This window comes from Salvelinus alpinus, chromosome 8, assembly GCF_045679555.1.
Source record: "Salvelinus alpinus chromosome 8, SLU_Salpinus.1, whole genome shotgun sequence".
Classification (NCBI taxonomy): domain Eukaryota; kingdom Metazoa; phylum Chordata; class Actinopteri; order Salmoniformes; family Salmonidae; genus Salvelinus; species Salvelinus alpinus.
Genome location: NC_092093.1, coordinates 31,023,079 through 31,167,257, shown reverse-complemented (window position 1 = coordinate 31,167,257; position 144,179 = coordinate 31,023,079). Strand labels below are relative to the sequence as shown.

At 42.3% G+C, this 144,179-nt stretch overlaps 4 protein-coding genes across 26 annotated transcripts in view; 3 read left to right on the top strand and 1 right to left on the bottom strand.

Annotated features, from left to right (window-relative positions):
- LOC139582922 (neuromedin-B receptor-like) overlaps window positions 1-4,955 on the bottom strand; it is a 9,833-nt gene extending 4,878 nt beyond the window's left edge. Inside the window, exons 1-3 of one of the 5 annotated variants that reach the window (XM_071413391.1) lie at window positions 4,372-4,657; window positions 3,942-4,148; window positions 1-219 (exon numbers count right to left, since the gene is read on the bottom strand). The exon at window positions 1-219 is cut by the window's left edge and continues 127 nt beyond it. In XM_071413391.1, the coding sequence (XP_071269492.1) occupies window positions 1-219; window positions 3,942-4,148; window positions 4,372-4,586 (641 nt within the window). In that variant the 5' untranslated portion in view covers window positions 4,587-4,657. Of the gene's footprint in view, window positions 220-3,941; window positions 4,658-4,802 lie in introns of those variants that run through there. The other 4 variants (XM_071413395.1, XM_071413394.1, XM_071413393.1 and 1 more) reach the window with 4 other exon arrangements.
- A 12,470-nt stretch (window positions 4,956-17,425) lies between these two features.
- LOC139582921 (gap junction epsilon-1 protein) lies at window positions 17,426-21,893 on the top strand. Of its 4 annotated transcripts, none has more exons than XR_011676456.1 (4): window positions 17,426-17,588; window positions 17,739-17,834; window positions 19,160-19,342; window positions 20,101-21,893. XR_011676456.1 is itself a non-coding variant. In XM_071413390.1 (3 exons), the coding sequence occupies exons 1-3, from the start codon at window positions 18,646-18,648 to the stop codon at window positions 20,037-20,039; spliced, it is 618 nt and encodes a 205-aa protein (XP_071269491.1). In that variant the 5' UTR covers window positions 18,307-18,645; the 3' UTR covers window positions 20,040-21,893. The 4 variants fall into 4 exon arrangements, 1 of the variants encoding a protein (XP_071269491.1); XR_011676455.1 differs by having other exon boundaries at window positions 17,429-17,588; window positions 17,742-17,834; XR_011676454.1 differs by lacking the exon at window positions 17,426-17,588 and having other exon boundaries at window positions 17,596-17,834.
- Window positions 21,894-22,145: 252 nt separating this feature from the next.
- On the top strand, window positions 22,146-73,886 carry LOC139582920 (vacuolar protein sorting-associated protein VTA1 homolog). 4 transcript variants are annotated; one of them, XM_071413386.1, is made up of 8 exons: window positions 22,146-22,355; window positions 41,013-41,107; window positions 50,906-51,033; window positions 60,797-60,872; window positions 62,085-62,196; window positions 68,324-68,539; window positions 69,975-70,052; window positions 72,175-73,886. In XM_071413386.1, the coding sequence occupies exons 1-8, from the start codon at window positions 22,265-22,267 to the stop codon at window positions 72,318-72,320; spliced, it is 942 nt and encodes a 313-aa protein (XP_071269487.1). In that variant the 5' UTR covers window positions 22,146-22,264; the 3' UTR covers window positions 72,321-73,886. The 4 variants fall into 4 exon arrangements, with proteins under 4 accessions (XP_071269487.1, XP_071269486.1, XP_071269490.1 ...); XM_071413385.1 differs by having other exon boundaries at window positions 69,972-70,052; XM_071413389.1 differs by having other exon boundaries at window positions 69,975-70,073; window positions 72,175-72,284.
- Window positions 73,887-76,970: 3,084 nt separating this feature from the next.
- On the top strand, window positions 76,971-135,376 carry LOC139582917 (adhesion G-protein coupled receptor G6-like). Of its 13 annotated transcripts, XM_071413372.1 has the most exons (32): window positions 76,971-77,296; window positions 81,009-81,097; window positions 87,277-87,627; window positions 89,737-90,339; window positions 93,719-93,766; window positions 95,537-95,602; window positions 110,083-110,151; window positions 111,132-111,197; window positions 111,299-111,367; window positions 111,740-111,808; window positions 112,161-112,238; window positions 112,379-112,441; window positions 113,753-113,830; window positions 118,733-118,821; window positions 118,920-118,972; window positions 119,101-119,148; window positions 120,771-120,913; window positions 121,202-121,313; window positions 121,453-121,541; window positions 121,791-121,992; window positions 122,241-122,406; window positions 123,166-123,306; window positions 123,629-123,745; window positions 124,292-124,337; window positions 124,982-125,088; window positions 125,281-125,408; window positions 125,597-125,865; window positions 127,759-127,861; window positions 128,135-128,418; window positions 128,900-129,001; window positions 129,502-129,657; window positions 132,948-135,376. In XM_071413372.1, coding segments are annotated over exons 1-32 (4,197 nt in total). In that variant the 5' UTR covers window positions 76,971-77,294; the 3' UTR covers window positions 133,139-135,376. The 13 variants fall into 13 exon arrangements, with proteins under 13 accessions (XP_071269473.1, XP_071269474.1, XP_071269476.1 ...); XM_071413373.1 differs by lacking the exon at window positions 93,719-93,766 and having other exon boundaries at window positions 124,958-125,088; XM_071413375.1 differs by lacking the exons at window positions 112,161-112,238; window positions 112,379-112,441; window positions 113,753-113,830 and having other exon boundaries at window positions 111,767-111,808; window positions 124,958-125,088.
- The last annotated feature ends 8,803 nt before the right edge of the window (window positions 135,377-144,179 follow it).

Genomic DNA, 144,179 nt, shown 5'->3' with positions numbered 1-144,179 from the left:
AGGATGGAGTGGATCTTGGGATGCATGTCGTTGGAAAGGGGATAGGGCACGCAGGCGGTGAAGGTCACATTCTTGTCCTGGATGTGCACTACCTGGGAGAAGATGGCCTCGGGCACCGCCAAGAGGACGGAGATCACCCAGATGGACACAGCTTTCAGACATGTCCAGAACACAGCACTGGATGTCTGGATGTCCATAGGATTCACAATGGCTTTGTACCTGGAAACACAACAAAACCATAGAAAAATATTAGTGCTCCTTCATCTTGATCCTTTGAAATTACATTAAAAGCAGTATTTTTCATGCAATTAAATGTCCAGATGTCCTTACTGCTCTAATTTCCTCGTGTAAATTGAAATATCATTTACATTTACATTTTAATCATTTAGCAGACGCTCATATCCAGAGCGACTTGCTATTGTGATTATATTTAATCAATCTAATTAACTTTCTTCCTCTTTGCAAAATTAAGAGGTTTTGACAAAGACATGGCATCTCTGAGTCCATTGGCACAGAATAGTAGCTTCATAGATTGTTGGTGATATTGTAAACATGTAGGAGACTTATGAAGTGCATTATGATTGCACTAGCTAATTAATTACTGTCCTGACTACAACAAACCCACATTAATTACAATAATTGCCCCTGAATGAAATTCTAATTATTCAACTGAAACAGCAATGTGTTCCTGCACTGCTCCCAAAGTGCATCTAAATGTTGAAACCAAAATGTTTACAAGCTGATCAATACAACTCATTTGAAGGTTAGACTTTGGACTTATCTCCTGTGTAAATCAACACTCAAGTGCTATGTGCACAGAATAATCCATTCCTGCTAAGTCATATAATGGGAAGAAATATATTAAATGAGGGTGCAACAGAGGAAGTGTGCTCCACAGGGCATGAAGGCGTTTTTTATGCTTCAATGATGGAAGATTTTTCACCTTCTGACAGTTTTCTAAATGATATTTCTGCTGATAAAATGTCTGGTTTGGAGGAGAATCTCCATTGGAAGCCCTTGACTGTGCTGTTACACCAGCCTCCGCTGCCCTCTGCCCCTGTAGAAATATCCCATAGTCAAAGACCATGCTGCCTCAGGCAAGAACAGACAAGCGCAGAAAAACTGACAGTCTTTGATATCTCACCAGAGAAAACAAGGCTGGGCTTATGCATTTATTGTAGTAAACCGCTGTAATCCCACTTCTTTGTGTTTTTATGCTTGAGAGCAAGCGCCCAAAGGAGTGCTAACAAGATTACATTCTTTAAAGCCATCACATAGGGTAAGCATATAAATGGTGTATTTTTCATTGCTCACATTACATGCTCAAATGGACTAGGCAGACCATAGAGAGAACAGCTGTAGACTGTAATCTCACCATATGGCTGTCCTAATAGCTCCTAGTGACAGGGATGACCAACGGTCATGGTCATTTCCGGTGAAGAGTGACACAGCCAAACATTTCCTCCAACTGATATCGCTCTGGATTACGGTCAGTGACATAAAGGCTAATTACAAAGCCCTGCACCATCTTCTGACCCCTATCATGGCCTGCACAATGGGGTATTATTTTTTATCAGAAAATCACATGGGCTTTAATTTGATAATAATAATTAAAAAAAATTACTAAATCAATATTTGGCAGCCCATGAATTTTCATGACATCAGTGAACTTTTAGCCGAGGAAGGAGCTCTTAATACCAGAAGACAAGCTATTTGTGGGGGTATAGAATGGTCACTTGAGAAGGTCAATGTCTCCAAGCACTAGTGGTCTTGGTGAGGGTATGTGGAGGAGAGGAAAGGAAAGTGGGGGCTGGGTCAAATTAAGGTCCCAAACAAAGATGCGGGCATGTTTGCCCTTTTAACCATCCACACGCAGACAGTAAATGATGCTCTGTGCAGATACATCTGACTGTGACGCCTCCTGAATGTCTCATGTATCAATCTATTCCAATCTCAGCATTCATGCTGCTCCTTCCAGGGAAGATAACTGGCCATTTAACCACGTGTCTCACCTGAATAAAACAATATAACACAAACTGGGCTTATTGAAGTTAGTACAACCAGCAGGTGTACGCTATTTGATCCCTTTAAAATAATTCTGGGGATACACTTGGTCTGTCAATCAAAAAATGAACAAATTTGTCAGTGACAATTGCCCAGGATTCAATTATGATAACACTTGGGGATATAGTTTAGGGATCAGACACTTGTCATTAAAAATAATCAGAGTCATAACAACTGATTAATCATTAATAATTACATACAGTGGCTTCGGAAAGTATTCAGACCCCTTGACTTTTTCCACATTTTGTTACGTTACAGCCTTATTCTAAAATAGATTTTTCCTCATCAGTCTACACACAATACCCCATAATGACAAAGCAAAAACTGGTTTAGAAATGTTTGTTAATTTATTAAATAAAAACCTGAAATATCACATTTACATAAGTATTCAGACCCTTTACTCTGTACTTTGTTGAAGCACCTTTGGCAGTGATTACAGCATTTAGTCTTCTTGGGTATGACACTACAAGCGTGGCACACCTGTATTTGGGGAGTTTCTCCCATTCGTCTCTGCAGATCCTCTCAAGCTCTGTCAGGTTGGATGGGGAGCGTTGCTACACAGCTATTTTCAGGTCGCTCCAGAGATGTTCGATTGGTTTCAAGTCCAGGCTCTAGCTGGGCCCCTCAAGGACATTTAGACTTGTCCCGAAGCCACTCCTGCGTTGTCTTGGCTGTGTTCTTAGAGTCATTGACCTGTTGGAAGGTGAACCTTCGACCCAGTCTGAGGTCCTGAGCAGACTAGAACAGGTTTTCATCAAGGATCTCACTGTACTTTGCTCCATTCATCTTTCCCTCGATCCTGACTAGTTTCCCAGTCCCTGCCGCTGAAAAACATCCCCACAGCATGATGCTGCCACTACCATGCTTCACCATAGGGATGGTTCCAGGTTTCCTCCAGATGTGACGTTTGGCATTCAGACCAAAGAGTTCAATCTTGGTTTCATCAGACCAGAGAATATTGTTTCTCATGGTCAGAGTATTTAGGTGCCTTTTGGCAAACTGCAAGTGGGCTACAATGTGCTTTTTACTGAGGAGTGGCTTCCGTCTGGCCACTCTACCATAAAGGCCTGATTGGTGGAGTGCTGCAGAGATGGTTGTCTTTCTGGAAGGTTTCCCATCTCCGCAGAGGAACTCTAGAGCTCTGTCAGAGGGACCATCGGGTTCTTGGTCACCTCCCTGACCAAGGCCCTTCTCCCTCGATCGCTCAGTTTGGCCAAGCGGCCAGCTCCAGGAAGAGTCTTGGTGGTTCCAAACTTCTTCCATTTAAGAATGATGGGGGCCACTGTGTTTTTGGGGACCTTAAATGCTGCAGACATGTGCCTCGACACAATCCTGTCTCTGAGCTCTACTGACAATTCCTTCGACCTCATGGCTTGGTTTTTGCTGACATGCACTATCAACTGTGGGACCTTATTTGTATAGACAGGTGTGTGCCTTTCCAAATCATGTTCAATCAATTGAATTTACCACAGGTGGACTCCAATCAAGTTGTAGAAACATATCAAGGATGATCAATGTAAACAGGATGCACCTGAGCTTAATTTCGAGTCTAATAGCAAAAGCAGAATACCCATGTAAATAAGGTATTTATTTGTATACATTTGCAAATATATCTAAACTGTCTTCGATTTGTCATTATGGGGTACTGTGTGTAGATTGCTGAGGGAAAAAATATTTGATCCATTTTCGAATAAGTCTGTAACGTAACAAAATGTGGGAAAAGGGGTCTGAATACATTCCCGAAGGCACTGTATGTTAATTGTTCTATCACGTTAGCATGCAATTGCCATACCATTTACAATGACGTAAGTTAGGTACAGTATAAATAACAATATTGGCATTAAGGATATTTCACATTATCCTACTCTTCATCTTACCTGTCCGCGCTTAGTGCAGTGAGAGTGAACACCGAGACCCCGACTGAAGTGAGTTGAATGACCGGAATTAGTTTGCAAGCCACAACACCGAAGATCCACTCCTCAAAGAAGTATCTGAACGCATCCACTGGAACACAAGTGACCAAAAGCAAAAGATCCCCAGCTGCCAAACTCGAAATAAATATGTTGGGGACGCTCCTCATTGCACTGTTGGTGATAAAAATCTTAACCAAGGTAATGTTCCCCAACAACCCAATCGTTATGATCAGAATATACACAGTCGGTATGACACATCTTATGATAAAATCAATAGTTTCTCTTTCAGCAGGTATCCAATCGTCAGTAAAGTTATAAAAGACAGAATGTCCAGTAAAAGATACGTTATCTAAAATATTATCCATTGCTTCTCAGGGATTTGTACAATAATCACCTTGATAAAATGGCACCGAAGATGACCGTTTTCCAAGGCAAGTCTGAGGCGCGGTAGCTGCCCCTCCAAGAAAGTGCTGAAATGTCAGTGTTGCGCGACTCGAGCCACAATGACTGAAGCGCAAAAGGAGGCACTTTTTCAACACGCATAGCGTAGCCTACAGCAACGATGACGGAAAAAGAAGTCACACCAGTTTTGCGTGTGATGTGTAGCATTGTCAATGCTACTCACATACCGTTTCATAGTGGTAAGTTTATCGAATATAAACGGAATAAACTATAGGCTATACTAGGCTACTGTATTAGCACCAAATACAATTGTCACGTTTAGGATGAGAAAGCTGTGCTTGGAAAGATGTGTGAATTAGGATGAGGTTTTCTTTGGGTCTATTAAGGAAAATCCAATAAGTTATTTTTCGAAACTGAACCCACTCATTGTTCAAAGTGAGCAGGATGTTGATCTCCTGTGCAGGTGTTTCATTATCAGGCCGCCGCATCTGTAAGAGCTGTATGGTGTCCTTCTTTGGGGAAAGTGAAGGGTTGTAGAAATGCCACACATACGGAAAGCAGTGAGGGTGGTAAAGTTAGGGGAGAGACGCAGAGGTAATTCGAGGGGGGAGTGAAGTAGCCTAAATCAGAACATAAACGAACGTTTCGCTGGCTTATTCCCCATACAGGAGTTAAAAGAAAGCCATTGAAGGCTGCTAAATGTTAATACCTCTGGACATGACTGATGTTAGGAACAATATAAATAGGCTAATAAATTAGTTAATAAGAGAGTTGGTCACATCTATCAAAGCGCAACTGAAAACGTAATACACATCTTATCGGATATAAAAACGGCCAATGTGGCATCGATATTAGTCAGAAACATTTATTCTAGTGTCAAAATTGACTGTGTAAATAGAATCATTTTGGTCGTAAAGTCAGTCTCGTCCAAAACAGTGTTTTGTCATGATTTAGGCCTACTTTAGGGTTGGGTTTAGATTTCGACAATGCTCACAGTGGCTACAGCTGCGGTGATTGCGGTCTATCCAATCCTACCACAGAACACACAGAAGGCCTTTTCACGCGGCGTTGTTCTTAGCCCCGCGCTATCTTAGCCTCAAGTTAAGACTGGCACTGGCCTAGCTTATCTTGTGTTCACACAGGCATTTGTTGACCCTGGGCTAAGCTTTAGCCCTGGGCAAAGAATGCACACTTTTGTATTCCAAAGCCCTGCTAATGGACAAACACATGCAGCCAACATTCTATCTCTCACACATGACCAATTTAAAACAATAACACATTTATTAACACATTATTTCCTCTTGCTTCTAGGTTAGGTTAACATTTTATTTCCAACAGTGATGGTTTGTATAAACCTTGGTGTCTGCCTGTCTGTCCTCGGAAACAAAGTTTAACTTTTGAAATGCCATCTCGCCCCTATACAGAGAATGCTGTGCATGGACGAAACATCAACTTTTCTGATCCAGGCGATATCATGCAACAATATTATTATAATGGATAGCTATATCCAATTAAATGTCAAGAAAAAATATAAAAACAGATGAAAATTGAGCGTTTGCTGCCCTTCCAGCTGTAGAGTTTGTGGCTTCAGTTGACTAACTAAAGGTGCGTTCGTAAATTCACTCTGGCTATCTACCCCTGATGATAGAGCACTCTCCTCTGACTGTGCCAGAGCGCAGAATAACTGATGGATTTATGAACGCTCAACACCGGTTGAATATGGCTGGTGTCAGTAAACGTCGGCAAAGAAGCATAATTCAATTGTTGCTAGCAGCACAGTTACAGTCACCAATGCTCTGGATAGCATGAAAACAGCCTAACCAGCTCTGCTAGGGCTAGTAAAATGGTCAGAGTGAGGTGTTCTCTCATTGTGTCTGGAAGTAGCTAGCAAGCTAGACAAAGTTAGCCAGTTAGCTTGGGTGCTTGACTGCCATTGTGAGGTCAGAATGGTTGGATCAACCTCCTTGGCCAGTGTCCAGTGTGCGCTCCTAGAGCGAAACGCTGCCCATTTAGTAAATTCAGAATCTGACAAGCTCTGAATTTACAAACGCCCAGAGCGCACTCTGGCACTCCAGAGTGAATTTACGAACGCACCCTTAGTGAGAACGTTAGACAGCCTGCATAGCAACCGTTATTTTCCATAGCAACCAATGTTTTGCAAGGATGAAAGTATTTTTGTATTTTTTTGTCAGAGGTTTTTGTCCTCAAATGTAAGTGTAGCGGGTTTTATATGTACCACCGGAGAACCAAGAATTGAAGAGCGACACCACGGCTGTCTTTTTGGCTTTTATGTTGATCTGCAATAGTATTGTGAAAAGACAGGACAGGAACACATCAGTCTCCAATGCACCATCTAACAAGTTGTTCTTTCTCTCTCAGTGTTTTCTCGGACTCACACAAATCACATTCATACATAAAGCCATAATGTATAGTATAAAATAATAACCAGTCCTTAATACAACGAATGTATAATCTTAATTCTTAGACAATAGAACCATACCTGCAATAGTATTGTGAAAAGACATGACAGGAACACATCCGTCTCCAATGCGCCATCTGACAAGTTGTTCTATACAGGAGCATGAAGAAAGGTAAAATACATATCCTGTCTCACATCCCCAATACATTGCTAGCTGCTTTCAGTGTTGACAGTACCAAAATACAACAACTCATGTACAAAAACAAGTTACAATGTGAAATTGCCTCTATCCCGTTCAGACCTTAGAGGGCCAAAACTACATCTCCCATAATGCAACGCCAGCACCAGTCGGCAGCTCAGCTAACCGTCTGCATCACAGAAAGGCATGCTAGCTAGCAACAGCAGCACTTTTAGCACTCTGTAAACTATATTAATAACAATAAAACTCTGAAAGTTACATGTTTCAATAGTCTCACACTCCCTTATAACAATATCTACAGCATTAACCTTGGGATGTTCTATTTATTTGACGTTATGGACTTCTACAAAGGAGTAATCTGCAACACGTTCCTTTCTCTCTGTGTTTTCTCGGACTGAGAACGGGAGCTACGGGTAGTACCAGGGTGTTAGTAGGTGACGCAAGCACCCATTTGAAATAAAATACATTTAATGAAACAAAACCCGAAGGTGTTAACACCATTCAGCTACTGTAGCTGCCTACCTAACATCAACAGGCAGCACCAGTAGCTCAATAATTAAAAATAGACACCAAAAGTAAAGTACCTGGCGATCTTAGCGATCTGAATCCCCCTTTCTGTCTGAATTTGGAATATTCCTGTTCACGGGCTTGGGCCACTGACCCTCAACCTGGTTGTTCTGTTCTGCGTTGTGTACTATTCTAATAATTTGAAGTTTGATGGAATAACCTTTTTAACTCTACTACACACACCCCTTCTTAATTTCAGCAAACCGTAAGTTGATAGGGCTTGAATCAGGGCAGCTAGATGCTCTCTTTTGTCCGGCTCAGCAATCACTTGACTCATTGACTCTAAAAGTCTTCTGACAGGCTTCACAACTCTTCCAGTTCGAGTTCTCAAGGTGCCTTTACTGGGTCTCAGGACTGTCTCAGTGAACTCAGACATCTGGCTGTTTCTGCGCTCTGCCTCTCTCTGGTTACTCATTCTCTTAGTAGATCTTATGCATCCAGAGCCGCTGACTGATGAACTTCTACTGCCGATGCCATCTAGACTGCTCACTGACGTTGCTTTTCTACTTGTGTCATCTTCAGAAGGATCACTTGAATCATCATCAGGCATCCTTGAGGAGCTTCCTGTGCTTGAGTTAGCTGCTTGTCCGGAGATCATGTCCTTCCCTGGGCTTTGAGGATCAGCCTCTCTCATGTTTACTCCATCTTCCAGTCCTGAAGATTTTTGAGCTTCAGCTTCCGTGGGCCCCTAAGGGTTCTGGCCCTCGAGAATCCAGACAGCAGTCCTTAGATCCTCTGGATCCTCATCCACATCGAATACCGGTCTTTCGTCACCGCTGTCTGCGTTTATGTCCTCTTCTGAAGCAGTAGAGGCTACTGTGGACATCTCGTCTGTCTGTCCCACCGGCAGGAAGTTCACTGGCAGTATGAAGTTTCGATGAACTACCTTACTCTTCTTGGTAGTCGGATCTTTGACTCTGTAGATGTGCACAGACGGGTCTGTCCAAGTGATCACATAGACCGTTGAATCCCACAATTCGGCAAGTTTACCTTTTCCTCTTTCCTTTCGGTTTGCCAAGAGAACTCGGTCTCCAATCTCCAGGGCAGTGCCTTTCACTCTCTTGTTATACTGCCTTGCTTGCTTTTTCTGAGCTTCGGTGGTGTTGGCCTGAGCGATCCTGACAGCCTCTCGCAGGTCCTTTTGGAACGCGTCTTCGTTTTTCAAGGTACTTCCAAACATGATGTCCACTGGCAGCCGTGGAATTCGTCCGAACATCAGGAAGAATGGTGTGAATCCTGTCGTTTCGTGTGTGGTACAGTTGTACGAGAAGGTGAGTGTCTGTATCATCATGGGCCATCTTTCTTTTGCTCTCGCTGGCAACAATCGGACCATGTTACCGAGCGTGCGGTTGAATCTTACCGTCTGACCGTTGCTCATAGGATGATATGGAGTGGTATGGGACTTTTTGACTCCAGACTCTTGTAGCAATTCTGAGATTAAGTGACTCTCAATGTTTGCTCCTTTGTCAGAGTGTATCCGCTGGGGAAACCCATAGACACAGAAGAACTGGTTTCATAACTTCTGGGCAACCACCTTTGCTGTCTGGTTCGGGCAAGGAAACGCATGTGCCAGCTTCGTAAAATGGTCTGTGATGACGAGTACATCAACGCTCTCTCCATCCCTTCCTTCTGCTGACCAGAAGTCTATGCACACCACTTCTAACGCTGTGCTGGTCTGTATAGATTCCAAAGGTGCCCTAGCCTCTGGCTCCATTGTCTTGCCAACCACACAGCGCTTACAGTAGGAGACATACTTCTTCACTTCCTCTTCCATTCCAGTCCAGAAGAACCTTTGACGTACCAAATGGAGTGTTCTAGTCTGGCCTTGGTGGCCGGCTTCGTCATGGGTTCCCCTCAGAACGATGGCTTTAAGGGAGTCTGACACCACCAGCTGGTACCTCTTCTTGACAACTCTGTCCTTAGATCTTCGGTAGAGGATCTCGTCCTTGATTTCGAGTTTATCCCAATGCTTCAGCATTCTCAACACTTGGGCAGTCTCATGAGCCCTCTCTCTCCGCGAAGGTCTCCTCCTCCTCTCAACAAAGTACGCCACTCGGGCCAGCACCTGATCCGCCTTCTGTTTTCTTCGTATCACATCAGAAGAAAGGACTGGAAGAGTAGCCGCTCCCCCTTCATGCTGAAGGATGCTGGCAGAATACTGGGCTAATTGGAAGTTGCGCACTGGCACACTCGCACCCCACTCCAGACAGGATTCCAAAACTGCTTTCACTCCTTCAGAAGAGACTTGAGCCAGGATCTCACCACCTTGGATATTGACTGACAGTTTGAATGCGTCCTGGATGGACTTTGAAGTCACATCCTCTGGGAACTCACTCGCCTTCCTAGCTCCAACGAACGGCTGTCGACTAAGCAGGTCTGCTGGGACATTCTGAGGCCTGGGGATGTACTTAAAGTCAAAGGGGGCCAGTTTAGAGACCCACCGTTGCTCACAGGCGTCTAGCTTTGGTTTCGTCATTATATATGTCAGGGGGTTGTTATCTGTTAGGACTGTGAATCTATTCCCCTTCAGCCAATGGGTGAACTTATCACACACAGCCCACATAAGAGCGAAGAACTCTAATCTGTGTGCTGGGTAACGGGACTGGGACCTCGACAAAGTCTTGCTTGCAAAGGCTACTGGTCTGGGCCTACTCTCACCCTCAAATGCCTGGCTAAGTACTGCACCTAAGCCATCCATTGATGCATCTGTTGATAGGAGAAACGGTCTGCTAAAGTCTGGGTGAGCCAGCACAGCTGTTTGGGGGACTGCAACCTTTAGCTTCTCCAGCGCTTCCTCACATTCAGTCCAGCCTTCAGGTTTCAGATGTTTTAGGGCCCCGCCGTGAGGTTTTTCTCCTTTCCGCTTACTTTTCTGTCCTGCAGTCAGATTAAACAGTGGTTTGGCTAAACCTGAGAAACTCACAATGAAGTGGGAATAATAGTTTGCCACACCAAGAAATGATCTGACTTTGGTGGGTGAATGCGTTTTCCCATAATTTTCCATCAGGTCAGCTGCTGTGATGTCATTGATTGCAGACATGATTGCCGTGACGATATGGCTAAAAACTTGACAGATTTTCTGAGTATTTTTTTTTTTTCTCTCACTAGCTTCAGGTTGTGTTCCTTAAGGCGGGAGAACACCATTTCAAGACGGTCCAGGGCTTCCTGCTCACTCTTCCCGAAAACCAGGAGATCATCCAAGTAGCACAGGAGGGACAAGTAGTTCTGGTCGCCGAAGAGGTCATCATTCTGGCGAATGTTGCTGGGCTGTTACATAACCCCTGAGCCATTCTGTTATACTCAAATAAACCTGTGGGTGTTGTGCACGCTGTGTACTTGCAGTCATCTTCATGTATGGTGATGTTGTAGAACCCCAAAGTCAAATCCATAGTACTGAAGAAGCAGTTCCCTCCCATAGCAGCGAGAGCATCGGCTTGATGGGGCAATGGGTATGCATCTTTCTCTGTCCTCTGGTTCAACCATCTGAAATCAGTGCAAATTCTCAACTCTCCTGACGGCTTCCAAACCAGGACAAGGGGGAGGCCCACTCACTACTGGACTTTCGGATGATGCCCCGCTCCTCCATTCCCTCCGTCTGCCTCAGTTTCTGGTAGTTGGATGGAGAGACCCTCCTGTACGGCAGCCTGAAAGGCTTTTCATCTTTGAGTCGGATACGGTGGATGATGTTCTTCGCTTCTCCACAGTTAAGTCGTTCCCTGGAGAAGATGCCTTCACACTGAGCAATAAGGCCCACTAGTTTTCCTTTCCACATGTCAGACACTTCACAGGACCCTGTCAACTTCTGTTAAGCCCAACTCTTCCAACTTTTGTAGATACTCCTTTGCCCTTTTCCCACTAACTGAACATTCTTCCCCAGCTTGGGTGACATTCTAAAGAGCAGACTGGACCTTACTGGGTTGGCATAGAGCTCAAGATCTTCTAGGGCTAGGCATGGGTGCACATCAGCCAACTTGGTGTTACGGCGGAGAACAATAGGGTGGTCCAACATGTTGATCACTTTCATGGGGACCCACTTGTCACCTCTCAAAGGACATACAGTGCATCCTACTAGGACATTTCTTGGTGCAGATCGTGCTGTAGTGGCCTCTTTGACTACAGTACTACCAACTGATAGCGGCACCTTTTCTTTCAGTTTTCTCCAGACCAAATGTTCATGTTGAGGCATGAGAGTCACACTCTGCTTGAGCATTACAGTTCCCACTTTTTCTGGTATTTTGTCACCGTGCCAGCGGTTCACGTTGGCTAGCATGCTGAGTAAAAGTCCATGTGGATGTCCTTTGGCAGGTTTGGAGAGGCTGTCCCAATACCATTTTGTTTTCTTAACCTGTTGCATTATGTGTTGTATGGCGTTCTATCCAACTATCATGTCGTCTGTCTGTCCAGGTACAACTAAAACAGAAAGATCAATGTTCAAGTCATATTCATATTCTGTGGGTTGCCCCCACAGCCTACAAGAACTACTTAAGTTGGCTTTCTAGACTCTGGTTTTATCACATTACATCTCAGAAGTGTGTCTTCAGCTGACTCACTTAACGTGCAGGTCATAGACCCACTATCTATCAGAGCTTGAAGTTCTACAATTTCTTGCACCATTACTGGAACATAGAAAAGACAGTCATTACTCTCTATTTTCGGACAAATCGCCTCAGTTTTCATTGTGTTTCCAGTCCTTATATCTGTGGTTTTCTGTGGGGGTGTAACATGTTCACCCACACTGCCCCCCTCTTGGCGTGAGCATGTTAGTTTAAAGCAGGCCCAGGAGGAGCCTCGGCAGTTGCCTCTCCAACTTTTCTTGCTGGACATTCAAAGCCTCTGTGGCCTGTCCTGTGACATTTGAAGCATAAACCCTCCTCAAGCGTCGGGGGTCATCACAACTTCTACCTTGGCAGTACTTTGCGCCCTGTGTCTGGCTGACTGTTTGTCTCTGTGATTTGCTGTCAATCATTGCCTACAAAACTCCAACGGTCCAATTTTCAATAGGCCTGCACCTAAGAGTGGCATATAGTGCTGGATCAGGGCAGTGCTTAACAAACATCATGGTCACCTCATGACCTGGATCATCCACTCTTTTTCCCTGTCTTTGCAAGCACTCATTGGCAAGGTCAATTGCTTTGTTCAGTCTAACCCAATAATCCAAGCAGCTCTCTGACTGTCTTCGTAAGGTTTCATAGAAGTATCCTAATGGAATTGTGGATGAGATTGCTTCTCCAAAGTGCTGCCTCAAGATATTGTATATGGCTTCAGGGTCTCTGATGGTTTCCACGGAGCCCAATTCTGACTATGTCTTTAGCCCGCCCCATCAGTCTGTCCTGTATCTCTTGCCCCTGTTCTGATATACTGCATCCCTTCTTTTTCAAGTAAGCTTGCATAAGTTCTTGCCATTCAGTCACTGTGCACCGGTCTGTGCTATCACCCCGGAAGTGGGGTGGTTCTCTGACGTCTGACTTCAGAATTAGGTTGACCTTTGACCAATCAGGTATTTCTACTATTGGTTGGGGAGGGGGAGTGCTTGGACCAGCCCCTGCTAGATGAGCGGCAACTTGATTTCCTATTTCACTGCCCAGTTGTTTGACTAACTCTGCTAGGGCTTGCAATTGGGTTCGGTTTTCATTTTCACCCCCTATGGCCTTCTGGGACTCTTCACTGTTATTGTTGCCTGGTTGGCTACTGCTAACACTTGGCACTCTAGAATTGACTGCTGGGTATCTAAGAGGACTGGCTCTAGCACTATGTTCCACCATACTGGCCAACTGAGCCCCCCGCCCCACCCCAGTGGCAATACCTTGTGGATCTCTCACAGTAACACCAACCGGAGTAACATGTACATTGTTATCACCAACACCTGATACGTCTTCTCTCTCCTGTTCTGTAATCTCATACAACTGAGGTGTATGCAACATATTGTCCAAAGTTCACCTTTCCCTCAAATGTTATAAACGTGTGATGTCGATCCAGTTCTGTGTAGGGGTCCCCCGGCGATCTGCTGCAGCTGATCTGTTGATCCGGGTCACGGCACCAATCTGTAGCGGGTTTTATATGTACCATAGGAGAACCAAGAAATGAAGAGCGACACCAAGGCTGTCTTTTTGGCTTTTATGTTGATCTGCAATAGTATTGTGAAAAGACAGGACAGGAACACATCAGTCTCCAATGCACCATCTAACAAGTTGTTCTTTCTCTCTCAGTGTTTTTTCGGACTCACACACATCACATTCATACATAAAGCCATAATGTATAGTATAAAAATAATAACCAGTCCTTAATACCACCAATGTATAATCTTAATTCTTAGACAATGGAACCATACCTGCAATAGTATTGTGAAAAGACAGGACAGGAACACATCCGTCTCCAATGCGCCATCTGACAAGTTGTTCTATACAGGAGCATGAAGAAATAAAAATACATATTCTGTCTCACATCCCCAATACATTGCTAGGTGCTTTCAGTGTTGACAGTACCAAAATACAACAACTCGTGTACAAAAACACTGCAACACAAACAAGTTACAATGTGAAATCGCCTCTATCCCATTCAGGCCTTAGAGGGCAAAAACTACATCTCCCATAATGCAACGCCAGCACCAGCTCAGCTAACCGTCTGCATCACAGAAAGGCATGCTAGCTAGCAACAGCAGCACTTTTAGCACTCTGTAAACTATATTAATAACAACAATACAACTCTGAAAGTTACATGTTTCAATAGTCTCACACTCCCTTATAACAATATCTACAGCATTAATCTTGGGATGTTTTATTTATTTCACGTTATGGACTTCTACAAAGGAGTAATCTGCAACACACTTTTCTCCGTTTTCTTGGACTGAGGAGAACGGGAGCTACGGGTAGTACCAGGGTGTTAGTAGGTGACGCAAGCACCCAGATGAAATAAAATACATTTAATGAAACAAACCCGAAGATGTTAACATCATTCAGCTACTGTAGATGGCGACCTAACATCAACAGGCAGCACCAGTAGCGCAACAATTAAAAATATACACCAAAAGTAAAGTTCCTGGCGATCATAGCGATCTGAATCCCCCTTTCTGTCTGAACTTGGAATATTCCTTTTTGCGGTCTTGGGCCACTGACCCTCAACCTGGATGTTCTGTCCTGCGTTGTGTACTATTCTAATAATTTGAAGTTTGATGGAATAACTCTCCTACATAAGGATGAAATAGTATAGACCCCTTTCCAGTACACGACACACTGACATCATGCACAGATGCGCGCAAATCTTGGCTGCAGTAAGAAAGCCATCACCATCAATATAGCCTAGAGTTACATTTTTATTACTTGGGTTTCTCATATTCTTACATTTATGTTTGATTATAGCTTGAACAGTCGCTAAGATTATATTTGGTATTAATCTTTGCAAAATAACTTGATGCAGCAGTTGTTAGCTAGAATGCTAACATTCATTGACAGGCTGTAGCAAAATAGCCATTTTACTGGTTGAGGTTGAAGTGTTTAAAAAATATATAATGCAGTTGATTTGCGATGTTGACACAACATTATATTAAGCAGGACGTTCATATGAGCCGTAAAATCCAATCAATCCAAAAGTAGTATGAAATGCACTCATAAGCAACATGTAAATAGAAGCTCTCTTTTGCTGGCATTCTATAATCAAGGCGGCATTCTAACATCAAGGCGGTGACCCGTTCCTGTAGGTTCATGCTCTACAACATTCGCAGAGTACGACCCTGCCTCACACAGGAAGCGGCGCAGGTCCTAATCCAGGCACTTGTCATCTCCTGTCTGGATTACTGCAACTCGCTGTTGGCTGGGAGCCTGCCTGTGCCATTAAACCCCTACAACTCATCCAGAACGCCGCAGCCCGTCTGGTGTTCAACCTTCCCTAGTTCTCTCACGTCACCCCGCTCCTCCGCTCTCTCCACTGGCTTCCAGTTGAAGCTCGCATCCGCTACAAGACCATGGTGCTTGCCTACGGAGCTGTGAGGGGAACGGCACCTCCGTACCTTCAGGCTCTGATCAGGCCCTACACCCAAACAAGGGCACTGCGTTCATCCACCTCTGGCCTGCTCGCCTCCCTACCTCTGAGGAAGTACAGCTCCCGCTCAGCCCAGTCAAAACTGTTCGCTGCTCTGGCACCCCAATGGTGGAACAAACTCCCCCACGACGCCAGGTCAGCGGAGTCAATCACCACCTTCCGGAAACACCTGAAACCCCACCTCTTTAAGGAATACCTAGGATAGGATAAAGTAATCCTTCTAACCCCCCCCTCTTAAAAGAGTTAGATGCCCTATTGTAAAGTGGTTGTTCCACTGGATATCATAAGGTGAATGCACCAACTTGTAAGTCGCTCTGGATAAGAGCGTCTGCTAAATGACTTAAATGTTAAATGTAAATGTATAAGAACTGTGTTCTGCCACCGACAATGTTTGCAAACACAGAAAGGGGTCTATACATTTACTTATAAAATAGCGTGCAGAACGCATCACAAGCATATGCAAATTGAGTGTGTAGCTTTTTTGATTCTGTGTGTTGTTCTTGACTTCGTTTCACACTGGCTATTTTGGCACTGTGTTTCTGGGGCTTGCCTGAAGTCTGTGCTAACCCTGCTCCAGAGCAGGGCCAGCTAGCCGTGAGCTAAGGTTGGTGCTAGCCCAAGAATGCACAAGTGTGAACAGACGCTTAGCCCAGGGCTAAAATTTCCTTAGCCCTGGGCTAAGGACGTGCAGTGTGAACTCGAGACAGTCAGACAGACCTGCGTAGCGGATCAGACTTTGTTTACATAAGACAACACCTAATGCATTTTTTTTTACTTAAGAAATATGGCACCAAACACCTAAACTCCGTGTTCCCAAACTCGGTCCTGGGGACTACAAGGGGTGCCCTTTGGGGGTTTTGCCCTAGCACTTTACAGCTGATTCAAATAATTGACTCATCAATATTTGATTATTTGAATCAGCTGTGTAGTACTAAGGCCAAAACCAAAACGTGTACCCCTTGGATTCCCGAGGACCGAGTTAGGGAAACGCTGCCTTAGCTATATGTAAAATTGCACCACTAAAATGTCCAAATTAATTACAGCTTTCTTGAGTTATTCATTCTGACTATTTTGAGGAAGTGATTCTGGTTAGTTGCTATGGTGTCTCATGTGGGACAAATATCCAAAACTGCCACATCGAACCACCACACCCCCAAGACGGAAATTTAGTTTTTCATAATGGGCAACAGAGAAACACATGAGGAATCGGAATGTTCAGTCGTTCTTTAATGTGCTCGACCGTTTTATTTGTTGTGATGCTTTCCCAAATCGTGTGTGCTTGTTTAGTGACATCTACTGGCACATGCATCATATTAAGAAACATTTATATGGAGCATAGGCTACAGTGCAGTGCACTTGGGGCAAATCGATACTTTATAATTTACAATCAGGAAAGCACATTTGCAATTATGTAATATTCACCGTGCTTTGCCATGACTGATTAATACGAATGAAGCCATTTTATGCTAAACGTATTCGTCTCTGTCTATCTATGCAGAGCTCTGCAGTCTGCAGTGCCAATGGAAATGGTTACGGCTGTGAGTTGCATTTGAACGTTTATTTAATAAATTGGCAACGACTGAAACCCCTTCAACTGTAGGCCTGTCACAGAAACACCTGCTTTAAATGCCAATGCCTTGGAGAATGTCCATATCAATGTGGTCTACTGTTGTTTTCTATCAGTTTGTGCGTAAAACGGATTCCAATTCAGACCACTCATAGTTAATGCAGGTGTAGGCTATTCTATTTATTGAGTTATAGGCCTATGCCTTGTCCTTATGTTTGTGTGTGTTACCTATCGAAGTTACCGCCTAGTTTCCTGAAACGGGTCACATATGATATACGTCCGTGGTAGAGCAGTCATTTATGTCCCTCAGGTAGGATGTTGCTTTTTACGCTGACTGATGAGGACAGGAACAGCTGAGTGATTGCGTCGTGTGGACCACGTGCTCTCTCTGGATGTTTGCGGGACGGTGTTATCTTTATTTAAGTAATAGTACTTCTGTCCATTATGCTCTCTCTCTCTATTGACAGTTCCAAATGCCTGATTTCATTGATGCTTTGCTTATTGGTTTGTTGTTTGTGCTCTGACAAGTACGCGTTCAGTAAAATAAACGCATCCATCATGGTACTCTTCCAGCAGGTCTCTCCCTGGGAGTGCAAGAGTGGTATGAGTGTAGGACCCAAGCTCTGATTGAGAGGGGGAATGAACAGCACTCCGCCTGGATTACGGTTGGTGTGTGGACTTCATTTTATTACCTGCTTTGTTTATTTTGTCGTGTTTTCCTGCTGTGTTTTTGCTCTAACTTGTTGAAGCTGGGACAACTTGGTGAATGATCTTTCAGATGTAGGCTACTTACAGTGCAGGGTGTGTATCGCGATGTTCCAACAGGGAGAAGTTCCTTTTGACTGCGTAGTTATATAAATCACTTGTTCGTGTGCCTCATGTCAGTACAAATATGTCAGTGAAATTATTCCGAGTTAATTTACTCAAAGATTATAAAAGTTTCGCTGAAATGTGTATTTTATAAATGCTCCTTTGTCAGAAGCTGTTCAGTAGCTCCTAAATCACTTCTCTACAATTATCATTTCAAATGTCATCCGTGAAATTAAAAACTAATGGAGGTGGAAATTGACATGCAAATTCTTTAGATGGAGTTATAAAACTAACTTTCAAACACAATTTATCTCATATTGTTCAGTTGGAAGCTCAAAATAACACTCAAGTGCCACTATTGTATTTTACTATTTTGTTTTCTCTCCTATTGTGTTTTACAAATATTTTTTTTCGCTGACTTTGTTCAATGGGGATTATGGGCCGAACACATGCCCCGTGCCTTTGTTTTTCCTTTCTGTTGTCTTTTTTCTACTGAGTGGGTAAATTGATGAAGGCACCACGGATAAAAGACAAATATGCATTGACAAGGGCTTTCAGCGGCAAAAGGTCATTAGGAGCTTCAGACTTATTGTTGGCTTTGCCTGATGCCAGCAGATTGACAATGACCCCCAGGTTACAATAATTGAACTGGGAGAATAGCAGCCAAGTCATGTCTTTAAACTACATTAAGAACTTTTACGAAGGATGTGTAAGTATTGTGATACCAAGAATATATAGAATATTGGACGATGGTCGTGGTCACTTTGAGCCCAGTGAGTTCTCTGAATTATTCATTCATATCATCTACCTGTACAATAGAATGGATAGACTGTTGCATTTGTTGATAGATGACTAAGTGTTACATATAGCAGAGTAAATATCCTATTTTCAGAATAGGTTTGTGTTTGAAACATGACAGATAACCTATTGCCAAAATACTCCATGCATTACTGATTAATAAGCATGTTTGAAATTGTTTAATTTAGATCTGATATTTGGTCCATCTGCAATTATTTCATGAGGGTGGTGTATTCCAATGTGTCATCTGTTCACAAATGTTTGTGTAATTCATGAAATGATAATCATACTTCTGCTTCCTCAATCAGTTTTCACACAATTTTTTTAATCTTTTACAAACAAATGCTGTTTTAAAGCGTTTTTCTGTGTCTGTGTGTTTGTTTTAGCTCAGGCCTCCGACAGTGATAGGCCAGTTCCACACACTGTTCTTTGGCTCTGTTCGGATGTTCTTTCTGGGCGTCCTGGGCTTTGCAGTCTATGGCAATGAAGCTCTCCATTTCAGCTGTGATCCAGACAGGAGGGAGTTAAATCTCTACTGTTACAACCAATTTAGGCCGATAACACCTCAGGTAAGACAGCTTCCTGCATTCACTTATCTGATATTAGAATACAAGCTAGACAGAAACCATGGGTAATATGTCAGGATCCACAAACAGTTGTGAATTTTCACTCTACCATCGTTATAATATTCTGATGATATTGTATAATGTGATTTAAACCCAACAGTATTCATTCCAGTCATTAAGTTCCAGTTGAAGTCAATGTAAACAACAACGTCATTAACAGAGGGACTCAAAGATGTGCTGTTGTTCAATGTGGACTTGTGAATAGTTTGTTTTTCCACTAGCCAGAATGTTATTCTGCTTGCAGGTATTCTGGGCATTGCAGTTGGTAACTGTTTTAGTCCCTGGAGCTGTATTTCATCTCTATGCTGCCTGTAAAAACATTGACCAGGAGGAAATCCTTCAGAGACCTACATACACTGTCTTCTACATCATCTCTGTCCTACTAAGAATTATTCTGGAAGTCATCGCTTTTTGGTTGCAGAGCCATCTCTTTGGTTTCCAGGTTCACCCACTCTACATGTGTGATGCCAGTGCCCTAGAAAAGACGTTCAATGTCACAAAATGCATGGTGCCGGAACACTTTGAAAAGACCATATTTTTAAGTGCAATGTACACTTTCACTGGGATCACGGTGCTGCTGTGTGTTGCTGAGATATTTGAGATACTCTGTAGGAGATTGGGTTATTTGACCAATCAATGACCTGTGTGTTATTTGCTACAGAGTAATTGGTCATATTTCAAGTTTCTGTGTGTCTATCCAGGTCTCGCATGGACACCAAGGCCGAAAACTACATACCTCTGCTTTTTTTTGTTGGGAGTCGACACTCAGACACTTCTTTCCATAATCCCATTGTTTAAGTCAAGTCACACAGATTTAAACCTTATTTTGTCAATAGACTAATGATATTGTTGTGACATATGCAGCTTTCAATCATTGGCCCACATAAGAAAGAAATGTGTTACCAGTAATTCTAATATTTTCCACATCCATACTTCAGTATTTGTACCCAGTGAAAAGTGTTATAGCATTGTTGTAGTCTTCTTAGGGGCCTATAGACAAACCTACATCCCACAGTAATGTAATCTAATTGTCCAGTACAACATATGGCCAATGTCATGTCATCAATGGTAACATCCTGATACCCTACGACACAAGCTGAAAATGGGTCATTTTAAGGCATTTGGACTATGCCTTCAGATGAAAAAAAGGCAGGCAAAAATTTCACCTAATGAAGCTTAGATTTGATTTCAATATTTGGCCTTTATTATTTTTAGTTCATAATAAATTAGTAATTGTACATTTGTATGAATTGAAGTTCCAGACTATATAAAGGTTCTCAAATTAGTTTTAAATTTGAATGATTTTTTGCACATCCTTTGATTGTGAAATTAAGGTTTTGAAATACTATATATAGGAATGGTATCAATAACAGTTAAAGAAGATGGGTTTCCATGCTACCAGATTTATCATGCAGATTCTGCACATCACTGTAGATTTAAGTGTATTTGCTGATAAGTCTGCTGGTCACAGTGTGAATAGTTAACCCATATATTTGACTATTTTAAGACCCATTTCATAGCTTGTAGTATTATGCTTTTGATTTAACCCTGTGCTGTTGCTGTACTGAAAATGATTACCTCTTTTGTTTTGTATCTGTAAGTTATTATCAGGCATCCATCCAACTTTTGTTATTATTTTCAGCTAAATGTATCATCTCAGGTACAATATGGCATACTGCTTTCTGGTATTTGTGACAGCTGGATAGTTTTAAAGTTTGCCTCTTTCATTTTGTATAAAAAGCTGAGGTAACTGTTAAAAGAAGCAATGACATTCATTTGGTTGTCAGTAAATCTGAGGAGTATTTTGGGGAAGTGGGATCAATTAGTTATCAAGCTAATTCCGGTATACACAGTCTGAAATTCTGCGGAATGTATTGTTGAAAGAGATGTTGAACTTGAAATAAGCTCAAATACAGTTACCTTTATTAATCAGAAATCAGGCTTGATCGAAACTTTGAATATCTAGCTCACAAAGTAATTAGTCCTGCATTCTGAAATACCCCACAAGGACCCATATCTGTTACGTAGGTTTTTTATTTTTACTAATGTTTGCTTGCAATGTTTACATTTCTTAGCGTAATTTTATTGAATTTCATTACATCTATTGTCTGTTTTGACTGAGTGTTCTTTATAAAATGCATAAAACATCTCAGCTTTGTTTAATAAAAGGGGCACATTTTATGACCAACTCATATCTTAGGACAATATTGTTGTACAGTATGATGTTTTAAAAAAAAATCTGTCTGTGTTGCTTTTTAGCTCAGGATCAAACATTTTCTTACGTTTCAAAAGTATCAGTTAGATGATTTCTTTGTTGTTGTTAGAGGTGCTGCTATGCTGCAGCTTTTTTGTACTGACATTTTTTTGTATTGACAAAGCAATCCTACAATAACAGAACAGCTGCATGCCCAGTTTCAGTTGTTTTCTATACATACCCAGTGTTTATGATAGCCCCATGCTATCTCTTGGGGGGGAAAGGTGAATATGCAGTGTAACCACAGCAGATCATTGTGGTGTCGAACAACTCCCCAAACCACAAGCTGCATGCAGTTCCTTGATGACAGTTTACTGCACAGGTATGCCATAATTCTCATTGATTGTTATTACATTCATATTATAATATTGTTGGCTACACAGCTCTTGAGATTACAAGTGGTATGCATTGCAGTAGTACACAGTAATTAATATATCAATATGATGCTGTTTTGCTTTGATAGTCCTCCGGTCCTGGAGATGGCGCTATACGTATTGAACAAGGAGCAGAATAATTCTTCGATATTAGGAACACTTTTTAGAGCTAACTAACGATCCACATTTCGATTGTTGGTTAATCTGTTATAGTTAGTGTTATTGATATTCTTAGAGATGGCTCTTCCACCACAGCTAAAAGCCATTCAGCACTATCTAAGAACTGCACAGGAACATGAGAAGAGGGATCCTGTCGTGGCTTATTACTGTGAGTTTGTACTAGCCAACTCGGCTAACGTTAGTTGCCAATCATCTGTAAACGTATCGGCATAACTATGCATCGTCAAGTCAAATAGCTAACGTTAGGTAACTAACTATTGCGAACATGTAAATCCGTAATGTTATGAGATGCGTAGAGAGGTAGCTAGAGGTAGCTAGCTAACGTTAGCTATGGAATCATAACACCAGGTAGTTAATGGTAGCGGCTAACGAATCATCTTGCGAGCTACAACTTTGACAAGTTTTCTTGCTGACAGTCTTACTAGTGGGTAGCTAAGTAAACGCACTTCCTGGACCTTTGCTTGCCTCCGTCGGCTTTTTGCTTCCACAAAAGTAGTCGAGGTGCATAGCATTTATTACTAGTTAATGTTAGTTGTTAGCCAACTGGTTTAGAAAGGTCAGCTTTAGACAATGCTCAAAGTAACATTAGTAGCTAACATGCTTTGCCACCTTTGCGAAAAAGCAGTTTATATGGTAAGATCATGGCTGGTTATTTGGCTTGCCAGACAGCGTAAGGAAGATATGTGCCTAACGTTGGGTACATTTTGTGACAATCCCTTTTCTCTAGAAGAATAAACATAACAAAACGTCCTCAAATTACTTGATTTAGCCCTCTCCTGCAACCTAAAATGCTTTCTGATGGATTGCCGGTAGTTTATTTACACAAATGACGTTATGCCTTCAAAATATTATGACCAACAGCCACCTAAATTTAAAGGGGATACTTCGGGATTTTGTAATTGATGCCCGTTATCTACTTCCCCAGAGTTAGATTAACTTGTGGATACCATTTTTATGTATCGGTGTCCAGTATAAAGGAAGTTGTTTTGTATGCTGATTATTCAATACAATAACAAGTTAATGTTGAAAAGAATGTCTTTACTTCAGCATCTTTGGGTAGCATGCGTACAGCTCCATTCAGTGCGTAATGCCTAACTTAGCTCACTCCTCACTACAGTAAAATACACAACAGCAGCGCCATCTATTGGCGTGGCAACATCTCGTAACAGAAGTTTGAGGTAGTTTCGCAAACCAATGCTAACTAGCGTTAACGTACTAGCAGATACCCATAGACTTCCAGCAATTGCACTTACGCCAGTTAGCAATAGAGCTAGCGCTACTTAGCAACTTCTTTCAAACTGCACGCAGAGACATAAAAATGATATCCACGAGTTCATCTGACTGGCTGGGGAAGTTGCGTTAGGCTCTCAGGACAAAATCATGCAAAGTTTAGTAACCAAGATATCTCCACTATAATAATGTATTACATTTGTAAAGTGCTTTTCATTACACAATAATAATCTCAAAGTGGATCAAATAAAAACTACAAAAATATTTATATATATATATATATATATGCAACAATTTTAAACGGTCCTTGGCTTGTGTGGTTACATGTGGTCTGCGGTTGTGAGGCCAGTTGGACGCACTGCCAAATTCTCTAAATGTATGTAGGAGATGTAGGAGTCCGTTTATGGTAGAGAATTATACATTCAAATCTCTGGCAACAGCTCTGGTGGACATTCCTACAGTCAATATTTTTTTTATTTATTCATTTTTATTTCAGCTCATGAAATATGGGACCAACACTTTACACGTTGTGTTTATATTTTTGTTCGGAATGTGTGTGTCGACAATTCCATGGTAACAGAATGACGCCAAGACTTGAAAATGTGTCACTTTAAAATGATGCCAAACAAAAGCCATTGATTACAAAATTAAACAAACCATACAACTCTGTGCACAAGGACACATTTTGCTCAAGGACTAATTTAAAAAAATGTCTAGTAAAATTTTTGCAAAAAAACACATTTACTCAAAGGACAGGGCAGATGTAAAGTTTGGTAACAGAATGATGGTTAAATATCACAAAATTTGATTTGAGCCGGTTTTCTAAAAACTGTTAAATATCTACCCCGAATCTAGATTCAAATATGTCTGCGGAAGGAATGGGGAGTCAGCTATAATGACACCTTAAATTTGAACCTTTTGGTTATTGAACACTCTATCAGAATGACGGTAACAGAATGACATCATGGGTCCCTGATTTGTACTATACAGAAACGCATAGTTATGAATGTAATTTTCTTCATGGGGATGTGTCCTGAATAGCTACACAAACATTGAAAAATGTAATATCCTCCTTTGCATGTTTGGGTATTGTTACAAAACCAATAACTAGCCTACGGATATTGTTGCACTCGCTTTGTCTAGGACTCCTAGGCCTAGTTACATGGTCTGTAACCTGAAAGAATGTGTGTGCTTTTATGAGAAATCAATGTTGAGGACCGTGTTGGATGTACATCTACCCAGGAGACAGCTACCTTACCTCAAGTCCAGGGCCAGCTCCGTCTTGACCTCTGGGTCGGCCAGTCCAAGTGCATTATTATTGTTCAGATGGGGACCATTCATATGTACAACAACCAAACTACAGAAAGACTCGCTCTCTCGCTCTCACACACACACCTTAATTGGCAGAACCTGAGTTCAGTAAATTATAGTGTACTGTACGCTACTGCAGGGGTTCCCAAACTTTTTTGGCTCTCGGTCCCAGTACGCGCCTTCCCCCCGACACACATTCATTTCTAATATCTATTATTTAAAGCCCAAAAACTTTACATTGATGTATACACAGAAATGTAATATTAATAAATAATATTTGTTTGCATTCACTTCACACTTTTATTTGGCCATTTACAGTGCCTTCAGAAAGTATTCATGCTCCTTGACTTATTCCACATTTTGTTGTGTTACAGCCTGAATTCAAAATAGATTAAAATAAAAATCTCACCTGTCTACACACTACCCCATAATGACAAAGTGAAAACACGTTTTTAGAAGTTTTTGCAAATTGAATGAAAATTTAATTCAGAAATCTCATTTACGTAAGTATTCACACCACTGAGTCAATACTTTGTGGAAGCATCTTTGGCAGCGATTTACAGCTGTGAGTCTTTCTGGGTAAGTCTCTAAGAGCTTTCCTCCCCTGGATTGTGCAACATTTGCCCATTATTCTTAAATAAATTCTTCAAGCTCTGTCAAATTGGTTGTTGATCATTGCTAGACCATTTTAATGTCTTGCTGTACATTGTCATGTAGAACCATTCCCTGTCTTCTTGGTGAGCAACTCTAATGTAGATTTGGCCTCGTGTTTTAGGTCATTGTCCTGCTGAACGGTTAATTCATCTCCCAGTGTCTGGTGGAAAGCAGACTGAACCAGGTTTTCCTCTAGAAATGTTCCTGTGCTTAGCTCCATTCCATTCATTTTTTTATCCTGGAAAAACTCCCAAGTCTTCAACGATTACAAGCATACCCATAACATGATGCAGCCACCACTATGCTTGAAAATATGGAGCGTGGTACTCAGTAATACGTTCTTTTGGATTTGCCCCTAACAACACTTTATAATATTCAGGACAAAAAGTTAATTGGTTTGCCACATTTGTTGCAGTATTACTTTAGTGCCTTGTTGCAAACAGGATGCATGTTTAGGAATATTGTTATTCTGTACAGGCATACTTATTTTCACTCAGTCAATTAGGTTAGTATTGTGGAGTAACTACAATGTTGTTGATCCATCCTCAGTTTTCTCCTATCACAATCATTAAATTCTTAACTCATGGTGAAATCCCTGAGCGGTTTCCTTCCTCTCCGGCCACTGAGTTGGGAAGGATGCCTGTATCTTTGTAGTGACCGGGTGTATTGATACACCATCCAAAGTGTAATGAATAACTTAACCATTCTCAAAGGGTTATTCAGTGTCTGCTTCTTTTATTTATTTTTACACATCTACTCTTCGAGGAATTGGAAAACCTCCCTGGTCTTTGGTTGAGGAACCTTACAAATGTGTGGGGTAAAGAGATGAGGTTAAACACTATTATTGCACACAGAGTGAGTCCATGCAACTTATTATGTGACTTGTTAAGCATATTTTTACTCCTGAACTTATTTATGCTTGCCATGCGAAAGGGTTGAATACTTATTGACTTAACATTTTGAAAAACTATGACACTATGACATTATGGGTTATTGTGTGTAGGCTGGTGACAATTTTATTTTATCCATTTTAAATTCAGCCTGTTTATTTTTAATTAACCATTATTTAACTAGGCAAGTCAGTTAAGAACCAATTCTTATTTACAATGACAGCCTAGGAACAGTGGGTTAACTGCCTTGTTAAGGGGCAGAACGACCTTTTTTTACCTTGTCAGCTCGGGGATCAGATCTAGCACTAACATCGAGTGGCTGCTGCCAACATACTGACTCAACTCCAGCTCACTTTAATAATGGAAATTGATGGAAATTGATCAAAAATGTATGACTAGCCACTTTAAACAATGCCACTTAATATAATGTATATGTATATACTGTACTCTATATCATCTACTGCATCTTGCCATCTTTATGTAATACATGTATCACTAGCCACTTTAAACTATGCACTTTTATGTTTACATACCCTACATTACTCATCTCATATGTATATACTGTACTCGATACCATCTACTGCATCTTGCCTATGCCGTTCTGTACCATCACTCATTCATATATCTTTATGTACATATTCTTTATCCCTTTACACTTGTGTGTATAAGGTAGTAGTTGTGGAATTGTTAGGTTAGATTACTCGTTGGTTATTACTGCATTGTCGGAACTAGAAGCACAAGCATTTCGCTACACTCGCATTAACATCTGCTAACCATGTGTATGTGACAAATACAATTTGATTTGATAGCAACCTTTCGATTTCTGGCTCAACGCTCTAACCACTAGGCTACCTGCCGCCCCAACGAAACAAAATCTGGAAAAAGTCAAGGGGTGTGAATTCTTTCTGAAAGCACTATACATGGGTAATTACCAGAATCTCTCTATTCATCAACCTATTCTTAATTCATCTATACTCTCTAGAATTAATGAGATGGCTGAGCCTGATGCTGGGAGCCTGATGCTTGGAAGACAGCATTTGTATGCTGGGCTTTAAGCTTGACCCGGATAAACATAGTTTATCTTCCACTCGTGAGTCGTGATCATTGTTTGATTTTAATGTATGTAAGTGCGGAAAAAGTAGTTTCACAGAGATGGGTCGACACTGAAAGAATAAATTAATCCTATGCGGTTTCAGATAATCCCGGGTATTCTCCTGCGATTGACAGACAGAATTCATCCAGTGAGACAAAAGCTGTGCACAGGGTCCTGCCACTGGATAGGTCCAGGAGTGAGTCTTGTAGCTCAGATGACCGGTAGATGACCAGTAGCTGGCAGCGGTAGTGGCAATTAACGATTGTTGAATCCATTCGTGGTTTTCATGTCTCTCCAATTGAATGTACCTCCTGAAATGTCCAATAAGTCCCTGGAGGTGATGAGTGATCCTTGCTTTTGTCGCATCATCCTGGTGCAGTTCATTCTCAATAAACTTGTGGAGTACAGTGAACGTCTCCCCACTCCCGTCCTCCTCTCGCACTGCCCACCGCTCTAGCTTCTTCACAAACCCCTCAACTTTGTCGGCCAATGACATGTGGCGGCTTTTCGGGCCTTAGTGACATGTTAAGTTCATAAAGCCTATCAAAAATGTCTGCCAGCCATTTAGTATCAGTCAAGCATTCCAACTGTATGCAGTAGGAATAGGCGCACTTAATCTCTCATTTCAAATAGACGCAGCAGCACTTTACCTTGCGACAACCACCTGACCTCGGTATGCAACCATAATGATTCATGCTCAGATCCCATTTCTTTGCACAGGACAAAAAAGTATTGTATTCATGGGGTGTGCCTTTATGAATGCACACTCCCTCAACTTGAGACATCTGTGGCATTGTGTTTTGTGACAACTGCACATTTTAGAGTGGCCTTTTATTGTCCCCAGATGCACCTGTGTAATGATCATGCTGTTTAATCAGCTTCTTGATATGCCACATCTGTCAGGTGGATGGATTGTCTTAGCGAAGGAGAAATCCTCACTAACAGGGATGTAAACTAATGTGTGCGCACAATTTTAGAGAAATAAGGTTTTTGTGCATATGGAACGTTTCTGGGATCTTTTATTTCAGCTCATGAAACATGGGTCCAACACTTTACATGTTGCGTTTTATATTTTTGTTCAGCATCGGTGTCATTTGTCTTATTTCTTAAAACAGTAAGATTAAGGCATCAGACAAGCTCAATGCATATAGTTAGATTTTTTTTCAAACAAATGTGTCTATATAGAAAAATACACGTTTTAAAATTCTGCCCAATCGATTGGTCAAAAGAACAGACAACTTTCGGTCGACCAAGATTTTCTTTAGTCAGCGACAGCCCTAATTGACAGTTGATTAGATTGTTGTAATAGGGAAAGAAGTGTCGTGTCTTTGGCTTTGCCGGATTAATTGCTATGACATGCTATTCTATAAAATAATTTCTCCGTAATTAATATTACCTGATTGAACTAATCATGTAAATGTAATTAACTAGAGAGGGACACCACGAAATAATATTTATAGAGCTGTTATCTTCCGAATAAACTCTTAAAGATTTAGTAATATTTTACATCCATAGCAGTCAACATTAATCGTCATTTTATTCAGTCTCATCTGAAAGTTGTAAATCCTTGGTTATCTGCAAGAATCCTGGCTAACAAGTTGAATCAGCAATACAAAATTGGGTTTAATTATTTATTTACTAAATACCTAACTAATCACACAGAATCACACATACACAATTAAATCATAACTTGATTACAAATTGCCGTCATAAAGGAAAACGTCCCTAGCGGGCGGAATAGATATGACAGCTTGTTACACAAAGGAAAGGGGCTGGGTTTTGGTGAAAGAGCGGGAGACTGGAACAGAGGCGAAGCTGTGCTATCGTAAATACAGTATCTTATACATTCTAAATTACCGCCCATTTGGAAAAGGAAAATGCAATAAATATTTACTCTGAGCTGCGCTTCAGTAGGTTGGTGGTAGATGGAAGACCGTGTCGCCAACCCGAGTCCTCTGTCCTTTGAAGAATGTCTCTGGTGGTCACTGGATATGTGGTAGTAACGTCGTTGTGTAGTAGACGGGATACTCTGACTGTCCTTCCTAACCTGCGTTTGTAGCAGCTGTTGCTAACTCAACGGCTAGGAGGTATCACTTCTGTAGTGAATACGAGTTCAAAGTTCATACCATTTACAACCAAAGTCCATGCTGATGTTGGCTTAGTTCTGTAGTTATTATCTGAACCATTCTGACATCGGATCGTCATCATAATGTACCCGGAACAGAAAGTTATATTTTTGTCAATGGCTTTATATAGTGGAGGGAGAGGGGTGTGTCTGAAAAGTTTATTACCCATGTCTCTTCACAGGGGCGGGCCACTGGTTGAGCAGAGGCCCAAACTTATGAAAACCCAAATCTCTCATTTGGAAGCTAAAATTACATTTCATCTATTCACAAATAATTTCATATTCAAACTTTTGAATTAAACAACAATTCCATGTGAATCTGATACCTCTGATGTTTAGACTTTCCACAGTAGAGTTTGTCATTCTATCATTGATGAGAATGTGTCAGAGGGCAACCGAACTGACATAATATACCTTAAGTACCACCGCATATGTTCAGTTGGTCGGATTACTTCTGATGTTCCCAGAATCTCTATGTTAACCAAGGGGTTTTCTTATGTCACATCAGTAGGGAAGAGGAACGGGGGAGGGGGGAAAGAGGTATTTATGACTGTCATAAACCTACCCCCAGGCCAACGTCATGACAGTAGGAAGTGTATTTAAAATGCTTAAATAAAGATTGGCAATAGGTTTAGCTACCTAAGACTCTTCCTGCATGTTTATGGACCAATGAAGCTATAGATCAGCACGCAATACGTGTGTGCGTTCTCATATCTCAAATTATGGGCAGATTTGAGTCATATTCATCTTTGTTGCTAGTCTTGCTCTTCTTGTTAGATGTTATGTACATTTTATGGCTTGGTAGCAAATGGCATTGAGCTAGTTTTCATAGTAGCAGTAAACAGCAGCAAGTGATATGAGCGATTGAGAGAGATGTGAAAGGGAACGGAGTTACAGCCTCGCTCTATCCAATTGTAGCAGTAGGATCAAGTTACAACCCACCCATTTCTTGACAGATAGCTGAACTAGCCAATTGAATTGTTTTGAATTTCGTCCGGGCAGCTGAAAATAAATCACATTCTTGCATTGAATAGATGTTATTTTATATTCTCAAACCAACAGCAGTGCCTATATGATGTCCTGCCATACAGGCGTGACATGCTGGAGTGGTGCTTCGATGCAAATGTTGTTGATCAGTAGACTAATATAAGTCCCAAATGGAAGGAAAACTTGTTTTCTGCAACACCATAGACTCCAAAACAAGCTCAGTAACTCAATGCACACTCCTATTTAATATGCATTCACCTGTTTTGTGAGTAGGCCTATGCCCTCTTAATTTACTCAGTTTATCAAGAAATGTACCATTAAGAAAAATAAAAAAAATACCGTTATGTAGTTTGGTAAAAACGAAGTCAAATGTATTGTTGGATTTTAAAATTGATACATTAATGCAGACATGGCTGTGTCTGAGAAATGTCAACAATATTCAAATGTAATGATTTTGAATATCGGCCCTCACCCTCCTTTGACTCCCAAAAATCGGTATCGGCATCGGCCCTAACAAATGCACGTTAGTCGTTTCTACCAGGTTACATATAGGGAACCATGTGTAAAATGGACTGTTGGAGAATGGTTCCCTCACTGATAGCGTATACTGTGGCCTTGGTCCCTGCCTGGAAGCTGGAGCCTGATAGGCTCCCATTGAGAGGGGCTGCTGTCTGTGAATACAAGCTTTAACATGGCTCATTACAGAGATACAGTTGCCTGACAATGGCTGCCTTTGGTTGAATGGGATGTGCAGAACATGCTGTGAGGTGGATTAGCCAAATATGCTTGGAAACATGTTTTTCCAGTTTGGTACCGCTGCGCCGTTCCACGGCCCGCCTGGGTCGTTTATTCAAATTGGAATGGCGGGTGTGTTGGTAGAATTGAAAGGAAATTAGTAAAGTAATTGGTGTCCTTTGGATGATGTCTGTCCTGTTTTTTTTTGTGTGTACTATTATGAATATTGATCTGCAAAAAAATAATGTTATAGCAGGGGGGATTGTCAGTTGATGGGGTTTAGACAAAGTGTAGTAGTGGTAACTTAGTTTTTTCTTGACTTCCAATTTTGTCTGATTTTATTTAGGCTTGTTTGGACTAAAGCAAAGATGGTTGAATGTCTTTCAGCGTCAGAGTTCTTTGTTGCACGGCCAATGTGCGGCAGAGTGGACCATTAATTCAGCATGCCACTGGAGGTCAGCACCAACATGTCTCTGAATGACTCAACCATTGTCTTTGGGAGGTTGTAGAGCTGAGAGCCATAATCACTGACTTCTTCTCTCAAACTGATTCTGCCTTATGTTTGGAAATCTTATGGTTGAGCAATCCTTCATTATTATGAATCTATACTGAACAAAAATAGAAATGCAACAATTTCAAATATTTTACTGAGTTATAGTTCATAGAAGGAAATCAGTCAATTGAAATAAATTCATTAGACCCTAATCTATGGATTTCACATGACTGTGCAGGGGTGGTCCTGGGATGGCATAGGCCCATCCAATCGGAATTCGTTTTCCCCACAAGGGTCATTATTGCAGACAGAAATATTCCTAAGGAGTTATAGGCCTACGTTGAGGCGCTCTGCTTGCTCCTCCCTTTTCAACTTCGAGGGTTATGGTAAATAGGGGTTACCGACCGACCATCATCAACATCGCTGATCACATTGTAGGATTTTTTATGAATTTATTTGCAAATTATGGTGGAAAATAAGTATTTGGTCACCTACAAACAAGCAAGATTTCTGGCTCTCACAGACCTGTAACTTCTTCTTTAAGAGGCTCCTCTGTCCTCCACTCGTTACCTGTATTAATGGCACCTGTTTGAACTTGTTATCAGTATAAAAGACACCTGTCCACAACCTCAAACAGTCACACTCCAAACTCCACTATGGCCAAGACCAAAGAGCTGTCAAAGGACACCAGAAACAAAATTGTAGACCTGCACCAGGCTGGGAAGACTGAATCTGCAATAGGTAAGCAGCTTGGTTTGAAGAAATCAACTGTGGGAGCAATTATTAGGAAATGGAAGACATACAAGACCACTGATAATCTCCCTCGATCTGGGGCTCCACGCAAGATCTCACCCCGTGGGGTCAAAATTATCACAAGAACGGTGAGCAAAAATCCCAGAACCACACGGGGGGACCTAGTGAATGACCTGCAGAGAGCTGGGACCAAAGTAACAAAGCCTACCATCAGTAACACACTACGCCGCCAGGGACTCAAATCCTGCAGTGCCAGACGTGTCCCCCTGCTTAAGCCAGTACATGTCCAGGCCCGTCTGAAGTTTGCTAGAGAGCATTTGGATGATCCAGAAGAAGATTGGGAGAATGTCATATGGTCAGATGAAACCAAAATATAACTTTTTGGTAAAATCTCAACTCGTCGTGTTTGGAGGACAAAGAATGCTGAGTTGCATCCAAAGAACACCATACCTACTGTGAAGCATGGGGGTGGAAACATCATGCTTTGGGGAAGTTTTTCTGCAAAGGGACCAGGACGACTGATCCGTGTAAAGGAAAGAATGAATGGGGCCATGTATCGTGAGATTTTGAGTGAAAACCTCCTTCCATCAGCAAGGGCATTGAAGATGAAACGTGGCTGGGTCTTTCAGCATGACAATGATCCCAAACACACCGCCCGGGCAACGAAGGAGTGGCTTCGTAAGAAGCATTTCAAGGTCCTGGAGTGGCCTAGCCAGTCTCCAGATCTCAACCCCATAGAAAATCTTTGGAGGGAGTTGAAAGTCCGTGTTGCCCAGCAACAGCCCCAAACATCACTGCTCTAGAGGAGATCTGCATGGAGGAATGGGCCAAAATACCAGCAACAGTGTGTGAAAACCTTGTGAAGACTTACAGAAAACCTTTGACCTCTGTCATTGCCAACAAAGGGTATATAACAAAGTATTGAGATAAACTTTTGCTATTGACCAAATACTTATTTTCCACCATAATTTGCAAATAAATTCATAAAAAATTCTACAATGTGATTTTCTGGATTTCTTTTTCTCATTTTGTCTGTCATAGTTGAAGTGTACCTATGATGAAAATTACAGGCCTCTCTCATCTTTTTAAGTGGGAGAACTTGCACAATTGGTGGCTGACTAAATACTTTTTTGCCCCACTGTAGATGGGAATAGATTTTTGACGTACCGATTCCATGGCACATGGTTTATGAAGGGATACGCAAAACGACGCCGGATTCAAAATTATTATACAAAATTCTTGCAACCAATAAAATGTTATTTATATGGGGGGATACAACCTTCCCAGCTCTGCAGATTTTGCTGCGAAGAGTCAGAATCATTAGATTATTTATTTTGGTACTGTCCAAATGTAGCTTGTTTTTGGTCACAGGTCCAGGAATGCCTGAAGAATTGCAATATTTACCTGGAGCTAACCCTGCAGATAGCACAAATGGGCGATCTGAAAATTAATAGTCAATCGATCAATAATATAATAATCTTTTAGCAAAAATTAACAATGAGAATAGAAAGCTTCAGAACTTTTGTGAAACATCACAGCACAGTTAAAAAATACATGGCAAATAGAAATCCAATATGGATGGTGTTAAGAGATAGATGGGAGGGGTTGAATGGAGCTGAAGGTTGGGAGTAATAACAACTAATATCAAGTAGATAACTAATGTAAAAAATACTGTGCCTGTAAAACATGTATACTTTAAGAACTTTTTTGAAAGAGCACAGTTTGAAAGATATGGCAAATGGAAATCAAACCGGATGGACATCAGAAGTTGAGGGTAGAGGAAGGACAAGAGTAAAAACAAACAAATTAGAACTATTGTAAAATAGACTGTGTCCATAAAATGTATATAGTATGTATAAGCTGGAAGTATAAGCCTAAGCGTTGTTATTCAGTAGTTTGCTCCAATTGGGGGATGAGTGGTAGGGTTGCAGGGTAATAAAGGAAATATATCTACATATAAAATAACTGTATATATATATATATATATATATAATAAAAATAAAAATAAATGCTAAAAAATATATGGAGGATTGGAAGTGATGCAGACAATTAGATTGTAGTTTCCATCAATGTATCTGCGATATTAACCCCCCCCCCCACCAAAACGTGCCAATATTGCCATCTACAGTTAGTTCTAAATCCTAGTGTTTCCATTCCCCTTTAACCACCATTATTTAACCCAAGTGCCCCTTTTCTTGACTGTGGCACCTGTATCTTTCCTACTAGTGTAGACCCCTGCGCCATGTCACTGTGCTACAATATTCATTTATGGAAAAGGCTCTCTTTAACATTGTTTTCCCTCCCGCTTCCTGGAGTTCATCCAGCCTTCGGATTGAAATGCAGCTACATAATAACATCCTTGTAGTGAGGAGAGCGAGTACGCAGGCTAGCATTCCAGAATACACAATTCTGTTCTCACTGCAGATGTCAGTGAAAATACTTGGTCACGTCCAAACTGAGGTCTCGGCTCACACAGTTGTACATTTGATGTCTAACGTCAAGCTTGCGTAGGGGATGCATGCCAGGACAAGCATGTATTCTTCCCATTTATAACCATTTAACAAGGATGCTAGTTACATTCTAATATTTCTGAAACCCGAAAGATTATTGACCGAATGTTATAGGCGGTTTTGTTGCTTCAAGATATATTGACAAGGATGTCTTAGTGTAGGCCTGTGTAGTGGTGTTTCAACTACCACCCTCCTGTTTCTGTGAAAGAACCGTTGTAGGGGAAAAATATTAAATGACTGCTGGTAAGATTGGGAAGTATTCTTGAACATTCTCTTCGAAGAGAACTGTCTACAGTAGAGGACACTGATCCCGGGAAAATTGGCTACATAGTGCATCATACAGGGATGATTTCTGTATTTTGACAGTTTAACTATCTTGACAACTTGATTGCTGACTAGCAAAACATTTTTTGACTATGTCAACATTGGACTAATGAAGAGTTATCCTTTAAGCGGCATTCAATATTTATATATAATCAAAGTAGGCTAGAGGACGAATGACTGCTGCTGACTTGTCTAGTTTTGTGTCACTTTTTAAGTCAACATATCATTGGACACTGTACTTTGTCATTCTCCTACATCTCAGTCTGGGCGAGAGATGATTTCCAAAAACTTGTGAGAGAATGCTGTAACCACTCTGGCCATCCATGTTGTTCCCTTACTCAACATACTCACATAAAAAGTTCTGCCCGTGGCAAAATGATATTTTCCCCCTGAAGTACAGTTGAATTATGGTTTCTATTTTCATGGCCTTGTATCGTGAATGGTCTCAGTGTTGCATTGTTTCACGGGAGGAAAATTGGATGTTAAGCTGTATGAGCGTAATGGCTTGACAAAGGATAAGATTGTGGGTGCCCACTGTGATGTGCTGTGACCAACATCATATGAGCAAATTGATCCCCATGGCTTTGGTTGTGGTTAACTGTTTAGGAAATATCGACAGGCATACTTTGGCATAGTTTTGCGAGACATTTTCATTCTCAGCTTGCCATTGTCTGTGGTTAAAGACAGCAATTTTTTTTAATTGTTCTCAATTATTAATATTCTCCTGTTTTTTGACATGCTTTGTTTTGATAGATGATAGAGGGTGAAGCCCATTAACAATACAAGTAATTATGGTGAGCATAGACAATATTTCATATCTAAACTGAACTCAATTGAATCAAATTGAATGCCTTCAGTAACCCTAAAGTAGTGACTGTATTATTATGTTCTGCTTCTGTCTCATAAGTTGGTGACCTTAACCCGTGTCCTTCCGGGGTTTTATGTTCAATTGTCATTTGAATTGAGTCAGTGTTATCGTTGGAGAGATGGAGATAACCATTTAACAGGCCCAGTCTGGCATTTTGGTTCCAGCCCCAGGCTTTTCCTTGTTCATTTTCGATGCAGCAGCATTCAACCGGCCATACACTATGATGGCATGCCAGGTGAGGTACTGCTGTCAGAAACTTGAGAAACAAAGAACTATATGTATTTTCTCACTCTTTTAGGCCGTATTATTATATAGTTGCCTTGAATGCGGAATTTAGCCTAGATGGCCTAATTTATAATTAAAACAGACTTTGCAGTGCATTGGGAAAATATTCAGACCTCTTCACCTTTTCCACATTTTGTTACGTTACAGCCTTATTCTAAAATTGATAAAATCTTTTTTTCCCCTCATCAATCTACACATAATACCCCATAATGACAAAGCAGAAATAGGTGTTTGCAAATGCATACATTTTTAAAAACTGAAATATCACATTTGCCTAGTTAAATAAAAGTATTCAGACCTTTTACTCAGTATTTTGTTGAAGCACCTTACAGCCTCGAGTCTTCATGGGTATGACGCTACAAGCTTGGCACACCTGTATTTTGGGAGTTTCTCCCATTCTTCTCTGCAGATCCTCTCGAGCTCTGTCAGGTTGGATGTGGAGCGTCTCTGCAAAGCTATTTTCAGGTCTTTCCAGGGATGTTCGATCGGGTTCATGTCCGGGCTCTGGCTGGGCCACTCAAGGACATTCAGAGACTTGTCCCGAAGCCACTCTTGCGTTGTCTTGGCTGTGTGCTTAGGGTCGTTGTCCTGTTGGAAGATGAACCTTCGCCCCAGTCTGAGGTCCTGAGCGCTCTGGAGCAAGTTATCATCAAGGATCTCTCTGTACTTTGCTCCGTTCATCTGTCCCTTGATCCTGACTAGTCTTGCAGTCCCTACCGCTGAAAAACATCCCATCAGCAAGCTTCATCCTAGGGATAGGGCCAGGTTTCCTCCAGATGTGATGCTTGCCATTCAGGCCAAAGTGTTCGTTTCATCAGACCAGATAATCTTGTTTCTCATGGTCTGAGAGTCCTTTAGGTGCCTTTTGGCAAACTCCTAGCGGGCTGTCATGTGCCTTTTACTGAGGAGTGGCTTCCGTCTGGCCACTCTACCATGATTGGTGGAGTGCTGCAGAGATGGTTGTCATTCTGGGAGGTTCTCCCATCTCCACAGAAGAACTCTGGAGCTCTGTCAGAGTGACCATCAGGTTTTTGGTCACCTCCTTGACCAAGGCCCTTCTCCCTTGATTGCTCAGTTTGGCCAGGCGGCCAGCTCTAGGAAGAGTCTTGGTGATTCCAAACTTCTTCCATTTAAGAATGATGGCCACTGTGTTCTTGGGGACCTTCAATGCTGCAGACATTTTTTGGTACCCTTCCCCTAATCTGTGCCTCGGCACAATCTTGTCTCGGTGCTCTATGGACAATTCCTTCGACCTCATGGCTGGGGTTTTGCTGTGACATGCACTGTCAGCTGTGGGACCTTATATAGACAGGTGTGTGCCTTTCCAAATCATGTTCAATCAATTTAATTTACGACAGGTGGACTCCAAGTTGTATAAACATGTCAAGGATGATCAATGGAAACACAGTGCACCTGAGCTCAATTTCGAGTCTCATAAAAAAAGGGGTCAGAATACTTATGTAAATAAGGTATTTCTGTTTTTTATTTTTAATAAAAAACAGTTTTCACTTTGTCCTTTTTGGGTATTGTGGGTAGATTGATGAGGAAAATGTTTTATTTAATCAATTTTAGAACAAGGCTGTAACGTAACAAAATGTGAAGGTCTGAATACTTTCCAAATGCACTGTAAGCTATCGGTTACTGCCTCATACCTATCACTGTTGATCTGGACAAGAATGATTACCCAATTCCTTGGTCTGTAAACATTGACATTTACAGTGAAACATTACATTTTTCCCACTCATAGGCTTCATACTGAGAGCAGCCTTGTATTAAAGACAGGTGCCTTTATTTAAATGAACCCACTGTATTTTTGCCATACTTAGAGCACTCCCAGCTGGGCATATTAGCTTTTTTCTTTTCTGCTGGGAATCACTGTGTTTTACAATGTAATGACTGGAAATGTGACTTTTGCTGATTTAGTCTAACTGAATATTTGATTTGACTAAAATACCTATTGATGCGCTGCTGAAATGTAAGCTGATGTTGGCTTGCCTACTTTCTGTCCTCTTCAGCTCACAGGCAGGTCTATAGAAGCCTGTTGCATTTGAGGCAAGACTGTTGGCCAAGTAGTTGTCAAAACTTATAGGTCAGAATGACAAGTGCATCACTGGTCTTACTGAAGAGCTCAATAAAATACAGTACTTTACATTGTCATTTTTGTAACAAACATTAGCTGAAATATTGTGCTTGCTCATGGTTTGGTGTAGCCTATTCTACGATCTGCTTAGCAAATTGCATGGTCACTCTTTGAAGAATGGCAGACCCTTGTTCCATGTTCCTTGGCTAGACAGGCTATAGGCTACAAGCTGTTCTAGTGGCTCACCTTTTTTAATTTCCTTAGGGACAGCAGCATCCATCAACCTGTGTGCATTTAAATTGCCAATGTGTGGGTGGTGAAAGGTGTTATCTTCATTAAAGAGGAGGACACCTACATGGGTTCTGGGTAAGCAGAGTCCACATGCCTGTCTTTGTCTAGCTAATGACTTTGAACTACAGCTGTTGTTCTGTCCCGGCACATTATTAAGGCTCTGACTGAAGTCCTTCAGGGACTCCGAGCCTCACACCTCAGGCTCTAGACTACCATTCAAAACAGTGGTATTCTGCTTTTTCTTCTACCTTTTCCTGGTTATACTCGTTTTCTCACTGGCTTCTTCCAAGTATTGTTTTGTATTATTGTTCTACAGCCTACATATGTAGGATCTTAATTTGACCAATTTCTGCAACTGGTTGATAAAATTAAGATCCAACATAGTCATAGGTGTCACTTCCCACATCCTCATTCATGTATCACGTGTGAATAGAACTGTCAATTCGGTTGTTCCTGAATTTGCAGTAGTTCTTTTTGTAAATTCAGGACCTCAATCTGCAGTAGATTTAATTGCAATTTTATTGGGGTTTATGATAGGCCCAGCCTTGGTACGAATGATGATGTTAGGCAACATGCTCTAACGGGACTGATAATGCTATTGTAGTGAAGTAGCATTAACGTTAGTTAAAATGTGCATTATAGTCGTTGATTCTTACAAGTTATTTATGCTTACTAAATATTGGTGGGTCCAGTTGTCCGTCATCATCATAGGGGTTAAGGAGAGGGGCAAAATGCTGGGGAATCATCTTGCATATCTTCTGGGGAAGAGGATCAATTCCCTTGGATGGAGGTCTCCCTCCGGTCTGAAATAACCCCCGCCCTCTCCTATGCCACATCCTTTTTGGCTTTTACGTTTTTCTAGCACGCCTTCATCTGATTTGTGTCCCTAGTCTCTTTAATCTGTCAATCCATTAAATATTTAGCATTAAACGACCCAGGTGTCTTCCATCTTTTTGACAGTCATGTTGTCTGTCTTTTTATCCTCCAGTATGTTATTTGCTTTATTATTTTTTATGGAATATTAAAACATACAATCTACTTGCAGTGAAGCCACTCAACATTTACATTACATTCAGTCATCTAACAGACTCCCATCCGGGGCGACACACAGGAGCAACCAGGGTCAACGCCCTGCCCAAGGGCACATGGACAGATCTCTCACAAGGTCAAAAACGGGGACCCGAACCAGCGACCTATCGGCCACCGGCCCAAGCTCCCAACCGCCAGGCCACCAACCCTCCAAGATCCCCCCACAGTTCCCCGAGAGCTGCCCTTCAACCACCCGAGCCCCCCCATACACACGTCTCCCACCAAGTCAAAAAAAGAGGACCTGAACTTAGACAGTTCTTTGTTGGTTGGAAACTGCAGCACTCGAAACAGCTGTAAGCCCAGAGTTGTTGGACTTGGCAGTGATGTCTCAAACATTCAGTGTGCATCTAAAAGTTGCACACAGCGAAGACGTTAAGGCTCATGGGACTATCCTTCACCAGATGTCTGGGTGTGCGCATGTTTTAAATCTCTGAAAACTGAGAGAAGGGTGCTAATGGTCCAGAGTCTGGATGCATACAATTGAAGCATGCAAGGATCTGGCAACATGGAGGAGAGGGTGGACGGACAGTGTGTTTTTAAAAACATGAGAGCCAAGACTGTGTATCCAGGCTGTTATGTGCTCAGTGGTACAATGCTAAGGAGACAACCGCAATAATGCTAATATTTACACAGCCTCTTTCACAGACTTGCACTGTTGAGAGGATGAATAATTTCACCCAAAGTGAGTGTCATAACTAACAGAGGAATGTGAAAACAATCAAGTAAGGCTCAAGTTTTAAGACACTAGTAAGGCCTATTTCTAGAGGTTCTCAGACTGCATGCTTGACAAATTATTAGGGTACTTTAATTTGAAAGACCTCATCGTGAACGCAAAAATACATTTTTGATTTCCAAAACATAACATACAGAACAATGTACCCAGTTCACTTTTGCTCTTACCATATCAACTTGGTGTTTTAAACTTAAAACATCTACGATAACCAAAAATCTCAATTGAAATACTTGACAGGTGATCAGATCTGGGAACCAGAGGGTGTTGACATTTTGATATTGTAGAAACATTTTCAGTGAAACATGAAGCATTGCGCTGAGATTAAATAGTGATACCTGTTTCCTTCTCTGTCAGGTCGGCTTTATGCCATGCAGACGGGAATGAAACTGGACAGCAAAACCCCAGAATGTCGGAAGTTTCTTGTGAAACTGATGGGCCAGTTAGAAACGGTAAGATATCAGCTAGCCTACACTTTGCAATGTTTAAACAGGTTTGCTCACAATATAACAAGTCTATCTACTATTGTCCCATTGTATTCAAATTATTATTTGTTGATTTTAATAGATTTTCGTTCAGATATCATAATGCACTAAACACTAGAATGTGAGGTAGGCTAGATGGAGAATGCTATCTAGTTCCTCAACTCTACAAATATCCACTAAGTAAAACTTATCACACCACTTATGTCTGTGAGGGGACTCTAGTAATGAATATCTTCAAACCCATCCTGGCTGCTAAGAGCTCTTTAGGAGTATTGGCATTTTACTTTTTTTCAAAGCTAGTCAGGGACAGGCCTTCTAGCAGATTCAATTTCCCTTCAGAAGTGGATTATGGCACTGCCTCACAAAAAGGCCATTAACGGCAGAGTGGCAGCCTCCCATGGTTGAGTTCTGCAGACATGATTGAAATGTCTGCACCTCATCATTTTCAATTATAGGAGTGAGATACTCTTTGATTCAACTAAACATCTGTAATGTACAGTCATTGCTGTATAATCCAATTTGAGGATGAATTCCTTGATTCACATTCGCAATGTTCTCAAAAGGTGAATGCCAAATGTTTTATTTCAGATGCCAAATGTCCAGCAGTTATGATTTAGCTTTTCCATCAGGTATTCACATCTCTCTAAAATATATAATGTAGCTCACAATTTGATTAGGTACACGTTTTAAAGTTATCCAAGGAAAATTTGGAATTTTTGAGAAAGTCGGCTCACGCATTTAGTCAAAGCTTATGGAATTTACAATAGATTAAATATTTTTTCCCCTCATCAATCTACACACAATACCCCATAATGCCAGGGCTAAAACAGGTTTTTAGAAATTTTTGCAAATGTGTATATATTAAAGAACAACAAATACCTTATTTACATAAGTATTCAGACCCTTTGTTTTGAGACTCAAAATTGAGCTCAGATGCATCCTGTTTCAATTGATCATCCTTGAGATGTTTCTACAACTTGATTGGTGTCCACCTGTGGTAAATTATAATGATTGGACATGATTTGGAAAGGCACACACCTGTCTATATAAGGTCTCACAGTTGACAGTGCATGTCAGAACAAAAATCAAGCCATGAGATCGAAGGAATTGTCCGTAGAGCTCCGAGACAGTATTGTGTCGAGGCACATATATGGAGAAGGGTACCAAAACATTTCTGCAGCATTGAAGGTCCCCAGAACAAACCACCAAGACTTCCTAGAGCTGGCCGCCCGGCAAAACTGAGCAATCGGGAGAAGGGCCTTGGTCAGGGAGATGACCAAGAACTCGATGGTCACTCTGACAGAGCTCGAGAGTTCCTCTATGAAGATGGGAGAACCTTCCAGAAGGACAACCATCTTTGCAGCACTCCACCAATCAAGCCTTTATGGTAGAGTGGCCAGACGGAAGCCACTCCTCAGAAAAAGGCACGTGACAGCCCGCTTGGAGTTTGCCAAGGGCACCTAAATACTCTGGAAACAAGGTTCTCTGGCCTGATTAAACCGATATTTAGTTTTTGGCCTGAATGTCACGCCTGGAGGAAACCTGGCACCATCACTACGGTGAAGCATAGTGGTGGCAGTATCATGCTGTGGGGATGTTTTTCAGTGGCAGGGACTGGGAGACTAGTCAGGATTGAGAGAAAGATGAACGGAGCAATGTACAGAGTGATCCTTGATGGAAACCTGCTCCAGAGCACTCAGGACCTCAAACTGGGTTGACGGTTCACCTTCCAGCAGGACAACGACCCTAAGCACACAGCCAAGACAAAATAGGAGAGGCTTCGGGACAAGTCTCAATGTCCTTGAGTGGCCCAGCCAGGGCCCGGACTTAAACCCGATCGAACATCTTTGGAGAGACCTGAAAATAGCTGTACCGCCACGCTCCACATCCAACCTGACAGAGCTTGAGAGGATCTGCAGAGAAGAATGGGAGAAACTCCCCAAATACAGGTGTGCCAAGCTTGTAGCGTCCTACCCAAGAAGATTCGAGGCTGTAATCGCTGCCAGAGGTGCTGTAATCGCTGCCTGATTTCGCTTTGTAATTATGTGGTATTGTGTGTAGATTGAGGGGGGGAGGGGGAAACATTCAATACATTTTAGAATAAGGCTGTAATGTAACAAAATGTGGAAAATGTCAAGGGGTCTGAATACTTTCCGAATGCACTGTATGTTTTGAATAATGAATTCCTTCAGAAATGTACTTCAGAAATCCTTTGAGTGGAATTGTGAAACGTAATGAAAAATGCGTAATATCGACTTGAAGTTTCAAGCTCTGCATTTTAATGTAAGACCAGACCACCATATATTTTCCTAGAGATTTTCTAAAAAGGTTTTAATGCGCCATAGGTGGTCGAGTTGCATGAAAACTAAGATTTGGCATATGACGATTAATGTTCTCTTTATCTATTCTCTGTCAAACATTCACTCTTTGATATGTACATCCTTGATTGAGGAATATTTGTTAGATGTCATGGAAAGGAAGCTCCAATAACAACCAATACATTCTCATGTAAAAATGAACTGTTATATCATCTATTTACGTCATTATGAAAAAATTGCCATTTCTGAACATCTATCTTTTAAAATGGTTTCCTTTGAGAAATGTGGTGACCCCAACGTTTTGAGAGCACTGTATTCACATCAGAGTTCAAAAGACAGGGTTTATGGTGTTCCTCTAAAATGGAGAGCAGGAAGCAACCTCGGGATGCTGTTTGCTCCTGTGCCCAGGGATTTTTATAGACATTTTGGAACCAATTAAAGAAAGCCCTGGGATTTTCTTGTCCCCCGAGCCAGGTTTTACTGTTGCTGTAGTAATATTCATTAAATGTCACAGCAACGGGATGTCTTAGCCAGCCCCAGTGGATACATCCGGTCTAAAGGGCTTTTAAAAAGGTGGTGAAGAAAGCTATGAAATACACGTTTAACTTTTAACCCACTATCGCAAATTAGGTCAATATGGACTCGGTACAGATTGTAAAACTTGTCTTGCGTCTTGTATGATATTTCTGGAAGTGAATGTGGAACCATTGTTTTATTTTTCCTCCCTAATCATGGGAAAATGAGTAAGGAAGACTTTCATTCCATTCCAGAAGTGAATGCAGGGTATGAAACTGAAGAAACAGAAATCTTACACCACACCATGTGGAACTTTCTCATTTCACCAAATGACAGTTTTATCTGCAGTACCTGGCTCCACTCCTATTCCCCAGGCGCTCTCTTTTGATGACTTCTGTAACCGTAATAGCCTTGGCTTCATGCATGTTAACATTAGAAGCCTCCTCCCTAAGTTTGTTTTGTTCACTGCTTTAGCACACTCTGCCAACCCGGATGTTTTAGCCGTGTCTGAATCCTGGCTTAGAAAGACCACCAAAAATTCAGACATTTTCATCCCCAATTACAAGATTTTCAGACAAGATAGAACGGCCAAAGGGGGCGGTGTTGCAATCTACTGCAAAGACTGCCTGCAGAGTTCTGTTATACTATCCAGGTCTGTTCCCAAACAATTTGAACTTCTACTTTTAAAAATCCACCTCTCTAAAAACAAGTCTCTCACCGTTGCCGCCTGCTATAGACCACCCTCTGCCCCCAGCTGTGCTCTGGACACTATATGTGAACTGATTGCCCCCCATCTATCTTCAGAGCTCGTGCTGCTAGGCGACCTAAATTTGAACATGCTCAACACCCCAGCCACCCTACAATCTAAGCTTGATGCCCTCAATCTCACACAAATTATCAATGAACCTACCAGGTACCACCCCAATTCCGTAAACACGGGTACCCTCATAGATATCATCCTAACAAACTTGCCCTCCAAATACACCTCTGCTGTTTTCAACCAAGATCTCAGCGATCACTGCCTCATTGCCTGCATCCGTAATGGGTCAGCGGTCAAACGACCTCCACTCATCACTGTCAAACGCTCCCTGAAACACTTCAGCGAGCAGGCCTTTCTAATCGACCTGGCCGGGGTATCCTGGAAGGATATTGATCTCATCCCGTCAGTAGAGGATGCCTGGTCATTTTTTTTAAAATGCCTTCCTCACCATCTTGAATAAGCATGCCCCATTCAAGAAATTTAGAACCAGGAACAGATATAGCCCTTGGTTCTCTCCTGACCTGACTGCCCTTAACCAACAGAAAAACATCCTATGGCGTTCTGCATTAGCATCGAACAGCCCCCGTGATATGCAACTTTTCAGGGAAGCCAGAAACCAATATACACAGGCAGTTAGAACAGCCAAGGCTAGCTTTTTCAAGCAGAAATTTGCTTCCTGCAACACAAATTCAAAAAAGTTCTGGGACACCGTAAAGTCCATGGAGAATAAGAACACCTCCTCCCAGCTTCCAACCGCTCTGAAGATAGGAAACACTGTCACCACCGACAAATCCACTATAATTGAGAATTTCAATAAGCATTTTTCTACGGCTGGCCATGCTTTCCACCTGGCTACCCCTACCCCGGACAACAGCACTGCCCTCCCCTCTGCTACTCGCCCAAGCCTTCCCCATTTCTCTTTCTCCCAAATACAGTCAGCTGATGTTCTAAATGAGCTGCAAAATCTGGACCCTTACAAATCAGCCGGGCTAGATAATCTGGACCCTTTCTTTCTAAAACTATCTGCTGAAATTGTTGCCACCCCTATTACTAGCCTCTTCAACCTCTCTTTCGTGTCGTCTGAGATCCCCAAAGATTGGAAAGCAGCTGCGGTTATCCCCCTCTTCAAAGGGGGGGACACCCTTGACCCTAACTGCTACAGACCTATATCTATCCTACCCTGCCTTTCTAAGGTCTTCGAAAGCCAAGTCAACAAACAGATTACCGACCATCTCGAATCCCACCACACCTTCTCCGCTATGCAATCTGGTTTCAGAGCTGGTCATGGGTGCACCTCAGCCACGCTCAAGGTCATAAACGATATCGTAACCGCCATCGATAGGAAACAATACTGTGCAGCCGTATTCATTGACCTGGCCAAGGCTTTTGACTCTGTCAATCACCACATCCTCATTGGCAGACTCGACAGCCTTGGTTTCTCTAATGATTGCCTCGCCTGGTTCACCAACTACTTCTCTGATCGAGTTCAGTGTGTCAAATCGGAGGGTCTGTTGTCCGGGCCTCTGGCAGTCTCTATGGGGGTGCCACAGGGTTCAATTCTTGGACCGACTCTCTTCTCTGTTTACATCAATGATGTCGCTCTTGCTGCTGGTGATTCTCTGATCCACCTCTACGCAGACGACACTATTCTGTATACTTCTGGCCCTTCTTTTGACACTGTGTTAACAACCCTCCAGGCGAGCTTCAATGCCATACAACTCTCCTTCCGTGGCCTCCAACTGCTCTTAAATACAAGTAAAACCAAATGCATGCTCTTCAACCGATCGCTGCCTGCTCCTGCCCGCCTGTCCAACATCACTACTTTGGACGGCTCTGACTTAGAATATGTGGACAACTACAAATACCTAGGTGTCTGGTTAGACTGTAAACTCTCCTTCCAGACTCACATCAAACATCTCCAATCCAAAGTCAAATCTAGAATTGGCTTCCTATTCCGCAACAAAGCATCCTTTACTCATGCTGCCAAACATACCCTTGTAAAACTGACCATCCTACCAATCCTCGACTTCGGTTATGTCATTTACAAAATAGCCTCCAAAACCCTACTCAATAAATTGGATGCAGTCTATCACAGTGCCATCCGTTTTGTCACCAAAGCCCCATATACTACCCACCACTGCGACCTGTACACTCTCGTTGGCTGGCCCTCGCTTCATACTCGTCGCCAAACCCACTGGTTCCAGGTCATCTACAAGACCCTGCTAGGTAAAGTCCCCCCTTATCTCAGCTCGCTGGTCACCATAGCAGCACCTACCTGTAGCACGCGCTCCAGCAGGTATATCTCTCTAGTCACCCCCAAAACCAATTCTTCCTTTGGACGCCTCTCCTTCCAGTTCTCTGCTGCCAATGACTGGAACGAACTACAAAAATCTCTGAAACTGGAAACACCTATCTCCCTCACTAGCTTTAAGCACCGGCTGTCAGAGCAGCTCATAGATTACTGCACCTGTACATAACCCATCTACAATTTAGCCCAAACAACTACCTCTTTACCTACTGTATTTATTTATTAATTTATTTTGCTCCTTTGCACCCCATTATTTCTGTCTCTACTTTGCACTTTCTTCCACTGCAAACCAACCATTCCAGTGTTTTTTTAGTTTTTATTTTACTTGCTGTGTTGTACTCACTTCGCCTCCATGGCCTTTTATATTTTTATTTATTTATACATATATTTGTTTGCCTTCACCTCCCTTATCTCACCTCACTTGCTCACATTGTATATAGACTTATTTTTTTTTTTTCACTGTATTATTGACTATATGTTTGTTTTACTCCATGTGTAACTATGTGTTGTTGTATGTGTCGAACTGCTTTGCTTTATCTTGGCCAGGTCGCAATTGTAAATGAGAACGTGTTCTCAATTTGCCTACCTGGTTAAATAAAGGTTAAATAAAAAAATAAATTAAAAAAAACAGTTTTATTTCCACTAAAGCCACACATTTCTAGGTAAACAAACAACCAATTATTGTTATTTTGTGCAGAGAATGGATAATTAAGATGACAATCGGTATTTTGTTCTGGCATTGAAAAGCTTAATCGTGCCCGCAGCCCAGCCCTCAGCATATTGACCAGTATGGCTGGCATAGTGCCATCGCTCAGGCTGCTGATTGCTGTTTGGGCCGGGGTAGAAGCAATCTTGGCTCGTTCTCTGCATCGTTTAATTAGCTTTCTTAGAGCAGTGGATTAGGCAAGAAAGGTCTGGTGGAAGATATTGCCAGTAGTTAGGCTATACACTAATGGGCATCGGTTTCATGGAAACGGCTGTCGTTGTTTTCCTGATCGCAGCATTGGGCATCTTCAACATTGCATGCCCAGTCACTTCAATGCACTGGCTGTTTTGTTTTTGTTCTCCTACAGTCCCTCTACAGGAGTGTCAATAGGTCTAGCTCTGGTCTGTTAGGGTTGCTTTAAGACACTTGAAAAGGGCTGCAAGAAAGACATGTCACTCAAACCATCAAAGAAGAAGCGGCCCTTCATGGAAATATCGTCCTGAACTATTGGAAATGGGTTTTTTCAAAGCTGTTCTAGTACCTCATGGATTTCTAGAGAACCCAGAGGAGTGGTGTGATCCAAACTGAATCTTTTGATTCAATTAGGAGTTTGATCCTTGACTCTTCTTTCTATAAAGTCGGCATGCTTCCTTCCAAGTTTGTTTTAAAGTCCTCCGCTACACTTTAGCACAAGTGATGTACTGTGCTGTGTATTGCCTTAAGGATAGGTTGAGATTTCATTAAAACGTGAACAGTACATCCATTCAGAAGAGCAGAGTCCACCTGTTGAAATGTAACCAGTATTATTTGCTTTACTGATTTTACAAGGAAACCTGACGCTCTCTAGCAGACTGTAACATCTCAGAGAGCGGCTGCCTCAGCTGCAGTAAGTGAGCTTTGCGGATGCATTTTTGGGCACTGGCCACTACAAACCATTAAGACACAATAGCATTAAGACACAGCAATCATTTAATTTGTCAGGGACAAACGGGTTGAACATATAAGGATGAAGACAAAATCAACACAATAACAATTCGGGTAGAGAAGAATGACTTCAGTTTTAAAGTCACTGGTATTGTCATAGATGACTCATTGCCATGTAAGAGAGGTGTAATAAAGTTAAGTGCCAGTTCTTGGCCACTGGCTTTGATGTTTCCGGTGAAATCCAATGTCCTTTTGGTCAGTGGTTTACTAGTGGTCTTCTGTACAATGTTTATTGTCCAGCGTTGTTGAAATGAGTGCGGTAAAACCATCCCTTGGTTATTGTCCATGTTATTATCTGTTGGTACGTCTCCAGAGACCCTCCCATCCCACCATGCTATACTCTATTAATTATAAGAGTGTTCTGGAGTGGAATTAAAGTGTGTGCTCTCTGCTGCATCCCAGGAATCAATGAGTCACACATGGAAAGCCTCACTTCTCAGAAAAAACACAGCCATCGCTGATTTGTCACACGGTCCATGCACAGAACAGTACACAGGCTCCCTTTATGTATGCACTGCGTCTGTGTGTGCTGTTCAGCATCCAGGAATCTAGGAGGAGCACTTTGTGTCAGTTGAAAGATTTACAGTGCCTTCAGAAAGTATTCATACCCCTTGATTTATTCCACATTTTGTTGTTACAGCCTAAATTCAAAATGGATTGTTTCTTTCTCAACCATCTACACCCCCCCATAATGACAAAGTGAAAACGTGTTTTTAGAAATGTTTGTGAATTTGAGAATGAAATATCTAATTTACATAAGTATTCACACCTCTGATTCAATACGTTGTAAAAGCCCCTTTGGCAGTGATTACATCTGTGAGTCTTTCTGGGTAAGTCTCTAAGAACTTTCCACACCTGGATTGTGCAACATTGGCCCTTTAAAAAAAAAATATATATTTTCAAAATCATTCAAGCTCTAATAAATTGGATGTTGATCATTGCTAGACAACCATATTCAGGTCTTTCCATACATTTTCAAGTAGAGTTAAGTAAAAACATTAAATGTTGTCTTGGTAAGTGACACCAGTGTAGATTTGGCATTGTGTTTTAGTTTATTGTTCTGCTAAAGGGTGGATTAATCTCCCAGTGTCTGATGGAAAGCAGACTGAACCCGGTTTTCCTCTAGGATTTTGCCTGTGCTTAGCTCCATTCCGTTTATTTTTTATCCTGTAACACTACCCAGTCTTTAACGATGACAAACGTACCCATAACATGATGCAGCCACCACTATGCTTGAAAATATATAGTGGTTCTCAGAAATACCTTGTATTGGATTTGCCCCAAACATAACACTTTGTATTCAGAACAAAAAGTGAATTGCTTTGACACATTTTTTGCAGTATTACTTTAGTGCTTTGTTGCAAACAGAATGCATGTTTTGGAATATTTATATTCTTTACAGGCTTCCTTCTTTTCAACCTATCAATTAGGTTAGTATTGTGGAGTAACTACAATGTTGTTGATCCATCCTCCGTTTTCTCCTATCACAACCATTAAACTCTGTAACTGTTTTAAAGTCACAATTGGCCTCATGGTGAAATCCCTGAGCGTTTTCCTTCCTCTCCGGCACCTGAGTTGGGAAGGACGCCTGTATCTTTGTAGTGACTGGGTGAATTGATGCATCATCCAAAGTGTAATTAATAACATCACCATGCTCAAAGAGTCTTAGTGGTTGAATCTGTGTTTGAAATTCACTGCTCGACTGAGGGTCCTTACAAATAATTGTATATGTGGGGTACGGAGATGAGGTTGTCATTCAAAAATCATGTTAAACATGCAATTTATTATGTGACTTAAGTACATTTTTACTCCTGAACTTATATAGACTTGCCATAACAAAGGGAATGAATACTTTAAATGTTTAATTAATTTACAAAATATTCCACTTTGACATTTATGGGGTATTGTCTGTAGGCCAGTGACAAATAATCTCAATTTAATCTAGTTTAAATTCAGACTGTTAACACAACAAAATGTGGGAAAAGTCCAGGGTTGTGGATACTTTCTGAAGGCACTGTAAGACCTGAAAAAGTAGTGAATGTGCGTTTCCAAACTACTCTGTATTGATTGGCCTTTTGAAGAATGTTTGCCGCTTAGAGCCTGTGGTTTTTCAGTTTGGATGTGCCTGCCTGCAGGACATAATTGTGCGATTTGATGCTGTTGTGTTTTTCAGATGAAGAAGGAGCTGACTGACAGTGACTCAATCACCCAGGAAGTTGTCGGCAATGCACACATCGAAAACTATGCCTTAAAAATTTTCCTCTATGCTGACAACGAGGATCGGTCAGGAAGATTCCACAAGTAAGGCTATGTCTTCACTCACCATTACTACCTGCGTAGCTTGTGTAGAGTCAGCCTGCTGTACTGTAGCTGCAGGCCGCTCCCTGCCTCTTGAATTTCAGCATGGTAATGGACTGGTTCCAATGTCGTTTTTTTTCTTCATCTTCTTCTGGTTCCAATACGTAAGCCCTCATGATTACCATTTCCTTTCACTGAACCACGACACAAAATAATCACACTGTTGCTTTTGCACATGGAGTCCAGTCCAGAGTCTAAAATTAGCAACAAAGCCATGTCTGTGTGAATATATTGCCACAGGGGCCAGATGATTCCTATTGGCCATTCAGGTGTAGCGTTACAGGTCTGGCTGGCATTATGAGTGTGTTGTGGGCACTGACAACAGCAGCAGGGCTGGACAGTAAAGCAGAGTCGTCCATGAACTGTGGGTGCCAGGCCAGCCAGGGTCTCCATTTATGCAGTCCGGGTCTGGACTGGAGCAGCTCCACTGCCTGTGAGAGATAACAGCCCTGTTTTACACAGCAGCACTCCCATTACTTCAGGAACCACACTCAACACTAATGCATACAGCAGGAGTTTCCAACAGGTCAATCGTGAGCTACCAGTAACGCGCAGCCCACGTAGCTCTTCAAACAATTCTGAAAGTACATGCAATGTTCATGTGTTTCACTGCAAACTGTCGTAAACGAATCTCAGAAGTATCCGCAAGCTACCATTCTAATCAACACAACATTGACATTATTCCACCCCTAGTTAGCCACTACTGGCTTAAAAAGCCAAACCTAACACAAAACGTGCCAATTAATTTCCAGCAATATTGCCTGTCTGTCTGTGTGGTGCACGCATTTGTCTCACTCCATGTGTCTCACTCCATGTGTCTCACTCCATGTGTCTCACTCCATGTGTAGCCAGTTGATGTGATAACCGTCTTGTGTGTTGACAGAAATACTTTCCTCAATACCTTCTCAATTAAATGTTAACTGCAAAAGTAGGCTTACCTGGCAGAAGTATATAATTTGTATGTATTATTTGTTATTTACAAACTTTGCCATGAAATGAGCAGCAGTACAGAGCCATCACTAGACCGGTACATTAGACACACATTCTTCTCTCGCTAGATGCACAATAAAGAGCCAGATGAGCAATTAAAGGGGAATTACACAAAAAAATCAAAATGTGTTAGTTTTCTTCCAGACCTAAAACAAGAATTGTTTTCAGATGTAATTTAAGCGTTGACTTGGACTTATAACATCCTATTTTGTTTTTTTATCTATGAACAATTTACATTTTGAGAGCGATTATTAAAAAAAAATATATATATCTTTTTTTTTTTTTAAATCTAAAACCAGCAAAAATGTAACTGAGAACATAATTTGGGAAAATATAAAACAGAAATGTGGGGGACGAAAACACAGATCTTAACAGGTATATTGACAGGAAAAAAACCTGGGGAAGAGTTGCAGTGGAGAGGGGAAGAAAATAATGTGCCAATTTATAAGTAGCTCTCATGCTAGAAAAGGTTGGAGAACCCTGGCGTACAGGATATTGTCTCCTATGTGGTGACTCCAGGCTCCAGATACAGTGCCAGCCACAGTCCTGAACACTGGAGAGAAGTTTAAAATGTTAGTTTAGCAGGTCTAATTAAAGACAATCCGTTTTGCATATGTCTATCTCCCCCATTCATCCTGTGCAAGGTAGCAATTTATATTTTAAAGACGTTGCGCCCATATTTTACGCTGACAAGTTTTCACTAATCCGCTCATTTGTTTCTAAGCAACAAGCAATGTTTTTATTAAAGCCTCATTAAACTCACTCATCACTTGAGTTGCAAGAAACATCGACGGTTCTGATGATTCATATCCTGTTCTCAACAAGTTAACTTTTGATGAAACAAAAGTAGCTTCCCTAAATGCATAATTTAAAAAATATTTTTTTCTTCTGTTGATTGCCATTAAGTGTGTACATAACTTAGTCTTTAAACGGTGGTAATTGCAGGAATAACAGCATGGTCAAATATTTTAGGGAATCCATTGAGTATAAAAGGGAAATAATTTAACAAGCATTTGACTGTTATCCTATTATGTTTCTGTCCAGTTATGGGCTTTGATTTTCAAAGGTTTCAAATCTTGTCAGTACCAGTGTTAATCTCGTCCACCAGCTGGCTCTTTCTCTGTCAAACCGTCTGGTTTCACAATGCCTCAGAATGGAACTTTAATGAAAGCCTATAGTAGGAGTGGATGAAACAACTGCTGGTTTTAATTGGCTGATCTCGCAGTCCATTACCATCTAGCATAACCCTTAGAACCTCCCCCCTACTGTACAGTCGTGGCCAAAAGTTTTGAGAATGACACAAATATAAATTTCCACAAAGTTTGCTGCTTCAGTGTCTTTAGATATTTTTGTCAGATGTTACTATGGAATACTGAAGTATAATTATGAGCATTTCATAAGTGTCAAAGGCTTTTATTGACAATTACATGAAGTTGATGCAAAGAGTCAATATTTGCAGTGTTGACCCTTCTTTTTCAAGACCTCTGCAATCCGCCCTGGCATGCTGTCAATTAATTTCTGGGCCACATCCTGACTGATGGCAGCCCATTCTTGCATAATCAATGCTTGGAGTTTGTCAGAATTTGTGGGTTTTTGTTTGTCCACCTGCCTCTTGAGGATTGGCCACAAGTTTTCAATGGGATTAAGGTCTGGGGAGTTTCCTGGCCATGGACCCAACATATCAATGTTTTGTTCCCCGAGCCACTTCGTTATCACTTTTGCCTTATGGCAAGGTGCTCCATCATGCTGGAGAAGGCATTGTTTGTCACCAAACTGTTCCTGGATGGTTGGGAGAAGTTGCTCTCGGAGAATGTGTTGGTACCATTCTTTATTCATGGCTGTGTTCTTAGGCAAAATTGTGAGTGAGCCCACTCCCTTGGCTGAGAAGCAACCCCACACATGAATGGTCTCAGGATGCTTTACTGTTGGCATGACGCAGGACTGATGGTAGCGCTCACCTTGTCTTCTCCGGACAAGCTTTTTTCCGGATGCCACAAACAATCGGAAAGGGGATTCATCAGAGAAAATGACTTTATCCCAGTCCTCAGCAGTCCAATCCCTGTATCTTTTGCAAAATATCAGTCTGTCCCTGATGTTTTCCTGGAGAGAAATGGCTTCTTTGCTGCCGTTCTTGACACCAGGCCATCCTCCAAAAGTCTTCGCCTCACTGTGCGTGCAGATGCACTCACATCTGCCTGCTGCCATTCCTGAGCAAGCTCTGTACTGGGGGTGCCCTGATCCCGCAGCTGAATCAACTTTAGAAGCCTTCTTCACAACAATTGAACCGCTCTCCTTGAAGTTCTTGGTGATCCTATAAATGGTTGATTTAGGTGCAATCTTACCGGCAGCAATATCCTTGCCTGTGAAGCCCTTTTTGTGCAAAGCAATGATGATGGCATGTGTTTCCTTGTAGGTAACCATGGTTGACAGAGGAAGAACAATGATTCCAAGCACCCTCCTTTTGAAGCTTCCAGTCTGTTATTCGAACTCAATCAGCATGACAGAGTGATCTCCAGCCTTGTCCTCATCAACACTCACACCTGTGTTAACAAGAGAATCACTGACATGATGTCAGATGGTCCTTTTGTGGCAGGGCTGAAATGCAGTGGAAATGTTTTTGGGGAATTCAGTTCATTTTCATGGCAAAGAGGGACTTTGCAATTAATTGCAATTCATCTGATCACTCTTCATAACATTCTGGAGTATATGCAAATTGCCGTCATACAAACTGAGGCAGCAGACTTTGTGGAAGTTAATATTTGTGTCATTCTCAAAACTTTTGGCCACGACTGTACATTGGGGACTTCAAAGTGGGCAGTGCAAGTGATTTAAACAAATAAGTGCGTTTAGAAGATCTCAAAGTACGCATCTTAGAAATATTTTTCACGTTTAAACTTTATATGTCAGAACTCTTGTGAGGATCTCTGTCCAGAGCCTTTGACATAATGCATGTAAATAGCCCGAGGCAGGCTCAATTCCTGTCCAATGTGCTGAACAGCCAGATAAAAGCCATGAAAGCGCACACTTGTGTTGAGAATATAGGCTGGAATGTGCTGTAAATGAACCTCCATGGTGTTTCAGCCCTTTCTGTTTTCACATTTACCTCCTCTTCCCCACGACCCACCCTCTGCGTCATGACATCAAATGCCAACGACGAACACATCTGAGAAGTGGGCAGAGTTGAACAATCTGCAATAGGCCTGGGTCTCCATTTGTCAACGTAGGCTAGTAGTCTTACTGGCAGCCATGAATTGTTCTTCAAGATGCATTTAGTTTTTCTTTTCGTCTCACCATCTTGTTTCCACAACACCACAGTGAGATGAACAACAAACCCACAAAAACATTGCACAACCTTCAGTTAGGTCTGCAGACGTAGCGGTCTGGCCTTGAATCGTCCTCTCACTGAATCCAATCTTAATTAACCTCAGGTTTAGGTGAGCCGGTGTGGAGGCATTTACTGTGATTGTTCCAGACATAAGGATGGTTTCCACGGCGCTGTGCAGGACTGGTTTTTAGAGAAGCAGTCCATTAAATGGGAATGGATGAAATGTGGTCAGCCTGGATTAATGATGGCCACAGACAGAGAGGGAGTGAGTGGCTGCTCTACACTGTATATTGAAGAAATATACTGGTTATACCTGGTTTCAGGGTCACACATTTTTTTATAGGAAATTGAAGACATTAAATGAACCCAGTGTCTAATAATTGAATGCACTTGAGGCCAATATATATATATATATATATATCTCACACTCACACACAGTACCAGTCAAAAGTTTGGACACATCTACTCATTCCAGGGTTTTTCTTTATTTTTACTATTTTCTACATTGTAGAATAATAGTGAAGACAAAAAAACTATGAAATAACACATGGAATCATGTAGTAACCAAAAAAGTGTTAAACAAATCAAAGTATTTTATTTTTGAGGTTCTTCAAAGTAGCCACCCTTTGCCTTGATAACAGCTTTGCACACTCTTGGTGTTCTCTCAACCAGCTTCATGAGGTAGTCACTTGGAATGCCTTTCCAACAGTCTTTATGGTACAATGGCCAGACGGAAGGCACCTAAAGGACTCTGTAAGACCATGAGAAACAAGATTCCCTGGCATCATCTCTATGGTGAAGCATGGTGGTGGCAGCATCATGTTGAGTGGAAGTTTTTCAGCAGTAGTGACTGGGAGACTAGTCAGGATCGAGGGAAAGATGAATGGAACAGAGAGATACTTGATGAAAACGTGCTCCAGAGTGCTCAGGACCTGACTGGGGTAAAGGTTCACCTTCCAACAAGACAACGACCCAAAGCACACAGCAAAGACAATGCAGGAGTGGCTTCGGGATAAGTCTTTGAATGTCCTTGAGTGGCCCAGCCAGAGCCCGGACTTGAACCCGATCGAACATCTCTGGAGAGACCTGAAAATAGCTGTGCAGCAACGCTCCCCATCCAACCTGGAAGAGCTTGAGAGGATCTGCAGAGAAGAATGGGAGAAACTCCCCAAATACAGGTGTGCCAAGCTTTCAGCGTCATACCCAAGAATACTCAAGGCTGTAATCATTGCCAAAGGTGCTTCAACAAAGTACCGAGTATAGGGTCTGAATACTTATGTAAATGTGATAATGCCCGTTTTTTTTTTTACTGTTTTTGCTTTGTCATAATGGGGTATTGTGTGTAGATTGAGGGGGGGGAACCAAATTAATACATATTAAAATAAGGCTGTAATGTAACAATGTGGAAAAGGTCAAGGGGTCTGAATACTTTCCAAATGCACTGTAGATGGAGATGGATGGGTATATGGATGGATAGATTGTCATAATTTCTGTCTGTAGTGAAACTGGTGTCATCAGTTATACACTGCTCAAAAAAATAAAGGGAACACTTAAACAACACAATGTAACTCCAAGTCAATCACACTTCTGTGAAATCAAACTGTCCACTTAGGAAGCAACACTGATTGACAATAAATTTCACATGCTGTTGTGCAAATGGAATAGACAAAAGGTGGAAATTATAGGCAATTAGCAAGACACCCCCAATAAAGGAGTGATTCTGCAGGTGGTGACCACAGACCACTTCTCAGTTCCTATGCTTCCTGGCTGATGTTTTGGTCACTTTTGAATGCTGGCGGTGCTCTCACTCTAGTGGTAGCATGAGACGGAGTCTACAACCCACACAAGTGGCTCAGGTAGTGCAGCTCATCCAGGATGGCACATCAATGCGAGCTGTGGCAAGAAGGTTTGCTGTGTCTGTCAGCGTAGTGTCCAGAGCATGGAGGCGCTACCAGGAGACAGGCCAGTACATCAGGAGATGTGGGGGAGGCCGTAGGAGGGCAACAACCCAGCAGCAGGACTGCTACCTCCGCCTTTGTGCAAGGAGAGCACTGCCAGAGCCCTGCAAAATGACCTCCAGCAGGCCACAAATGTGCATGTGTCAGCATATGGTCTCACAAGGGCTCTGAGGATCTCATCTCGGTACCTAATGGCAGTCAGGCTACCTCTGGCGAGCACATGGAGGGCTGTGCGGCCCCACAAAGAAATGCCACCCCACACCATGACTGACCCACCGCCAAACCGGTCATGCTGGAGGATGGTGCAGGCAGCAGAACGTTCTCCATGGCGTCTCCAGACTCTGTCACGTCTGTCACATGTGCTCATGTGCTCAGTGTGAACCTGCTCTCATCTGTGAAGAGCACAGGGCGCCAAAGGCGAATTTGCCAATATTGGTGTTCTCTGGAAAATGCCAAACGTCCTGCACGGTGTTGGGCTGTAAGCACAACCCCCACCTGTGGACGTCGGGCCCTCATACCACCCTCATGGAGTCTGTTTCTGACCGTTTGAGCAGACACATGCACATTTGTGGCCTGCTGGAGGTCATTTTGCAGGGCTCTGGCAGTGCTCCTCCTTGCACAAAGGCGGAGGTAGCGGTCCTGCTGCTGGGTTGTTGCCCTCCTACGGCCTCCTCCACGTCTCCTGATGTACTGGCCTGTCTCCTGGTAGCGCCTCCATGCTCTGGACACTACGCTGACAGACACAGCAAACCTTCTTGCCACAGCTCGCATTGATGTGCCATCCTGGATGAGCTGCACTACCTGAGCCACTTGTGTGGGTTGTAGACTCCGTCTCATGCTACCACTAGAGTGAGAGCACCGCCAGCATTCAAAAGTGACCAAAACATCAGCCAGGAAGCATAGGAACTGAGAAGTGGTCTGTGGTCACCACCTGCAGAATCACTCCTTTATTGGGGGTGTCTTGCTAATTGCCTATAATTTCCACCTTTTGTCTATTCCATTTGCACAACAGCATGTGAAATGTATTGTCAATCAGTGTTGCTTCCTAAGTGGACAGTTTGATTTCACAGAAGTGTGATTGACTTGGAGTTACATTGTGTTGTTTAAGTGTTCCCTTTATTTTTTTGAGCAGTGTATATAGAACCACATTTGGGAAAAACTTTGAAAATACATGTCGGTATTACGAGAATTAGGCTATATTAATATTCTACTCCGACACAAAAAGTCTTGATTTACAAGAAACTGGACCTATATACACAAGCCATAAATGTTACGTTATGTCATGTGTGGAGGTGCAGAGTTGAATGTTTATGGGAACTAACCCTGAAATAATAAACTTCCTTCAGCTTTTCAATACATTGGTCTACTTTCCGCTCTGCACTGCTCTGTACGGCTCCAATACAAGGCTTACATTGACATGACACACCTCTGGACTGGAAGCCCCAGAAAGCAAGCCACTATGTTTCTGCGTTTTTTACATCCCTGTGTTTATGCTTTCTGGAACCAGCTGTGGGATTTTATGACATGTTTACCCTCCCTGGTTCCGCTCGTGTGATCTACACTGAATGCCCACAAGTGGTGTCCTCTCTGAACTCTAGCTCCAGACCCACAGTCCTCTCTCTTAGTGTCACGACTAATGTTGTATCAGGGCAAATAGTTTGCTATTTGAATCCCAAGACAGTTAGTTTAGTCATTCTGGACCTGTTTGGATCCTTGGATCCAATTATCATGCAACCACATAAGAGACAAACCCACGTAAACTCAGCAAAAAAAGAAACGTCCTCTCACTGTCAACTGCGTTTTATTTTCGGCAAACTTAACATGTGTAAATATTTATATGAACATAACGTGATTCAACAACTGAGACATAAACTGAACAAGTTCCACAGACATGTGACGAACAGAAATTGAATAATGTGTCCCTGAACAAAAGGGGGGTCAAAATCAAAAGTAGCAGTCAGTATCTGGTGTGGCCACCAGCTGCATTAAGTAATGCAGTGCATCTCCTCCTCATGGACTGCACTAGATTTGCCAGTTCTTGCTGTGAGATGTTACCCCGCTCTTCCACCAAGGCACCTGCAAGTTCCCGGACATTTCTGGGGGGAATGGCCCTAGCCCTCACCCTCCGATCCGACAGGTCCCAAACTTGCTCAATGGGATTGAGATCTGGGCTCTTCGCTGGCCATGGCAGAACACTGACATTCCTGTCTTGCAGGAAATCACGCACAGAACGAGCAGTATGGCTGGTGGCATTGTCATGCTGGAGGGTCATGTCAGGATGAGCCTGCAGGATTGGTACCACATGAGGGAGGAGGATGTCTTCCCTGTAACGCACAGTGTTGAGATTGCCTGCAATGACAACAAGCTCAGTCCGATGATGCTGTGACACATCGCCCCAGACCATGACGGACCCTCCACCTCCAAATCGATCCCGCTCCAGAGTACAGGCCTCGGTGTAACGCTCATTCCTTCGACGATAAACGCGAATCTGACCATCACCCCTGGTGAGACAAAACCGCGACTCGTCAGTGAAGAGCACTTTTTGCCAGTACTGTCTGGTCAAGCGACGGTGGGTTTGTGCCCATAGGCGATGTTGTTTCCGGTGATGTCTGGTGAGGACCTGCCTTACAACAGGCCTACAAACCCTCAGTCCAGCCTCTCTCAGCCTATTGAGGACAGTCTGAGCACTGATGGAGGGATTGTGCGTTCCTGGTGTAACTCGGACAGTTGTTGCCATCTTGTACCTGTCCCGCAGGTGTGATGTTCGTATGTACCGATCCTGTGCAGGTGTTAGACGTGGTCTGCCACTGTGAGGACGATCAGCTGTCCGTCCTGTCTCCCTGTAGTGCTGTCTTAGGCGTCTCACAGTACGGACATTGAAATGTATTGCCCTGGACACATCTGCAGTCCTCATGCCTCTTTGCAGCATGCCTAAGGCACGTTCACGCAGATGAGCAGGGACCCTGGGCATCTTTCTTTTGGTGTTTTTCAGAGTCAGTAGAAAGGCCTCTTTAGTGTCCTAAGTTTTCATAACTGTGACCTTAATTGCCTACCGTCTGTAAGCTGTTAGTGTCTTAACGACCGTTCCACAGGTGCATGTTCCTTAATTGTTTATGGTTCATTGAACAAGCATGGGAAACAGTGTTTAAACCCTTTACAATGACGATCTGTGAAGTTATTTGGATTTTTACGAATTACCTTTGAAAGACAGGATCCTAAAAAAGGGACGTTTCTTTTTTTTGCTGAGTTTATTTGAGAATTATTTAATTATCCATGTTCTGTGAAGCAGCATTTCTTGTTGTAGACATTTGTCACAATTGGCTGGCAGGTTTTCAACACTTGAGTTTAATGGTCTCAGTATGCCTTAATTAAGAATCCAACAGTGTGATGAATTTTAACATTTATAAAAAAATATATTTGTCTTTCTTTGCAGGAATATGATTAAGTCCTTCTACACATCTAGCCTTTTGTTAGATGTCCTGTCAGTTTTCGGCGAGTTATCGGAGGAGGTAAGTCATCAATATAGAATACACTTATCCTACCCTATAGGCCCTATAGACTATATTGTAAATACATCTACCTTTTTTATTTCAGCACATTAATAGATTTACACTGTGTGAATGAGTCTGAAGTATTATGAACTGGCTATCCACATTTTCATCCTTCCATCAGTCCACAGCTGCTCTCAAAACCATAAAAAATCCAAGCCATGGAAAGAATAAGAAGGAGAAAATAGTGAAGACTGTAACGTATAGCCTCTCCAGTCCAGGACAGTAGACAACTAGACAGCAGATGCCTTTTTTAAAGCATCTCCATGGGTCTCCATGGCTGCAGATGTACTGTGGCAGATGACAGACAATGTTTCATTGAATGGCTGCTCTCTCCCCCCTAAGGGCCAGGCATTTTCCCTCTGTAGAAAGCTCATTGGACAGGCTGCTTTAACACGGAGCTTTCTCTCTCTGTAACACTAACCCAGACAATGGCGCCTCAGAGTCCCCCACTCGCTGATTACTGGAGATACGTTTTTATACAAAGTATGTCACAATGCATTGTGGGAGATTGGATTTCTTACAAAAAAAGGGACATTTCAGCACCAGAGAGAGGAGGGACAAAACTTTTAGTGGATGGTGATCTAGAGAGCTTCCTCAGATTGTATGTGAGCCTGTTAAATCGTAGCTATCATCAGTCCTAAACCTTCCCTCAGGTCTAGTATATTGTTATCTCCAGGGGTAGATTAGAATTATGATAGTGTTAGTTGCTTTAGAAATTACTTGACTTTTAGTTTTCATTGTACCGTGCAATTACGTCTGCGACCCTGTGCATGTGACTGATAGTCATTTAATGAATTGTGGTAAATCAGAAACTACCTGGATTTACTTGTTGACTAAAGTGAATCTGTAGTTTAGTGAAGTTCTTCACTAGCTCCTCCAAAGAATTTCCAGTTAATTAATCCACAGATAAGATTACCAAGGAGGGAACTTTCAAATGAGGTCCATAGAACTTCTAATGAATTTCGTGACCTGGGTGTTAGAAACCACAGCAATTTCTTCACCTTGTCCCCATCCCTCCACCGTAAGCCAAAGGATAATCAAAACAGTCGTATCATAAGCCCTTTTCTCCGGTCTCCATTGTTTATCTAATTGCTTTTAATTCACTTCTCTTATCTTGATTATTTCTGTGTTATTCACCACCACCTCCCTCTCTTCTTACCCTTTTTTCAGAACATCCAGCACAGGAAGTATGCGAGATGGAAGGCCACTTACATCCACAACTGTCTGAAGAGTGGTGAAACCCCACAGGCTGGCCCTGCTGGCTATGAAGAGGAAACATATGGTAAGGACTGATATTCTATCAGCACAGCCACCCAAACAAACTATGACCCATTAAGAAAATACCTCTTCTCCTGGCCTTTCCTTCAGGAGCCTTTTAGACCCGCTTTTCTCCGTCTGGGTGACGTGCTGCTTCAGTCAGTAAAGGTTGGCCGTCATTGTGTGCCTTATCAAGTCTGAGGGTGCAGCCTCGGAGGCTCGCAGTGGCTTTGTGTGTGTGTGAGAGAGAGCTGATATTTGTTTAATGATTTTTTTTCAACCCCTTATCCTTAGAGGGGCAGGAAGGGCCCAGGGTAGGTCGTTTTACCCCGTGGCTGTGGTGTAAGAAGTATATGTTACTAAACCTTTGGATTGAAGGTTGCGGCTGACATCCACTGGTTAAGAACAGTCTTAAAATTAGTGTGTATTATTGGGGTACATATGTCAGTCTTATGTTGGTTGTGTGTGAGGGCCCATGTGTGTCTGTCAGTGTACATTTTAACACCCTTTAGAGACCAAGACTCCCAAAGTAACTACATCTCGGACTTAGAACTGAGTGGTCGGCCAGGCGGTACGGATGTTGCCTGTGGTGGACAGGGCCTGGGGACCCTCCTAACCACCGGTTAGAGTGTGATATGAAGCAGAGCATGGCGCGGTTAGATCACTGTGCTCCTCTCTGAACATCTGCTGGGCGTGATATTGTACGTTTGACCTGAGCACCACGTGTCAGCGATGAAGTCATCTCTGGAGCCCTCCACTCTACTGCGACCCAACCCGCACCCAGACTGAAACTATGGGGACAGGGTCTCTAAATCAACATGCGGCTGGTCTGTCCCCTATTTCATCTCTTGTTTTAGCCACACAATTGAATAGAAGTTACAGTATGACAGTCTGAAGGCTAGTTTTAGACGTAGCCTACTTTCTGGTGTAGTTCAGCTCTTTGTGTGGGGAGAGTAACGTCCCTCCCCTCCCTCCCGCCTGTTTTGAATGTGGGCCTCCCTCTGTAGGTGGTGACATCATGCATGGTTATTCCCACTGATGTGTAACATTGCCAAGAAAAAGCTGATATCATACTCGCTCCTCTCCCTCGTATTGAGTCTAACTCAGTCCACACACATCAGGATCTTATCACTGCATCTCACTGTTTCCACATGTCTGTCAAACAACTCAGGAAGAGGGTGGCCTGTTGCTCATTATTACATGAAAACAGAGTGTAAATGGAAAATAAAATAGGATATGTTACAATGATGAGCAGAGACTGTACTTTGGGTGTTCATTTGGGGATTTTTGGCTTTTTACTCTTGATTGGTTTTACTGTATTTTGATATGGGATAGATTTTCAGATTTTTCTATTAGCTTATTTTAGATTCATAGCCATTTTGACATTTTATTGGTTTTACTGTCTTATATTTGACCTGTTTAGTGGGTTATTGAAACCTACGTGTGGGAATAAATCTTGCTTTGTTTAGGGCCCACAGTGACTGCATTGTCTCAGATACATATTTGCTTGACTTTCCACTTCCAAGGAGGAAGAGATGATTAGCAAGGGGAACGGAATGGAGGAAAACACTGTTGAAATGACAGAGAGCCAATAGGAAGCAACTTTGTTGATTAGCATATTTTCCCCAAGCCTCAACCGTGGTGCTGAACCCTGTCCCGATTGAAGAGTGAGCCAGAGGCAGAACAAACAAGTGCAAGCTGCTTGCCATGTTGCCCACAAGTCCAGTCCAGTCAGTGAAGGCACGCTTGTTTTGTAGCCATGCCACCAAACGATGGAAACTAGTGCAGACGTATTTGATTCCTTAACATTTCGCGAAAAATAAGGTCACATCTCAAATAAGCAATGTGTTGAGGGCAAAGCATGGAAAGTAGTGTTTAACTCCAATTCAACTTCACAAGCTACAAATACAGTCAACGTTTTCTCACAGGGCATCAGTAATGTGCTGAAGTGTCTTTTTCAGTCTATCATTAGGATTAGGGACTCTTTCAGAACATTCAGTACCTCTGCAGTCGCCAATCAATTACATTATCCATCATCTGCCATGTTTGAGAGTTGTCCTTTTGGCCAAGTAGAAGACTGTCACCAGCTCAACTCTGATAAGAAGCAGCACAAAAATTGCCTTGCGGCTACTTTGTTTGAATCTTATTATTGGTTTAAAATATATATAATTTCGGAGTGTCATTACGAGGAGGAAAGTTTCTATGCAGTGTTTCACTGGGCTGTGACTGCAGGACTGAATTTAATGCATATCCTTTTAATCTTTGGGATTGTCTGTCCTATGCACAAGGCAGCATTCTGAGCCTTGAGACTTGCATTCGATAAAATCTTTCCATCTGTTTACGATCCCTTCTTCACAGTCTCTGTCACTCATTATCCCTGTGCATTCCTTCACCCTGCTGGCCATTTATTGGGTCCGACTGAACCAAGCCCTTGTGCTAGAGTCGCTGTCAACACCCATTTAAAACGCCCATCACTCCCAACTGTTATTGGCACAAATCAAGATTAAGTGGGCCATTGGCGAAACGCTCAACTACAGCTCCTGTCTCTGCTCCTTTCACTGATTCAGACATAATGTGAGACTATCTTTACTGTCTGTCTCTCACGTGGCTCTAATCGTGGGAGTTTCATCTGATCCAAAGAGAGCAGCGAGGTAGGGGGGGTTTTATCTCGGAGCAATCAAGATCCCCCTCTGTAAGTAAGTAGGATACAATGCTGCTCAGTGTGTGAGGCTGAGGCTGTGCAGAGCTGGGCTGTGAGTGACCAGAGCAGAGCAGGGAGAGTCTGCAGGGAAAATACCCGGTTCCTGTTACACAGCTCCATAGTTCTCCATATCTCAGAGAGATGTTCTGGGACCAGGCCTCCCCATCCTCATGTGGCCTACTCCCTCCAATTAGCCCCTCAATCCTCTGGGTCTTCCCGTAGACTAACGGCCTTTCGCTCCACGACAAATGCCGACGTTGTCACATAAACCTAGACGGTTTATTTGTGTTAGCCTCCTCCAGCCATATAATTTCACCTTGAGTCTGAGGGAAAACGGGACAATATGCTAGAGAAACACTAATATTGGCAGAGGAAATGTTTTTAAGACTGACACAGAAACATCTATGAAAATGTGTTGAGGTCTGTTTTTCATAATGTCATTTTATGGAGGTTAGGGATCTATGTCCAAAGTGGTGTCAAATATGGCACATACAATGTATGATTTTTAATCTCAGAAAATAAGTTTGGGGTTAATATTTTCTTTAAATTAAATCTGGTCACTCCAAAATATGTTTTGAGCGTAGTATTACTTTTAATGAGTCTAACAAACAGGCGCCATACCCATGAAATGGAATTTCCTACTTTTTTTCTCTCTGCATTACAGGATTTAAGCTTGTTCTTCTGGGATTTGGCTCAGTGTGCTTTAGAAACATATGGTGTATATCGCAGCTCAAAGACTGAGTAGATAACCTTTTCCTGTTAAGCCCATTGAAGTTCAGTACACACAAAACACTTGCCACTTTTTGAAGTCTTGTTTTTGTCTGAATAGTCTTTTAAAGTCAAATATGTTTAGTCTTTTATATGTTGTCATTACTCAAGTACTTCTCTTTCAATCTTAGGTTTCATCTTTGCATAAGAAAACTTAGGCTCAATGTCTGGTATGTTTCTCCACAACTTAGTGTTCACATCGTTCCGTTTGAGCAGTATGTCGGCACTTGGCACATTGCCCCAAAGTGGCCATCTCTAATTCATCTCAGCCAATCCATGCCAAGAAGCTGTCCTTGTGTGTTGGAAGCTCAGATCCACTTCCATGGCTGTAAGGTTTCCTGTAACGTTCCTTTGCATCACTGGTTGCATGAAGGAAAAAAGGGCCTCCTTGGTGACTCATTCCTCCTGTTTGCACAAGACGGCGTGAGGAGGGGATGGCTGGTCTGGGACCTGGTGGTGCACGTAGTTTCATCTTGAAGCATACCCACGCCACGGTCTCCACAGTGACAAATGAACCAATCATGGTCTTCGGATTAGATTGAAGCATATTGCGAATTGAAGCTTCAGAAGTAAAATCCACATGATTGGAGAAAGAAAAAAAAATGTGGGAAATGTTTTTGAAAGGGATTTACCAAGATAAAGTGTAGCATCCTGTTGTGCTTTGATGAAAAAGTGTTTGTGACCTATTTGGTTGAGTTATTGTTGTACCCTACAATCTTGAGTCAGCCTCTAATATTGTTGCCACATCAAGGAAATTATGTAACTCAGTGGGCAGTATATCTGCATGTTGTCCTCTGACTTCATCCGCCGTAATATATTTTATTGGGTTGTTTATAGATTTATACCTCATATCAGTACTTAACATTCAGTCTTGCGTAAGTTCAGCCTTATCAGATGATAACAGACGTGATATGGGGGCAGGCCAGTTGTCCATTGTCAACGTGAAAAGTTTAGTATAAATCTGTGTGCAAACAATATGAGCTCCATGACCGAGGTCTGAGGGACTGCAAACTACATACAGTTGAAGTCGGAAGTTTGCATACACCTTAGCCAAATACATTTAAACTCAGTTTTTCACCATTCCTGGCAGTTAATCCTTGTAAAAATTCCCTGTCTTAGGTCAATTAGGATCGCCACTTTTATTTCAATATCATGAAATGTCAGAATAATAGTAGAGAGAATGATTTATTTCAGCTTTTGTTTCTTTCATCACATTCCCAGTGGGTCAGAAGTTTAAATACACTCAATTAGTATTTGGTAGCATTGCCATTAAATTGTTTAACTTGGGTCAAACTTTTCGGGAAGCCTTCCACAAGCTTCCTACAATAAGTTGGGGGAATTTTGGCCCATTCCTCCTGACAGAGCTGGTGTAACTGAATCAGGTTTGTAGGCCTCCTTGCTCGCACACGCCTTTTCAGTTCTGCCCACAAATGTTCTATAGGATTGAGGTCAGGGCTTTGTGATGGCCACTCCAATACCTTGACTTTGTTGTCCTTAAGCCATTTTGCCACAACTTTGGAAGTATGCTTGGTGTCATTGTCCATTTGGAAGACCCATTTGCGACCAACCTTTAACTTCCTGACTGATGTCTTGAGATGTTGCTTCAATATATCCACATCATTTTCCTTCCTCATATGATGCCATCTGTTTTGTGAAGTGCACCAGTTCCTCCTGCAGCAAATCACCCCCACAACATGATGCTGCCACCACCGTGCTTCACGGTTGGGATGGTGTTCTTTGGCTTGCATGCCTCCCCCTTTTTCCTCCAAACATAACGATGGTCATTATGACCAAACAGTTCTATTTTTGTTTCATCAGACCAGAGGACATTTCTCCAAAAAGTGCAGTTGCGTGTGCAGTTGCAAACCGTAGTCTGGCATTTTTATGGCGGTTTTGGAGCAGTGGCTTCTTCCTTGCCGAGTGGCCTTTCAAGTTATGTCGATGTAAGACTCATTTTACAGTGGACATAGATACTTTTGTACCTGTTTCCTCCAGCATCTTCACAAGGTCCTTTGCTGTTGTTCTGGGATTGATTTGCACCAAAGTACGTTCATCTCTAGGAGACAGAACGCGTCTCTTTCCTGAGCGGTATGACAGCTGCGTGGTCCCATGGTGTTTATACTTGCGTACTATTGTTTGTACAGATCGACGTGGTACCTTCAGGCATTTGGAAATTGCTCCCAAGGATGAACTAGACTTGTGGAGGTTTACAATTTTCTTGGTCTTGGCTGATTTCTTTTGATTTTCCCATGATGTCAAGCAAAGAGGCACTGTGTTTGGAGTTAGGCCTATAAATACATCCACAGGTACACCTCCAATTGACTCAAATAATGTCAATTAGCCTATCAGAAACTTCTAAAGCCATGACATCATTTTCTGGAATTTTCCAAGCTGTTTAAAGGCACAGTCAACTTAGTGCATGTAAACTTCTGACCCACTGGAATTGGGATGCAGTGAATTATAAGTGAAATAATCTGTCTGTAAACAATTGTTGGAAAAATTACTTGTGTCATGCACAAAGTAGATGTCCTAACCGACTTGCCAAAACTATAGTTTGATAACAAGAAATTTGTGGAATGGTTGATAAACGAGTTTTAATGACTCCAATCTAAGTGTATGTAAACTTCCAACTTCAACTGTATCTTAAATTCCTCCCTTCTTTTTTCCCTCCTCGTCTCTCCAGAGGAGGAGTATGGTGCTGAGGGTGGAGGGGGACCCTCCTCCCAGTCTGCTCAGCCCCAGTCTCCACCTCATTCCCAGCCCGGCTTCGGGGATCCAAACCAGGGGCCTGGGTCCATGGGCGGTCTCCCCTACCCCCCCACCAACTACAACAATATCCACATCCCCCCTGGAGCCCATTGCCCAGCCAACACACCTGCAGAGCTCCCTCCACCTGCAGGTACAGTATAGTAGCTCTACACACCACCCTGTCATCCACAACACTCATCAGAGCCTTTAGATTGCTACTCATGAGCTGTTCATATCTTTAGATGGATCAGTGCAGTCTTTCTTTGTGATTACAAGCATGATCAGCTCTAGCAGAGAGACAGAATGGTCATGATGAAAACTACATAGACTTGACTAATTATTTGCCTGCTTAGTTTGACTAGGCTAATTCTTCATCTGACCATTTTTCGCAAACTTCTCCTGATGTATAAGAGAGCGGTGTTCCCCCTGGCATAACTTGAGTACAGCTCTGCTCAAGCCTATGGGATACACTTTGCCATTATACCCGTCTTGTATATTTTGGCATTTTTCCTTGGCAGGTCTTTTGTGAGCGGAGAGACAGGATTGTGTAATGAACCCTAATGACTGCTTTCTTTGCGGCTGACTTGTTGTGTCCCATATCACCCAGGGGACAGTTGCCTCACACAAAGCAGCCAACACTCAGTCATTTGTAACGGCCCCACCAGACAAAGACCAACAAGATATGTTTGTTTATTCATTCTCTAGTGGTTGTTATTAATATGCCACAGGCTCATTAAGGTTGCTGTTGATGATAAAGGACATCAACATAGGTTGTGGATGTAATATGGACAGTTGAGATTTATCATAGTTTCCTTTATTGACTCAGTCTTGGCAGGCCGTGGGCGGCAGAGGTCTGTCCTGGTCTTGGCCTTGCTGACTTTACCCTGCGTGTCTTCCTGTTTTCCCTGCTATCACTCTCTCGCTCTACCTTTTTAAAGATCAGAGCCAAAGCAGAGCCAGGGGTGAAGGCAGGGGGTCAGTGAGAGCAGGGTCCATTCTGAAGCCCTGATAGGGTGCTTTCCCCCGGAGGCCCAGGGCCTGCCTGTGTCCTCTGTGATTAGCCCACTGGCTCCCAGGCACAGAGGAAATGACTGGTCTCCACCCAGTGACCCCAGAGGTGTTCAGGCGCTAATTGAATCGGGGGCGGAACACCACGCTGCAAACTCCAGATCCTGCAATACAAACACATGAAATATAGCTGCACAGATTTCCCCCAGGACTTTCCTTGTTTTTTTGGACCAATGTAGCTGGAACCTGTTTCAGGAGTCTATACATTGGCTGTGAGGAGAAAAATGAACATTGTTCCAGGTTATGATCATCAAATGTGACCTTGTTTTCATCATAGATCTGCAGTCAATCATCCGTTTGGCTGGAGTGAATGGACTGAGGACTGGTCTCCAAGTGCATTCAAACCACTTGTCTTTATACATCATAAAGTCATATCCCAGCGTTAGCCAACACATTTCTTGGTTGTGGCGTAGCAGAAGTTGAAAGTGCCCTGTGCTGTTTTTCCTGGACTCTAGAGGTTCTGGGTGGACTAGAGAGGTGGACTGGACTAACTCTGCCCTGTTCCCCTGTGTTAGCAGGAGAAGCCATTAAACCAGTGCCTGTTCCCCGAAGCATTCCAGCGGTCGACCCCTCACTGCGGAGTGCCACTCAGGAAGGTAAGGAGTAAGAGCAGGAAGGTAAGGAGTGAGAACAGGACAGGGACCGCATAGTACCCCCTTCCCTTCACCAGGCACCCTGGGGCTCACCTCACCTCACCCACACCCCAAAACCACCACCTCCTGGCTGTGAGGAGATGAAGGGTGGGGGGCGTGAGGGGTGGAGAAAGACTGGCACACGGCAGGTCTCCTCATAAAATGCTTTATGGAAAACAGACTTCGGGCTCTTGGTTTCCAGCACTGGTGGGAAAAATATGACCACAGACAAAACCCAAATAATCACTGGCTGATGAAAAGAAAATGACTACATTACCAATTGCAGTGTCATGACAATGCAGCCTTAATAAATGTTAATGAATAGAGAGCAGAAAACACAGTGTTTGGTTGGCATGAGAGGTGATAATTACATAGCTTACTCAGCAGGAGCCAGTGTGATAGTGTTACACAGGACGTACAGTGCATTCGGAAAGTATTCAGACCCCTTGACTTTTTCAACATTTTGTTACGTTACATCCTTATTCTAAAATGGATCAAATTAATGTTTTTCCTCATCAATCTACACACAATACCCCATAATGACAAAGATCAACATTTTTTTGAATTTTTTGCAAATGTATTAAAAATAAAAACCGCATACCTTATTTACATAACATTACCAAATACACTGAGGCAAAAAATTATCTGCTGGAAGTTTATAGAATAAAAGTGTACAGTATAATATTTACACAATGCTGTACACCTGTGATTTGGCCTGATCTATTCCTAGCACTAGCGCAATTGCTAACTAGCGTTAGCGCAATGACTGGCATGCTAGCAGATACCCATAGACTTCCAGTCATTGTGCTAATACTAGTTAGCATTGGCTCGCGAAACTACCTCTAACTTCCTTTTATATTGGACACAGAAACATAAATATGGTATCCACGAGTTAATCTGACTCTAGGGATGTAAATAAAGGGCCTCATTGCCAAATTCCTGAAGTATCACTTTATTTTATGACCTTCAAAGCCAAGCAAAATAAGAAGAAATAGATAAACGTTAGAATATTGACATTCTGTTTCTCTATTTGAGGAGGCTTTAGGCGATGTTTTGAAAACAGTTGAGAGTGCAATGATGGTCTTTGACCAGACCATTTAACCTGCCCCCAAATATTAAGTAGAGTAACCACCCTCAGAGCTGTGCAAATCTTTCCTCAGATGGAACATCATTTGCATAGTGGTATATTCTGAAGGGCCAAGGTTATAAAATTACCTTAATGCCCACTGCCTTGATTTAACACAAGTGTTCAGAATCTACCCAACCTCAGCCTAACCCTATCATTTAAATGCCTGGTGGTAAATGGGAGCTTCTTGTGGCAAGCCACAAATGCATCCCTTGCCATGTGGCTAATACATGAATACTTTTTGCCCGTAATGTTTATTAAATTTTTTTTGTAAATGGAACAGTCACCGGTAGACAATGCAAGATTGGGGAAATTTGGTCCATGATCATCATATTTTAGTATATCACTCACTGTAGCGGAGTGAAAGGGTAAGCAATTATCCTGAATCATGTTATTTTTCACCTCAGTTTTTCCTCCCTCTAGTTTTTAACAAGTTGCAAAACCACATGTTCTTAGTCATTGTCCATACCGATAAATAGCCATTAACATTACTTAACATATACACAAGAAACCTATCATTTTGAAACACACCATTCAATGTTTATGTTCATGTTACCACAAATGTGCTTTAAACCATTTTGAATTCTGAAGAAATTGAAAATGCTTAGCATATGTGTCTAGACCGACATGGTTCTTTAAGAGTTTTAAATAGTGTCTTATATTGTAAAAATGGTCATGGGACTCATGGCCAGTGTCTCAAATTCTGGTGATATTGCAGAGTGTGGTTGGATTTGTGAAATACGTTTTGAGTTAAGGGAGAAATCGGAGAGCTGTTTCAGGCTGGTCTGCCTCAGACAATTTATGACCTAATAGGGCGGGTCAGTGAGGGAGTAAAATAGGAGCGGGGTGTGTTACTCACACACAATCTCTCTTAATTAAGAGATCACATTATAGAATGTAACTTTTGTTTTCAATAATTACACTTGTCTCAAAGGAACTCCTTATTCTTTGTCTCGGCAGGTGACGTGCGCCTCACGCCAGAGGACTACACCAGAGCTCAGAAGTACTGCAAGTACGCCGACAGTGCCCTGCAGTATGAAGACGTGGGCACGGCGGTGCAGAATCTGCAGAAGGCCCTGAAGTTGCTTACCACTGGCAAAGAATGAGACCCATTGTCCCCCGGCGTCACTGTATCACTATATCGCTGATCTGGCCCAGAAGAACTGAGACCGTTACCCTATAATCTACAGCAACCCCAGCTGTATCCGTCTGAAGAAAGCAATTCTGTCCCAACATAACGTAAACAACAATGACATCTGTGTCTCCATATTGGACTCCTGCTGTGGAGCTTCTAACATGTCTGTCCATAACTAGTGAGTTGCTCATTAAAGACTTCCTGAGCCTGTGTTAAAACAGTGCATTTATCCCCTGCTAATATACTCCTTATATTAGTTTACACAAACAACCTGTTCACCTTAGTTTGATAACACTTTTGTGTAACACACATATCTCCTTTTGTATGCATGCACATTTTGGGAACGTACTCGTTTTGCAGTTCAAAAAATACCAAATTTCTCATCAATTTTACGTACAGTAAGTAGCCCAATGCTTCAAGTAGACAGTAGATATAATCCCCTATTTTCAGGCAACATTGATCTGCCCTTTACTGTGTTTTCAATACAGTATCTATTTGTCTTATTTTCTCGGGTGAAAGGACTGTCATTTCTGCATCAACACAATTTAAATAAAATGTGTAAATTGATTGATGGTTGGTGACCTGTTTGTATATACTGATACTGTCTGCTTTAGTAAACAAAACTGTCCAAGCAAGAGGAGGACTTTTGTTCAACAAGAAGGGGACATATACGGTTGGTTTCTTGGACATAGGTTTAGCCTAGTCCTAGACTAAAAAGCTATTTTAATGGAGATTAGCCATTGTGCATTCTTTTTAGTTGGGGACTAGGCTTAATCTGTGTCCAGGAAACCGCCCATAGAGAAGTAATGTCACTTTAGTTGAAAGCCCTTCCCTTCACGAAACTTGTACTTTTGTATGCTCTTATCTTTGACTGAGCAGTAGATCGGTCCATCCTCAAATATGCAGAATTTTCTGAGTGAATTTTGTGTTTCTAATATTTCTAAATTGTTCATTTAATTTATCGATGTGTACTTAAATGAAGGACTCATTTCCCTGTTATTAAAACACATCAATTAAAGTATTTAGGTCATTGTTCATCATTTTATACATTTCCATAGTGATGTTGAACTGGGAAATATTGAAGCATGCCAGTGCTCCACACCGTAGAGACAGCAACAGTCTGTTGAGTTTTTTTTTTAATAGATTTATCCAGAACGCAACATCCCTCTCGACTGCTGTCTCCACTTGAAATGTATTTAACTAATTTGCTCTGTTTATGTAGCCAAGCTTTGAAGATGACCTTCTCTTCTCCCTTTTAGTGTTCGTTTGATAACAGTAATTGAACTGTAATGTACAGCCATTGGCGATTATTAAAATGTGCTGAAACTCTAAGAGCAGATAATTGAGTGGACCTCACTGTGGAATGTTCACTCTGAAGGCTCATCATATTAAATAAATGTTTAAATGTGTATATCAATGAGATGAAAGGAGTGAACAATTACATTTAGAGCATTTGTAATATCACCAGGTAGTCCCCTGCTGCATTACAAGGGGCATTGAAATGAAATGCTGGAAATTAAACCTTTAATGAACTGCATGATCCCTGACTGACATTTTTGAGTCCTGCATTTCCAAAATACCACACTGATACCTTCCAGCACATTTAGTTTATTCAATCAGGTTACACTCCATTAAAATATGAATGAGACAGGAGAAGTACCATGAATACCAAGTCCTTTGAGTGTCCTTAGGCTTCTCCTCATTCAGGTAATAAATAATTAGTCGTCTGGGGTGATGTTCAGGTTTGCTCAACCTGTTCAATGTGATTACTATTCTTAGTTTCTTGCTGTCATCACGCTCATTGTTCTTCTTCATTGCCTGTTGCCTTAAGAGTTATACAAAGGGCATTGGCCCTTTATCTCTCGACTGGCTGAACTATCACCACCAGCATCTGTATTTGCCTGAGTCCCTTCCTTCCTTGTTGATGGGCATGGTGTTGATGCAAATGAAAATCAGGTGGATTCCTTCTACGTATTTTTTCTAGCTGTAAAGTTTATGGGGGAGAAAAGTCACACGTCAATTGAAATCGGTAATATTCTCTCTGTGACCGTGAACAACTGCACCTTAAATCTGTGCACCATGTCCAGTCAGCCAATGAGTGGCTTGAGTTATGGTAAGTATTGGAGGTGATGGGGACAAGATGCGGGCATGTGTTGCTTTCCACAGTTATTTTACAACATTTCAATTTATATTGTTGTGATGGTTAGTATACCACCCGTACACACTGCTCACATGACATCAATACTGGCACTATTTAGCTCACATGACAGTACTGTGGGAACATCAGCTGGGTTTGATCATCCCTTTGTCATGATTCATTATGTACTGGTAGGAGAACAGCTACTTCTTTGGCTTTTGTAATAGTTTAAAGCCTCCCCGCCGTTATAAAACAGCTGTGTCCCCAGCTGTAAAGGTCACTCACAACTGGAAATGGAATCACTTTTGCCAGGCTATTGTCTGTCATTTAGGGAACCATATCTGAAAGTTAGTATATAGCTGTATTGTCACCCCATAAAACTCTCAATGTTCTATTCTATTTTGGGATGTTTTGGAAGATGGGATAAAGTGCTTCCCATAGTTTCATTCAAAGATCTGTCATGTCTAATTATCTTAGTAGAACCCCCCAACCCAATTAAGGAGCTACAATGAAGCCAATAGTTTTATCAACAATAGAATACATATCGTTTTGTATTTTGGCTGTGGTTAAAGCTCAACTACACAAAAGTGATGGCTTTGGAGAACGAAAAGATGAAAAAGTGTATAAGGCATGCAAATTCAGCAACCTAGACTAAGCATTTTGTATTATTCTGTACGTGAATCCAGGACACTCCATTTAGTATGATATATTATGGTTCATATGGTAGGTATTCATTTGTGGATGTCCATCCATTTTGTACACTATGTTACAAATTACAATTCGTATGATATATTACGAATTTGCTAAACTTATATGTTACGAATTCTACTTTGTTGTGACTAACGTTAGCTAGGGTAGAGGTTAGGGTTAGGACATGGGTTAGCTAAAAGGGTTAAGGTTAGGGTTACGGGATGGGTTAGCTAACATGCTAAGTAGTTGCAAAGTAGCTAAAAAGTAGTAACTAGTTGAAAAGTTGCTAATTAGCTAAAATTATAAAGTTGTCCGTGATCAAATTTGGATTGCTAGATGTTCACATAATATAGACACCCACCCTCCTTTCATTTTTGCCTTAAGTAACCTGTCTTATGTAACCAAACATAACATATCGTACTAATTTGAGTGTCCCAGATGTATGTTTACTATGTTACATCTAGTCTATGAGACCAGGCTGAATTCAGATATCCAACCCTGTTAAGTTATCTCAAAGGAAGATCATTTTAAACTGCCATTGAAAGCAAATTACTTGGATCATTCATGACCTACATACTAAATTCCACTACGCAGGAACTTGTTTCAGTCCTGTCCTCCCTCAGTTCAATAGATTCCATAAAAGATACACTGTGCAGAAATTACTCAGCAATTTCATAGTTGCTAAAATTCTAATAGTTCATTTCAGTTTATGTTGCAAAACAAGCAAGTATAGTATAGAAAATCATTGTACCATCTAAACCGCGGTGAAATATATTTTCCATAACCAACAATATTGTATTTTCAGCTGTTTGAAGCTGGTGTAAAGTAAAACTTAAGAACGGGAAGCATAGAAATAACGCACATAGAATGCTACTTAGACTTGCTTTCAATGAGAATGACAGAACTATAACACAAGTTTTGGGGTTTTGGGTTCTGATGGTGTTAGACGTTTGAACTAAGCTCATTAAGCATTTATAAGATATTCTTCAAAACATTAGGAACATGTTATATCCATGACATAGACTGACCAGGTGAATCCTGGTGAAAGCTATGATCCCTTATTGATGTCACCTGTTAAATCCACTTCAATCAGTGTAGATACAAGGGAGGAGACAGGTTAAAGAAGGATTTTTAAGCCTTCTGACAATTGAAACATGGATTGTGTATGTGTACCATTCCGAGAGAAAATGGGCAAGATAAAATATTTAAGTGCCTTTGAACGGTGTATGGTAGTAGGTGCCAGGTTCACCGGTTTGAGTGTGTCAAGAATGGCAAAGCTGCTGGGTTTTTCACGCTCAACAGTTTCCCGTGTGTATCAAGAATGGTCCACCACTATTCTTGATACCATCCAACTTGATACAACTGTGGGAAGCATTGAAGTCAACATGGGCCAGCATCCCCGTGGAACGCTTTCGGCACCTTGTAGAGTCCATGCCCCGACGAATTGAGACTGTTCTGAGGGCAAAAAGGGGTGCAACTCAGTATTGACTACTCTGTGTATAATGAATTTTAAAGTAAAATAAAATATTTAGCAATCGCAGATTACCCCTTTAAAGAATGTTTACTTTCTTTGTGGCATGGCCTACTGTCAGTCCATGCTGCAACAGTAAGCATCACAGACACAGAATAAAACAATTATCATGGGACCTAATTATGTGGAATCTGTGAATGTCCAATTTGTCAATTTTCACAGTGTGGTGGAAAAGCAACTGCTGTAGAATTCTGGATGGGTTTGCAGCATTTTGAGCACATTTTCTTAACCCCTGGGACTTGCCTGCCTGGCTTTAGTTGAGGGTGGGGCGCCAGAGGGAGAGAGAACGTCCTCTAGCTGTGTGCAAGGACACGGCCCTGAACGGTAAAACAGCTTTACTGCTGTTTCAAGCATCTTGCGGGACGGGGAAAAGGTTCATCAATCGATTTGAGTTTCGACTTTGGGATAAGTGCGTGTTTGCGTTTATACACTGAATTGTGATTGACTGAATTACGTTTTCAAACGTCGGCGTCTCACGAATTTGAAGAAGTTTCCAAAAGTTTTCCAAAACTGCAAACTCCAGTCGGACGACAGGAGAGGAGATAATATGATTCTTCAAGGAGACCAGCTCCCTCTCCAATAAGATCATGTAAGTTATTTAAAAAAAAAAAGATTGCTCATGGCGTTATTGTCAATGCTTGACTTTTTCATTGTCTTAGAGATTGTTCTGAGTGTGACCAGCGGATAACTTCATGGATGTTACATTGTTACACTTTGTGTTTATTTACTAAATGTATTAATTAGCCTATTGACTTTGAGAGTGGTCATAATGTTTTCAAAACACAGTCAACAACTTGTTCTGTATAGTTAACCCATTTGACTGCTAATGTAATGGACTGCCGCTGGCCATATTGCTATAGGGTTTTCATAAATTCATGTTCAGTAGCACTCAAGACCTGGTAAAGTATTACATGCTAAATGCAAACTGCATGATTATGACACAAAGTAAACTCAACTACTTTAGAGGAAGTGAAAGTTGCTTACATTATAGAGAACAGCTTTTTCACTAACATGGATTTTCTGCCTAGCTCTACTGAACACACTACTGACATTACTGAACAATAAAATGAGTGAAATTCGTATTATTTCCTCATCTCTCTGGATGCTGTATTGATGTATACCACGTTTAAAAAAAAAAAAAACATTTCTACCAGATGTTGTATCTTCATAAAGACTATACATTGACATGCGCTGTCTTCTGAAGTGTAATCAGCATGTGAGAAATTGCTGTTGAATGAGTGTTCTTATAATGTTCTTCACTGGTGTTACACAACCCTAGAATGTGTTCCAAAAGGTGATGTAAACTGAACGATTACAGACTAAACTCACAGCTTCCAGCCAGTTCCATCAGGTCCTCAATGTGGGGCTTCTCTGACAGGACAGCAAATATTAAGAGATGTGAAATGAAGTCACAGATAATCTGTTGAAAAGAAGATGAATAGCCTATACCTGCCCCAGGTGGCTGATGTCAGTCACTCCAATAAACTGGAGGATTTAATTAAAAATCAAAGTCTTAATCTGATGGCTCTCATATCCTGAGACCCACAGCTCAGTGATGACACTATACCATTATAAGGCATCCTCAAAGGAGAGCTCTGTGAAGGGTGAGAAAGACAGGCCTTTAGCTATCATAATGAATGTGTCTGAAGATGGTTCATGACTCTTGTTCAACCAGTCTTCTCTACTATAAGTACACTCTAAACATGTATTCCTACTAGTTTGGATATGGATAATACCGTCTTCATCTATGTTACTACTGCCCATTTTTTATTATGAGGGCCTGGCATCATGGACGTACGTATGTACAATGAAATGGATGGATGGACGTACGTACAATGAAAATCCACCCTAGCCATCAGATGAATCAGTCTTTATGTGTTCTCTATGGGACCCAAAGCACTGACCTCTCTCTGCTTGTTTTGCATTCATATTTACATATTTTGAGAGAAACAACTTTCAACAAAGAACACTTTTTCTCTAATGTCAGGAATTGCATGAATTAATGTAATAAGCAAGCAATTAATTGAGTCTTGTTCTCTAGGCCTAATGCTATAAAATATGTGTAAAGATGTAATTCACTTCCTTATTTTTTTCTTCTACATTTGAAAGGCTACTGTCTACTCGACTGTTTAGGCTACTAAATTTTAAAAAGGGGATTGTTAGAAATGTCAACTTTATTTCAGAGGTTTCCTTCCTTTGTACAACACACAATCATATCCAATCATTTCCAATAACCATATTAGTTACTATTTGAATAGTCAAAGTAACAATGGATGACTTTAGAATTATGAGAAAGTATATACGTGGCTTTTTTTGTGTGAAATTTGAATAGACTACTTTGCCATATTTATACTGTTTATACTGAGTCTGTTCAGAAAGAATATTGACTGTCCTATGAGATAAGGTCGTGGAGTTATAAGGTCGTGGAGTTATAAGGTCGTGGAGTCGTAAAAACGCCAGTTCTTCACTACTGAGTATTGTTTTCTGAATGACTGTAAGATACGATTTTCCTTCCTTCTCTTGATGAGATCACCTCTCTTGATCTTTGTTTCCTGGTAGCCATGATGAACGTGATGAGGTAAAATACTGTTGTCTGAATAAAATATGACCAGGGATCATGGCCTTTGTGTGGTTGGCCTATATATATACTCCATATCACTTCTCTCGGTGCTCCTTCTGCTTGCGAGGAAGTTGAATTGCGATACTCATCATCTTGTCTAAGTGAGTTCCCCGGCAGGGCTTTGAGTTAGGACGCAGTGAACTTGGGAGGGCACACAGTGAACAAAACAACAGTGGGTCAAGTTTTGTGAATTTTGTGAATATAATGATGTTATTTAAAGTCTTCATTGAAGCAAGGGAGAGGGTTTGGTATTTTTCCATACTCTGATGCTGTCGCTGCGAAGATGCTCTGAGTCACCAGGATCACATTGATGTCAGTAAATTACTATCCCGTGACTACAGTGATTGCATCTCTTGAGGAATCATTCAATGGGTGATACCTACTGCCTACTGAGAAAATGCAACATAGAAAGCTTTGAAATGTTATTTTGAATCTTCCTCCAGCACCACCCAGAGCTCAGGCAACACCTAGAGTAATTGGTATCAATTAAGCCCAGACCAGGCGTGGCTATTGGCTAATGAAGGTAGTGTTTGGTGAAGCGGAAAAGCAGTCCATCCAGACAGAGTCTTGCTCAGTGTAGTGGAAGTTAACAGAGGAGGCCCTTTCCTCTCCAAGATTGAGGAGGCGAACAGGGCCTCTTGGCAGATGCTCCATCCTGTCCATTATAGTTTAGGACCACAGCAGCTCAACCATATGAGTAGCTAATAGTAGCTAACCCAGCTCTGTGAAATGACTTGGGTTTGGAGTATACTGTAATTTCCTGACTGACTGAGAGGTTTGTTTGTGTGGCCTTGAGTTGATTGAGAGAACGTTAGAAAATGAGGTGATACAGAAATGTTAAAATGACTCAGATTCAGATTCAGATGGGGTCATGGGTCACGTGTGAATTCAGAGAAAAATGACACCTATAAACCAAAGAGAAACATCCTCACATGACAAGAGGTTGATTTTGTAGTATCTCTGTAATAACTCCACATCGATGTACAGTATCTGGACAGCAGAGACCCAGCAATAAAAATGTGTTAAGAAGAATGGAATGACTCTGCTTACAATGAATTTATGCTGACTAACTTGTGTATAAATTTTTATGTATCGATGGTGAACTCCTCTCAGACAATGTGGACGTTTCATATGTAATTGTTTTATTTATTTATTACATTTTAAAGACACAGCTTTTATCCATTAATTGAATGATATTCCTGGAATGTAAAGTCTACAGGCAAGAGGGTTGTATATACTGTATGTACCCAGAGATCAAAACAGCCACATTGGTTATTATGGGCATGGCTAATGACAGTAATTGGTGTATTTTCCTTTCGTTATTATAATACAATTTTCATGTTAAATTCAAACAAGGAGCATTGAATGAACCACCACACTGATGCAGTCTGTCGGATACTTACCACTGGTGCTGTCTAACTGGAAGTCATTACAACTGACATGGGATAATTATTTAGCATTATATAACAAAACTGCATCTGCTTCGCCGTTGTCCCTCGTTGTGCAGAAAAATATGTTTCCATACCACAAATACATCATTTAAACTTTCAAAGTGGACTCAAATTGCAGACCCATCAGTATGAATAAAGATACTGTAAGTGTGTGTGTATTTATGTCATTTGTATGACTATAAGACGATAACCAGTATGTCTCCGTCCTAATTGTGATTTGTGATTGACAGGGAGTCTTACATCCGTGGAGGATGGTGGCGATGGAAGTTCCGTAACGTCCTGCCAGTTGCCCTGCTGTTGATGTCCGTGCAAAGACAAGGTACACATTGATTATACTATTGGCGTCGCTTGTGTTTTCTTATGTTTTGAATAGTAAGCCTCCTGAAATAAAAAATAAAAATGGATTTTGATTTCTGATTGTTTCATTATGATTGTTAAACTGTATACCATTGCTTTCTCTCAACATTGCCCTCCTTTCATTCTATGTCTTTTTTTCTGTTTCAATGATTGTGCTTGTTGCGCTTCTGCTTTCTCATGTTCGTTGCTTCTGTTAACACTGGCACTCATTGTTTTACATATGTACCTTCAGAATGATTGGACACCGAAAGGCAATTGTTATCCACAGTACAGTAGTTTGGTATCAGTAGCTATCAGGCCTATTTGAAAAATGTGTTGCAAGTCAAACTATGCACTGGGCAGAAACATTGGTGTTACCTATTAATCCGTTCATTGGTGATAACTGATATACGGGTACTGTAGATTCCATGAAAGCACAAGACAGTCATGATATCTAAAGAAATGTCTTACAGTACATGGGCAGTTAAGTCTTGGATAAATACTTGTGGCAGTACCCGTGATGGATAAATGCAGTCATTATGCAGTATTGGATAGTGTCACTTTAAACAGATGACAAGACACTTTTTATTTATCACCACCAGGTAATCCCAAAAGGGGATTTAAATATGTGTTTCATTACCCTAACAGACTCTGAAAGAGGGTGAATGTTTCCCAAATGACAAATAAAAATGTTTATGACTTCGCTTTAGTGCGTTTTCATTTTGTCACGTGCGATGTTTGACAGCAAAAAAACAAAATATAATTTTGCCCGAGAGTGCCGTTGGACGTTCTGCTAAGAGTCTTTAGGCTCAGGATGTGTGTAGGTCTTGGCTAATGTGTTTACCACACGAGCTAGCCCTGTTGAAGCCAGAAAAAGGCCTCCACTCTGTTCCAGTTCAGGCTTTATAAAGCTCACACCACTTCTCTCACCTAAGAGATAAAACATTGTTTTCCTGCATGTTGTAAGTCTGACTGACTTGGGTATTTTAAGCAGTTCTGTGTGTTCTGTAGTTTGTTTTTAGAAAGCATAGTCTTTTTTCTATTTGTTACATGTCATAGCTGTCTGTGTTGGTTGGTATTGGCAGGCAGACCTGAAGCAGAGACATTAATAGTTCTGGTTGGTGTTCAGATAAGGCTTGGATCATAGGAGATTCAGTGCCGGGAAACAGGGCATGTTTTAAGTGTTTTTGGTGCCAGAGAGAGAATCAACAGAGTGATCTCAACTCACAAACAATTATTGTCATAAAATGCTGTCCCATTTTTACTATTAAATATATACCATCTATCACAAGAAACAGGGGAGAAAGATATTTACTCACAAAAAAGAAGATAAAATTGAAGATACAAGGAAAATGTCAATCGAGTTCCTTTATTAAGTAGGACATCAAGAGAGGAATTTTGACTCAGATATGTCAACAGTTTATGATTAAATCCACATGGGTATCTGGCACCACAGGGCAGAGAACTCCCATTTCTGTTGTATTTGAATTGTGATAGGACACTTCTTACAACCACAAATGAACAGAACGTCAAGTTTCCCCCCATCAATTGGCATTCCACAAAATATGATCTATGCTATGTTAAAGTTTTGACATTGTCATAACATGCGTGGGTGTGTTCCTGGTGATGAGCTATGGTCTCAGCAGACCTTTGAAAACAAAATACAAATTGGCAGAGCTGTTCCGTGCTCCGCCATGTTACAGCAGTACTGTACTCCCGTGTGTTAAGAAGATGGGGTCATATGTGATTAAACTGCATGGGCCTCACTCCCCCACTCAATTAGCCCTCTCATGAAAGACAGGGGCGGGACAGAGACCAGCTGAGATACAGGTATCCCAGGTGTGCTGCCAGGAGACCAGGAGGGGGCCGCTTGAAAGCAGCCGAGTAATCTGGAGGATTAAACTTTCCTCAGAGGTCCTCCATCTGAAAGAGTCTATTTTTAGGCGGTGGGAGTGTCAGTGAATGTTTGAGCCCCTTTCTGCCCGTCTCTGCGTATCTGGCATTCCATCCCTTGGCACCATCCCACTGCAGCCTGCCCTGCCGCCTCTCAAAGGAGCTTTCTGATCAATCCCTGTTTTTTAGGCACTCTCTTCACTGACCTTCATCGCCCTTCACATTTCAGTCATGCTGCAGCAACAACACCGTACGCATTTCATTACAGGTCAGCGTCTTCAGGTTTATACAGTAACAATGGGGTTTTGTGTTCTTATGCTAATGTCTCATTAAGATTAGAATGCTTTTAATCATGGAAATGCAGATTCCCATCTCTTTGAAAGTTAAATGTATGCAAATGTTGCTCTTTTAAATTCTGTACTGTACACATTCACTTTTTGAAACCCGCAATTATTGAACACATTGCCAGTCAGAATGGAAAAGACTTTGAATATTGAAAAACAAAGATGCCTTTTTATTTAACATAAAATTACTTTCCAGGAGTTGCTGCACATGATGTGCTGAAGCCAGCTATAGTTGACTCTCACATTGGCAGAAATTAGTTGTAGTAATTATGTTCATTGACTTGCTTCATAAACTGTATTAACTGAAAAAGAGATACTTCGATGTGGGTCTAAATGTGTACGTGTGCATGCGTGTGTGTGGATGTGTGTGTCCTCTGGGCCATGTGAGTACAGAGGGGCCTGGTCAGTCCCTCAGCAGCGGTCAGGGCTTGGTGTTTCTACTGTTTCTTTTTGACATACAAACTGAGTAAACATCATTTGGCATGTTGTTTTTCCTTTTGCGCACCACACACACACCACACCAGTGGCTGACAGCATCACACACACACACAAACACAGACCCAGACCAGTTGTCAAACGTTGATCCCATTACTTGTTTATTCAACTCCTTAGCGTGAAGGGAGTTCGTTCATGCTGTTGTTTTTTCTCTGGACCCTGCCAAATGTTATGAAAATGCCACCATTTTGTTGGAAGGGATTCTAGTTGACTCCACTTAATTATAACCACAGTTCTGTTGGAATTCTTGTTGTCTATGTTGTATCATATTCTGAGGAATCACTCTTGTTGTTTAATGTATCTTCTTTTTGATGTTGTGGAAGTAAAACAGAGATGGTTCGTCGGGACGTCCTGGCACACTCTCCAACATGTGTTCACATTTTCAATAACATGATTTAATTACATGGAGTGTCTGTTTTGCATTAGTTTAGTTAAAGCCTTATAATTCATGTTATTCTCATAACATGAAAAAGGGGAGAAAAAAACCATGTTCAAAGCAGAGTGGATCCAGGTAATTAATTTTATGGCAAACCACTGTGTTAGAACTCCCTACTGGTGGCAGAATCAAGAAAGATTCAGACTTGCCAACGTGCTAAGTGGTACATTTAGGAGCGAAGGGTAATAAAATAAATGACCTTTATTCCTTGCAGTTGTGCTTGTTCCAAGAGCGTCCAAAATCAGTATTTTAATGTTTACACACTTTTTACTTTTCTAATTCAGTCGTATTTTAATGTTATTCAAGTGCTGGCATGACATGTGGAAATAAATCAGACTGATACTGCTTGTCAAATGTTTTATTAAAGTTGTATGATTCTCAGAGGCCAGTTTCCTATTACATAGAAATGTGGGGATCCCACATAATGTAACCTACAGTGTAGCTAGATACTGAGGCTAAATGCTTTGTGCAATTGGAACCACAGAAAATACCAAAGCCCACATTCTGAGAGTAAATTTGCTAGGATAAATCATTAATACTTGTTGGATTAAATACCTGTGGGACTTATCTCTTTTAGTTAAGAACAACATTTACATTTAGATGTGTTTATGTTTGGTTTACGAAAGAGATAATGGAATTTCATAGCATTTAAAAATTTGAATAAATAATTAATACTTGTCATTGTGACAATTGTGTTCACTAAACAGTTACCTACAAACACGGATCACGCTTTTGTTATGGCAAGTACGTAAAAAATACCGGTCTGTCATCATTGAGGCTAAGAACTTGATTGTTTCTCCTTAGATCAATCTAGAAACCATTTTGCAAACCCAATCACAACTCCTGAGCTCACAAATGTGCGCCATTGTAACCTTAATTCCCTTTTTACATGTCTCCTATCGATGGCTATCACGGTCATCATTTGCATTGGTGTTACTTCCTCACCAGTGTTTGTTCATCTCACTGTCCCTTTGTAGCAGTTTGTGTCATTGTAAAGTCATATCCCAATGTCATCCTTCGTATTTCTCTCTGTTTGGGCATAGCTGGTAAATCACTAGCGATTCTGACTGGTTAAAAGAAGATACCCAGCCACTTTATTACGTCACTTATCTTAGATTTTTGGGACTGTGCCCAGGGTTATGACCCTGATGAATCATAGAGGCAAATGAGAGGAGCTCTCGCTTGCTCTGTCTTTCATCTTTCACTCAAACACTACTAATGAAACAAATGCACAGCGCCAGTATGCCACATTCGATTATGTTTAGGACGTTAATTGGACTGTTTGGTAATCCCTTACATCCATAAGAATATAATATCTTTCACTTGAAGCACTATAATTGTATCAATCTGTGTTTATTTTGTAGATACGTGTGGCTGTTACTTAGTAGCTAGTTGGGCTAGTCTGCCATGATTATCTATCATGTGATATGTATGAGAATGCTTGAGACGCTGTTGGCTGTAATATTTTTTTCTTTGACTAGGCCTCACATATTAGGAGGTGTTTTTAGACAAAGGAACAGCCACTCTATGCTGTAATTCGGTCAGCCTGAGTGAGTGGATTTAGTTTTTAGGGCTCTCTTGACCCTCTCAGCTGAGAAGAGGGCACATGTTGGCAGGTATAACAGTGCCACAGGAGGACCAGGCTGTAATCTGAACCAGCATCAGCCATCCATTGTGGGGTGCATAACACTTCTAATGAGTCAATTTTCTGAAGCAAGAACAACTCTGGCCTGGAATCAGGTGATAAACAAAAACGTGTGGTTTTGGTAGGAATTGTTTCCAGTAATTGGAGATTTTGCTCTTACTGTTATAGAGAATTCCCTCGACTCTCTCCAAGGGTAGAATTCTCTGGATTGTTGCCATCCAGGTTTCCTGATCCCTGATTTGATTCAGTTTGTAGAGAAATGACACCGCAAAGGTAGCATTGTTCCTGCCTGTAAGCCATCAGCCACCAGAATCAGAGAGTTAGGCGAGCAAACGAGAACACCCAACATAACCACTGCTGATTTCCATTGTATGGGTTTTGTCCAGGGTTTGGCTTTTGATGTGTAATCCAAATTTTACTGACATTTCATCGAGAAAGACTTACAGTTACAGAACATTTACTGTTGCTCACAATCAAGTTCAAAAGTTGGATCAAGAAGCTTATGGAGAAGAGACAAAAACGATTACTGGCCATATTGAGATTGCGGAATTTAATTCTGTCTTATTAAAGTTCTAGAAGACTGTATTACATAACCGAGTTAAATGACTGTTAACAGTTCTGAACGAGATCCCGTCATTATGCAGGCTTTATGTGTTTTCTGACTGTACTACTTGTTTGAGTTGCGCTTATGTTTAGATGTCTGCAGACCGCTCTCATTTTTATTCACATTTAATGTTTGTTTATGCTAAATAGAATAGGCGGTCTTGTACTTTGTGTTGGATGCCGATCAAGAACGCCACTTGACCAACTTGAATTGCTCCACAGTGGGTTTTTGCTCTTGAATGTTTCTGCCCCACTCCAATGTTTGCTATGGTTTTGGCTCACATATTAGACTGGCCTGGGTAAACAGGAGTCATTGTTTTCTGAGTGAAGATTTCTTTCCAGCCTATTAAACATTTTCTCTGCGCATAGTCTTCAGGTTACCTTTAAATCATAGCTTTGGTATTTTATAATCTCAACATACATTTTTTCAACTGCATGTGTAGTATGAGTAGCTTTTTCTACTGACTTACTCTTGAATCTTTGCTACTCCTAATCGAAATCTCCTGTGAGTCTAAACCTGAGATGGTCCCTGTTGTCTGACTCTGTCACTGGTCCACTAACACAGTCTCTCTGACCTCTGACCTTATTACCTGGCCTTGCACTGTTGCACTACTGACCTGACTCCTCCTCCACTGCCTTACTTGTCCCTTGTCCTGTCCTGGTGTCCTCTGGTGTCTCCTGGTGTCTTCCTGTCCTCCCTGGTGCTGGGGTGTAGTAGTGACAACATGTCCCTGTTTTTGGTTCAGCAGTGTTGAGCTGCAGTAACTCCAACTGCGTTGTGGTGCTCAAGGACTCCCAGGGTACATTCAACTCCCCCTGCTACCCACAAGATTACCCCAGTAGTCAGGCCTGCAAGTGGACTCTGCAGGCTCCAGCTGGATTCATTGTGCAAATAACCTTCCTCGACTTTGAGCTTGAGGAGGCCCTTGGGTGCATCTACGACCGCATCATTGTCAACACGGGCAACCAAGATGTTAAGTTTTGTGGCTTAACAGCCAACGGACTGACGCTAAACTCCACCGGCAATGTGATGGAGGTGTCATTTAACTCAGACTTTAGCGTCCAAAAGAAAGGATTCAGTGTCAGTTACAGGCAAGGTATGTTTTAAAGCAGGCAAGCTTTCTTTTCTGTTTACTTACTTCTGTTTTTACAGGTACATTTTTATGGCTATTTTGATTGTTAAGTTTATTATGATTATTATGATTCTTCTTATGTTTGTAGTTTGAATGTTTTTACATTACATTTTCTTCTCTATTTTCAACATGCTTATTTAGATGTTAATGTTTAGCCGTGTCCTATGACTGTTAGCTTCATGGTATTTATAAGTCATTCCCCAAAGAAACATTACGCAAGCATCAAACATCTCCGCCCTTCTACTAACCAAACAGCAACATGGCTCGGGACAAACATGTCTTCCATCCACTATGCTAACTTTAAAAATTACACTTTTTTTTCTGACACAATGCTGTGCTTCTCCCTTCTATAATATTCCGTTCCCTTTTCTCAAATAGAAAGAACCCTAATAAGCACAAGTGACATGAAATAAAATTATTTTGAATTCTCAATATAGTAGTCAGAGAAACCAATGACAGGGTGAGTGAATGATAAAATGGAGTGTTTTATAGTGTTTAGCCTATGCTCAGTTTATAGAATCCCAGTCCAGCCTTTATCTAGGCACCATAAACCCTCCACATCAAAGAGGTACACTAAACGTAATCACACATAGCTCCTCCACCACATTATCCCTTCACATGGCCTAATCAATTAAAATCTCTCCCAGCGGGAATAGAACCTCGTATTCACAACGAGTCCAAGTGTGAATGAAGTGTCAGGGAATGGTACCGTAGCTTTCCAACGCCTTCAAATGTTTCAATAACATTTTCACAACATTTTACTGTGAGAGATTTTCAGCCAGCCATGTTGGAACATGGTATGCTTTGATTTATGCAAGCAATCTTGCTGTGAAACACCAGGGAGGCTAAGGAAAACTGGCATTGGGAGGTTTCCACAATGCTTGGTTCTAGTTGGCTCCTTTGTCGTCGCCAGGCAATGGGTATCAATTTAAAGCATGGACATTAGATGAGTTAGATTGAGTCATTTATACACCGCATCACATTAACCTATATTCTCCCACACCCATCAGTTGGGGTCTAAGCTCCTATTGGGTTTGGGCTCTGTGGTGGTATCCCAACAGGCAGGCGAACCTATTGAACTTGGCTTTCAACCTGTTGGCAGCCCAATGTCCTGACTGGAGCTCTGGAATCATATGACGTTGTCACAGTAAGCCCTGGTCTTTCCGTACGGCTCGCAAAGCAGATCGGAGATCAACAACACAAACAAAGCCCTGCAGGACATCAAAAAGGGCCTCTCAGCTGTGTCAAATCCTGATACCACATTCAAAGCTGAGCTGTGTTTTTCCATTCCAAATTGGCTGTCACTCTGGCAATGGGATGGCCAACAGCAACAAACCCGCCGACCAAATCTGAGCTTCATTAAATGAAATGTCAGAAAGTATGGCATGAGCATATGTACATTTAAAAAGGAATAGAACACTATTCTTCCTGTTGAAAAGCCTCATTGACTGGTGGGAATGTGGAAATGGAGTGCTGGTTGACATTTAATCTTAGTGATAAGAGGTAGGCCTGAGATGTTAGAAGCTGAGGTCCCTGCCTAACTGGCACCGTTCATCCTCTGGGCTGTGGAACACTCTGGAGTCAAACAATGATGATGTGGAAACGGTGTCTCGTTAGATGCAAATAGTGAATAATGACAGACAGCAGGAGAGTGACAAATGAGATTTATTCAACCTGTAGCCTTTGGATTCACACAGCATGAATTGGCCTGATCATTTGTTTTGAAGTCAATCAGAGTATATAATAATGGCAGGTAAGTGGTGTGTTTACCCAGACATACTGTATGTTATTAGTCGCATCGGGCTTTAAACAAGATGTCCTGTACAGTTTGTTAGAGCCCCTGGTTCTACTGAACATCTGACAGTCATCTAATGCAGTGGTTCCCAACTCCAATCCAGGAGAACCACAGTGCTGGTCTTTGTTCCAGCCCAGCACTAACATTGATTCAACTGATCAAAGGCTTATGATTAGTTGATGACTTGATTGGTTGAATCAGGTGGTTGTGAGTCCTTAGGCCTGTATTTGAACAACACTTTGTTCTCTAATGCTCTTCTTTCTACCTGTGTGCTGTAGTTGCCGTGGCGCTAAGGAACCAGAAGGTCACAGTGTCCAACGGCGCAGGCAAAGTGGTCCAAGTCTCCAACTTGGTGACCATACCTACCCTTCAGCAGTTCACCGTGTGCTTTGAGATAGCCCAGCCCAACCAAAAGAGCAAGGAGACTATCTTCTCTTACACCTGGCAAGAGAACAGCAGTGGTGAAGAAGCCCTCAGCTTCGGAAATAACCAGGATGGAGTGGCGCTGGTCATGAGTAACGAGACATGTCTGCTAGACTCTATCCTCAACGCCTCGGACTTCACTTCCACCATGAAGCAATTCTGTCTCACCTGGGCCTCCACCACAGGCAAAGTGACCCTCTACTACAACAGCAACTACAGGGTCAAGACCTGCTCCAACACGATTGGGCGCTCGGTGGGGGCTGGGGGGCTCTTCAGGCTGGGGTCCCATAGCAGCTTTGATGGGACCATCTATAACTTCCGCCTGTGGGATTACGCCATGAACATGAGACAGCTGGTCGCCCTTACCTGTGACGCCGTCGGCAACGTCATCGACTGGGACAACAGCTTCTGGGACATCCCCTCTTCACTGGCACAGACGGACAGCACGCTGAGCTGCAGTAAGTATCCCAATATAGTCATCCTCAACACACTGGTCTATTGTATTTATGATTACTGATTTCCAGTCAGCAGAACTTCTGAAAATAATAATTGTTATTATTCAAAAGAGTTTGACTGACAATAGTCTTTATGTTGTTATTGGGACAATTTCATGGTTCGGTAGTAACAGTTAATGCATAGCAGTTATGAGAGTGACGAAAATGACATCAAAATCCTTAGTAACTCAAACAGTCCAAGGTTATCTAAACTGCTTAGGGAGATGAAAGCAGCAGGACAAAGATATGCTCGATGTCTCTAACAATGATAGTATTAGGAATCTGTTTGTAGCGATAGGAGGGTAGCCACAGCGAAGGAGCCAAGGGTGTCGGGGTATGTCTGCCCAACCGCCCGGAGCCGACTAGAAAATGGTGCTGTGTGTGGTTTAGCTGGGGAAAGTATGAAGTGCAGAATCATGCATTTCTCCAACCCATTATAAGGCTCACAGGAACACACACACATAGGCCCCATGGCTGAGGAAACTTGTTACCTAGCCCCATTCCTAAAACACTATCTGCTCTGCCACAGCTTTGGCCTGAGAGCTTGTGAAAGAGAGGGGTGTTCAGAGGACTTTTAAGACCAAATGGTAGGAGTTCCCTTCCCAGTGCTAAGCTCTCCCTTTCACAGAGGTGCACAGAGGAAGATGCCTGTCTCTCTGAACATTAGCTCGCTCTGTGTTAGTCTTGGAACTGCTCATGGGCGTGGATGATCTGGAACAACCAACTCCCCTTGGGTACTCTTTGAGTTTACATCTCTGCTGCTGCTCCAGTTGAAAATCATACATACCAGATGTTAAAACCGATAGGCTAGTTCTACTATACTGTACACTGTTTAGAGGAGTAGGGTAAACGATATACTGTTGTTAGGGCTGTGACGGTCATGGAATGTTGGATGACGGTAATTTGCCAGCCAAATGACCGTGGTCACTGTCATATCCGTTTGAATAGCAAAACAATATATAATAATAAAAAAAATATATGTTATACTTTGATCTTGACTGCATGTGCTGCCATAGAAGTATAATTCATAATTTGGGCGTCCCCATTCTAGTCAATGATGTCATAATGGGTGGATTGGTGGCCATCCCGAGTGTACCCATAGGAGCAAAGCAGGAAGTAAAAGCAGGAAATGTACCCATCATGTGTGCTGTGATTTGTTGATTCAACTGACATTACAAAAACTACACTCAATCGCATGAGCCATCAGTTCGCAATCAGTTAACATCATTTGAATGAACATTCTACATTTCAGCAAGGAGCAACAAAGTTTCATCAAAGATGATATATTATATTGACAAGATTGCCGGATGACCGCTCTAGAAATGGAAATACATGCTCTCAATGATTTAAGGCAGGCGAGATCAGGTGGGACCACTCTAGCCAATGAGAGGACAGATACACGTGTGAACAACAGGCAAAACGAAGTAATTTTTCTCAAAGTTGCCAGAATGCCACGTGCATCCACTTACAGTATATCAGTACATTTGTGACAGCCTAAACATTACGAAATGTATATTCATTCATATAAGCCTCAAGTAAGTCATAGACCTCCATACAAAAAAGGGGCTTATCTCACGCAGACAGATTTTGGGTGGAGTAAATCCTCTCGCTTCGCCTTTTCCTCTCTGATTTCATCAAGTTCTTAAGAGTCCATGTTACTGCAGAAACGGACTCAACCGCACTAATGCCCCGCCACCTTCAGTCAGCTGTTCATTTCACAAAAAAATAACAAAATAAGCGGTTATGACGGTTATTTATTTTCATGACAGTCTTTTTTCATAACCGTCGGTTACACGGTTATATTGTAATTGTGCCAGCTCTAACTGTTGTTTGAGTATTGTCGTGGAAATTCTTACACAGTCAATCTTAATGAATCATTGTTTATTTGTCAGCGCGCTGGAGAGGTTCCAACCAACTCAATGCACCATAGTACACATGTCAATCAGGAGCTCTGCCTGGGCAGACCCAGCAGTTGTCTTATATTAGCTCTATACACAGTGAAATTATAGTTGCATGATTTAGCATAATTAATGAATCATTACAGTTTTGTTTCATTCATGTGACAGACCAACACCTCACAAGGCTTCTTCTCTCTAAGCCGAGACCTTGAATCTGAGATATCTTTCGTTCGTTCTCAAAACAAGGTCTGGGCGTACTGCCAAATTGCAGCTACTGATAGTGAGATTTTGTACAGTCGCCACTTGCATGAACACAGAAATTGGTTTATAAAACAGCACATGAATAGAACACAGAAATTAGTTATAAGAGAAGCACAAACATTAGTAGCGGACTAAACTCCCCTCCATGGTGAAGGAAGTTTCGGAGGGGAGCAGAGACAAGGCTTTGTGGAATTCAGCTCCAACTACATCGCCAAAGGTTAATACTTCAAAAAATGTAAATTATGAAATACCTACTGTAGTTGTATGCCTTTCTTTGTTTGCTGAAATACATACTTTTTCTATAAACGTTAGTCAAATACAACCACTGACCGTTTGCTCATTGCTGTTGCTCTAAGATGGCAACTCAGCGCAAAAACGCATGTGCCAATTGAATCTCAACAAGGAAACTGTTGCAACCCCGGTTAAAGGAAGCGGGTTATTTTTAGTTCTTGCAAAGATAAACTCGACAGTATAAAGCATTAACATCACGAAAATGGTTATTTCCAACATGACAGCGGATTCAACATAGCCTGTTCCAAGCTGAGTTCATCTGCACCCTCTCAAAGGTTGAATACCCTGGCCAACAACCAATGAGGACCTGCCAATTAAGCTATGCGTATCCAATCAGATACATGTTTCCAATATCACGCACTGAACACGCGCATACTATTTTAACCAGATGTGCATAATAACATGCTGCTTATCTCTCAAACTCTACAGAAACAGTCAGTGGTTATATTTAATTAATATCTATTGAAAAGGTATGGATTTCAGCAAACAAAGAAAGGGACGCAACTACAGAGGACAAACATAGGTAAATAGTAAGAATTTTTATAATTTACATTTTTTTTAAGTATTGACCTTGGGCAAATCAATGTAGTCTGAGCTGAATTCCAAAAGCCCGGTCTCCGCTCCACGCAGTCGGTGGAGTTCATCAGAAACTTCCTTCACCAAGGAACGGAGTTTAGTCCTTGTGTCCTTGTTTGTCTTTACATAAACACCTCCATGTTTCATTGTGGTCCATTAGATTATTAAACATGTATTAACTTATTAATTAGTCAATAAATGCTTTGCTCTGCCCACATGAGTTTGTTTACATGTCACTGGCTGATGCAGCTGCTGCTTAATAATTGCCTGTGTCTGATTGCTACGATACCTACTAATGTCAAGTCTTCTCTTTACAGTCTGTTTCCCACATTGCATACACTTAACAACGGCTGCTCCATCTAGTGGTGAGTGTGCTGCTAACAACCTGATTGCTTCGTGAAAGCTGCTTGCTTGAGTACCATGCAAGAGGATGCATGTGAAATACGGTGCTAACCACTATAAAGTGTAGACTTTAGGTTTCCCAGTTAACAGAGAGTTGCATTAGTCATATTATGGATTCACTTTTTATCAAGCCTCTGGACGTAACATGTCAATGATACATTCTAAGTTTGATTCATCTACAGTCAATATGCCAAATCTATACACAAATAGACGATTATTAGTCTTGTGTCATACATCGAAAGCCTCCATTCAAGACCAACCAGGTAAAGTTATAAGTGTTTTTTTGCTTGCAGACTTTGTGTCGTGACATAACAAGGCTCTTCTGCATGACGCAAGTCGACCAGCAGTGATACTCTTGCTTATTGTCCGTCCGTCCTTGCTTTGAATAACATCAATGTACTGTATCTGCCTGTCTCATCTTTCCAGGGCTTCTCATGCTGGAAGAACATTTACTTTTTACAAGACCAGACAGTGACTTCTTAGGAACTAGCATGTAAAACCCCCCCTGTACACTGTGAACGTCAGTCGAGGCCTATGAGGTTGGCAGGAGGCTGAGGGGCCCAAACTTTAGTTTAGGTAGTCTGGTTGGTAGTCTGGTGGCGCGCAAAGCTATAGCTGTAGTCTACCTGGGGTAAACTAGCTCTGGGCTAATTATCAGGCTTGTGAAGAGGACTGGCCCAGTGAAGCTCTTTGGGTCTCCTTTCATCTCTCTGTGAGGTCAGTGGGGGAGTGACTGTCTGCATGGCTACACTCTGTCAGAGATCCATTACCCGCTGAGTCTTCACATTCCTCACAGTCCTGGCCCAGGCACGATGGGGTAGTTTAGTCTTGTGGGTCTACTAGTTCAGATATATGGAATAGCACTAGCCATTCATCCACATCCCCTAAAGGCACAAGACCTTTTGGGTGGGAGTTATGGGTACTGGCCTGGGAGTGACAAGTGAGACTAGTTTCTTAAGTTTCACTTCAATGATTACAACTCAGCAGTGCATGAGGTAATAGTTGAATATTGAAGACTGGAATCCACGGTCCACCAGAACAATGGTTCACTGGACCATAGTACAGTCCCAATAATGACAACTCACATCCACTAACTGATATTAAAGATGCCCTCTCTCTCCTCTGACAAGTCATTACTTTTCATTGCCAGCGATTATCATAATTATTAGCCATGTCCATCGAGTCCAGGTGGGTCTGTCTTGCAGTGTTCTGCTCTGAACACTTTTGTGTACAACAGCATTAGCAAAAATGTGAGGGGGGGCAAACAAAGCAGCATTCATCGCTGTATCACAAAGTGCTGCATATTTTATACGACAGAGGAGGTGTTGGCGGTAGGAATGGGCACAGCTTCAGAACAGTGGGTAAAAGATCAAACTCCCTGCCCTTTTCAACAAGATGACAAATATTCAGGCTCATGAAATTCCAACATTTATTTGGCAGATCATACTGAATATTTATTAAGATTTCTGGGTCCCATACCAGCCTGAGAGCATGTAGCTAGCTGAGCTGAGCAGCTGCTGAGAATACTGTCAATCCTGTTACAATGGAGGTACCTAATTCCCAGGGCCGAAGTCGTGCCAAATCTTTATTTTTCATGAATTTATCATGTGTGGGATTGTACTGATATTAATATAAAACTGCATAGAGTTGTTTAGGTTCTCTTTAACCTCTTACCATTGGAAATGCTGTTGATAATGGTGATTTAACATGTTTATTTCCAATCCACTTTGAAGGTACCTCTGTACCCGTCAATACATCACAGACCACCAGCTGTGCCTCTCCTGGACTGGGCTGCCCAGGTAGGAAACCAATGACTGTTACACATGTCAATAATTTACAACAGACCGTACAATGGTTATTAAGCACCCCCCAATCATACACTATCATTCTTATTAAATACGAGTTCATATTGATTAACAACCAACAGACATACCATTTTACCCATCTCACCTCTAATATGTGTTTGTGTGTTATCTCCCTTTTTCTGTTTTATTCATCATATTATCTTAGACATATTGACATACAGTATGCCATCATGTTAATAGGCACACGGTACATCAGTCTTTCTCCTCAACGTCACTTTGCAGTCTTGACCACGGTATCAATTCCATAACATGACTTTGACGTCATTTTATGCAGTCTTTGTGAAAAAACGACACCTCTAGTGTACCACTATCTCATTCACCCAGTAGTGTGTACACTGGAAACATACTCTCTGTACCCATTCACCCAGTAGTGTGTACACTGGAAACATACTCTCTGTACCCATTCACCCAGTAGTGTGTACACTGGAAACATACTCTCTGTACCCATTCACCCAGTAGTGTGTACACTGGAAACATACTCTCTGTACCCTGGTCTCCTTGTTAAGGGACCCTCCAAACCTTGTCATTTGCCATAAAGCTTCCAAATTCAACTGAAGAACCATGAGAAGTAGACCTTCCATTCCGTGGGGAGAGAGAGGGAGTAGCGGGGAGGGAGGGAATGGGGAAATTAGTGTTCCTGTCTAGTTTGACCCCTGTTCTGGATGAGGTCGCAGCTGCAGAGATGATGCAAGGTTTATGGCCTCTGCTCTTCATAGACATCAGCCACAGATGCATGTTGACTGATAAGAGACACTTCCCCAAAAGTAGGTTCTCTCCCGGCGAGCAAATCTATTAAGCGCTGTGAGATGATGGATTTAGACAGCTATTTGAAGGTTAACTCTTATATGCTTTGCTTACAAGGAAGAAAGACCACTGTGACAGACTTTGCTGTAGAATCAACAAGGTGATTGGATGGAAATAAATGAGACAAGGAAGGAAGAGGGTGACCTCTTTAAGACCAGCACTGTGGCTTATGATGGCCCAGAATATACAGTTGAAGTCGGAAGTTTACATACACCTGAGCCAAATACATTTAAACTCAGTTTTTAACAATTCCTGACATTTAATCCTCGTAAAGAATCACCACTTTATTTTAAGAACGTGAAATGTCAGAATAATAGTAGAGAGAATGATTTATTTCAGCTTTTATTTCTTTCATCACATTCCCAGTGGGTCAGAAGTTTACATACACTCAATTAGTATTTGGTAGCATTGCCTTTAAATTGTTTAACTTGGGTCAAACGTTTCGGGTAGCCTTCCACAAGCTTCCCACAATGAGTTTGGTGAATTTTGGCTCATTCCTCCTGACAGAGCTGGTGTAACTGGGTCTGGTTTGTAGGCCTCCTTGCTTGCAAACACTTTTTCAGTTCTGCCCACACATTTTCTATGGGATTGAGGTCAGGGCTTTGTGATGGCCACTCCAATACCTTGACTTTGTTGTCCTTAAGCCATTTTGCCACAACTTTGAAGGTATGCTTGGGGTCATTGTCCATTTGGAAGACCCATTTGCGATCAAGCTTTAACTTCCTGACTGATGTCTTGAGATGTTGCTTCAATATATCCATACAATTTTCCTTCTTCATGAAGCCATCTATTTTGTGAAGTGCACCAGCCCCTCCTGCAGCAAAGCACCCTGACACCATGATGCTGCCACCTCCGTGCTTCACGGTTGGGATGATGTTCTTTGGCTTGCAAGCCTCCCCCTTTTTCCTCCAAACATAATGATGGTCATTATGGCCAAACAGTTCTATTTTGTTTCATCAGACCAGAGGACAATTCTCCAAAAAGTACGATCTTTGTCCCCATGTGCAGTTGCAAACCGTAGTCTGGCTTTTTTATGGCGGTTTTGTAGCAGTGGCTTCTTCCTTGCTGAGCGGCCTTTCAGGTTATGTCGATATAGGACTTGTTTAACTGTGGATATAGATACTTTTGTACCTGTTTCCTCCAGCATCTTCACAAGGTTCTTTGCTGTTGTTCTGGGACTGATTTGCACTTTTCACACCAAAGTACGTTCATCTCTGTTCAAATATTTTGTATTGAACACACACAAGAATGGTGTATAGGTATAAAAGACAAGTATGCAATTCTTATCTAAACATAAAAGAGCAGACAGAAACAACAAGACCCAGAGTTCTGGGTACAAAACAAATATTACAAAACAAGACATACAGAACAAGGACAGGTAGAAAGAAAGAGGGTAGATGTCACCCCCTCCATCCCCCCCAACTGCTCGGGTGCCGGGGCAAGCACATGCTGCCCAAAGGTAGATTAAAATATTACAATTGAGAGTGCGTTAAAATGTACAAATTCACAGCGCCGACTGGTCCAAGTAAGAGAGGAAAGGCTGCCAGATTTGTTCAAATGTTGATAATTTATTGTTCAGATTATATCTAATTCTTTCAAAGTGTACAGTGTTTACCAATTCGCTGAGCCATAATTTGGTAGAGGGAACTTCCCTCCTTTTCCAAAACAACAAGACTAATTTCTTTGCCGAAATGAGACTGTAAGAGATTAGTTGTTTTGGGGGGTTGGTTAATCCGTTTAGGGAATCAGACACTCCCAGGATTATCAGAAGCGGGTCTGGGTCTCCAGAACTTCAGAGAGGATCCTAAAAATTCCACACCAATAACCATACAAGTTAGAGCATAGGGCAAAGCAGTGGTATAGTGTACCCTGCGCAGCCTGACATTTATCACACATAGGGGATGTATCAGGAAATATCCTTTGCAGTTTAGTTTTGGAATAGTGTAATCTGTGTAATACCTTGAATTGTCTGGAGTTAATGGAGCATGTGTGGATATACTCCAAGCCATCTTCCCAGTCTGCCACAGAAATGTCAGTCCCTAGTTCTTCCTCCCATTTTTCCTTAATGGCATCTGTAGAAGGTATGCTAACAGATTGAAAAGCGTCATATAGACGAGATATCAGTTTGTCTGAGGTGGGGCATATTTTTATGCATCCGTCAAACATGGAAGGTTTAGCATTCCCAAATGTTGGGAGGTGTTTTCTAACATAGTCTCTAATTTGTAGGTATCTGAAAAAGTTACTTCTGGGAAGATTATACATTTCCCTCAGCAACTCAAAGGAGGCAAAGGTCCCTTCTATATATAGATCCCCTATGGTATTTATCCCTAGCTCTCCCCATCGCTCAAAAGTGTTGTCAAGGTTAGAGGGGGCAAAGGAGGGATTCCTCGCAACAGGGAGCATGAATGGTATTGGTCTATGGTCAAAGTGGACTTTAATTTACTTCCAGATCCGGATTGTGCTATGTATAATAGGATTGTTACTATAAAGTGACATCTCCAGATTGACAGGCGACAAAATCACAGTGCCAATAGAGAAGGGGTGACACTCCTCACGCTCCATACTAAGCCAGCTGGATGACAGAGGTGCGTGATCCAGCAAAAACGTAACAGCGCGGAGGTTAGCGGCCCAATAGTAAAATATAAAATTTGGGAGAGACAATCCTCCTTCCATCTTGGATTTACAGAGGTGTTTTTTACCTATCCTGTGTGTTTTATAATCCCAGATGAAAGGATTGATAATTGAGTCCAGTTGTTTATGAAAAGATTTAGGTATGAATACTGGGATGTTCTGGTATAGGTCGAGCAGTTGTGGGAGGAAGACCATTTTAATGGCAATAATTCTTCCGAGCAGGGAAATTGGGAGTGTTCTCCAAAATTGTATGTTTGTCTTCAAATCAAATCAAGTTTATTTTATATAGCCATTCGTACATCAGCTAATATCTCGAAGTGCTGTACAGAAACCCAGCCTAAAACCCCAAAACAGCAAGCAATGCAGGTGTAGAAGCACGGTGGCTAGGAAAAACTCCCTAGAAAGGCCAAAACCTAGGAAGAAACCTAGAGAGGAACCAGGCTATGAGGGGTGGCCAGTCCTCTTCTGGCTGTGCCGGGTGGAGATTATAACAGAACTATGCCAAGATGTTCAAAATGTTCATAAGTGACAAGCATGGTCAAATAATAATCATGAATAATTTTCAGTTGGCTTTTCATAGCCGATCATTAAGAGTTGAAAATAGCAGGTCTGGGACAGGTGGCGGTTCCATAACCGCAGGCAGAACAGTTGAAACTGGAATAGCAGCAAGGCCAGGTGGACTGGGGACAGCAAGGAGTCATCATGCCCGGTAGTCCTGACGTATGGTCCTAGGGCTCAGGTCCTCCGAGAGAGAGAAAGAGAGAATTAGAGAGAGCCAAGATTTTCAAAATGTTCATAAATGACAAGCATGGTCAAATAATAATCAGGAATAAATATCAGTTGGCTTTTCATAGCCGATCATTAAGAGTTGAAAACAGCAGGTCTGGGACAGGTAGGGGTTCCATAACCGCAGGCAGAACAGCTGAAACTGGAATAGCAGCAAGGCCAGGCGGACTGGGGACAGCAAGGAGTCATCATGCCCGGTTTGCCGTGACGTATGGTCCTAGGGCTCAGGTCCTCCGAGAGAGAGAAAGAAAGAGAGAAGGAGAATTAGAGAGAGCCAAGATTTTCTAAATGTTCATAAATGACAAGCATGGTCAAATAATAATCAGGAATAAATATCAGTTGGCTTTTCATAGCCGATCATTAAGAGTTGAAAACAGCAGGTCTGGGACAGGTAGGGGTTCCATAACCGCAGGCAGAACAGCTAAAACTGGAATAGCAGCAAGGCCAGGCGGACTGGGGACAGCAAGGAGTCATCATGCCCGGTTTGCCGTGACGTATGGTCCTAGGGCTCAGGTTCTCCGAGAGAGAGAAAGAAAGAGAGAACGAGAGAATTAGAGAGAGCATACTTAAATTCACACAGGACACTGGATAAGATAGGAGAAGTACTCCAGGTATAATCAACTGACCCTAGGCCCCCGACACATAAACTACTGCAGCATAAATACTGGAGGCTGAGACAGGAGGGGTCAGGAGACACTGTGGCCCCATCAGAAGAAACCCCCGGACAGGGCCAAACAGGAAGGATATAACCCCACCCACTTTGCCAAAGCACAGCCCCCACACCACTAGAGGGATATCTTCAACCACCAACTTACAATCCTGAGACAAGGCCGAGTATAGCCCACAAAGATCTCCACCACAGCACAAACCAAGGGGGGGCGCCAACCCAGACAGGAGGATCACGTCAGTAACTCAACCCACTCAAGTGACGCACCCCTCCCAGGGACGGCATGAACGAGCACCAGTAAGCCAGTGACTCAGCCCCTGTAATAGGGTTAGAGGCAGAGAATCCCAGTGGAGAGAGGGGAACCGGCCAGGCAGAGACAGCAAGGGCGGTTCGTTGCTCCAGAGCCTTTCCGTTCACCTTCACACTCCTGGGCCAGACTACACTCAATCATATGACCTACTGAAGAGATAAGTCTTCAGTAAAGACTTAAAGGTTGAGACCGAGTCTGCGTCTCTCACATGGGTAGGCAGACCGTTCCATAAAAATGGAGATCTATAGGAGAAAGCCCTGCCTCCCGCTGTTTGCTTAGAAATTCTAGGGACAATTAGGAGGCCTGCGTCTTGTGACCGTAGCGTACGTATAGGTATGTACGGCAGGACCAACTCGGAAAGATAGGTAGGAGCAAGCCCATGTAACGCTTTATAGGTTAACAGTAAAACCTTGAAATCAGCCCTTGCCTTAACAGGAAGCCAGTGTAGGGAAGCTAGCACTGGAGTAATATGATCAAATTTCTTGGTTCTAGTCAGGATTCTAGCAGCCGTATTTAGCACTAACTGAAGTTTATTTAGTGCTTTATCCGGGTAGCCGGAAAGTAGAGCATTGCAGTAGTCTAGAAGTAACAAATGCATGGATTAATTTTTCTGCATCATTTTTGGACAGACAATTTCTGATTTTTGCAATGTTACGTAGATGGAAAAAAGCTGTCCTTGAAACAGTCTTGATATGTTCGTCAAAAGAGAGATCAGGGTCAAGAGTAACGCCGAGGTCCTTCACAGTTTTATTTGAGACGACTTTACAACCATCAAGATTAATTGTCAGATTTAACAGAAGATCTCTTTGTTTCTTGGGACCTAGAACAAGCATCTCTGTTTTGTCCGAGTTTAAAAGTAGAAAGTTTGCAGCCATCCACTTCCTTATGTCTGAAACACAGGCTTCTAGCGAGGGCAATTTTGGGACTTCACCATGTTTCATTGAAATGTACAGCTGTGTGTCATCCGCATAGCAGTGAAGGTTAACATTATGTTTTCGAATAACATCCCCAAGAGGTAAAATATATAGTGAAAACAATAGTGGTCCTAAAACGGAACCTTGTGGAACACCGAAATGTACAGTTGATTTGTCAGAGGACAAACCATTCACAGAGACAAACTGATATCTTTCCGACAGGTAAGATCTAAACCAGGCCAGAACTTGTCCGTGTAGACCAATTTGGGTTTCCAGTCTCTCCAAAAGAATGAGGTGATCGATGGTGTCAAAGGCAGCACTAAGGTCTAGTAGCACGAGGACAGATGCAGAGCCTCGGTCTGACGCCATTAAAAGGTCATTTACCACCTTCACAAGTGCAGTCTCAGTGCTATGATGGGGTCTAAAACCAGACTGAAGCATTTCGTATACATTGTTTGTCTTCAGGAAGGCAGTGAGTTGCTGCGCAACAGCTTTTTCTAAAATTTTTGAGAGGAATGGAAGATTCGATATAGGCCGATAGTTTTTTATATTTTCCGGGTCAAGGTTTGGCTTTTTCAAGAGAGGCTTTATTACTGCCACTTTTAGTGAGTTTGGTACACATCCGGTGGATAGAGAGCCGTTTATTATGTTCAACATAGGAGGGCCAAGCACAGGAAGCAGCTCTTTCAGTAGTTTAGTAGGAATAGGATCCAGTATGCAGCTTGAAGGTTTAGAGGCCATGATTATTTTCATCATTGTGTCAAGAGATATAGTACTAAAACACTTAAGTGTCTCTCCCGATCCCAGGCCCTGGCAGAGCTGTGCAGATCCAGGACAGCTAAGCCCTGGAGGAATATGCAGATTTAAAGAGGAGTCCGTAATTTGCTTTCTAATGATCATGATTTTTTCCTCAAAGAAGTTCATGAATTTATTACTGCTGAAGTGAAAGCCATCCTCTCTTGGGGAATGCTGCTTTTTAGTTAGCTTTGCAACAGTATCAAAAAGAAATTTTGGATTGTTCTTATTTTCCTCAATTAAGTTGGAAAAGTAGGATGATCGAGCAGCAGTGAGGGCTCTTCGGTACTGCACGGTACTGTCTTTCCAAGCTAGTCGGAAGACTTCCAGTTTGGTGTGGCGCCATTTCCGTTCCAATTTTCTGGAAGCTTGCTTCAAAGCTCGGGTATTTTCTGTATACCAGGGAGCTAGTTTCTTATGACAAATGTTTTTCGTTTTTAGGGGTGCAACTGCATCTAGGGTATTGCGCAAGGTTAAATTGAGTTCCTCAGTTAGGTGGTTAACTGATTTTTGTCCTCTGACGTCCTTGGGTAGGCAGAAGGAGTCTGGAAGGGCGTCAAGGAATTTTTGTGTTGTCTGAGAATTTATAGCACGACTTTTGATGCTCCTTGGTTGGGGTCTGAGCAGATTATTTGTTGCGATTGCAAACGTAATAAAATGGTGGTCCAACAGTCCAGGATTATGAGGAAAAACATTAAGATCTACAACATTTATTCCATGGGACAAAACTAGGTCCAGAGTATGACTGTGGCAGTGAGTAGGTCCAGAGACATGTTGGACAAAACCCACTGAGTCGATGATGGCTCCGAAATACTTTTGGAGTGGGTCTGTGGACTTCTCCATATGAATATTAAAATCACCAAAAATTTAAATATGATCTGCTATGACTACAAGGTCTGATAGGAATTCAGGGAACTCAGAGAGGAACGCTGTATATGGCCCAGGAGGCCTATAAACAGTAGCTATAAAAAGTGATTGAGTAGGCTGCATAGATTTCATGACTAGAAGCTCAAAAGACGAAAACGTCATTTTTTTTTTTGTAAATTGAAATTTGCTATCGTAAATGTTAGCAACACCTCCGCCTTTGCGGGATGCACGGGGGATATGGTCACTAGTGTAACCAGGAGGTGAGGCCTCATTTAACACAGTAAATTCATCAGGCTTAAGCCATGTTTCAGTCAGGCCAATCACATCAAGATTATGATCAGTGATTAGTTCATTGACTATAACTGCCTTTGAAGTGAGGGATCTAACATTAAGTAACCCTATTTTGAGATGTGAGGTATCACGATCTCTTTCAATAATGGCAGGAATGGAGGAGGTCTTTATCCTAGTGAGATTGCTAAGGCGAACACCTTGTCTTGAGTTTTTGCATCAGAGAGGGGAAATTCTCCTTAAATAGTGAGGAGTATTGTTTGGTAACTACAATTCCTAGGTAGGTAAAGTTTTCTGAAGATAACTTAACTGGAAGATATTCTAGCCAAGAGGTGTTTTGCAACCGTATGTGAATTAATTCGCTCTTGTTCCTGTTTATTCTGTAACCCGAGAAGGTACCAAACAAATTAATCACATCAAGAATGGCTGGGATACTAGTTTGAGGTTCTGTTACATAGAGGAGAATGTCATCTGCGTATAGGGAATTCTTTTTTAGAGTATCTTTAGTATTATAGCCGTGTATTGCTGCATGAGATCTGATCGCCTGAGCGAGAGGTTCAATAATTAGAGCAAAGAGCATAGGCGACAGCGCACAACCCTGCCTTGTCCCTCTATAAAGGTTAAATCAGGGCGACAATGATTGGTTAGTGAGTATTCTCGCACAGGGGTTCCTATATAAAAGCTGGATCCAATTTATGAACCCATCTCCAATATTACATTTCTGTAGGACCTTGAATAGATAGGACCACTCAACTTGGTCAAAGGTATTTTTGGCATCAAGAGATATAACGGCAAGGTCCACGTTAGGAAACCTCTGAGAATACATAATGTTGAAGAGGCGCTGTTAGGAATAAAGCCGGTCTGGTCCGAATGGACCAATTTGCCAATTAAAGTGCTAAGCCTGTTAGCCAGAGTTTTTGCTCAAATGTTTTGGTCTGTATTAAGGAGAGATATTGGTCTATGACCCTACCTCTTCTGGATCTTCACCCTTCTTATGTATAATTGTAATGAACGCCTCATCCAAAGTAGGTAGGAGAGCTCCATCCCCATGGCCTGAACCAACATTTTGTGCAGGTAGGGAGAGAGCATGTTGCTGAATGTGTTATAGAATTTACCAGGGTATCCATCTGGGCCCGGGGTCTTGCCACTCTTTAGAGATGTAATTGTTTCTCGAATTTCTCCAAGAGATATTTCCTTATTCAGGAAGTTAGAATCTTCCTGGTTCAAGGCAGGGAGATTACAGTCCTCCAAAAAGTTTTGCATAATTAAGGGGTTAGGATCCGCTTTAGATGTATATAGAGTCTCGTAAAACTGACGGAATCTGTCATTGATGTTTTTGGGGAAGAGAGTAATTCCCCAGATGCAGATTTAACTTTGTGAATCATTCGGTCACTCACATTTTTTCGAAGTTGTCTGGCGAGTAATTTGTGTGGTTTGTCACCAAACTCAAAGTATTTTTGCTTGGCATAGAGAAAAGATTTAGAAATTTTAGCTGAGAGAATCTGATTATATTCAAATTTTAAAGAGGTCATTTTTTATGTTTCTCCATAGATGGATGGCTAGCATTCTCCCTATCCAGTAAGTGAATTTGTCTCTCCAATTCTACCAATTTTTCTCTGTTTTGCCTACTCCTGGCAGCCTGAAAGGAGATGATACAGCCTCTCAAATAAGCCTTCAGTGTTTCCCACAATAATGCTGGGGAAGTCTCTGTGTTGTCGTTGGTATCAAAGAAAAATTTAATTTGGTCTTTAAGATGTTCACAGAATGTTGGTTCTGTGAGGAGCTGAGGATTCAACCTCCAGACCCTCTCGTTTGGTACGATGTCACCCAATCTCAGGGAGAAGGTGAGTGGACTGTGGTCAGAGATTATAATATCATGATACCTCACATTACAGGTATAGGGGAGTAATTTTGCATCAACCAAAAAGTAGTAACATTGTGAACATGAGAGAAAAAGGAGTATTCGCTACCCGTAGGGTTAGAGATCCTCCATATATGAAATAAGTTAGAATTTTATATGTATGTTTTCAAGAATTCGCTTGAATAGGAGGTAGGGGTACGCCGGGTAGAGGATCTATCCAAATATTGGTTTAGCACACAGTTAAGGTCCCCTCCAATGACCAAATTAGTATGGGAGATATCTGAAATCAAGGCAAGGACTCTTTTGAAAAAAGAGGGGTTATCGATGTTTGGCCCATAGATATTTAGTAGAGTTACAGAAGTAGAGTGGATCTCTCCTATTACGATCACATAACGACCCTCTTTATCCACAATAGTGGTTTTATGTAGAAAGGGAATTCCTTTCCGTACCAGAATCGCTGTGCCTCTCGTTTTGGCGGAGAAGTTAGAATGATACACTTGACCCACCCACCTACATTTAAGTATGCTATGAGAATTGTTTTTCAGATGGGTTTCTTGCAAAAATATATCAGACGAGAGTGCTTTCAAGTGGGCTAGGACCTTGCCTCTCTTAATTGGTTCGTTTAAACCCTTGACATTCCAGGAAGTAAATGTAAGCCTCTCGTTTGTAGTTCCTATGGTGGCCTGCATAACATGTAACTCACTAAAAAGGTAAGAGAGCGCACCAAATCATCACGATCAGCATATGTAGCACCTACACCCGAGCAGTATCCAACCGACCCCTCCTGATCCCGGCAAGCACCTTTGCTCTCCACCCTGTCCCCCAACTTTCCCCAACATTTACCCCCCCCCCCCCCCCCCCCCTCAACCCACATTTAATAGGCATACACAAATAGGAGAGAAAAAAATAGAAAAATACAAATAATAAACACATTGTCTGGCCGATGCCAAAAAAGCACAGCGCGACCTCGAACAAGAGGTAAAACAAAAATAAAATCCCAACTATACGTTCACCTCTCACTATCCTAGAACTTCTACTAACATATGAACTGAGGAGGCTCCCGCAAATAAAGTGTTCAATTAGCATCTAAAAAACCTAAACAGAATAAGTTGCAACTTAAACATATTGCGCACTTAAGTGTCATGGGTCAATCCCTGAGATATGCAAGATGGAGCATGGAGGTGGAAACATCATTCTTTGGGGATGCTTTTCTGCAAAGGGGACAGGACGACTGCGCCGTATTGAGGGGAGGATGGATGGGGCCTTGTATCGCGAGATCTTGGCCAACAACCTCCTTCCCTCAGTAAGAGCATTGAAGATGGGTCGTGGCTGGGTCTTCCAGCATGACAACGACCCGAAACACACAGCCAGGGCAACTAAGGAGTGGTTCCATAAGAAGCATCTCAAGGTCCTGGAGTGGCCTAGCCAGTCTCCAGACCTGAACCCAATAAAAAATCTTTGGAGGGAGCTGAAAGTCCGTATTGCCCAGCGACAGCCCCGAAACCTGAAGGATCTGGAGAAGGTCTGTATGGAGGAGTGGGCCAAACTCCCTGCTACAGTGTGTGCAAACCTGGTCAAGAACTACAGGAAACGTATGATCTCTGTAATTGCAAACAAAGGTTTCTGTACCAAATATTAAGTTCTGCTTTTCTGATGTATCAAATACTTATGTCATGCAATAAAATGCAAATTAATTACTTAAAAATCATACAATGTGATTTTCTGGATTTTTGTTACAGACCTCTACATGCTTTGTAAGTAGGAAAACCTGCAAAATCGGCAGTGTATCAAATACTTGTTCTCCCCACTGTACATACACACATACATACACACATACATATCTACATACACATACATTCATACATACATACATACATACATACATACATACATACATACATACATACATACATACATACATACATACATACATACATACATACATACAAGTATACACATATATATATCTATATATATATATCTACACAAACATTCATGCCCCAAAATAATAATCTACACTAATTTATAATATACACATACATAATAATAATAAAATGCTAAGAGAAAAAAAAAATTATAATAATAAAGTACAAATAATAATTATATGTACGCACATCTACACATAGACACAAGCACCACAGAAGGCTGGGGGGAATCTAATAGGGAGAGCGGCCCACGGCTATGACAGAAGCAGAACAGCACAAAACACCAACTTGCTATCCAGGTGTCTGTGTCTGCCCCTCCCCAACCACCACCCCTAGTCCCCTGCAAGCAATAAATAAATGGTATGGTAAAAATAATAATGTAGAAATTGAGAAATAAATAATGAAACAAAGCAAAAATGGTGGAATATAAGTATATCCATCCGAAAGTGTCAATGATCAAACCTGGAAGGCCACCCAAACAGGCATCACTCTGAACTCCAATGACAGGTCAGTCGTCCAGCCGGAATGAAAATGAAATTAACGTTAAATGAGAGCTCTGACCGCCCTCCAATGGTCGGCTCAGCGTCTTACATGTTCGGTAGCGACAATAAACCTTCAGTCGGCAGCCCTTGCTGAGACACTTTAATAAGGTTTCACCCGTTATGGTATAGTATGGATTCGAGTACATGAGCAGACCCTAACACACAATGACAAGGCACTCTAACCCGTACGGAGGATTGGTGTATATTCCCGGATAAACTTCTCTGCATCCAAAACTGAGGAGAGCCAAATCTTCTCACCGGAAGGAGGGTTAATTCTGAGTTTAGCAGGGAAGAGCAAGGCTGGGCGAAGGTGGAGTTTGTAGAGTTTGGTCAAGACATCTCTGTAGCCGGCGCGATGCTTTGCCACATCGGGCGCATAATCCTCAGAGACACGGAAGGGATGTCCTTTATGTAACAGGTTACCCCTCATTCGAGCCTCGCGCAGGATAAGATCTTTGGTCTTGAAACTGTGACAACAGATGATTACTGGGCGAGGACGTTGGCCCGGACCAGGCACTGGGACAAGAGTGCGATGTGCACGGTCCAGCTGGGGATCCGAAGCCAAAACATCTGACCCCAAAGTATTCTCTCAATAGCTTGGCGAAGAAGTCGGTGGGGCGAGAGCCAGCCTGCACCCCCTCTGCCAGACCAACAACGCCGATGTTTATGACGTCTGGATCGGCCCTCTAGGTCGACCACTTTCACAGAAAGCCTCTGCACACTATCCTGCAAGGACGTGCATAGCTTCTCTAACTCGTCGATCCTACCAGCGTTGAATTCAGAAGCTTTCTCAAGGTCCACAATACTCCGTTCGAATGGTGCTCTCGATTTTGGTGTTCAGTTCAGGAATAGTAGCCTTGAAATCCTCAGCTATAGCAACATGTAGTTCTCCCAGAGCCCGGGTAAGTTCTGTAAGTGTCACGTTGTTACCTGTGCCTTCCACCATGTCTGTCTCGTTGTTTGGTGGGGAGGAGGCCTCCGATGAGGATTTATTGTCCTTTGGTCGCTTATTACTCGGCATGTTCACATAGAAAGTCACAATATTGTATTAGAAAGAGACGTTTGTTGTAAAAAGTGCCGTAAAGTAGGTTAAGTTAGATTGTTTAGCAAAGAAGTTGCAGGAGCCTCTCTCACACACAGCCGTTCACTCCAACATGTTATCTCCCCCTGTGTACGTTCATCTCTAGCAGACAGAACGCTTCTCCTTCCAGCTGCGTGGTCCCATGGTGTTTATACTTCCGTACTATTGTTTGTACAGATGAACTTGGTACCTTCAGGCGTTTGGAAATTGCTCCCAAGGATGAACCAGACTTGTGGAGGTCTACAAAAATTTTTCTGAGGTCTTGGCTGATTTCTTTTGATTTTTCCATGATGTCAAGCAAAGAGGCACTGAGTTGGAAGGTAGTCCTTGAAATACATCCACAGGTACACCTCTAATTGACTCAAATTATGTCAATTAGCCTATCAGAAGCTTCTAAAGCCATGCCATAATTTTCCAAGCTGTTTAAATGCACAGTCAACTTAGTGTATGTAAACTTTTGACTCACTGAAATTGTGATACAGTGAATTATAAGTGAAATAATCTGTCTGTAAACAACTGTTGGAAAAATTACTAGTGTCATGCACAAAAGTAGATGTCCTAACCGACTTGCCAAAACTATAGTTTGTTAACAAGAAATATGTGGAGTAGTTGAAAAACGAGTTTTAATGACTCCAACCTAAGTGTATGTAAACTTCCGACTTCAACTGTATTTGACAGAGAAATATATTTCATCTCTTCATCTGGTGATCCTATCCTGGTAGAATCCACATTATACTGAATATTATTACAACTTGTAAAGCTTTTAATCGCTTATAAATCTACTGCATTACACAACTCCACAAGATTTCTCTGCATATTTGTATTCATATTCCTCATGCTACACTTGTATTCATTGCCTCATCAGTCATCTTGCATTTGTGTCTTCTCACTTTACACCCAGTTAATCCATATGTAACCTTTCTCCATCCATCCCTGCAACCAGCAACATTAACTTCCACCAGCTCATCCATTGTCACCACTAACATGATTGCTACTAATTCAACAACCCACGGTAAGCATCCATCCCTCATCCCCATTGTTTGTAATGAGCACATGTTATTTTCAGCCTGTCTTGTTATTGTGAAGGTAAACCAATACTATCTACTCCACACAGAGTGCAGCTGATGGGTGTTCTAATCAATATGGAAAATGGCCACTCTAACTGATTGAGGGGATATTGACAGGTGGCCCATTAAACTAGAGATATTTCAGTCTTATCCAAAAATGGTCTCAGTGATTGCTCTCATGGCTCCCTCTAAAAAAACGCACAGCCATTTCCAGTCTATTAAACCCACATAATACTGACTCCACTGTTTGCGGCATGGAGGTGCATTCACTTAAACTTCTACCTAACCTAAGAAAATGAGTTAATGAAACATATTTGTGATTTGATTAACCCCGCCAGAGGCGCATCTGCAAACACTTGATTCGTTTCTAAAATATAGTTAATTTCCCAGCCCAAATAAAATAAAGATTTATGAAAAGCAGCCACCAGTTTTAGCATGTGGGATTCCATACTGTGGGAAGCCTCTTAATAAAACATGTTTGATGAAAAAATTAGAGTTAATTGGCCGTTTGGTGTTTTGGAGGCCATATAGTAGGTAAACACCATGCCTCTGATACTGTACTAGCTAATAGTTTTGCGGCAGAAGATATTTGATCTCCATCTCTCTCATATCTGACCCTTCCTTGAAGTAAAGCAAACAAGGTCCTGGGGTTTCCATTTGAAGTTTGGAGCCACTATTGGCATGGCATCAATTGTATGGAGGAACAAGATTGATTTAACTCACTGTAGCTAAGCCCCTATCCAAAACGGAGTACACTGGTTCATTTGACAGTCAAATGTGTAACTGGCCTGATCGTTGATCAGATGTGGATGCTTCATGGCCAATTCATAACTCCATGATCTCAACCTCAGCTCTCAATACTTCACCTTCCTTTACTCATCTCATCTCATCTCATACTGTGTCTGCTGTCCATCCTTTTCACCAGTTCTCTCTGCTACCACTTCATCTGCCACCACTACTAGCATGCCTCTATCTACCAGCTCATCAACTGGTAAGGTGTCATCTTTAGTTCGCAACATTATTTCCCCTCATTATCTAACCACTGTGTTATTATACCTTATATTTGCTGACTTGTGCTGTAAATGTCACCAGTTCAAACCACTACCACGACCACTACTGCAGCTACAACTAATGTGCCGACATTACCCAGCACAACCACTGGTAAGGTATCTCTAGCAATGGATCTGATCTCAGTTGATGACAATTTGATCTGATTATCGTTATAGTGCAAATATCCTTTTTCTGAATGCTTCAATTTGATACCTTCATATATGTCTACGTAGTTTAGTCTGATCACATGACATTTGGCAGTCACTGCATTGTCATTTACCTTCAGGAGAAAAGAGAGATGAGAGATCTTGCCAGTGGTGTTGTTTGTTGCTTTTTCCATTTGCGTCGTATACTTGAAAATTGCATGGCAACGTGTTGACCCATATAAACCCCATGCATACTCTAGAGCATTGCTTATTGTTTGTGTGTGTTCATTTCACTCTTTCAAACCATTTAGTTCACATTTGCTGTCCTTGTCACCAGTTACTCAAACCATTATCCCATCTGCAGCAGCCGCTACTAACACAACTCTATTCTACAGCACAACCAATGGTAAGATGTGTTTTTGTTTTTCTCTTGTTTTGTACTCATGGAAAAATCTGCTTGTGGCATTTTTCTTTATGTGTGGGGAATGGGTTTGAAAGCGGTTCCATCCTTGACCAACTTGGAACTTTCCAGATGGATTAGGCTGAGAAGCAATTGTCATGGCTTCTCAATGGGAGTATGGTATGTTTGCTCATGTAGCTTGCTTTAAACAATGGACTCAGTAGTGAATGCTGTCTAAGTGGTTCTTGATAAGGCTTCTATTTTTGAAAACACCTATAGTAGCCACCTATTGTAGCCCTGTACCATATTGCCTTCCATTTCTTTTGGTAACCATTTTGCACCCCCCATGTTCTACCAGCACTGACAGCTTCTGCTACAACCATTGTTTCAAACCCAGCTACAACTAACTTGCCTACCACTAACAACACAGAGCGTGGTAAGACACCCTACTTTTCTCTTTTGCCTGTTATTGACTAAGGAATGACTGGGGAGAATTCCTTTTTTTTTTTTTTTTTTCTCAAATGTGTTATTCTTCATTTTGAATCAAATGTTCTGTCCCTTTTCTCTTGCTAACAGTAACGACTACTCCCCCATTATCCCCTACTACTAACACCCCAGCTAACATCACCACTACCCCGGGTAAGACACACCTGCTGTCTTTGTTCAGTACAATTTTAATTTGTCACTGTAACTTTCAAACACATTGTGCAAACAGATCTCAAAGTGTAGGACATGGAGAGTCCATTTTTCAATGTTTTGCATCAATATGATACAACTATAGAATTGCTAAAATAACCAAGGTAGGCTACCCGATAAAAGGGTTTAGTAAGTGTTTAAAGGTTCACAACTTTCACCTTCATATTCATCATCTCCATCACCACCCCAATATCAACATATGTGACAATGGTGCATTTCTATGTTTAGTAGGAAAAAAGATAGAGGAAGATAACTGTTTCCAATGACATCATCAACCAACAGTTGTGGAAAAAGTATCCAGTTTTCTTTATTCAAGTAAAAGTAAAGATACCTTAAAAGAAAATGTCTCAAGTAAAAGTGAAAGTCACCCAGTAAAATTCTACTTGAGTAATAGTCTAAAAGTATTTGGTTTTAAATGTACTTTTACTATCAAAAATAAATGTGTAAATAATTTTTTCTTCCTTATATTAAGCAAATCAGATGACACAATTTTCTTGTTTTTTTAAATATACGGATAGCCAGGGGCACAGTTTGTGTTTCGTGAGTATGCCAGATCAGAGGCAGTCGGGATGACCAGGGATGTTTGGTTGATAAGTACGTGAATTAGACAATTTTCCTGTCCTGCTAAGCATTCAAAATGTAACGAGTACTTTTGGGTGTCAGAGAAAATTTAAGGAGTAAAAAGTACATTATTTTCTTTAGGAATGTAAGTGGAGTAAAAAATATAAATAGTAAAGTAAAGTACAGATACCCCAAAAAACGACTTAAGTAGTACTTTCAAGTATTTTTACTTAAAAGTACTTTACACCACTGTCAACCAATTAGTAGGCAATTCCTACTCGTAATTGGTTAAAATCGCATGATGCACACCAGTGATGTAATTGGAAACAGTTACCTTCCTCTATCTTTCTTCCTACAAAACATAGAAGTGAACCATTTTCACATATGTTGACGTTGGGGTGGTGCTGCGATGATGAATATGAAGTCGAATTTTTTTTAAATGTCCCTTTACGTATTTCAGAAAGGCTTATGAGTAGTTACTGTACACATCTTCAAAAAAAGAAACGTGATTAATCACACATATAATAATTACACTTTTTCAGTAGTTTAAGTTTTTACATTATTGTTGGTTTCTTCAACTGGCATGTCTTCTAACATTGCAAAAAATTCTGCTCAGCTGGGTAAGACGTACACATGGGAAATCTTGAGATGCTCTCCTTGCTGACTTAGTTGTATTGTCACTCTTGCTAACAGTGTCTGAAGCCACTACTACCCCACCGTCCTCGACTAACATGTCTCCTACTGTCATGTCCACTAACATCATCAAGCTGGGTAAGACACACACACTCACTAAGCTTGTCCTTGTCTTGTTTGTAATGAGACTCTGCAGCTTCCTGTTCTCTCTCTCAGCCTGCTTCCACCTGTCTGCTTCCCTCTCACTCCTACTCTATCCTATTCTCAGCCAAGATGATGTTAACAATATCAGGGAAGGCCTAGTTGACTGCTGTAAATATAGGTGATCCAAATACTGTATTCTTCCATGTTTTGTATTTGTTTATTCAGCTACAGTATAAGCTAGAAGACCCTGTTTCTAAAATCCGTCTGTATTTAAAATATGTAACCTGCTTTGACCCCTCCGTTTTTATATTGACTGGACTGAGGCGCCACAGAGAAGGAGAGAGCGGTGTATCTGTGGTCTGTGCTCCGGCTCACCCCCCGTCCAGTGACCTCCTCCACCACCACCACCCCCCACACCAGGCCTCACGTCCTGCCTGGCCCCCGCAGCTCTAAAACCTCCCTGGGCTACATCTCCACCCCACTCATCTGGCCCGTGAGGAAGAAACCTGAGGCCTCTGTTACCCGCCTCCCAGTCAGACCCATCCTCTATCTAACCAAGCCTCATCCTGTACCAGCAACAAATATGTCTCTCAGGCCCAATGTGACTACAACAACAACAGCGCCCGTGGCCAGGAAAACACATGCCGTATCCAGGGCCGTGACCAGTCCCCAGGGGTTGTTCCCATGGCGACCGGTGGATGTTGGGAACAGTAGCGATGCGGAGGACGTGGAGTCATTCCCAGCAGCGGCGTCAGCATCACTCAGCAACCGTAAGAAGAATAAGCCCTTGGCTCCCCCCCACTGGATCCCATTGAGTCCCAGCAGAGAGAACAGCAACAGCAGCACTGTGAACTGGACTGAGCCCCTGGAGGAGTACACATCAGGCTCTGAGCCATTCATTTACGACCTGGACCTAGGGGATGACCCCTTTAGCCTTTTCCAATATGACTCGTCCTACTCCCTGGATGAAGGCCTGGCTCTGGCCGCCTCCGGCCCACAGAACCTTTCCCACGCTGGGACTGGAGTCAGTACTGAGGGCCCAGGCCGTGTGACTGTGAGCGACCCTGTTACCGCCGTGGGAGGAGGGGAACATTTACACAATCAATCAGAGCCCAGTTTGCCCCAGGAGGCGTTGGCAGGAGGCGTGCTGGCAGAGGCTGGGAGAGAGGCTAGGACCGGGGAGCAGGGTGTGGTGGTGGCAGCACACAGCAGCTGGGCTCAAATCCCTCCTTTCAGCACGACTCCAGAGAGGACAGGTGTGCAAACGGATCAGGCCCGGCCCGGCAGCGGCTTCAGTGAGCAAACAGCAGAGAGAACCACTCAGTCCCTCTCAAACATCTCCACACAGTCTCCCTCATTATTAACAGTAGCCAAGCTCTGTTTCTCTGAGAGGGTCGGGATTACCACTGACAATGACCCCACAGTGGAGGTCTCTATACCTAAAGACTACACACCCACACCCAGTCCCATATCCATACCTACCACGTCTGCTATGCCAGATAGCCTATGGACAGCTGTGATCACAGAGATACCGGCCCCTAACTCCCTCCCCACCACTCCAACCATACCTCTCCCCACCTCTCCCCATCCTGCGTTCTCCCCCTCTTCTGTTCACAGTATGGAACAAAGTGATGTTAGTCATTCAAGACACGTCAGGCCAGCTGCCACTGAGACAGAGACATCGCTCCCTTCCATGGAGGTTCAAAGACATGTATTAATGCGGGAGGGCACAAGGCTCAGTCCACTGTCTCTGTCAGTCCCTACTGATGCCGCTACAGCTCTGACACCCGTCCTTGAGAAAACATACCTCTCTTCCTCTGACAAACACCACAGTGACCTGGTTTTACCCTCTTTGAGGAATCAATTAAGTTCCTTCTTGACTAACTCTCATCCTGTGGACGGTATGGTTCCCAGTGAGAGTATTGCCTCTGAGTCAGGTAGCCAGAGTGAGTGGATCAGTTTATATTCACCTCTGGCTCTGGAACCATCGTCATATATGAGCAGTGTGTCAGACAGTGTGTTGTGCAGCTCAGAGGGGCAGGAGGGCTTTAATCCACTCAGTTCTAACCTGAGAGATTTTTCACGTACATCCCATCTTTCTGTCACTCCTATCACAGAGCAACTACACCACCAGGGCCTCCTCCCAGCCACCGTGACGGACGAATGGACTTTCTCTCATTCCTCACCTCCTAATAAAATCTCCCCAAGCAGACAGGAGTGGAAGGATGCATTACACACCACGTTCAGCTTGGTCTCTCTCAGCTCTGACCTCCTGTCTGTGACAGACTTGCCAGAGCAGCTTAATATCAAAACGGTTACTGAATGGGAAAGTGCAGATGGGATAGAGAGACACTCGGCTCGACAGGAAGGAGAAGAAGTCCACATGTCACCCATAAGTGGCTCGTCCTCCTCGCCATCACTGATCTCGCTCTTTCACCCCAGCACACAGAGCGAGCCATCTGTAGCCCAGCTTGGACACCATGGGACCTCACACATCAATGATGATGGATCTGAATATCTCTCCCAGACCAGCCTCCACCTCTACTCCTCCCTGCTAGCCCCCTCTCGTCCTCTGGCTCTGCCAGCGCCACTCATCAGCAGCACAGCTTCAGAATATGACAGTGTTGTTACTCATGAACCCAAGCGGCATGCTTACATGCATGAATTAGGCTGGAAACGGCCGGTCAGTGGTCTTGGCATTGTGATTCACACAGACACACACACCCCAGTGTCTGAGCCGCTCTCCACCATGACCTCCAGGGCAGACCAGCTCATGTCAGACGCTTCTGAAGCCCTCTTATTCCACAGACCGATGACAACAAACCCTCCTCGTATTAGAGAGGAGAGGCTGCTCCCCGCCCCTACCCCGACTCCCCTTCCCACCCATATCCCCCCTCTGAGTGGGACATTGTCTGCCGGAGCAGCCAACATGGCTGATTCGGGAGCTGGCGCCTCACTGCCCACCCGATCAACGGCTGCATTCCAACAATCCTCCACACTCATTGGCAGCCAATCAAAGCCCACTCAGCCTGCTGGAACTGACGGAACACTGGCCTGGCATGGAGAGAGCAGAGAGAGCACAGTATCACCCGCTGCCCCAGACACACAGCTCACTGCTGCTGCCTCCAGTAACCCCACCATTAGTGCTGCAATTATACAGCCCACCGCTGTTACCAGAAATATCCTCCCCCCTTCTGCCTCAAACATACAACTCACCACTGACAACAAACAGCCAACTCTTTTCCCAAATATCCAGTCCACCTCTACCTCCAACAGCCAGCCTCCTATGGCCCAAAACACTTACCTTGCTGGGGCTGGCCCTTTATCAGTCCCCTGGAGGGCCAACCACAGTGAGGACACACAGGGTGGTAAACATGGATCGGCCCTCATCGATCACCCACCCTCCACTGCTGCAAGCACGTCAGTAAGCAGTATGGGCCCTGGCAACAATGTGACTGTGAATCAGAACACCAACACAGACCGAGAGACCGAGACACAGACAACTCCCAATCCACTAGCCGTCAATGGCATGGATGAGCAGTCTTTTGTAGCCACAAAGGGCCCCTACTTGCCTCTTACCACTCCACATAGAGGGGTGAATGCAGGCAGTGGCACAGTGTCCACCACACACCCCACCCCACGGACCTCAGCGGGCACCCCTGTTATTGCCCCATGCCAATGTAAAGCTCGCTTTCATTTATCATGTCTGTGTGGACTTTCAACCGGGAACAGTATGTTTTGCAATAACAACGTAGATGTAGAAACAAAAAGATAGAGAGCCTCTCGACCACCTAATCTCTGCTTTGAATGCTACTGTTGTAGTGGTGGTATGTTGATAGGGGAAAATCTAATCTGGTGAAAATGGGGTGCCCTGTTGGAGGAGGTTGATGATTGAGGTTGTGTTGTGATTTTGGATGGGGCGTAGAACATTAACATAGGCGTGTACTGTAGTTTACCAATCATTAAGCTCTGTAGTGGCCTCTGCTCGGCTGATGGGGCGTCCCTCATGGGGCGCAGCTCTCTTGTGATTTTAAGTTTTCAATCATTCCTGTTTCTTGGGAGACTTCCAATGCTGTTATCATTTGATTTTAGTGCAAATAACTGCTCATCTAAATGTAATCTGTTATTGCTATACTATAGCAAATCAAAGGAAAAGAACGCTCTTGATCAACAAAGATAAACCACATACATTTTGGATACTTCAAAACATTCTGAGGTGGCCTTCCTTCCTGATCGGCAATCACTGGAGTCTCTTAAGAACAGTCTTGGCATGGAGTAGAAACAGCATCGTACTGTAGCTAGTTCAGCACTAACAACAGGAGAGGCTTGGGAGCCATCTTGTGGTGGCTGTGAGGCATAGCAGCAGACCACCAACACAATCAAACAGAGTGATGTACCACACAGTATATGCTCCACGGGAGGTTGGTGGCACCTTAATTGGGGAGGGTGGTCCCGTGATAATGTCTGGAGCAGAATAAGGTTTGGTTTCCATTCCATTTGATGCCATTCCATTTGCTATGTTCCAGCCATTATTATGAGCCGTCGTCCCCTCAGCAGCCTCAACTGATATGCTCCCATTTACAATCACCCATTTGGCCCGTGAATACACATCAGTCAGCCATTAGTTCCATTTTGTGTCATCTAGGATGATATCATCTAGGATGATAACAGAGTATTTTAATTGATCCTTTTCCTGATGAAACACTCCCCCCACATGTTTTATCTGTGGAGTAGCAGCCTTTCAACATCATTTATCATATGAAATTGGATTTTAAATGACAAAATTATGTCTCAACCCCTGCACTCCTGCTATGCAGCACAGACAAATGTTCCATTAAGTGTTGTAAATTACCTGTGTCAAATATAGATCGTTTTTCTTCTGCTTTTCAATTGCAGAGGGTCTTTTCTACAGGATCTCCTTTGTTGTCAATGACAAGGAGGCCAAACTAACGGAGTCTGATGTTGAGAAAACTGTTGCACAATGGGTAAGGCTTGTTGTCATGTTCAATTCATCTTGGATCAAAGCATGGATAGAATACCAGATGACCTCACTGAATTGACTGATTTACTGATTCATTAACAGCTCAATCAAACATTCCAAAACTGGACACATGTGGTCTATGTCGATCATTTCAGGTAAGCAATTAGATATTTGTACCATCATAAAATGCACCTACCTCCATGCCAATTCAATGTATTATTCTTTAGAGTTGTATTACAGGTCAATAATAATGTCCACCCTAATTTGTTTATCTTGTTTCCAGTATCCAGCCTAACAGTGACTCACAGCTTAAGAGGAGTGCCAGTAAAAAGTAAGGCCAATTTTTACTATGGGTTACTGTAGTAGGTAAGGATCGGAGTTTTTCCTGACCACGTCACGTGACAAAAAAATTACAGTCATTTATTAGGCCTGCCTTTCCATGTGTGTTAAGTCTCCTGCTATTCCTCCTCCTCTTCCTTCTTCCCCACCGCTCTTCTTTCTTCCCCACCCCTCCTCCTCTTCCTTCTTCCCCACCCCTCTTCCTTCTTCCCCACCCCTACTCCTCTTCCTTCTTCCCCACCCCTCTTCCTTCTTCCCAACCCCTCTTCCTTCTTCCCCACCCCTCCTCCTCTTCCTTCTTCCCCACCCCCCTTCCTTCTTCCCCACCCCTCTTCTTTCTTCCCCACCCCTCTTCCTTCTTCCCCACCCCTCTTCCTTCTTCCCCACCCCTCCTCCTCTTCCTTCTTCCCCACCCCTCTTCCTTCTTCCCCACCCCTCCTCCTCTTCCTTCTTCCCCACCCCTCCTCCTCTTCCTTCTTCCCAACCCCTCTTCCTTCTTCCCCACCCCTCTTCCTTCTTCCCCACCCCTCCTCCTCTTCCTTCTTCCCAACCCCTCTTCCTTCTTCCCCACCCCTCCTCCTCTTCCTTCTTCCCCACCCCTCCTCCTCAATCTTCTTCCCCACCCCTCCTCCTCTTCCTTCTTCCCCACCCCCACCCCTACTCCTCTTCCTTCTTCCCCACCCCTCCTCCTCCTTCCCCACCCCTCCTCCTCTTCCTTCTTCCCAACCCCTCTTCCTTCTTCCCCCCCCCTCCTCCTCTTCCTTCTTCCCCACCCCTCTTCCTTCTTCCCCACCCCTCTTCCTTCTTCCCCACCCCTCCTCCTCTTCCTTCTTCCCCACCCCTCCTCCTCTTCCTTCTTCCCAACCCCTCTTCCTTCTTCCCCACCCCTCCTCCTCTTCCTTCTTCCCCACCCCTCCTCCTCTTCCTTCTTCCCCACCCCTCCTCCTCTTCCTTCTTCCCCACCCCTCCTCCTCAATCTTCTTCCCCACCCCTCCTCCTCTTCCTTCTTCCCCACCCCTCTTCCTTTTCCTTCTTCCCCACCCCTCTTCCTTCTTCCCCACCCCTCCTCCTCTTCCTTCTTCCCCACCCCTCCTTCTCTTCCTTCTTCCCCACCCCTCCTCCCCCTCCTCTTCCCCACCCCTCCTCCTCTTCCTTCTTCCCCACCCCTCTTCCTTCTTCCCCACCCCTCCTCCTATTCCTTCTTCCCCACCCCTCCTCCTCTTCCTTCTTCCCAACCCCTCTTCCTTCTTCCCCACCCCTCCTCCTCTTCCTTCTTCCCCACCTTCCTCCTCTTCCTTCTTCCCCACCCCTCCTCCTCTTCCTTCTTCCCCACCCCTCCTCCTCTTCCTTCTTCCCCACCCCTCCTCCTCAATCTTTTTCCCCACCCCTCCTCCTCTTCCTTCTTCCCCACCCCTCTTCCTTTTCCTTCTTCCCCACCCCTCTTCCTTCTTCCCCACCCCTCTTCCTCTTCCTTCTTCCCCACCCCTCCTCCTCTTCCTTCTTCCCCACCCCTCCTCCCCCTCCTCTTCCCCACCGCTCCTCCTCTTCCTTCTTCCCCATCCGTCCTCCTCTTCCTACTCCCTCCTCCTCTCCCTCATCCTCTTCCCCCTCCAGATTCACTTGCCAGGCCCTGCTGGTCTATCAGACCACCACCAATGTGACCCTGGGAGAAGTAGCCATCTCCACCAGGATGGTGGGAAGCAGCCCTAACATTGGCAATGGACTGGAGCTAGAAGCTGTCGCCGTGCAGTCTGTCGGTAGGACATGATCTCACCCAGACCCGCTTTAATCACTTCAATGCCTCTCTTCTTACTGCAGAAAGTGACTGTGGAAAAACATGACACTCCCACAGCCCAGATTATTTTTATTTTTTTACGGTGCACAGTCGCACCACGGATTCTAAAGCACCTCCTAATTCGATTAGGTTTGAAAAGTGAATGCCTCTAACGTTTCCCAACTTCCTCTTGTAGTCATTGGACATTAATATATTGCTGATGTGCGGTGTTAACATTTTTAAATTGCACGGTTTTCTCTCTCTCATTCAGAGAACTGCCCGGAGGAAACTCCCCTCCATTATATCTGGCCAGAGAGCAGACCAACGGTCACTCAGTATGTCCCCTGTTTCCCCAACAAAGACCAGACTACATCCAGAACATGGTGAGACTAACACATCTACTATATCAAACTATGTCAAACTATTGACATGCTGACATTGTCTGCATGAACTTGTTTGAGGTAATTCATCTTGGATCAATCTTAAAATACTCGATCTGATTTTGTGTTGATTTGTCCCCAGTGAGATCAGCCGCCTGAATTACACAGCGTTTTGGGTCGGCCCAGACCTCAGTAATTGCACTGATATCGATTCCATCAATGTTTCAGCAGGTAGGCCACCGACATCTTAAATCACTTTAATGATTCCACAGCAGATAGAATCAAAACAGCTGCAAGAATGAATACTTGAGATATATTTGATCTCAACACGATAGAGGGACAGAGATGCAGTTTTAGAGATAAAACGTGTTTACAGCCTCACCATGGCAGAGAGTGGACAGTCAGCAGACAACTAATAATGATTATCTATTGACAGCCCTCATCTAGTTGTTTTCTCTCTACCTAACTTTCCCCAAACAGAGAACGCTGCTGAAGTTGCCGACCAGCTTGCTGACATCACCAACAACGAGCTCTCCATAGACGAGGTGTTCAAGGTGGTGGGCAAAGTGAAGCAGCTTGTCAACGTGGCCAAGATCAACACCACTCTGGCCACCACCGTATTGAACATCATCTCCAACGTGATGACCAGCTCTGTGTCAGCCCTGGCTGTAGCCTCAGAGAGGTAAGATACCTTCTCCTCATCTTCCCCCTGTCTGCTCCCACTGCCGTGGTCTCTCCTCTCCTCAGAACCCACCTCTTACTGTGTCCAGCATGCCGGGAGTAAGCATAATTGAGTTATGACTCTATCTCCCAGGTAGATGTACTGTATGTTCACTTTGTGTTGTGTCTTTGTACCAAAGTAAAGCACTGTGAGACCCTAGTGAAAGTCACTATCCAGTCCATTAGTATGATAACTCTATCTGCGTGTAGGACATTGAAGACGGTGGATGAGCTGGTTCAGAAGTTAGAGTTTGATGGGCCTTCAGTGAGCATCACCTCTAAAAATCTGGCTCTGGGCATCTCAACACTGAACCATGGCAAGTTCAACGGGACCTCCTTCAGTGCCTTCATACAACCCAACACCACAGACCTCCAGGTACGGACAGTTAGGGTCAGTGTTATACAGAAGTGTTATACAGAAATCAGTGTTATCTGCTGCACTGTACTGTACTGGGCAGTGTGGTACTATATATGCAGGGACTGTTCATAACATACATACTTGCCAAGATGAGAGCTGAGGTTATTGTTTCATTCAATGTGCCTTGAGAGTAAATAGGGTATGTTATGCCTCGCTCCTACTGTGTGTGTGAGCCAGTCCTACCAGTCAGGCAGGGCTTCCAGGAAAGCCTTCCTGTGGAAACTCTAGTTGTGTGTTAAAGGTGACTCACAACCCATCAGGCCTGTTGAGTCCATTTAACATAAATGGCAGGATGTCTATTTGTTTAAGTCGTTAAGAATGTTTTCTGTACCCACAACACACTCGCAACCTTGTGACACACATGGACGGAGTGGGAGTCCTGTCATTTATCATTCTGCAAGGTTTGTAGAGTTAAGCGAACATGATACAACTGACTAACGTCAAGTCCACCACAGCCTTCCCTCTCGCTCGGTTTCATGTGTTTTACCCTATGTCCCTGCCATACGTGTCAATGCTGTGCCAGCAGAAGGGGCACACTTTAGTCGTAAGCCACCTGTCCACCACAGAGGTTTGGAAGTGACCTCCAGATGGTACAGCAGGGGACTCATTATATAATCAGCATAATAATCAGCATACCTCTGTCTACGTTGAATAATCAAATTCAACTTGTTAATGGCAAACTAACTAACTTAGTCTAACTAACTTCTCTCCCACCAGATTGACTTTGAGTCTAACCAGCTGAATCCCCTGGCTCAGGTCACACTGCCAGCTACTTTGCTCAGAAACCTGACCGACGCTGAGACCGCTGCCATCTCCAGGATTAACTTCATGTTCTTCAGCAAGATAGGACTATTCCAGGTTTATACCTCTTTTTGGTGGAATGTATCTGATTTAGTGTCTTTTCAGCATATAACAGTATGTCTTCTTTTCTCACACATCCTTTCCATGGATGGTGACTCATGTGTCTGGTATGTGAATCTATAGATTTGAGTGATATTTTCAGGTTTATGCATCTTTCTGATGCAATTCAACACTACTGGTGTGTCTGCTTAGCGTGTTGTGATTTATTTTCTTGTTTCCTACTAATGCATGGTGATTCGTATGCCTGGTATGTGCATCTATAGTTTTGAGTGTTATGTGTTTATATTTCAAAATCAAACTTTTCTTTTATCATTCCCAGGATGAACAGGACGGGTTGTCTCTTAACAGCTATGTTGTGGCCAGCAGTGTGGGCAATTACTCCATCAGTAACCTGCAGGATCCCGTGGAGATTGAGATAGTACACCTGAACTACCAGGTAGTCTACCCGCCCTCCTCCTCTCACCTCTATATGAAGAGTTTCATTCCAAAATGATATATCCATTTTCAGAAAATATTGGTAAACCACATATCACAGTCAAATATACAGGATACGAATATTCCATTCCAGCTAAACAATGGATATATATAACGTTTAGAATTTTTTTAAATAAATTCATCCACATTTAAAATCTAGGAATTATACATCTGAGAACAGTAATACTTTACACACACATAAAGGTACCCATAAGCAATCATTTGGATGAAAAAACACAAATGTGAAAAAATTGCATTTTGGAAATAAACTTCATATAATCTGTTCCTTTCTCCTCTCTTTGCTTCCCTCCGATCCCCCTGTTTTTTACTTTTTGTCCTCCCTCTCTTCTTCTTTTATCATTCCACTTAGGTAAAAACCTTTTGTCTGTAACCACTCAGTTGATGATTGTTGATGCCTGATGGTAGTTCAACAGTTAAAGTCGTAAGTACAATACAAATTAACGCCTGGAACATCTACCTGTAATCAGACAGTGATTGTGTCTTTCAGCCAAAGCCAAAGCCAACCTGCATGTTCTGGGATTTTACCATGAAAAGTAAGTTGGGGAAAAAAACTAATATTTTGCTTGTTGAAATATACACTAAGTGTACAAAACATTAAGAACACGTTCCTAATATTGAGTTGCACCCACTTTTGCCCTCAGAACAGCCTCAATTCGTTGGGGCATGGAAAGTGTCGAAAGCGTTCCACAGGGATGCTGGCCCATGGTGACTCCAATGCTTCCCACAGTTGTGTAAAGTTGGCTGGATGTCCTTTGGGTGGTGGACCATTCTTGATACACAAGGGAAACTGTTGAGTGTGAAAAACCCATCAGTGTTGCAGTTCTTGACACAAACCGGTGCGCCTGGTACCTACTACCATAACTCATTGAAAGGCAATTAAATATTTTGTCTTGCCCATTCACCCTCTGAATGGCACACATACACAATCCATATCTCAATTGTCTCAAGGCTTAAAAATCCGTCATTAACCTGTTTCCTCCCCTTCATCTACACTGATTCAAGTGGATTTAACAAGTGACATCAGTAAGAGATCATAGCTTTCACCTAGATTCACCTGGTCAGTCTATGTCATGGAAAGAGCACAATGTTTTGTACACTCAGAGTATGTCAATCTCAATTTAAGTTAAAGCCTTACAATTGTAGAATATACCAGAGAGTTTGTCTTTGTCTCCACAAGATGGTTCAGGTGGCTGGAACAGTAAAGGCTGCAGGGTTAGTCCCATGTCCAATGGAAACAAGACTATCTGCCTCTGTGACCATCTCACACACTTTGGCATCCTAATGGTAAGACTTGTGTTCACATTAAACCAGTTGGAGACTCTTTCCCCTTATAATTGTGACTCTCTGATTCATTTAAACCAGCAGTTTGTCCTTGTATAGTATGAATCTTACAGTATAACTTGGAAGTATAACTTGCAAGTCGAACTTGACTTGCTTGTTTGGTGAATACTTTTATTTTCTGTATTCTCTGTGAAGGATATCTCTGGATCTGCTGAACATATTGATGAGAAAAACACCAAGATTCTTACCTTCATCACCTACATCGGATGTGGCATATCGGCCATCTTCTCTGCTGTAACGCTTCTAACTTATATTGCCTTTGAGTGAGTATATTGCCATTTTGGACAACTCCAACATGTGACCAGGAAATACTCCTATAACTAGTCTTATGAATTCTTCCTGTCTACGTCAGGTGGACTATTGATCCTAGTCATTGGCCATGATATTATAAGAAAGACAACCAGAACTGTAGTAGTCAGACAGTGTTATTCAGTGTCTGCCCTCTCTACAGGAAGTTGCGTCGTGACTACCCTTCCAAGATCCTGATGAACCTGAGCACGTCACTGCTCTTCCTCAACATGTTGTTCCTATTGGATGGCTGGCTGGCCTCCTTTGAAATGGAGGGCCTGTGTGTGGCTGTGGCTGTCTTCCTCCACTTTTTCCTGCTCACATCCTTCACCTGGATGGGCCTTGAGTCCATCCACATGTACATCGCCCTGGTCAAAGTTTTCAACACCTACATCCGGAGATACATTCTCAAGTTCTGCATCGTCGGCTGGGGTAAGTGGCACTAAAGTTGGATAAACTAATTACTATGCAGTATGCTGGCTATGTCATAGACCAAATTCCTATTAAAATGCAAATGCATGGTATGCATTATTCTCGCTATACACTGAATTTCAAACATAGTTTGTACCTAGGGTTGCAAAACTACCGGTAATTTGCCAAAGTTACCAGAACTGTCTCAAATGTTTTTAATTAACATGTAATCTATGGCAATCCATGGTAACTTTGGTAATGTATTATTGAAAATAGCTTAATTAATGAAAAAAGCATCTAATCAACAATGAGTCATTCCGACCTCAAAAAGCACATTAAAGAGGATTTCAATACCCACCATCTCAGATTGTTCTGAAACGGTTTCTATAGTTAGAAACAGATAAGATTATAATTCCTGAAACATTGTTTTGTTGAAAGACAATTGAACCCAGATTGGTCGTTTCAATTTATAGGATTCATCTAATATTCAATAAATGTAGTACCCAATATCCAAAATGGACCAAACCTCTTTTTAACAATAAGTAAGATGTGAGGAATCCAAATAAATGGTCAAAAGCCATCCACGAACCCCCAAATGCCACATCCCTCACCAAGCCCACCCCAAATACCACATCCCACCCCAAGCCCACCCCAAATATCACATCGCACCCCAAGCCCACCCCAAATACCACATCCCACACCAAGCCCACCCCAAATACCACATCCCACACCAAGCCCACCGCAAATACAATTTCCCACACCAAGCCCACCCCAAATGCCACATCCCACACCAAGCCCACCCCAAATACCACATCCCACCCCAAGCCCACCCCAAATATCACATCGCACACCAAGCCCACCCCAAATACCACATCCCACACCAAGCCCACCCCAAATACAATTTCCCACACCAAGTCCACCCCAAATACCACATCCCACCAAGCCCACCCCAAATACCACATCCCACACCAAGCCCACCCCAAATACCACATCCCACACCAAGCCCACACCAAATACCACATCCCACACCAAATACCTCATCCCACACCAAGCCCACCCCAAATACCACATCCCACTCCAAGCCCACCCCAAATACCACATCCCACCCCAAGCCCACCCCAAATACCACATCCCACACCAAGCCCACACCAAATACCACATCTCACACCAAATACCTCATCCCACACCAAGCCCACCCCAAATACCACATCCCACTCCAAGCCCACCCCAAATACCACATCCCACACCAAGCCCCCACCAAATACCACATCCCACACCACATCCCACACCAAATACCACATCCCACATCCCACACCACATCCCACACCAAATACCACATCCCACACCACATCCCACACCAAATACTACATCCCACACCAAATACCACCTCCCACACCAAATACCACATCCCACACCAAATACCACATCCCACACCAAGCCCACCAAGCCCACCACAACGGCCAGTTTACTTTTTTCACAACTGCCACCAATTTGGTGCCAAAATATTTACAACAAAGACATATTGACATTATAAAATAAGAAAAAATATAAAGATAAAATATAAAGGATATTTCATGCTGAAACCCTCATATTAAACACCAATGGTATTCACTTAGTTGATGGTTTATATCTAGAATAATGTTTTACAGCTTTGTCATTCAATTTGTTTTATTTTCAAATAATCTTATTTAATTATTTTAAACAAGATGTCCAGAAACCTGTTATAATCTGAAGTACCCTAAAAGGCCGCTATATGTCATGTGATACAATAAAAAAATTACAATTGAAAGTTACCAAAATTCTGGTAGTTTACTGGTGAACTTTGAAAGTTACCAGTAATATACCCTCTCTTTGCAACCCTACATATACCTGAATGTTCAAAATATATAATTTCCTATCATGTCTCACTTCCAGGTCTGCCTGCTGCGATAGTTGCTACAGTGGTAGCTATTGACAAAAACTCCTATGGGAAAATGGAGTATGGAAAGGGGGAGACTGGACAAGGCTCTTCTGAATTGTAAGTCCTGCATCAAGTTCAAGAGATAGCAGAGAAAATATGACATTCTGTATGTAGATGGAGTCTTAGACTTGTGTAATCCAAGTTTATGTCTTCCCATATGTCAGTTATAGGACCAGGACTATGTACTATAGTGCATAATGTATGTAATATATGTGATATTGGCCCAGCCTTCCAGCTAAAACATGTAAGTTAACCAACGGCAACCAATTTTACTAATGTCTCCTCTCTTGGCCCCTTCCTCCGCCCCTCTTCCTTCTCCTCTCCTCCTAGCTGTTGGATCCGGAGCCAGGTGGTGTTCTATGTGACGTGTGTGGGCTACTTCTCTGTCATCTTCCTCCTGAACGTGGCCATGTTCATCGTGGTTATGATCCAGATCTGCGGTCGTAACGGGAAGCGCAGCAACCGCACGCTGCGTGAGGAGGTGCTGAGGAACCTGAGGAGCGTCATCAGTCTCACCTTCCTCCTGGGCATGACCTGGGGCTTCGCCTTCTTCGCCTGGGGACCCGTCAACCTGGCCTTCATGTACCTCTTCTCCATCTTCAACTCACTGCAAGGTACAGGGCCACCCTATGGTGCGCTGTGCACCTTAAAGGAAAATACACAGTAGTATTGGTTACTAATATGTGAATCGAAGGTGTATTTTGTTTATTTTTAAACTCTTGTACGAAACAGGTCTCAAATGTATTATATGTTAAGACCAAAGGGAGGTTGGTGGCACCTTAATTGGGGAGGACGGGCTTGTGGTAATGCCTGGAGCGGAATAGGTGAAATGGTATCGAATTCATAATGCCATTCCATTAGCTCCATTCCAGACATTATTACGAGCTGTCCTCCCCTCAGCAGCCTCCTGTGGTTAACAATAATAAGTAATCTACTCATTGTCATGTCATATACTATTTGTTCCACCAGAGGTCTCATTGGTACAACATCTGGCAACTGAAGACGAACCAAACTTGCTCTCTTTTATTTGTCCTCTCTGTCATCTTCCTTGTTATTAAACAGCCTTTTCCTCCATTGTTCTTTTCTGGCTAACAGGTTTATTCATCTTCATATTCCACTGTGCACTGAAAGAGAATGTACAGAAACAGTGGAGGAGATACTTGTGCTGTGGCAGATTCCGCCTGGCAGACAACTCAGGTAAAGATCTAACAAGAAACAGACAACAAAGAGACTTCTCCCTCTCAGGAAAAATATCTGGCATGATATTCAGAACACTACTATCATAACAGGTTTTAGGATGAGAGGGGTGAAGTTGCTGTACTTGTACATTGCTAATAAAAGTCCTATGTGATTGTGATAAAGATTATAAGCTAAAAATCTTGTTGAAATATTTTCAGTTGACATTTTACATTGCATCTTGTCTAATGTTAATAGAATTCCTATTGAAGTGAAAGTCACTGGAATATAAACTAGTACATATCTGCACAGGAGTCCAGTAAAAGTGCCCTGTGGACTCACAGTAACAAAGAAAAATTAAATTAAAGTATAATTAAAGTATACAACCCGAGAGGTCTTAGCTTTATACGCAGTCAAATATGATACACAGAAACTCCATAAAACCCTGAAGTATCAAAGATCACTTCACTGTTCATTTTGCCTGAATAAGTATGTGTGAAATGTTTCATGTTGCGTGGCAGACTGGAGCAAGACGGCCACTAACAACACCAAGAAGGTCAGCTCAGACACGGTGGGGAAGTCCCTGTCCTCCAGCTCTTTTGGCTCCAGTACAGCAAACTGGACTTCCAAGGCCAAAGCAACTCTAAACCCCTTTGCAAAGCGCAACAGTAATGCAGGTAAGACACTATGGGAGGGTCTAATATTGAGCCACACACAGCGGTTTGTTTACTTTCAGTTGGTCTGTTTCATTGAACCACATTTTGTTCATACCAAAGTTTACTTCTTGTAGTTATGAAAAGAAGGATACTTTACATTACTTTTTCTCCCCTTCATTTTTATTCACAAAAAAATATACAGTACCAGTCAAAAGTTTGGACACGCCTACTCATTTTATTTATTTATTTATTTTGACCATTTTACCATTTTCATTGTAGAATAATAGTGAAGAGCCAAGAATCTGCAAAGCTGTCATCAAGATAAAGGGTGTCCTACTTTGAATCTCAAATATAAAATATATTTTGATTTGTTTAACACTTTTTTGGTTACTACATGATTCCATATTTGTTATTTCATAGTTTTGATGTCTTCACTATTATTTTGCAATGTAGAAAATAGTAAAATAAAGAAAAACCCTTGAATGAGTAGGTGTGTCCAAACTTTTGACTGGTACTCTATGTCTACAAGGACTGTGTGAAACATTTATTTTCTTGCTTTTAGTGTACAATAGTTATTACTGGGCTACATGGTGGCTGATCTCCTGTATGTATTTATGTTTGTGGTGTGTAGATGTAGCCCACCAATAGCACGAAGGAAAACCTCCTGAGGTAAACTGAACTGCATCAAAGCTAGCCTGACTCCATGCTTCCTCACAGTGTGATGTGATGTTGTGTTATTGGCCTTTCGCCTTTTGAACATGAAGGCCTGGATTCAACCTAACAGCTGGCGGTTGCACTTTTCCTTAACACTGGTGTGTCTCACAGAACAATAACAAATTTTACAGTTTAAAACAGAAATATTGTGTTGACATTAACACAAAAATTGGCATGTGTGCATTTAGTTTCGATGCCAAATGCTTCCTTTGATAGTTAGATTGAATCCAGACTGAATGGTGACATGAAGACCCTGTATGACAAAGACCTCTATTCTGCCATTGTTCTCTCTAAAGTCATTGAAAAACATTTCGAGATTTGCAGCAAAGATAATATGCTATAACAACTTAATAACATTCATGTTTAACTTGGTTTAAACATGGACATGAAGTAATATAAATACAGTTGTAGTAATATCATCTGACCAATAAGAGAGTTTGGCAGATGAGCTGCTTTGCCTTCTTCTCAGTGGTTCTGGATGTCACTCTCACTCACTCATACCACACTAATTCCGCTCCCCTAGGATGCCTCTGTTTTCTGCTAGCAGCAATGATACCACAGTTAAACACACAGCTTGCATTTCAGCATTCAACTGTCACATGGAAAACTGTAGACGTGTGTGTGTGTGTGCATCCCTGACCTATTGAATGGAGATAGTGCTATCACCCTCACCTATACTTTACAACCACATGCACAATTCAAGCATGATGTTTGTGCCTTATTACATGTGTATACACAGACCTTGTGATAATAAGATGATTAATGACCTAATTTATCTTCGTTTCACGGAGATCTCAGGTAATGTGAAAGATAATTTGTCAAGAGAAAATCATTGTGCATCCGTGTCAGGCGTGCAGTGCAGTGCACTATCCTATTGCTTCCAGATGTGTGCCTTGGTGAGATAATCTGCAATTTACCCTGTGATGTTGTCATATTGGACTGATCCAACGATTAATGGCATCCCCCAGCTAATGGACTAATCTAGTCTGACAGAGCCTATAAAGCAGTGGGTGAGAAACGAAGGGGTGAGAATCGTGCGTGAAGCTGCCAACGAGGTGTCCTCCAATACCTTACTTGACATAGCAGCTCAGGGACTTAGCAGAATAAACTTTGTTTTATTGTGGACACACTTTAAGGAGTAATAGGATGGGTTCAGTGTACACACTTTAAGGATGACCTTACATTACCTCATCAAGAACACATGTGCAATGTGAGGACTAATGAGTGTATGAGATAAGTTGATAACTGGTTTGGTGAAATAACAGTTTTGTAGGATCAAAGTGAGGATGCCATTTCATGAATAACCAGTGATTAATATGTGATCGTGATTATAGCTGTTTATCTCTCAAACTGAAAATAGACATACATATCGTGTCAGGAGTGAGGAGGCAGCCAGCGCTTCTGTTACTAAAGATGCCAAAGGCTTTGCATAGCCTGTGTTCTGTGCTTAATTGACCCACTCTAGTCATTCTATTCAAAACTGCAATGGATGTTTTAGCCCTGACATTATCAAATGTCAAAGACCAACCCAATGTATTATCACTTGGCAAACAAAACAAGAACAAGACAAAAACAGATGAAAACGGTTCAAACATGTCGGAAAGATACACAGATATGTGTAGTTGTCCGTTGTGTGTGGTTGAATTTCAAGATTGTTGGAATGTGCATGCATGTATAGGAATGAATTCTACAAGAATGCAGAGATGCATGAGAATTGTTGCTCAGAAAATATTGGGACTCCATTTAAACAATAACTAGACATAAACCTAAACTTTAAACATTTTCTAAGCTAAAGAAACATGCTGTGTTACAGGAAAACACAGGCAAATCAACTTTGCAAAGCCTATGCATTAGAATTGTTTAAGATGAGTGCCACATATTCAACCTACAATCATATATACACAATCATTGTATATAGATTTAGGGCCCAATTCAATCAGATCCGCTTTGGCCAACATCCGCATAACTGATGTTTTGATGGTGTCGGAGGTCGAACTGCATTAGAGCTGTCAAATCCACAAGCGGCTCCAGGCATTATACCTAAAGGGGACATTTCCATTGGCTGCACAGAGTTGCATTAAGAGAAATCTCATGCAGCCTTGTTTACAAGTTCGAACACTGAAATGTGAAATGTAATCTACACCTTGATTAAGGCTGATAGAAATCCTTATAAATGAGTTTAATGATTTTTCAATTTGAGACAAATTATTTCTATATAGCATACACTTTCTTGTTCTGAACTTCTACCGCGAGTGAGCGGGTGTGGCTTTGTGACAATGATCGCAAGAGCAGCTGCTCACCGATTTGACAGCTCCAACACAGTTCCACCTCCGACACAGCCAAAACATCTGCTAATCGGGTGTCTGCTATCGCCGGTCAACGCTGATTGAATCTAGGTCTAAGATCTACTTTGTGTATGTGTCCAGTGATGTGGTTTTCACTTGCTTATTTTTCAATTGTCTTTTGCCATTAGTTTTGTGTCATTGTGAGTTTAAGGAAAGAAAATAATGAAATGTACTGTGCACTATTGTTAAAGAGCACAAAGATCAGTGTGTTGTTTCTGAACCTTGCCATTATCTCTCCTCACCTTTGGACAGGTAAAGGTTACTCCAACCAGACCAATCCTAAAAGTCTCTCCTTGGATGGTGAGGCCTCCTCTTCCTCCTCCTCCATCATCCCAGTGCACCAAGTCATTGACAAGGTCAAAGGTTACTGCTCGGCGCGCTCTGACAACTTCTACAAGAACATCATCATGTCGGACAGCTTCAGCCACAGCACCAAGTTCTAGCCCACCCAGCACTTCTCTTCCTCCTCCTGCTTTTTCTGCTAGCCTCTAACCAGTGGTGATCTCCCCAGTCCACAGTGTCACCCCAGGGTTGTAGCTTCCAGAGCAACAGGGCTGTATTGTTTTTACTGTACAATATTTGACTTAATCAGCTGGTCCAGTCAGTGAGATGTACTGAAAAGGGAAGTGAGGAAATGCATAGTTCTGTAGAAAAGGGAATGGCTAAGCGGAGAATGGAGTTTGGGATTTACATACTGTGACATTAATCTTTAACTGGCTATGTGTTGTGTAAATATTTATGGTATATCTAATACGCCCCCTATAATTGATTCTCAGTTGGTGTTGCACATGCCTTGGGTTTTCAGTAGGGTCACCTTTCCTGTACAGAAATATCAACAATCTTAACTGTTCTGTTCTCATTCTGCAATCTGTAGAAATCCAGTATGAGCAACAGGGAAGCAAAATCCTCCAATCTGGACCAAATATTCAGGCTTAGGCCTATATTTCAAACCCAAAGACTACCAAACATGAGGGAGTTTTTAAAAGCTGTAGCGTTGTCAATGTGTGCTCAAAAGGAACAGGTTGAGGTGTAGTTCTGGTTTTAGTCATCTATTTGTGAATCCTGTGTGTGTTTATTTGCTGGAAAGAAATGTTATGTTCCTTTACAGTGCCTCGCATGAGGAGGTTTTGCATAAAGTACTTTATCTTGGTCAGCCTACCAACATCATCATCAAGACTATGTTATATTTGTCATGTATATATTTTTTAAACCTTCAGATGCTCTACTACTGAATAACACATGCAGAAATGGATGTCTGGTATTGGTCCATTCACTACTACTTCATTTTGGTCACTTCGATTTAGGACAACCTCTGTGGGTGATCTATGTTTAAAGTGTCATTTAGTCTGACTCTTCTATGGATAGAGGTTACCAGAGCCATGTATTCACAATAAATATATGTCTGTAGAGGTTACTAAACCCGCAGCCATTAAACTTACATTTGGTAAGATAGTTTCATAAACATTCCACATTGAATTATTCCACAATACAGCAACTCACAACAGACTGTAATGATTGAAAAGGGACGACAAACACTGGCATTATTTGTTCATCCACGTTCATGCCAACATTTTAAAATGGCAACATGTTAATCTTCTCTTCAGTGTTGCTTTAGTTCACTTAATATGGTAGTCTTATTGTCCCACCAATAGGGGAACTGAATATATTGCATTGTGTTAAATGTTGCTGTGTGAGCTATTGTTGTTTGTGTTTGTGAGCTATTGTTGTTTGTGTTTGTGAGCTATTGTTGTTTGTGTTTGTGAGCTATTGTTGTTTGTGTTTGTGAGCTATTGTTGTTTGTGTTTGTGAAGCGATGGAACAATCTTGTTTAAAAGTGTCTTTATATTTATTTCTATAGAGCTTTTTGCATTTGTTGTTCCTCTTGAATCCCCAATGCCAGTTGATCAGGACTATGCCCCTGGATAGATAGATATACTGTTTTTGGAAAGATGTAACTTGGTGGGTAAACAAAGCATCGCTCTTGACCTGGGCAGGCGAATAGGGCCAGTTATATTTTGGAAGCAGCCAGTGTTCTCAACTGTTCTTTTCCAGCATCAGGAAAATGTTTGGAGCATCAATGAGAAATTCCCTCAGGGGCCAAATTTCAAGAGGTAATGTGGTGTTGAACAGATTTGGGGTCTTCATTTCAAGAACGTGTGGGAAGGGATTACAGTGGTTTGAGACCGTAAGATGGAGTTCTCATCTTTACAATGAATTGGAAAATGACTGCTGGCATCATCTTTATACATATTTGAATAAGATATTCCAAAATACACATTTCCCAATATTCAAAAAAGTAGTTATCAACCTTTATCAAGTAATGTTATTTGTTATAGGCTATTATTTAGAGATGCACATTGTTCTATCAATGCAGAGAGAATCCAGACATAATTTTCTCTGATTCATTTGTACATTTCCCTAATAATTAAATCATGTTTCCAGGACAAAGAGCTAGGAAATTACGATGGTTAGATCCAAACCAATATTCTACTTAAGATGTATCACTGATTTAATATGGATGGTCTGGGTCTATTTGACAACATTCTCCAAACCCTGTTTATTAGTTTTTCCACAACTTTTGTCAATAATATATTTTCTTGAAGCTGTCTCTGTATGTCTCAACACCATTGATGAATTGTGTTTCACCAATAAAGGGAATTAAAAGAACTGAAATGTACAAAGGTGACTCTAGCTAATTGTTTTAATGATAACCCTAATATTTGTCATATACGGTTATATACAGTGCCTTGCAAAAGTATTCATCCCCCTTGGCGTTTTTCCTATTTTGTTGCATTACAACCTGTAATTTAAATAGATTTTTCTTTGGATTTTATGGAATGGACATACACAAAATAGTCCAAATTGGTGAAGTGAAATGGAAAAAATTACTTGTTTTAAAAAAAAGCAAAAACTGTAAAGTGGTGCGGGCATATGTATTCAGCCCCTTTGCTATGAAGCCCCTAAATAAGATCTGGTGCCAGCAATTACCTTCAGAAGTCACATAATTAGTTAAATAGAGTCCACCTGTGTGCAATCTAAGTGTCACATGATCTCAGTATATATACACCTGTTCTGAAAGGCCCCAGACTCTGTAACACCACTATGCAAGGGGCACTACCAAGCAAGCGGCACTATGAAGACCAAGGAGCTCTCCAAACAGGTCAGGGACAAAGTTGTGGAGAAGTACAGATCAGGGTTGGGTATAAAAAAAAGATCAGAAACTTTGAACATCCCAAGGAGCACCATTAAATCCATTATAAAAAAAAATGGAAAGAATATGGCACCACAACAAACCTGCCAAGAGAGGGCCACCCACCAAAACCAGGCAAGGAGGGCATTAAATCAGAGAGGCAACAAAGAGACCAAAGATAACCCTGAAGCAGCTGCAAAGCTTCACAGCGGAAATTGGAGTATCTGTCCATAGGACCACTTGAAGCCATACACTCCACATGGGTGGGCTTTATGGAAGAGTGGCCAGAAAAAAGCCATTGCTTAAAGAAAAAAATATGCAAACATGTTTGGTGTTCACCAAAAGGGAGACTCTCCAAACATATGGAAGAAGGTACTAATCAGATTAGACTAAAATTGAGCTTTTTGGCCATCAAGGAAAACGCTATGTCTGGCACAAACCCAACACCTTTGATCACCCCGAGAACACCATGTTTTTCCATCAGCAGGGACTGCGAAACTGGTCAGAATTGAAGGAATGATGGATGGCACTAAATACGGGGAAATTATTGAGGGAAACCTGTTTCAGTCTTCCAGAGATTTGAGACTGGGACGGAGGTTCACCTTCCAGGAGGACAATGACCCTAAGCATACTGCGAAAGCAACACTTGAGTGGTTTAAGGGGAAACATTTTAATGTCTTGGAATGGCCTAGTCAAAGCCCAGACTTCAATCCAATTGAGCATCGGTGGTATGACTTAAAGATTGCTATATACCAGCAGAAAACCATCCAACTTGAAGAATGGGCAAAAATCCCAGTGGCTAGATGTGCCAGGCTTATAGAGACAGATCCCAAGAGACTTGCAGCTGTAATTGCTGCAAAAGGTGGCTCTACAAAGTACTGACTTTGGGGGGGGGTGAATAGTTATGCATGCTCAAAGCGGTAGGCTCAAAGCGGTAGGCATGTTGTGTAATTCAAATGATACAAACCCCCCAAAAATCCATTTTAATTCCAGGTTGTAAGGCAACAAAATAGGAAAAATGCCAAGGGGGGTGAATACTTTCGCAAGCCACTGTACATAGGTAGCAGTTTAACTTGATTTAAAACATAACAACTACGAAAATGTAATTTATTTAGTCCTTTTTTGTCTTTTTTAATTCAATCCTTTCTCCCTTTACTCTTACTGTCTGCTCTTCTCTGCACAATCAACAAGTCTTTACAATGTGGTTTACTCAGAAGATCCAATATGTGGTTTGGTGCATACAGTGAGGTCCAAAGGTATTTGGACAGTGATACATTTTTTGTTGTTTTGGCTCTGTACTCCAGCACTTTGGATTTTAAATGATACAATGACTGACGTTAAAGTGCAGAGTGACAGCTTTATTTTTGAGGGTATTTTAATCCATATCAGGTGAACCATTTAGAAATTACAGCACTTTTTGTACATAGTCCCCCCATTTTAGGGAACCAAAATTATTTGGACAAATTCACTTATGTGTGTATTCTAAATGAAGGTTTAGATATTAGTAACAAACACTACTAAACTTTCATACATGTACATAAGTATGGGTGGCCTATAGCTCTCCAGTTATCTGCCTGTTGTCCTGACTTGTTTTACAGTAGCCTACCTGAGACTGGAGGGTGGCTCACGGAGAACAAACAACAATGACAAAAGGCAGTCAACATTGTCGGGTTTTAAAATAGGTACCTAGAGCTGTGGAAACATTTAGCCTTCCCCATTAATCTCAACCATAATTTTGCTCCTGTTTGATGCTAGGGCTCCTTGGCACAGACACTTTAATTGGCCTGCAGCAGCCCTGCCTACTCTTCCCCCTCCTCTCCTCCACAATGTGGAGACAGGGTTCACTCACAACAATTATCTGGAATGAATTCATTCCCCGACAACTTCAACTGGCTGTGTGGGAGTATGACGGTGTCTGTTCTTCCCCAGACATGGCACTGATGTGGTAGGTGCAGTCAGAGTCAACAAAGTATCAGCAGCCAAAAAACATCATGGAAGAAAGGAACTCAGAGAAATGGAAGGGTAATTACACAACCAGATGATTGGGCCATTTAGAAACTCAGACTGGCTAGACAGACAACGTTACTGGTTACACTGATCTGCAGGTCACATGTGCTACTCACCAAGGTTACTACAATTGTATGTACCGGTTGTAACATTCTATACATACACTCCAAGATGTATTTATTTGGACAGTGAAGGTTACATTTGAATTTGGCTCTATACTCAAGCATTTTGGATTTGAGATCAAATGTTTTATATGAGGCAACAGTACAGAATGTCACCTTTTATTTGAGGGTATTTTCATACATACCGTATCTGATTTACCATTTAGAAATGAATGCACTTTATGTATTTAGTCCCCCCAGTTGAAGACTCTGACTTAGGAAATGTACGCCTTTCTTACGTAAGCCTTTCCTATGCACCTCTCAGTTGGTATTCAGACTTACCTTATGAAGGTGCATAACAGGCTTTGTAGGCGTGGTTCCATTGCGCATGCTGAATACTTTTAATTTAACTGCTGAAAACTCTCCCACTTGATTGCCAACAGATTTTCTTGTGTAGTTTTCATTCAAATAGGGGTTTCAGTACATTTATATTAAGCCAACCCTTTATTAAATATGGTGTATCTCATGCTTAAGTTCTAGGTCAGAATAGGCATAGAGAGAAAAGTGAATAGAACTCGGGTTCAAATCGGCCCCTTATAGTGTATTCAATTTAGTCAAAAGTTGTATTTGGTCCCATATTCCTAGCACGCAATGACTACATCAAGCTTGTGACTCTTGTGGATGCTACTGTACCATGATTATGGATAATTCTGAATGAATTGTGACTAATAATGAGTGAGAACGTTACTGAGGCATAAATATCATACCCCCCCAAAAATGCTAACCTCCCCTGTTATTGGAAATAGTGAAAGGTTAGCATGTCTTGGGGGCATGATCTTTGTGCATCTGTTTCATCATTATTCACGATTTATTATCCGTAATCATGTTCGCATCCACAATAATGTAAAATTGATCAGAAACATATTATTTTCTTATTTACAATAAAAGTGACTCCAAAATGACACAATACATTATTTACCATGAATTTCTATTGGGCGCAACATAATCCGAAACACAACCAAAACAAACTGCAAATGTGATTTGTTTCAGGAAACTAGGCATATAATGCGCGTCACTACTTCACAGGAGAGGCATTTGAACGTAATTTTTTTTTAAACAAAAATGCGTTTTTTGGCAGAAATGCCTTCTGCAACATGTGTACTTTCATATGCCTTAAAGCAAATCAATCAAATGTTATTGGTCACATACACATTTTTAGCAGATGTTATTGCGGGTGTAGCGAAATGCTTGTGTTCCTCGCTCCAACAGTGCAGTAGTATCTAACAATTCACAACAATACACACAAAACTAAAAGTAAAAGAATGGAATTAAGAAATATATAAATATTAGGACAAGCAATGTCGGAGTGGCATTGACTAAAATACAGTAGAATAGAATACAGTATATACAAGTGGCCAGTGATTCCATGTCTATGTATATAGGGCAGCAAGGTTGAATAACCGGCAGGTAGCCGGCTAGTGATGGCTATTTCACAGTATGATGGCCTTGAGATAGAAGCTGTTTTTCAGTCTCTCGGTCACAGCTTTGATGCACTTGTACTTACCTTGCCTTCTGGATGATAGCGGGGTGAACAGGCAGTGGCTGTGGTGGTTGATGTCCTTGATGGTCTTTTTGGGCTTCCTGTGACATCGGGTGCTGTAGGTATCCTGGAGGGCAGACAAGCAGACCGCACCACCCTCTGGAGAGCCCTGCGGTTACAAGCGGTGCAGTTTCCATACCAGGCAGTGATACAGCCGACAGGATGCTCTCAATTGTGCATCTGTAAAAGTTTGTGAGGGTCTTAGGGTCCAAGACAAATTTCTTCAGCCTCCTGCAAACTTGATGATTAAGTTGGAGGCTTGCGTGGCCACGCAGTCATCGGTGAACAGGGAGTACAGGAGGGGGCTGAGCACGCACCCTTGTGGGGACCCTGTGATGAGGATCAGCGAAGTGGAGGTGTTGTTTCCTACCTTCACCACCTGGGGCCGGCCCGTCAGGAAGTGGAAGAATCGTGTCAGGATTAAGCTGTCCCACTTTTTGCATTTCCGTCTTCTGTAACCTCTTTCGACCTCTATCCAGCATAGTATTATCCCAACACAAGATGCATTTCTGAAATCCTCAAGATGATATAATATAACAACAAAGTGTGAATTGAATTGTCATTGGGATACAATTAGGACTATATTAATGGTGACCCAGTTTATTACCCTGCTGCTGTCCCAGTTCACTAAATGCAAACTGAAAATATGATTTTGGCTAAGTATACACAAATGGGTGTGTAATGCCTCCTGTGAATATGATATAAACATTTGATATTTTTGTGTGATTAGACAACATCTTGGGCATTTCAGAAATGTGTCATGTGTGTGGTTCATTTGTTGGATAGATGTCAAAAGATGTTAGAGAAGACAGAAAGGCAAAAAGTGTCCCATTTTTTCTGAATTCACCCTACTGCTTCCTGTATGTAAGGGCTATATAAATGGCATTAATTGTCATTTAATGTTCCTGTGGTCGATGAGACTGCATTCACAGTCAACGCTGTATACTGTACGTAGGCTCAAACGGAAATGACCATGACAATTTAACATGGATCGTCTGCGATACTTTGGCAATACGGATGGAATCCAGCCCTTAATGTCAGCTCTGTGTTGGTGTTGTAAAATCACAATAAGAAAGGAATAATTTCCAGACAGTAAAATATAATTATCAGCTTAGCTGTCTCAAGAGAGGACGTCATCGTAGTTCCTAAGGGTGAGCGATTGCTGTCTGGCTGCAGTACTGTGCAACATGATCATAAGGACTTGACATTTGGGAAGTGGAGTATATTCATAGATTCGAAGGGAAGCCAGGCTTCCCCAAAAAATTTACCAAGAACAATATATAAAACGATACAAAATAATTTAGCTTTTGTCTCTGTGTTTCATAAATGTCCTTCAATTCGCAAGAAGCTGAATATACAGTTGAAGTCGGAAGTTTACATACACATTAGCCAAATACATTTAAACTCAGTTTTTCACAACTCCTGACATTTAATCCTAGTAAAAATTCCCTGCCTTAGGTCAGTTAGGATCACCAATGTATTTTAAGAATGTGAAATGTCAGAATAATAGTAGAGAGAATGATTTATTTCAGCTTTTATTTCTTTCATCACATTCCCAGTGGTTCAGAAGTTTACATACACTCAATTAGTATTTAGTAGCATTGCCTTTAAACTGTTTAACTTGGGTCAAACGTTTCGGGTAGCCTTCCCACAATAAGTTGGCTGAATTTTGGCCCATTCCTCCTGACAGAGCTGGTGTAACTGAGTCAGGTTTGTAGGCCTCCTTGCTTGCACACGCTTTTTCAGTTCTGCCCACAAATGTTCTATAGAATTGAGGTCAGGGCTTTGTTATGGCCACTCCAATACCTTGACTTTGTTGTCCTTAAGCCATTTTGCCACCACTTTGGAAGTATGCTTGGGGTCATTGTCCATTTGGAAGACCCATTTGCGACCAAGCTTTAACTTCCTGACTGATGTCTTGAGATGTTGCTTCAATATATCCACATAATTTTCCTCCCTCATGATGGCATCTATTTTGTGGAAGTGCACCAGTCCCTCCTGCAGCAAAGCACCCCCACAACATGATGCTGCCACCCTCGTGCTTCACAGTTGGGATGGTGTTCTTCAGCTTGCAAGCCTCCCCCTTTTTCTCCAAACATAACGATGGTCATTATTGCCAAACAGTTCTATTTTGTTTCATTAGACTAGAGGACATTCCAAAAAGTACGATCTTTGTCCCCATGTGCAGTTGCAAACCATAGTCTATCTTTTTTTATGGCGGATTTGGAGCAGTGGCTTCTTCCTTGCTGAGCGGCCTTTCAGGTTTTGTCGATATAGGACTTGTTTTACTGTGGATATAAATACTTTTGTACCTGTTTCCTCCAGCATCTTCACAAGGTCCTTTGCTGTTGTTCTGGTATTGATTTGCACTTTTCGCACCAAAGTACACCTCCAATTGACTCAAATGATGTTAATTAGCCTATCAGAAGCTTCTAAAGCCATGACATAATTTTATTGAATTTTCCAAGCTGTTTAAAGGCACAGTCACAGTTAGTGTATGTAAACTTCTGACCCACTGGAATTGTGATACAGTAAATTATAAGTGAAATAATCTGTCTGTAAACAATTGTTGGAATATATTACTTGTATCATGCGTAGCAGTGTGATGTTGTTCCCCTAGATTATGCACCAAGTTGCACACAAGGACCAATTCAAATAGGCCAGGTCAAGAGGGGATGTTAATAATTTGATAATAATAATAATGTAATGACCTGACTAGATCATAAATGAACAATTGTCCAGACAGAGGCTTGAGTTTGCGAATTGACGGTTTATTAAACCAACTTTACACAGGCTACTGTTTGGGCCGTAGCACACGCCAAATAGATGACAGATAACCCACAAGCCAATCGTGACCTTCTCTTGTGAAGCCCAGACGTAAGAGAGAGAGAACAAAGGCTGAACCTGGTCTTAACTTCCAATGCTCCACCCCCCTGCCCAACCCCCCTCCACGCCACTCCGCCAACCACCAGGATGCCCGGCATCAGAACATTCCAGGCATTCCCGTGATTGGCAGATAGCAGGTTGATTGACATGTCGGACCCCGCGAACACCGGGTACTGGTCAGTACAACACAACCACCTCCTAGCCTAACACACAGCTGTCTGTGCGGGTCGCTACACAGCCCCCCCACCACAAAGTCCCTCGTCCCCGAGGGAACAAACAAAGTCTCTGAAGCGACCCGGAGGTCTCCTTTGCCTGCGTGGCCGTGATGGTCGCAGAGTGCCCCTCTGGGAACCAGGGGATGAAGGCAGGGATATGGGGGACAAGGAAGCGGGAACGGGTAATACAGTCCGTGGCTCTGGGGAACCACGCGGTGACACAGGGGGGGAGACAGGGGGAGTGGGCTGTCTGGAGCCTTGTCTGCGGCACCTGAGGGTGGGTGCCTGGAGAATGTCATTGCCAGAGAGGGGAATTGTGGGGGTTCCTGGGGTTTGGGGAGAAGAGGCCCCTCTGTATGGGGCTAACCTGTCCCGGTGCAGTGCCACCTTTCTCCCCCTGGGAGGAAGCTGCACCCGGTACACAACCTCCCCTACCCTCTCCAGGACACTGCAGGGTCCCACCCAGTGACTGTCCAACTTGGGGCATCTGCCTTTTTTCCTTAGGGGGCTGTAGACCCAGACCAGCTCCCCAGCCACAAAGTGCCTTCCCCGGGTGTGCACGTCATAGTTCCTTTTCTGCCTCACACCTGCATTCACCAGCTGCTCTCTGGCGAAGGTGTGGGCTGTCTCCAGGCGGTCCTGGAGTCTCCGGGCATACTCCGGCCCCGGAGGAACATGAGGGCTATCCAGGGGCCGACCAAACGCCATCTCCGCAGGGGTGCGGATCTCTCTCCCCAGCATGAGGAGGGCAGGCGTGCAGGAGGTGGAGTCTTGGACAGCGGAGCGGCATGCCATGAGGACCATAGGCAGGTGCTTGTCCCAGTCACGCTGGTGTTTGGAAGAGACGATGGCCAGCTGCTGTCCAAGCGTTTTGTTGAAGCGCTCCACAAGGCCATCACTTTGAGGATGGAGAGGAGTAGTGCGGGTCTTGTGCATACCCAGCCTCTCACACATGGTGGCGAACACACGGGACTCAAAGTTTCTGCCTTGGTCGCTGTGGATGGACTCTGCAGCTCCAAACCTGCTGAACATCCCCGCTGTCAGGGCGTCGACGATGGTCTCTGCCTCCTGGTCAGGCAGAGCATAGGCCTCGGGCCATTTTGTGAAATAGTCCATGGCCGTGAGCACCCAGCGGTTTCCACTGTCTGTGGTGGGGAACGGCCCAACTACATCCACTCCCACCCTCTCCATGGGAGCCCCCACTGGGAACTGTTGGAGCTGAGCATGAGAGCGGCCTGGGGGGCCCTTTCTCGCTGTGCAGTTGTCACAGCGGCGACAAAAGTCCTCCACATCCCTCTTGTGCTGCCCCCAGTAGAAGCCCTGACGGAGACGGCGCAGTGTTTTTGTGACCCCAAAGTGTCCAGTCCCCACCCCCCCATGAGTACTCTGGAGCACAGCCTCCCGCAATGCTTTTGGGACCACCACCTGCCACCTCTCCTCTCCCGTAGCTGACTCCTTCCATGCCCGCTGTAGCACGCCATCAGC

What these genes read in the sequence shown, in the direction of transcription:
- LOC139582921 (XM_071413390.1), top strand. Translation starts at nt 18,646, where the DNA reads ATGTCTTTAAACTACATTAAGAACTTTTACGAAGGATGT. An exon ending in AGAACTTTTACGAAGGATGT is followed by an intron (nt 18,685 to 19,159) that starts GTAAGTATTGTG and finishes TGTTTGTTTTAG; the next exon opens with CTCAGGCCTCCGACAGTGAT. An exon ending in TTAGGCCGATAACACCTCAG is followed by an intron (nt 19,343 to 19,643) that starts GTAAGACAGCTT and finishes TTCTGCTTGCAG; the next exon opens with GTATTCTGGGCATTGCAGTT.
- LOC139582920 (XM_071413385.1), top strand. Translation starts at nt 22,265, where the DNA reads ATGGCTCTTCCACCACAGCTAAAAGCCATTCAGCACTATCTAAGAACT. An exon ending in CTATGAAGAGGAAACATATG is followed by an intron (nt 62,197 to 68,323) that starts GTAAGGACTGAT and finishes TCGTCTCTCCAG; the next exon opens with AGGAGGAGTATGGTGCTGAG. An exon ending in GCGGAGTGCCACTCAGGAAG is followed by an intron (nt 70,053 to 72,174) that starts GTAAGGAGTAAG and finishes TTGTCTCGGCAG; the next exon opens with GTGACGTGCGCCTCACGCCA.
- LOC139582917 (XM_071413372.1), top strand. An exon ending in CCAACACCACAGACCTCCAG is followed by an intron (nt 122,407 to 123,165) that starts GTACGGACAGTT and finishes CTCTCCCACCAG; the next exon opens with ATTGACTTTGAGTCTAACCA. An exon ending in CACACTTTGGCATCCTAATG is followed by an intron (nt 125,089 to 125,280) that starts GTAAGACTTGTG and finishes TTCTCTGTGAAG; the next exon opens with GATATCTCTGGATCTGCTGA.